The sequence below is a fragment of the Limanda limanda genome, chromosome 1 (assembly GCF_963576545.1).
Source record: "Limanda limanda chromosome 1, fLimLim1.1, whole genome shotgun sequence".
Taxonomy (NCBI): Eukaryota; Metazoa; Chordata; class Actinopteri; order Pleuronectiformes; family Pleuronectidae; genus Limanda; species Limanda limanda.
In genome coordinates this window covers 16,888,690-17,032,868 of record NC_083636.1, presented here as the reverse complement: position 1 = coordinate 17,032,868, position 144,179 = coordinate 16,888,690, and the positions used below count along the sequence as shown (strand labels likewise).

The 144,179-nt window shown below is 43.2% G+C and overlaps 4 protein-coding genes across 4 annotated transcripts in view; 1 reads left to right on the top strand and 3 right to left on the bottom strand.

Annotated features, from left to right (window-relative positions):
- The window catches only part of snd1 (staphylococcal nuclease and tudor domain containing 1), a 173,236-nt gene extending 172,658 nt beyond the window's left edge, over window positions 1–578 (bottom strand). Inside the window, exon 1 of the mRNA XM_061085024.1 lies at window positions 369–578. Coding sequence (XP_060941007.1) covers window positions 369–443 — 75 coding nt within the window. The 5' untranslated portion in view covers window positions 444–578. The remainder of the gene's footprint in view (window positions 1–368) is intronic.
- Window positions 579–7,410: 6,832 nt separating this feature from the next.
- pax4 (paired box 4) lies at window positions 7,411–11,251 on the top strand. Its single transcript, XM_061080368.1, has 10 exons — window positions 7,411–7,444; window positions 7,990–8,120; window positions 8,202–8,417; window positions 8,509–8,593; window positions 8,858–8,989; window positions 9,094–9,176; window positions 9,692–9,761; window positions 9,885–9,952; window positions 10,258–10,372; window positions 10,941–11,251. Exons 1-10 carry the CDS (start codon window positions 7,411–7,413, stop codon window positions 11,249–11,251), a joined length of 1,245 nt encoding a protein of 414 aa, XP_060936351.1.
- Window positions 11,252–16,333: 5,082 nt separating this feature from the next.
- On the bottom strand, window positions 16,334–35,534 carry LOC133011332 (hepatocyte growth factor-like). The gene is made up of 18 exons (XM_061079044.1): window positions 35,471–35,534; window positions 31,508–31,664; window positions 31,261–31,373; window positions 30,566–30,677; window positions 26,942–27,084; window positions 26,287–26,407; window positions 25,992–26,110; window positions 23,313–23,484; window positions 22,984–23,135; window positions 22,005–22,098; window positions 20,802–20,941; window positions 18,918–18,950; window positions 18,565–18,673; window positions 18,401–18,475; window positions 17,550–17,687; window positions 17,347–17,453; window positions 17,095–17,228; window positions 16,334–16,510 (listed from the first exon to the last, which is right to left on the bottom strand). The coding sequence occupies exons 1-18, from the start codon at window positions 35,532–35,534 to the stop codon at window positions 16,334–16,336; spliced, it is 2,160 nt and encodes a 719-aa protein (XP_060935027.1).
- A 20,971-nt stretch (window positions 35,535–56,505) lies between these two features.
- cacna2d1a (calcium channel, voltage-dependent, alpha 2/delta subunit 1a) lies at window positions 56,506–139,709 on the bottom strand. Its single transcript, XM_061073709.1, has 39 exons — window positions 139,604–139,709; window positions 124,731–124,812; window positions 122,906–123,022; window positions 103,586–103,645; window positions 100,539–100,574; window positions 99,710–99,833; window positions 89,784–89,915; window positions 89,227–89,296; window positions 88,701–88,751; window positions 88,106–88,205; window positions 81,736–81,894; window positions 81,179–81,283; window positions 80,998–81,076; window positions 80,262–80,311; window positions 79,999–80,088; window positions 79,362–79,424; window positions 78,503–78,586; window positions 78,335–78,409; window positions 77,426–77,497; window positions 77,245–77,316; window positions 77,100–77,161; window positions 76,218–76,294; window positions 72,642–72,702; window positions 72,427–72,533; window positions 70,249–70,333; window positions 69,944–70,006; window positions 68,679–68,794; window positions 68,487–68,558; window positions 68,041–68,108; window positions 67,915–67,953; window positions 67,742–67,813; window positions 64,597–64,746; window positions 63,522–63,574; window positions 63,045–63,100; window positions 61,510–61,636; window positions 60,661–60,773; window positions 59,844–59,926; window positions 58,081–58,169; window positions 56,506–56,600 (listed from the first exon to the last, which is right to left on the bottom strand). The coding sequence occupies exons 1-39, from the start codon at window positions 139,681–139,683 to the stop codon at window positions 56,564–56,566; spliced, it is 3,231 nt and encodes a 1,076-aa protein (XP_060929692.1). The 5' UTR covers window positions 139,684–139,709; the 3' UTR covers window positions 56,506–56,563.
- Window positions 139,710–144,179: the final 4,470 nt, after the last annotated feature.

Below are 144,179 nucleotides of genomic sequence, written 5' to 3'. Positions count from 1 at the left end.
GAATAAAGTGCCGCTGGGAACACTGGGCTCATCGGACCTGCTGTCAAACTGTCAGTTTAAGTTGCCACTGGCAGGATATCAGGATAGCTCATGTCAATCCAGCTCATTAGCATGGGGAGCTACGTCAGTAGCAGGCTAGCTAGCCCCGGGTTAGCCGACATGCTGCCGGGTGAGGAGACCGTTCACTGACAGTTCTACGACACCCGGTGTCAACACCTGCTTTCAGCACAAAAGTGGATTTAAATCGCCACGTTAGCTCCGAGGAAGTTACTTTAGCCTCCATTGCTCCCCCACCCCCACAAGCCCCCCTGGCTAACGAAGCTAACTGGCTGTGTGTCCCCCCCAGTGTCATGCTCCTGGTTTCCTACCATCTTCACGATCCCCCGCTGCAGATGGGCAGACGGGGAGGGGGCCGCCTGAGCTGGAGCCGAAACAGATGCCATGTCCGCCGGGTAGAGGAGTAACGCCGTCGAGGGGGTGACCAGGTGAGGGAGCAGGGACCCTGAAGTGAGAGACTGTTCTACGGGAAGCCGAGAGGGGAAAAAAGGGCTGAGCGCCGATCAACACACACGTTATACCGGAAACACGCTCTGCCATGCGTACACACAGCGGAGCGAGAGCTTCCGGGTCCAACGGGCAGAAATGAATGGGAGTGAACGGCGCCGCTTCACAAGCGCGTAGGAAAATTGAAATAAAGACTTCCGGGGCAGGAGCTGCGACACGTCAGCATAGCGTTAACACGTCTGACGCTGCCTTCACGACCCCTCGGACACCTGGGCTTCACACCACAGGAGATACTTAATGAGTGTGAGCTGCAGAACCTGCCTGGGAATTAACAGCTTTTTAAGATGTCTTAAGTTTCAGAGTAATTCAGTGACACATTGAGTTGTATTCGAACATTTTATTACAAGCTACCTTCACAAATCTGGAAATGATTGAATTATACAAAGATCCTTTGATTAAACATTTCACCTTGGTTTTCACTCGCTCTCAATTCAGGTGTGGAGTTGTTTGATGATGGCTCAGCATCAAAGGATTCATGGTCCATGTATGTTTGCGAACATGGTGTTTTAATGGCTTGTAATCAAACCTTGACACCACGCCACGGTCACACCGTGTGACGAAAAATCAATCTTTGAGTTATTTTGTATCTCCATCTTGTGATGACACTCATCTCAATTTGAAGTTGATCTGATGTAATCCCTGGTACAAGTACCTCAGAGTAAAAATGTGAAATATGGCCAAAATGGCCACTAAATGCAAAATAGCAGGCTTCCTGTTGCGTTTTTCAAATTGCACTCATAGACTTTATTGTTTGTCTGGTCATGAGACACATGTGTATCGATTTTTGTGAAGATCGGTCAATGTGAACATGTTCCCTTACATGTTGGTAAGAATCATTTAAAATATATAATAATAATAATAATCCTTACAATTTCAATAGGGTCTCACTGTCTGTCAGTGCTTGTCAGTGCTGGGGACCAAAAAACGTAAATTAAATTAAATTAAATTAAATGAATCCTGCGCAGTCCGCTTAAGCAGGATTCATTTCATTTCATTACATTGTATTTCATTTTTGTAAATTGTAAGGATTATTATTATTATTATAATGAATGTACTCTACAGAGTATGTAATGCATATGGTACAAGTACTGTGGTATCTAACTAATGTACCATAGTGTGTAACATAATGTGCACCATAGTATTGCTAAAAGCTTGGGTGGAATTTGTATGCATTATAAATATAATAAAGCTGCTTTAAAACATTTTAAAAACATCTCTTTTTCGGAACCTGCCTGGGAATTAACAGCTTTTTAAGATTTCTTAAGTTTCAGTATAATTTATTGACACTCCGCGTCATAACTACTAATCACTAGTCAGAAATAACTGTTGATAGTTAATTAGGCTGTAGGAATTTTAAGAAATGTAAACAAATAAGGGCTTAGAACTGTAATCAAGCTGACATCATTATCAGTCACTCCATGGGACGTCCTGTTCATATCTGTTTTCATAAGTGAAGTGTATAATATATCATCATATTTTCCTAAATATTTTGGGGGGAAAAACTATTATTTTCATCTTTAAACTTGTATGCACTACATGGAAATGGAAAGGATAAGGTCTCCATTCATTTTATTGTATTATTTATTATGCAGTATCACATAAATTCCCTCCAAATTGTGACAAAGTATAAATTTGATATACGTCTCCATAAATAAATACAATGTCATTCAGGAATTTTAGAGAAGAGACTATGTGTAAATGTTGATATAATCATCATGTCGTTTAAAGTAAATAAAATTTGTCATGATGTTTAACATTTTATTGCTTTTTTAATTTTCTTAGTTTTGCTCTGTTTTTACCTGTTTTGTAATTAAATGAGTTTACCCCATTCTCCTGCATAATTATTTTTCCCCTGCACCACAGGACTTTACGCCTTAAAATCAAATAAATCACATAGGATATGATATTAGCTTTGATATTGTACTTAATGTGATTTGTGATATATCACAAGCAAAACACCAAACACAAACAAACACACATGCTAGTGTTCAGGCCACTTTACAGGTAAAACACAAATAATAAATGATGTTTTCTACAACACTTTAATCCAACGTGTACATTTTTCTTAAAGCTGATTTGTTTGATCTATCAAAGCAGTAAAAGCTGTGTATGTTCACTTGAATTGAGCATTTGTAAATAGCAGATCCCCTGTTACATCATCAGTGAAACTAAATGGGGGGAGTAGGGGTCACGGTTGGAGTCTCCAGAATTTCACATTCAAAAGACAAAGGTTCCCTCATTTAATTGAAGGACTATTAAAATGTGTGCTTGTCACATCTGTGCCAGTATGAAAGGGTTGCGTCTTAAACAGGGTTTCCATGGTAACAGCAAGTGCAGTTTTAAATAGATGGAGGGTTCCTCTGATAAAAGTTTATTGAATTTTTCTGAACAAGCACTTTGTGACCCCAACACGAACTCCTGCCCCACAAAACATCACTTGCTGTTACCATGGTAACACTGTTTAAGACCCATCCCCTTCATGATGACAGACTTTATTTTTATCATCCAACAATCATACATCAGATGAGAAATGAAATGTTTTCCTTGTTCTGCAGCTCCCACGTGTGACTGTGGGTAGAACTGTGAGTGGGAAACAGTCAAAGAACATTAAGGCTCTGGGGACCTTCTCTAAATATTTGCAAAACCTTGTAATGTTTTCGTGTATCATGATTCTTTTAATGCTCAGACGTGAATTCCCAAAAGGGGCAACTCGTACTGACCTCCATTAACTGTGTGTGTGAGAGAGAGAGAGAAAGAGGGAGGGAGAGAGAGAGAGAGAGAGAGAGAGCGAGAGAGAGAGAGAGAGAGAGAGAGAGAGAGAGAGAGAGAGAGCGAGAGAGAGCACGAACACACACAAAGACAAAAGTTATTTTCTTCTTGAATTTATCCATGTGATACTGAAATTCTCTACAGGCCTAACATCTCCTGTGTATATCATATCCAGTAGGTTTATTGTTGTGTTTTATTGTGTAAATAACCCCCCCATCCCCCTCCACCATCTCTTTATATATTAATTCTGCAAATTATAGTGGTTTACATGTAATTAGAAATGAAATTACAAATCCATTTAAAATGTGTGTTTCTTTCTTTTATAAAACTTGTATTGATGGTTCAAGACGATGTTGTAAAATAGGGGTATGTTGGACATTAAGTATGTTAATCACATCCACCTATTTTAAATAATACATGATCAAATTTAGATTTCTTACCTTCTATTTTATGTAAATAATAATATATAATAATAATCTGTATGATTGGAGTGGAATTTAAATGTGAGGCAATATCGCCCTCTGGGTGTCATATCACACTGGTCGAGTTACGTGACTTGACATTTGGACTTGTTTTGTATGTATATAGGTTTGGATGCAGCCAGTCAGTGGTTGTGATGTGGATTTGTATCTGATTGTCAACAATTAAACATCACCCATATATTTAATATTATTATAACGTATACCTATGAACCATACTTAAAATGGAAAATGACCAGAACATCTCTTGATTAATTAAATAGAAATAAAAATGAAGTAGCTACTCACAAACTGAAGCTGCTCCAGGAGAGAAGATGGCATCATGATCTCACCTGAGAGTGAAACGAGAAAGTAAAGATGTTGATTCACATTAAATACACAACCAGGAGACTGTCAGACTGGAGAAAATAATAAAATGAAAAATCTTAAACCTTTCTCACATTCCAAGTGATTATTCACTGAAGAGCTCTTAGCACTAGGACAGGTTTTATAGCATAAATCTTACATAATTCCACTGAGGAAGAAATGTGGGGGTAAAAATGTGAATGCAGTATAATCCTAAATTAACACAAAATTTAAACATGCATGTCCAGGACCCGAAACATCCTGAGCTGCATCACATTAAACTGTTCCTCTACAGGTTGATATATTCACAGGCTATAAAAGTTCCTGTTGTAATATCAAATTGCTGTAAAATCTGTGGTCTACATCTGATGATTTCTCTATACATTTATAGCGTGCATCATAGGAGCAACACAAATGCGCACTGGATGAGCTGTGTACAAAAAGAACGTTGAAATGAAGGAGAGGGACTTTCACCACTCGGTTATTTCCTTACATCGTCGTGCGTAAAGTCTGACAAGAAAAAATAGTTTAGTTATTAACTAAATCTTCCTCCTCAACAAAATCCAACAACGCATCTGATAGCAGGAACATCAGAGGCCTGATTTGTATTTAATGCGTCTTCACCTGTTTGGCATCTTTCATCTGAGAGTCAGTGCGCAGCAGCATAAACGAGGATTCACGCAAACTTTCATTTTAAAAGTAAGAACGACGAGGAATGTTTTCGTCAGTAATTTAAAACGCACGTATGAATTTGAGGACAGTTAGAAATGAAATTACAAATCCAACAAATAAAAACTTGTATTGATGGTTCAAGACGATGTTGTAAAATAGGGGTATGTTGGACATTAAGTATGTTAATCACATCCACCTATTTTAAATAATACATGATCAAATTTAGATTTCTTACCTTCTATTTTAGGTAAATAAAGTGAAAACATACACCAGTTATATTCAGGTTTACATGTGTAAATAGAGGAAGACACGTTTAACATCTAATTGTGCGTTTAGACAGACTTATTGTTGTGGCGCAGCTTCCTGTGGAAATCGGCACATTAGACCTCGGTCATGAGAATGATTACACATATCTCTATATAATAATAGATTAAAACTTTCGTGTGCGTAAATAGAAAAGAAAAACATTCACTAGACTAAAAATATAAAACATGACCTTTTCATGAATGTCTTTGCTGGCTCGTTACAAGAAGGAGACATTTACAAGCCACCACAAAGGCAGCTCCGTTGCGCACGAGGCAGCTCGGTGCGCAACGGAGAGGTTTTGGAAACGTTTTTACGCGGCTGAATTATTCTGCATTTTTACACTTCAGGACAGATTATAACGCGGATACGAGTAATTTACACCCAAAGCAAACACACAGGACTTGTAATTACAAAGCACGGTTTGTTCTGGGACATGATTTTAGCTTCTTAAACTCCCGCCCCTTCCTTTTGGCGAGTCCACATGAACATTTACGCACCACGAATATGCGGCGCTGTCTCAACAACACAACCAAAGTACTTTAATCCACCTCGTTTGGCACACGCTGTACGTGCAATAAACGACTATAAATCAATGAGCACGTAAACTGCCCGGTAATAAATTAAAAAAAGCTCGTCTTATTTGTCCTTTGACTCGGTTGGCAAGGAGACGATGGTGTCCAAAAATGGCTGTCCTTTATCTACCCTGGCTGATTGTACACACAGAGTATTATTGTCCTCCCACTCATGGTTAATGTATAATTTGGGCCATATGGCATTTTAAAATGTGGGCCTTTATTTCGGTGGCACTTCGATCTGTGTGGACCCAACTAATGATATTCAATTAGTCATTAAACAGACCAAAGGACGAGGCTCGTGTGGGGTTTTCACATGGGCTAATATTTGCTCGTCAAATATTTCCCTTCGAAACGTTTACAACGCATTTTTATCTGCTGGCTGCCCAGGGAACATCTGTGAGGGTTATTTTAGCCTCCCTCTCTTGGACACACCAGGTCCCCCAATTGGCCACATCCGTGCGCCCATACACAAGTCTATTTGTTCACGTTTTGAAAGAAAATGTAATAAAGGGAGAGAGCGCGATGGATTTATGATTTATCAAAAGCACTTTACCATATGGCAGTCGTCATTGGAGCAGATTTCCAAATGTTTGTTTTATGGAAGTGGAGCAGAGAGGCTTTTTAATCGGTGCCACTTCACCTGGGAGAGGATGCTGGAGTCACGTGACCACCATGCCCCCCACCCCCCATCCCCACCCCTGAAAGATGGGGAACAAAGCAAATAGGATTATTCATGTTTTTTGAAAATACAGAAATATTTACTGTCCTTGTGGCAGGACAACAAGCTCAGAAGCAGACAACTTGAGGACTGGATTGGGCACTGAATGTTTCCCCCCCCACAATATGTGTCTGGCTGAGAGTGGAGACAGCCTCTGCGCTAAAGGAAGTGAGCCTGGATTCCCTAACGTCAATATTACAGTCATGCAATGCAGATTACAGCAACACAGAGACATTTTATTTACTTGAGACACAATCTATATTAATTCAGAAGTGGAAATATGTATGTTATGATACTGAGGAAATGTGCCAAAGCCTAAAAACTCTGACCAGGTGCCACAAATTCAAGTATTTGGTGCAGCAGATGTCTGAATATAATACCACAACAAGACAGTGCAAAGACAATGAAAACATTTCTTATTACTAGACACAATCTATCTTATTTGACCTTTGAAATCGAATTAATGCATTTCAGAGAGAGCATGAATTATATTATTTCTGATTTATTGTATTACTTAATATTATATGCGGAGACCACTTCCATGCTGGACTAGATTTTAAGTTCAACCAGTTTCTCTCTGCATCATGAATCTCCACGACTGTCTCATCTTCGCTCAAATCAAACTGCTGCACTTGCTTTTTGAAATTTCCTGGAAGAAATAAAAAAGTGGAATGAAAACTGGCACATTGGTTCACATGTATGTTTTTGTATGTATTTAAGAAAATCCATTTGGGGACTATCTGCAGATGTAAAGCTGGTGTTTGTGCACATTCACTTCCAGGCATTGTTGACACTTGTGGGAACAGGTCGCTGCGTCAGGCTGAGCTCCGCGGGCCTATAAATGTCTGCGGCGGCGCGTCAGTCCTTCATTGTCAGTCAGCGGAGGCGCACGGACTTCCCAGGGATCGTCATCACTTTTAAGAGTTTAATTTTTGTTTTTTGTGATCATCTTCATCAGCCAGGCTACAGGGAGCGAGTTGAGATGTGCGGAACCAACGCTGATCTTCAAAATAAAGGTAAATCCTGTTACTTTACTTACTTTTACGCACTTTAATGCTTTTATTAGTATTGCAGTTTTCATCACTGTCCGTTTGTTGGCAAGATTACGCAAAAACTACTCAATGGATTTCCACGAAACTTGGTGGATATGGGCCTGAGAAGAACCCATTTCATTTTGGAGTGGATCTGGATCAGGAGGCGGATCCAGGGATTTACTTTTCCACTTTCTTCAAGATTGCGAAATGGGCCTTTTTCCGGCATTATTCCAAATTTCCCATAGAAATAATTCATGGATCTTGATGAAAATAATCAGTCATTTTCAAAGCACTGATATTTATGAGTGTGCGCAATTTGGTGCAGCTTGATTGAATTAAAGTGGCCTGTTGGGCCTTGGATGAGTTACGCGCTCTAATCCATCCGTATAGTCATAAAACACCCAGGAAACTACCTGCTGAGACTTTATTAACACAAAGGTTAAATATAAACTCGTGTTAATGTATTTTTTTACCGTGTGAATGTAATTTAAAGATACAATTCAACTGTATAGACTTGTTGTAATAAGGTGGAGGGCGTGTGAACCAGCTGGGAGGCATGTTTCTGAACGGAAGACCTCTCCCTGAATCCAAGAGGAGGAAAATGATCGAGCTGGCCTCGGAGGGGGTCCGTCCCAGCCAAATATCCAGGATACTTCGGGTAAGGAAAAGCATTGTTGTCATAGTTTCTACAGCTAGAACACGTTCCGTGGCACATGTGAGAATCCAGTGCGTCCTCCAGGTGTCCAATGGGTGCGTGAGTAAGATCCTGAGCCGGTACCGACGCACGGGACTCCTGGAGCCCAAGACCACCGGAGGGAGCCGACCTCGACTCCTCACCCCCGGGGTCATCTCCACCATCATCCGGTGCAAGAGGGAGAACCCCACTATTTTCGCCTGGGAGATCCGGAAGCGCATGGCTGCGGCTCGACTCTGCAAAGTCTCCAAGATTCCCAGCGTAAGTGCAACTGGAATCAATCAGTTTGGGATGTTACCGAGAACTGATTATGTGCCAACGTTTATTATTGCGTATGGTTTTCTTCTTCTAGGTGTCTTCCATAAATCGGATTTTAAGAAAGATCCACCTGGAGCATGGACCCATGTGCATGGAGCTCAGCGCGCACATGGAGCCGGGTAAGTCACCTGATGGAGGAACCCTTGAACTCCAGCTCATGACTGTTATGGAACAAAAATAACCAGAATGGGAAAGGCATCATTTCCCAAATCTCTCGTTGCATTCCACCAGTTTATACAATTCAATTAAGCCTGTTTACTTCCCACATAAACACACGTCACGATTTGGGTAAACTAATAAACAGAGGAGGGGAAGTCCAGCTGGAAATTACATTCTGTGATGCTGATGTAATGTGTGTGTGTGTTTGTGTTTGTCGTGCACAGATTTTGATCATTTGATTCAAGATGAGGTGAATCACAGAGACACAGTCTGCAGCGATGAGCACAAACCTAAAGGTGTCCAGCAGCGGAACCGCACCAGCTTCACTTCTGAGCAGAGCAGGGCACTTGAGCAAGGTGACAGAAACCCCTTTGAGTGTCTATGCATCTTTCAAACTAACACAACACAACAATGTACTCCTTATAAAAAACTAAATATCTCTTCCTCTCTCGCGAATCAGAGTTTTCTCACAGCCAGTATGCAGACATGTACCTGAGGGAGAAACTGTCGGCCAGAATCAAACTTCCGGAGGAAACCATCAAGGTACATTACTCAAGGAAAATCTATTCTGCAGAGATCACCAATCTTTTTTTATAGAGATTTTGTAGAATCTGTTTATTTTTGGGAGTTTTAATGTGATTTGGAGACTTGGATGTGCCCAATAAGAAGATATTTGGTGTGAATGTGGCCCCTAAGATCTTTGAGGGGAGTTATTTCTAAGCTTTTGTACTTAAAGGGTTCTGCTGTTACTTGCACTACCTTGTATACTTGCACATCTGTACATTGGTGCATGTGCAATTCTGTCCGTTCCTCAGTTGTCGAGGGTTGAGGACAGATTTAGTTGAGGCCAGCCTGAACTTTTGTACTTCAGTCTCTGTGTTTTTCTTGTTTTTCTTGTGTTATTGTCACAGTCCATGTTGTGTATTTGTTGGATGCTGTCAACCCATGGCTGCAAATCAGTTTTTCCACAAGTGGGACAATATAGACCTGAACCTTGACTCGTATTTGTCCGTCATTAAAACGTCTGCTGTCCACATGTAACTGTCTGTCTCTCTTAGGTCTGGTTTTCAAACAGACGGGCGAAGTGGAGGAGGGAAACCAAACAGAGGAGCAGCTCGCAGAGTAAGTGTTTGTTTTTGGATTTCAGGCCTAGAAACAATATGTGTTGACGCTTTTCCTTCAACCAACGACAAGATGAACTGAACTGGGTGGAAAGCTCAAAGCTCACAAAAATGTTTTTCTGCTTTTCAGACGTTCAGAAGCAAAGGGATTTTCCTCCTGTGAATCCAGCTCTGCCGCACGGCTTCACATCTCCGCAGGTACAGATGGAAGTAACAGTGTGTGAGGGAAACTTTAAAGCCCCTCAGCTTCTTCTCTCTGAGCGACGGGGTCTTTAACATGAGCACAACTGTCTCCTTCCAAAGTCAGAAACAGACTCCTGTCATTTCAAAGCATTGTTTGAATCTAAAATGTCCACACTGCCTTTTTAGTAATGAATATTTAATGTTATGGAGAAAGACTTTAAATTCTCGGGACTTGAACTTATGATGTTGTTTGATTTAGATGACAGGAACCTGTGTTTATAGTCACGTTGGAACTGTAAACTGTTTGTGTTGATTTGAAGGCAACAGCAGTGTCGAGAATGTACCGTCATCACTCAGAAGCCTCCTCTTCCTATGACACAGTTTCCAGGAAATTACAAAACGGCTGCATTTTCTCTACAGAAGCAGGTAAAATCCGTTTTTATCAAACCAGCTTCTTCACATTTCTATATAGAAATCGATGTCAAGGCTGAAATAGTTAAATAGTGGCTTTTTCATATCGAGGGTGATGGAGTTTTCTGTTTTAAATGACTGACTAGTTAGTGGAAATTTAAATGTTTCTGAAATATGTATGTAAATATTTAGTTTTTCAATTTCTTTAAGGTTGCTAAAAAGAGAAAAACCTTTACTTACGCTGCATGTATATAATTTCCTGTACTTCATATATTGTTGTTTGATTATTAGGGGAGATGTTTCTCGTGTGCAAATCCACCAAAAATATTTAATTTTTAAGGCTATTTGAGAAAATGATGAGGTGTTTGAAAGAATTAATAATGGGGCAGATGTTGGACTACTCCTGATTTATTTCTCCTCTGAGGATACATGTGAGTAAGGATGTGATCTCTGGTGGTCTGCTCTTAAATCTTAGTCCTACACTTAGCTGGTTGGAAGTAACTTGTAAATTGAGTCAGATTATTCTTGCATGTGATCATTTGACGAAGACACAAACTTTTAATAAATCTGCCTCCTTTACTCTGATGCGCAGGTGTTAGAAATCCTGCACAGCTCACATCCATCTCTCTGCCTCCGTCACTCTTCCACCCCTCAAACAACGCGATGACCCAGAACATAGACACGACCCCGCTGGCTCTGCACTCGGAGGGATTCCCTTTCCCACTGGTCCACCGGCCCACAGACGCCAGGACGTCCCTCCCAGTGCTGACTGAGGGGGTGCGGACAGGCCGCCCCGTGCCTCAGTGCTGGACCCAGCAGGGAGTTTCTCTCACTTGGAGCCAAATCCAGACGGACCAGAGGTTTCTGTTCGCGCCGCAGACCTGGGACGTCCATCCCCAGTAGTACCTGGACTGAATCAGTGACCACCTCTGTGACATGCATGAGATAAACCAGCTTGATCTGATCTCTGGAAACTGTACCTTTGGGGGGGTGCAGGTCAAAGTCTGGGCTGGAGGGAGACATTCTAGCCAGCAGAGGGCGACAAATAACTGAAGTTACAAGATTGTGCTCATCACTTTTCTTTGAATCTGTTCTCTGGAAATGTCATTAAACAGGAGGAGTATGTTTTACTATAAATTCTGGATTCTGAAATCTTTATCATGTTACATGAGACAATGCAAAAGGAACTAAAAGGTACAGTGTACAGAAATTATAAGGATCTTTTCGCTAATATGGGATATAATTCTAATAACTATGTCAAAGTCACTGTGTAACCACCTTAAATTAAAACCATAAGTGTGATAATTACTTTAGAATGAGCCTTTTATATTTACATAGGAAACGCGTCGTACTCCCAAGGTCGCCGACATATTTCTACAGTAGCCCAGAGTGGACAAAATTTGACAGACGAAGACTTGATTCACTTATAAATGAGACAATAATGCAGGTAAAGGTGCAGTGTGTAGAAATTATTAGAATCTATTTGTAGATGTTTGAAATATTAACATACTTATCTCTCAGTCACTGTGTAACCGCTTTAAATCAACAAAACTGTTCTTGTTACGTGCGGGTCCCACTTCCACGGACTCCGCCATGTTTCTACAGTGGCCCAGAACGGACAAACTGGCACAAGATGGCCTCTGATGCAGCAGACGAAGAAGAACCTTAAATCAATCTGAGAAAAGGAATAGCAGGTTCTGAACAGATCGATTACCCGGAGTAATTATTGGTTGTATTTCCACAAAGTGAAGCGCGACGAAGCCAATAAAGGTTTAATTTAATGCTAACAGATAAAGGGAAATAAAATATGGATATCTGAGGATCACTTTAACAGCAGGCTCTGCAGAACCGCGTATCCGCTCAGTGATATCGACATAAATCATATCTGCATGGCTCATTTAAGGTTACCGCTATAATAATATATGGATGTTGCGTGTTTTATAGTCTTGGGCTGGCTGTTTGTTTTAGTGTGGAGTGCGGTGCAGGCGTCCCTCCAAGAGTTCTTTCCAGGGATCGGGCAGTGGGAAAATCTATAAAAGTCCAGCTTCAAAAAAAGTCGAAACACTGATCTGATATCTGTGCCGCTTGGTGTCGGCTTTTATGACTGCAACAGGACGGAGGCATCGAATTCCTCTACGTCCCTTTACTGCAGCGGAGAGACGGTACGACTTCCCGATAATTGGCCACCGGGGGGGCCAGGGGGGGGGGGGGCTTGGATCAGAAGGCAAACAGCTCGTTCAGCAGCGTGGATGTGGCCTTCTGGTAAAATGACCATGTTGGAATTTAAACCTGTGAAGCCAGATGGGTAAATGACACCTCCACATGTCACTGCTGTGTTCATCATCTATTTACTGATTGTGGCCGGGGGGTCTAAAAATGACTCAGTACGTGTATTCTAGTCCTGTACTTGTATTTCTACTCAGAGTATTTCTGTTTTATGCAACTTGACAGGACATGTCACAGGCAAATCTTAGTTTTTTACTACACTAACTTGATTTCACAGCAGATTGGGATCCTCTGTTTGAATATTACATGATTAGTTTATAAAATACAATCACTTCTATATGGATTGTTTCCATTATACACGAGCGGTTGCCAACATTTCTGGTTTTAACTGTGTCTGACTGAAGCCACTTGTCCTGCTCCTCGGAGATCTGTCACACAAAACTGAAAATACCCCTCTGAGGTCTGAACGTGGTTTCACGTAAATCACGAAAATAACCACAAAAATGAAAACACATTTGCTCAGTGCAACTTTGTTTTTACTTCCATAAAATTCCTCTCGTGACGATGATTCAGTTATCTTGTGACCCTCTGGAGGGTCGTCTCAGCTGGGAACACTGCGCCACATCGACCCGCCATAACTGTAAAATCATGCTCGAACATTGATGCAACAGTATTAAATATCCAATAAAGTCATTCAAAACAATATATCACAACAATATTAGTCACAAAGTTTATTTGCACCAAGAGAACTGAAGCTCATAATTGTTGTTTACTCAATTTGGGTTTTAAACGTAGGACACAGCAATGTGATAGTAATAATACTAATACTATTACTACTACTACTACTACTATTACTACCAAAAATAATAATATAATAATAATAATATATCTGTATCACAAAACAATACATTTTAAAACAAATACAAAATGAATCAATTTCACACAGAGATGAAAGTTTATTTTATATTTTAAAAGACTATTTCAAAAATGGATTTTAAAGGAGCAACACACATAGAAAGTCTAATTTCAGCTGGTGAATCATTCCAGAGTTTGGAAAACCTTTAGTTTTTCTATCAGACTCTGGGAACTATCAAACAAAACGACCATCAGCTAATCTAAGATGGGACCCAGGCTCACAGGGAGTTGAGTCCTTGATAACACAGGGTCTTAGTTGTGTAAAAATCAAAATCTTATATGTTGCTTCTTGCACTTTAAGTGAAATATCAAGCCACCGGCTACCGAACTCTCTGTCAATAAAATGACAGAAAGCAGGTTTTTACCTCAATATAACAAACTGACACAAACATCCATCTTGCGTCCGGAGCATTAAGTATTATCTTATCTCCCGTTGAGCAACCAGAAGTCTCCGAGCCGCCGATCCAAGTTCAACTATGTATCACTTAACTCTGTGGGTGACGTCCAAATTTGTTATCCAAATGTTTCCTCAGACATGTTATTATTTATCCTCGGCAGCCGTGGTATGGATGACATCTGCAGCTCTCAGCCACTTCAGGGTATTTCTCATGTACGACAAGCTGCTGCTGTGAGTGATATAGGAAGTAAACTGCCAAGAAGGGAATAAACACACTCAGGATATTCCTTAAAGCACATATTACTCAAGAGGAAGGACAACTACTGCAACGTGTGATGTCAGTTTTTCTTTATTAAAATAGGAATAATACAAAGGCTACAAAATTCAGAAAAAAAGGCTGTAGATAGAAAAAACAGCTCACTAACACAAAATAGCAGCTGTTATATTTAAGGTTTACATTGTACAAATATATAAACAGAATGATCAGGGAGTCACAATACTCGATAAGGGTATTTACAAAAATTACAGGTTGTAATTTACAGGACGCCAGGAGGCCTATTTACATGAAGGTAAATTAACAAGTCACATAAATTAACAGTTACAAGTCCATTCGTTTTTTCAAAGAAGGCAACAGGTCATGTGATCTGCTACGTGAATATTTGGTTTCCCCAGTTTAGTCTGTGAAGAGTCTTCCTTTCAAACTGCTGCTCCACGGACTCTTATAACCTCTGTAAGCGTTTCTGGATGTTTTTAATGTACGTAGCATTTTACATATGATGTTCAGAACAAGAGAAAATCATTTACGCTTTAAGACAACGCAACTAAAATTCACCGGGGTCAGAAAGTGGGAATAACAGGGTCAGCGGGGAATCAATTGGGGGAAATTCTAATCTGCAAACTTTTTTTCTTTATCAAAAGTGTGATTTCATATCAGTGGTTTCTTCCTCATTGACAGGGCGTCATTCTTCATGAAATAATTCTGTCACAACTTCCAAGTTTTCTTTGTTTTTAAGTAAAAATCAGGGAATAAAAATGTTTGCATGACTTTAATTGTCTTTTATAGCTGATGCTTTTTCACTTCCTTGTCAAACGTGGCTTCACATCTGGAACTTTGTGTATCCAGGATCATTTGGCTTCAGCTGGAGGAAGTGGAGACGTGTCGTCCATCTTTATCTACAGTCTCTAGTTTGAATGTATAAGGCAGATTGTCAACTGTGTGTTCCTTTCTGTTTCTGTGTCTTTAACCTGGAGTGAAACACGCAACATGTTATTATAGTTTAGAAACAAAAACCAAGTATCATTATCTGCAACGTCTTCTTCTCTTTCCAGAAAAATAAATACAACAAACCGACCGCTCACAATCCAGAAGTCCTATCCTTTAAATATTAAACACAATCCGAAAACAGGAAGAAGCCAATCTGACATTACTCAGTGAACCAAAAATATTCCAGATCTATAAGACCGATAAAATCTTACGGCACAGCAGATATATACTCAATAAATCTGCAGTTATGTACATAAGGAGTCACTTTCCATGAAAATTAAAAAAGAAATACATAAAATATCCTACTGACCACACACAGCCCGCCAGGGGCCACAGTTCCCTCCAAACTGGAGACCAAATAACCATGTTATATTTGGCATGGCTCTTCTCTCTCATGCTTCAAATATTAGCATAAGATCTGGAGCAGTTTGCTCAGTTCCTACTTAGACCCCCTCACGGGGGGGGAAACTAACAGTTACAGCTAACTGGGGAAAAGGCAGTCCGGCTACTGCGCACAATGAGCACTGAATGGTTGGCCAGGGCTGCTGCAGTCAGCGTTTCAAGCAGCTATAGTGTATTCTATACACCTAATTCATGGTATATCTGAAGCAAAGTTACAGGTTTAAAGTCACAGACCAGTTCTTCTTACTTTTTGGTCGTACCTTGTTTATTTTGGGGTATGGTTATATTTCTATGGCATCTGAAATCATTATGGCCAACTTTGTATATTTGTTAACATCTGTGAGTGTGTTGGAGGTAAAGAAAAGTTTTGCAGTCCAGCTCAACACGTTAAAATAAAAAAAGCAAAGAAAGAAATCCCAGTCCCAGTAGTGTCCAACAGGGATCTGGGCTCCGTCCATATTCAAGTATATTCCAGGAGATAATACTGAGTCACACGTGTCATTCTCATGTCAAAATACAATTAGTACGTCGTCCATGTGCCCAAGACTTTGGTCGTTACAATGTTCTGAACCTGCATGTGGGGGAACGCGGGAGATTCCCCTTTATCGTATCCAGTCTTCAATCACGAGTCCCTGTCCTCTCGGTGAAACGACAGCCTCGGCCGCTAAATTCCCCAAACTGGTGATTTCTCCTCATGTCTCCCCTGCGGTCCGAGCCGGGGAGGTCCGACCCAGAGTCGCCTCCCACCTCTCGCCAGCTGTGGTACGCTCCGGATTTGATTTCAGTTCCTCTCCGGGCTGGGGTAAAGTTTGAACACTTTATAAATCCACTCAGAGTAGAAAGCGACGTTGACGAAGAGTGCAGGCTGCGACGAGGCACATTTTGTCCTCTGGATGCTCACGCCAACGATAACTTTGCGCTCATGCTCCTGGCAGACCAACGGGCCGCCGTTATCTCTCTGTGAGAGAAGGGCAGAGAATAAAACATCAGAAACAAAGAAAATTCAAAGCTAAGCCCAAATATCCCAAGATATCACGCTTTTGAAATAATTTCGAAATGAAAGATGCCCTCAACCAATCACGAGGGAGTCTCTGCTCTCAGTCATGAAGATTCTCATTGTTTTATCAAATCACAAATTTAAATGAAATTTACCAGAAAATAAATCTTTAACTTGAATTAAAACCAAGTAGTAACCAAGTACCCAAAATTTCAGAAAAAGTATTTAATGTGTACTTTTAAGTTTGATCCATGTTCCATCCACAAACATGGAGGTAGCAGGACATATGACCGATACTGCAGCTAGCCACTAGGGGTTGATCAAGATGATTTGGCTTCACTTTTGGTAAGCAGTGATGTTGTCCACCTTCACATACAGTCATGCATTTCCCCTTAAGCCCCAACTTCAAGGTTGAACATTTCCATTGGGACTATTTCTCCAGGAGAAAGTAGTTCCAAAGAAAACTACATTTCAAGCTGTTGCCAGAGTGTTTTGTTCCGCGGCTCGATGACATTGTGAGCACTGTACAATCACGTTCTCCTTACATCACAGACACCTTCTCCTCTCATGCCACCGGCGCATATCCTGCTTTCCCCGGCGTCCCCTTTGATTTGCGAGCACATGTCATTGTTGACCATCGGCATGGTGACCGTGTTCAGGGCCTCGTCGTGTCCCGCGTCTGTGAGGGGAAGAACGCAGGAACCAGAGAGTGTCAGATTTCACACACGTTTACATATCTTTAATTGGAATGGTGATGGAATGTGGCGTTTTGGCATATTGGCAAGTGAAGGCAGTACTTTTGGTCTCGCCCCATCCATACATGGTGCAGTTGGTGCCTTCTGGGATGTGACAGTCTTTCACTGGAAGATGAATCGTGGAGGCACCTTCAGACACAGGCGCAGGGCTACAACAACAACACACAACAGTCCATTAATTATACTTTAACAGTAATACAGTTTCATATTCAGATCTTAAATATCAGTGGTGGCTGGAAACTCACTCTGCTAGTTTCAGCATGACCAGGTTGGATCCCTCTGGGCCGCAGATCAGGCGTGAGATGCGCAGCCTCGGGTGGTGCGACGACTGGTTGAGGTGGCGCAGACCAACCTGCACGCTGTAATCCCTGAGATCTGGAACACTGAAGACCACAAGGACCAGTGTGAGATGGAGAACCTGCAGTATTTGTGACTTGTGTAGTCGGGCCACCACTTTGATCAGAGGTTAATTTGGTCAGGTTGAGTGATCAACGAAGGAACGTTAGAGAACTCAAGGCTCAGATCTACAGTGGGCCCACTTTTGAATATTGAGGGTTCGGTTAAATCCAGATCAGGGGGCGGATCCAGGATTTCTTTAACATTGTGAGATTTTTCTTTTATTCACATTTTCACAGGGAGTAATTCGAGATCTTGTTGGGCCTCAGAGATCTACTGAGTGCAGATCTAGTTGGGTTGCATGTTGTCAAACCATTCCATTCAATTTTAAACAGAAAATCCATCAATGCACAACGCACATGATATCAGTTAATTCAATATTAGAAGCAATATTTTCATCATAAGCCTTCAAAACCTGCAAGGCTGAAAAAAGCATGAAAAAAAGCGAGTTCCTCCACTTCACAGTATCAGCTACAAGCTGCTGATCTACACCACATGTGATACCTACAGTACAGCACATTACCACACATATAGGGAGGTCTCCATTAAAACCACTGCTGCAGATGACAGAGATATTACATGTGCAAGTATACGAGCGGCTCCGACAACAGCAGAAGTTAAACAGATCTCCAGTCCAACTGCTTTGTTCCACATGTTAGGATCTGGTGAAGTCAGACACACAATAAAAATTCGGAATTACCAGGAGGTGAAGCACTGCTGGTCGGTCAAAACCCAGTCCTCTCTGATCAGCGAGCCGCCACACAAATGAGCCTTCCTGAGAAACAACGTGAAGAAGACTGTTATATTCACGACCGGTGGGACGAAGGAGAATCTGTATAAACACAGAGAGATAAAAGGACTTACTCTCTTTGGATGCTCACCACCCAGCTGCCGTCTGTCCCTCGCACTTGATGTCCGCCGACTATTCTGGTGTTTATGTGCACGAAGCAGGATATCTTTGGTCGGGTTAGATCTTTAAAAGAAAAAGGAGACATTTTGAATGCTGTTTATTTTTGATGGATGGGTCATCTAATTTCAATGGGAAAAGATTTGTTAAAAAAATGTCAAAGCAGGACCATAAAATATGATTGGCTTAGTCCGGTAAATGACAGCAGATGGATTCAATGTAAAGCGTTTAAAAGGGAAGAGATTAGAGATAAGAGGAGGAGGAAGAGGACCAGACTGGTAAAAGCCAGATAAGTCAAAGTGATACTCACTGCTTGGTTGAGGAGCTACTGTAGATGATTCACCTGATAGAAGGGAAAGAGAAAATGGTAAGAAGAGACGTGACAGCCGCGGGAATAATTCTGACCCGTCGACCTTGAAACGAGACAAAACCTCAGACGCGGACCGCACCTTTCTTTACTTTGCGAGCACTTCAGATCCGAGTCGCTATCGGAGGCTACATCAGTTAGCGACCGCGAGACGGGATGAAATTTGCTCAAGACCTCAAAAGCTGCATGCAGGACATGTTTTACATTACGGTAATTATGGTGCAGCCATTCGAAAGAGGCTCTTGGACGCAACATGATTGAAACCAGCCATTTTCTGGATTAAAAGGATGACAGCACAGTCCTGCATCTGTTTGCTGTTTGGGCATCACGGTTATTCTCCGCCAATTGGACTAAACCGCAGCTAAACACATTACATAAGCCACCAGCTAGGCTGTGTGAAATAAAGATTATGACATTATAGGTGGAGTCGATGAAATAAAATCATCCTCGGCTTTGTATCAAACGCCAATACACGACCTATTTAAGGTGTTTTTTTGGACAAATCTGAGAGTCAAATATTAGTTTTCTGTTTTCAAGCAGCTGGAATCTGAGCGACATTGTTCAAATACTTATCACCTGCCTGGAGGATTAAAGGAGCTAAAGGAGATCAGGCCCACATTGTCCTGAGCTGACACCAGAATCACTTCCCTGAAAACTTTTGCATAAAGCAGCACGGGAAACTTTAAACGGGTTCTTTGATTCCAAATGTTTAGAAGCCTGTGAAGAAGTGCTATTAATTTTTTCCCCTGGCTTGTGTCACATACCTTCACCACAATGTTGCAAACGAGTGGTCGTAATTTCCGAGCGGGACACAAGGTTTATAGCCACCATGTGCTTACAAGCATATTTAAGAGGAAGTAAATCATGGGGGAAATTGCATAAAGATGCTTTCAGATGTCGGTACATTAAACACACATTGGGAAATGTGGTGAACTCTTTGCATCTAATTAGAGCAACATTTTACGAGTGTTAGGGCCTATTGAGGACCAAACAATTGGAGATGTCTAGAGTCAAAGTCGATGTTTTCCATCACTCTTTGCAAAGTACGATTACTTATGATAATGTGGGGCTGATGTGCAAAAAGATGAAGTATTTCGTAAAGTATTATGAAAGAATAGGCTCCATATTCCTCATTTTAATGCAGGCAACAACAGGCTGGCATTCTGAAACTCCCACTCTGAAATGACACGTAGCCTAAAATACACTTTATTCTTGTAATATTACGACTGTGAGAGATTAATTGATTCTAAAACGAATGAATCCAACATCTATTCTGAAAGAACCTCAAACAAGCTTATTTTCCCCTTCTTGCTGAGGCCAAGGTTGAGATACATGACGTCTGTGTGGTAAGTATGAAGCTAATGCCATGAGCCGGCAAGATCAGCTTGGCACAAAGACTGGAAAACAGTGCAGGAAACTCCCCCCTGCAGCTCTCAGACTCAGTCAGGAGCATGTTGACGCTTGTTGTTGTATCGGTGAAAACACTCTGTTTTTACAGGTGTTCTAGCAGCATGCAGACATGAGTTCAACACAACAAATGAGTCTGTTAATGTTTATAAGATAATTATTAGTTCATGGTTTATGGAGAAGGGGTGAAAATAAAAAAAAATTAAGTTTGTACTTCTTCTCAAATTCTTTTTTCCCCTCATCTTTGTTTGTAAATTATACTTTTTCACTACAAATAGATGAATGGCAAACATAACCCTAATCCCCATGAGACAAATAGTGAATATGGGCTACACAATAAAAATGTGATAGATGAACCCGGACGTATCCACTGTTACTTAGATGGACGAGAGAGGAAACAAGTTTATTTAAGCCACTCACAGTTTTTCAGTTTGCAGTAGTCCCAGGCCAGGCGGTTATTTGGATTGGTGTAGCACCAGGGGCCGTGCTTGTCCCGGTCCGGGTTCCGGCAGTAGTTGTTCTCCAGCCCTACATGGGACACTGTAGAGTGAGAATCCCCACTGTAAAACACACAAATACAGATTCTCATGTTCCATTTGTTATTCTGCACAGAGCTCACGCTGGCCCGTGTCACATGCACACGGCCAAGTCGTGGTTACACCTTTATGCACGTACAGTTCATATACACTGTAAGTAACCGCGGTGTGTGCCTGGAAAGTCTCACTCTGGCTTTCCTATAGTGCAATCAATCCTCTGCATTCGCTGCACTGAGCCCGTAGAAGGAAACGCAGAGATTTGTGAAGCGTGCTCATGGGAGTATGAAAGTATGCACTCTAAGCATTCGGCAGGGCTCAGACCAGTAGGAGCCACATCCTCCGTGGAACAAATTCACGTTTAATTGTGTCTTTTTTGCAGCGTCCCACTAAAATTAAACATAACCTTCTCAGACATCCCTGGAAAGCAGCTAGTGGGTACAAAACACAATGCCAGGCAATAGACAACAATTTGTCAGGAGGTGAAGATAATGCCACATCCCAGGAGATTGTAAAACAAGCTATTGCTCTCAGCCGCTTTTTCCTGGGACGACCCTTGACCTTGAGCAGGATAGACTCGCTGGCTGCAGTCAACGCGAGGGAGCTGATTGGCTTTGATCTGCTTCCCTCAGAAATCACTTCCTGGGGTCAGGGGTCGGCTCTGGAACATGTCCATCTGTCTGTGCCATTTTGGCTTTTAAAATTCCTATAAATTAAGTAATTCCAACAGCCTGACTCGAGCATGAAGCAACAGCCCCGCAGTGGGCCGCCTCTCCATCATGATGGGTCACTGGGAGAGCACCCCAGGGTTTCCTCTCGACAGTTAGATGAATAATAATTGGGCCACGTATTGACCCCTGAGGAACCCCCCCCGATTTCCTCCCGCTGTTTGTTTTCACTGCTTAGCTTCATTCATATGAAAGGGATTTTCACATGGCAATGGGAGCTAAGTTGTCAACAAACACTGAAAAGAATGTCAGCCTCTCTAGGAAACATTTTCCAGTGTTTCCTAACGCAGCTGAAGCTCGACTGGGAGTGAGGGGGAGGAGACACAGGACACACAACAATGCAGAATCCATGAGTTTGTTACCTGTCTATGTGATGTGACCAGTTGGCACAGGGAATCCCAGAGCGAGTTATGGATAAAGTTCCCCGGTACATCTCTCCGACGTCCTCGTAACACTCTGAGGAAAAACAGGATATGGTTATTTTTGTGTATTTTAGCAGTTTCTGAAACCCCTAAATACAGTCTGTGAGCGGGCTGACTCGCAAACGAACGTTCATGTGTGTGCGGAGACGAGGAAAGGGATTCGGATGTTTGGTGTTCTCCTTGTGGTTTGCATCAGTCTAATGTCAAGGGCCCCTGCGTAACTGGTGGTTCTCAGATCTATTAGAACATTTAAAGCGTGCTCCGTCTTTTCTCTTAAACAGAATCAGAGGAGGGTTTGTATAAGCCGCTTTTTGACATGTCTGGTCTTTTGAAACGCAAAGCAGAGAAAGATGGGAAATGACAGCGAGAACTATCGACAGGGTCTGGTGTTTTGATCTCCCATGAAGCGGGAATTCATTGGGCAGTTGCCAAGCGGTCCAGTCCTGTGGGAAAAATATCGAATGTGTGATTCTTTTTGCAAAAACTTGACAAGCACCTGTAGTCCGCTATTTCAAATCCAATTATTGAATAATTGTCAACTCTTAAAACAATCGCCACCTGGAAAAGGCTTTGAAAGACTTGAAGGAATAGTTCACATGTTGGTAAATGCTAAACATTTGCTCTCTTGCTAAGTTGGATGAAAGCTCATTTCTGAAAGCTGAAAATGCAGCAATAGTAGCCAGCAGCTGTTTTGCTTAGTTAAGCTTAGCCTATAAACAGGGAGAAAGAGTTGGCCTCTTTCTGTCCAAAGGTTAAAAACATTCCTTAATCCATATATCTTTAAATTTATGTCAAAATCCAACTGAAAAAATAACTCCAGCTGCTGCATCTAGCTTCATATCTACAGTATAATGCGCATATTCCCCCAAAACTCAAAAGTCAAACTGTTCCTTTAAAATCAAGCTTTTAAGCCATTTACCTATTTTTTGTGTGGCCTCAGCATCACACCTGGGGATGTGGGTGCAGTTGGCTTTCCTCTGTTTATGGTCTGTAGTGAAGCACCATGGGTAATCTGCTCCATCGGGGTTACGGCAGTAGTTCTCTCGCAGGTCTCTGTGGCACACACACAAGCTACAATTTAAATCATGGTGCTGATGACTGTGTTTTTTGCAGCGTGGCTAAGAACTCCGAAATCCGTTTTCTTGGCATTTCAACAGTCGAATGCATGAAACGAACAAATCGCCTCCATGACCACGCACAGGGGACTGAATCCAACCAATCAGGAGCCGCCAAACAAGCGTGACTCACTTGCATTTGAAGTTCTGGGGCAGAAACGAGTGGTTATGGGGGAACTGGGAGTCCCAGCGCTGACACGTCACGCCCTCAGGAGTGACAGACGTTGTGCCTCGGTAAGCCGTCCCCTTCCCCTGGACACAGGACGTCGTGACATTGACGTCTGTGTCCTCGCTGGAGTCAGACTCTAGCAAAAAAAGAGAAAAAAACGTAGATTTGTAATTGTGGAAAAAGTTTGAGAAAAGAGGGCAAAGAAAAAGAGAGGGAGACGTAAAACACTGAAGGCAGAAAGGAGGGAGGGAGAGACTGAGGGAGATATTAATCCCCAGAAGAATGTGTCGTGTTTAACATAGAGACAGATGATCAAAAACAGTAGCCTCCCCCTCTTCGCCTCTGCTGCGATAGGAAACTTTATGTGTATTCATAACACCAATGCCCCACATTCTTGCACGTAGGGACATCCACAACAATATGCAGTTATCTAACCTGCTGACACCACACAATGTCACAGGTTGTTGTCGGGAAACTCCCGGAGCTCGGTTCATATTCACGAACACATATTTAGCCTCGCAATTAAACATCAAAAGCTTCAGGATCAGGGTTTGAATTTGTTTATTTCAGCCCAAACAAAGATATCCCATCCTGCCTGGTCCGACTGGGGCAACTTTATCCACCGGAAAACTATTCCAAACATCTTCAGATGGAATTCAGCTTTTCAGCAGAGCAGGAAAAGCCGGTACGTAGGGAGCGACTTCTCCCCTCCGGATTTCTGTCTCTGTTTCTTTAGCCTTTGACAAATGAGATTGGAGAAGATGGAGGAGTGAAGCAGAAGTTTTGAGGCAGAGACGAGCAGGCGGGTGGAAAAGAGGGATTCTTTGGCTTGATGTAATGCATGCCAGTGTCTGTGTGCAGTGCGTAGCACAGGTCAGTGGTTTTTATCTTTCCGAGGGCAGGCATTGAGGGATACACACATCTGGACAAATGCTGATCCTCCGCCCAGGCTGTAAATCACAACCTGTACTGTATAGTGCATGTGTGTAAGCAGCCGTCAGAGACAAGGAGAGATGCTTTGTGTGTTTGTCATTGAGCATGTGGGAATATTTCAAAGCGCGTTCAGTGAAAAAATCAAATTTTCCAAAGGTGCGACCTCCTTTTGGCATCCACTCTTTCTTTTTCTTCTTCTATATTAAACACGGAGGCCAGTGTTCTACACTACACCTCAATCAGACTCATGTGAAACGGGCAAATAATACAATAATAAAATCGGAAAAACAAATTTTGCAAACAGAAAAAATACCCCATCTCAATTTCAAAGAGCAAACAGTGACGTCCTTGGAAATGGGAATTGTGTAAATACTGTGTCATTTCCTGACAAGCCACAAGCCCTTTCAACAATAATATTCAAAATTGGTGACAACAAATTACTAAATCTTAATAAGGTTTTCAGTAACCACAAGCCTCCAAACAGCCTCAGTGCATCTGGGCATCGATCCCACGTCTCTAAGTCTCTGAACGGGGATCAAACGCCATTGTTTCAAAAGAATTTCCATCACTTCTTGTTTTGATCATGGGGATGGAGACTGTTGTTCTCAGTGGGGTTTTAATTCTCCACACACAATCCACTGACCCCCCCCCCCAAGTCATGCATGGAGGCATCTGCAACTGTTTTGTTCTTTGCAAATTAAATAAGCTTTTCCCTATAATTTGCCCCTTGTCTCCAAATATATAAATGTCAAAAACGATAGTTCACAGTACTAAAACCACTATTAAACCTTCCAGTGGCAATGTGGGACATTGCAGTATAGTAGCCTCTATTGTAGTCCTCTGCTTTACTGCCCCTAGTCATCTGTGAGTGGTCTCAGCAAAGTACTACATGCTATCTGAAGTCATACTCGACCATTTACCAACAACCTATTTACCCTTCCTTGTTGAGGTGCAGGGATTTGAACCCAAGCACCACATGAAACACAGAGCTGGGTAAACAGAAGACTTGAGGCTCTGCAGGGGTCCTGACCGCAAGAACCTCAAAACCGCCAAAGTCCTGCATGTAGCAAACTCCCTGACGCACTCAAACCACTTGCTGGAAGTGCTAAACCGCCACTGGTCTGTCCCAAAGCCAAGCAAGGGATCCTAAATGCTATGAATATTACAATAGATTCATAACTGTGTGAGACATGCACAGAAGTTGGGACATTTCCGTCAGCTGTTCCACACATTTTCCATAACTTTCCCAGCCAAGCGCCAGGTTAAATGTCTGGAAAATACAAATATCTGAGGAGCCACACACTTAGTAGATGCTGACGAAGATGTCAACTTGGAAAGACAACAGAATTTGAGAGCTTCGGGTAATAACACGTGTTTTCCACAGCTTTACACGACCTGTCCTGCCTCTTGCGTGCTCTACCTAGTAGTTACTCCTCGCCTGAAGGGGTTCCGGACATCTGACCCAGACAATCTCCTGCTGCATCTTTCACATGTGAAAGGCAAACTCCCAAAAATGCTTGGGACTCAATGTCTGAAAGGGGCTTTACTTGTTATCAGGTTGTGAGGGTACTAGACATGAAGGAAAACCAGACGCAACGAAAACCCATAAATCAGCATATAACAGTAATTTTGTCTCCCGCTGATTTGTTAAAGACTTGTCCACAAAGCCCAGGCCCCAGGTCTGAGTGTGTACAGTGCAAAGGTCCGTACCACACACAGTGATGTTGCAGTACTCCCATGGGGTTTTCCGATCCATGGTGTAGCACCAGGGACCACGACGATTATCCGGGTTACGGCAGTAGTTGTCTTTTAAATCTTTGCCACGATACCTGAGAGAGGAAACAGAGGGGAAGAGGGGAGGAAAAGACGTAATGAGGAGGGAGAGAAGTAAGTCATAACAACTGGTGAGGTCTACCTCCCTCGAGTATTAGCGTCATTTATTTAAGCATCTGTCATGGGCGTAGGCGGGTGTTGTACGTGAGAAATGTTAGAGTATAGTTCTCACTTTTTGGGCTGGAAAAGGTGTTTGTGAGGCCTCACTGAGTCCCACCGCTGACACTCCTTTCCGCTCTCTGTATGGTCCATTTTGCCTCGGTAATCCTCCCCGTTACACGTCATACAGACGTCTGTCAACAAAGCAAAACTTAACGTTACTCGTGTTGTGACTTTATAAGACACAGACAAATATATATATACCACATAAAGATTGATTTAACCCTGTTTGGCTTTCTGACGTGAACTGAGTTATCACCTCCGCCAATAAAGTTACTGAATTGTTTGTTTGTAAATTCGCCTGCAGGATTAGGTAAAAAACTGCTGATCGGATTTTTTAAGAAAATTGGTGGAAGCATAAGACATGGGTCAGAAAATAACCCATCACATTCTTGCACAGATCTGGACAATGCGGTGGATCAAGGATTCACGAGATAAGGCAATTTGAGGAAAACTTTAGGGTATAAACATGTAAATACCAATGTGTAGCTGAGATTATGTGGATTAGTTGAGGAATGAACAGTTTGTATGTATCTTGAATAGTTGTCTCACTATGTCCAAACAAACATTATGGATTAATGGGGACGGTTGGGCCTTAGTGGAGGTATCTGCTCTGCTAAAGCTGACCGAATGTAATTGTCCTGTAATGATGTTTCGGAGGGCCTTACCCTCCGAACACTGTGGCACACCACACTCCTCCACTCGCACATTGGGGTCAGTGGTGTAGCACCACGGACCACCTGGATCGTTCTTGGGATTCCGACAGAAGTTCTCCCTCAGGTCTTCCGCCGGGAAACTATCAGGATAAAACCTGCAAGGGAGAAAGTGTTACCTGATACTGTAAGCTGTACAAATACATTTTAGGGAGTACTTGCACACTTGGCTGCACCGCTAGTATATACAGCGTTGTACCTGTCTGCTAGTGCTCTCAGATGCAAGCAAAATAAATTCATTCCATTAAGATGTTAACCCAGTTTCAACAAATCTTAGTGCCCATTATGTGACCAGATGACATTTTAAATCCAAGAAGAAAGCAGTCATGGCAATCTTATGCAAAGTAGGTCATCAATACGTCTCTCCTCTCCAGGTTTGCACCTTTCGGGCGGCTTGCCACACTGATTGCTGCCATGTCCCGGGTCCCTCATGTGTGAAGCAGCCAGACTTGGTCACAGCACAGTGACCACCAGCAGCACAGAACCACGCCACGAACCACTTGGAGCAGCCCAAGCGGGTCATTTACTGGCAGCCTTTGAACACGTCTAAACCTAATCCCTCTCTGTCAACGGCTACATCACGCCAGTGTGACCGAGCCGCTGTGAGGCCGTAAGAAAAAGAACCAGGCGAAAGCAAACATGTGGGACGCGAGCGCCGGGAGAGGCATGGGATCCCCGCGCTAAATGGACAGTGTGTGAAATCCGCCTTGTGTCAGGGCAGGATGATTAAAAGCTGGCATGTCAGCACCCCCCTGATCCATGTCGACCGCATTCCCCTCCCACCCAGGGAGACGGAGAAGGGGAGGGTGGAGAAAAAGAAAAAGTTTTTTTGCAAAACGGAGGAGAAGAAGAAAACACGTGAAACTTTAGTGGTTAAAAAAGAGAAAGTGAGCAGATTGAATGGAATGAGCCAAAAAGTTGCTCGGTGTTTAACTGATGATGCAAAAAGAAAGAAAGAAAAAAAAAAACATCTGCAGGGAACGACGTGGAGAGAGAACCAGAGCCCTCCCTCCCTTCAGCAGCTTGTCTGAGCGTTCTACCCCAGGCAATGACTCTTTTCCTGGGAGAGTCTGCTCTGCTCTCCCCCTGCGCCCTGGGGTTTATGCAAGGCTTCTACACAAATGCGTAATATCATTCAGCCCAGGCGTGGAGGAAATGTCAGACATATAACTTGGCCCAAGGACAGACAGAGCTAAAGGAGAATGGGTTTCAACCGCATTGTAATTCCTACAAGTGTCAGAGTACAACAGGGTTAAGTCTAACATTGACATTTCACTTACACATTTGACTAAAACAAAACACTTGCTCCAAAGCCGCACTGAGCCAAGCGCCAAAACTCACATCTGTTGTGTGTAACTCATACGCTTAATATATTTCTATCATAGTACAGTGTCCCTAATTTATAAAATGGAATTACATGGTCTGTCACGTCACAAAAGAGGCCGCATCTGGTGAGAGTCCGTAAAAGGCCGTGCCATGGGAACAAGTTATCCATAATGATGTTGTGCTAACAGATGTTGGCCAGTTATTCATCTTCTTGCCAGATTCAGTTCCCATCGGAGCGCAGGCGGACACTATGCACACATGCTTCGCTCCCTGGGCCGACTTAACATATTGGCTAGATTTGGGATTTCGCTAAAGATGAAATCTAGACCTGAAGTAACTGCTGCGAAATGTCCAGCAACGTGCACCTGGCGACTGGGGAACCAACACGGTCACGCTTCGGTGCTGCAGCATCCAGAGGAGTGAAAGACGGAAACGATTAAAGGAAGTGAGGGGTTAGAGGGTTGCTTGATAAATATTGAGACATAAATACAGGCTGTTTGGAAGCAGAGTGTGACAGCTGACATCTGCTGAACTGTCCTGAAAGGAAAGAATCAACATTTGGGGGAGTACACCGACTCACTGTCTTGCTGAGAGTAAGATGTAAAGATCTGGAGCACGCAAACTTTAAGCTTAGCTAGGAGGAAGAAATGGGAGGAAGTAGAGCTGCGTCGTCCATCTTTATATACGTCTACGCTAACGGCCAGTTCAGCTCGCATCAGACAAGCCATGCTAACAGTTTCCTATAGTTTTGAGTTTTCCCGCAAAGCTAAACTCACTGTCTGTGGGTGAAAGCTTCAGATTGAGACACATGAATCATTCCTAGAGTTTTTCTTTTTACTTTCAAAAAACAAAACAACCTTTTCCTTTGAGCAAAACATAAAAATCCAGTATGCACCAGTGGGTTTCTGAAGCCAACAGCGCTAACAGACCTCCCAGTGGAAAAGTGCAGAAAAATAAATTAAGGTCTCTGCGGGAATAAACAAATGACTGCGATGTTATCTATTATTAAGAATATGAATCACAATGTTCCATTCCTCTCTCCAGGCTTGGCCGGGCATCAGCACACACCGCTGTTCAAACACTAAATATAGACAACAGGTGGAAGTCCCATTCCTGGAAGGGAACCTCCTGAGAAATCACCCCTGCCCCATGGTGATCGGTCAAGCGTGAAAATAATAGTTACCTGAGACTCAAATGGTGCGTGGTTCATTATGGTGGTAATTATCACACAGCGGGACGGTCCCATGTTAGGTAACCCCACAGTGGCTCTAAATCTCCCTTAAGTAAAGCTCGCTTTGACCCTTTGAAAGTTGAAAGTTGTTGACAAGCCAAAAGCGATGTTGTCAGACGCTACATTTGCCATGAAGGAAGGAGCCTGAAAGCATGTGTCAAATAAACAATGACTAAAAGGCTCCTGATGTGAATAACTGCTTGTAAAATGGGAATAGAGGATTGATTAACTGTAGAAGACAAAAGGAGGAGACGGGGACCAACACTGCAAAGTGTTGTTATCACTGATCTTGTATTTCCCCTCATGGCTGTGGCTTTGTGAGCTCAGCTGGACAACAGACAGAACTTTACTTCCACAAAGTCCATAAATCTTTCTGCATGTTTCTTTCTTTCATTCAACCCCCCCCTTGTACTTCTTCAAACCCTTATTATTCTGCCTTGCACCCCCCCCTGACCTGCCCCCATCACAGTTAAAATATCTCGTAACTAATGAGCTCCACTAATGAGATGCTGGCACAGAACCGTCCTCGCAGAGTCACTGATCTGGACTCTCCCGCAGCAGTGGAAAAACACATCTTTACTGTACACCTGATGACCTTCACTGTCACACACACCAGCCTCATTGGAGAGGACATCCCTGCGTGTGTTGAAAGAAATCTGACATAACTCTGGATAAACGTTCAAGCGTCTCAGAGCCTCCGCCTTCCCCTTAACCCCCGAGGTGCAAGGGGATGATTTGAACATCAGTAAATCAGCTGCCGGGGCCTGTTCTATATCAGACACAGAGAAATAAAGAAGGAGCATCCGGAAAGGTGGCGGAGGCCAGAGGATTTGACATGCTGGGCTTTGAAGGCTGCAGGAATGCGGCCAGGGGGAAATGAATAATTAACACCATCTCCTCTCTAAAAGTCACCACCGTCCAAGGCACTGCACGCCCCAAGGTGACAAGTGAATCGTATCCACCCGTCCCACATACAAAATGCATTTTGTTTGACTTGTACATTTGGAGATGAGAGGACTTACGTGTGTTCATTGATGTTATTATCTGACCAAGCTTGGCAAGTGATGTTCGACTTCGTCCAAGACCTCCTCCCTCTGTAGTCCTTGGTGCCAACGATACACTCCCTTATATAATCTGAGCAAAGGGCAAAGGGATAAAAAGCATTTGAAAACATCCATTCATGTTTTCCCTTTGATACAAACTGTGGCTGTGTGTTCCTCGTGTGCCAATTTATACAGCGTATCATAAATTTAAAGTTTATTCCCTCTTGCTAACCTGACCACCTGGAATACATTTTACCATGTATGGTCAATGAGACCTTTACCACTTGTGTGTTATTGTGTGTTATTCCCAAAACAGAAAACTCCCTGAAGTTCATTTAATGGGATTGGAATTTACATAAGTTTTGCCGTAAATTCGAAAGTGCTAGATTCCAACAGGCTGCGCTCCGACTCTAAACAATGAATCTTTGTATTGTTTACACTCCACTCAAGTCGGCTGCATGTTTATGCGAGCGACAAACCTCACCAGAGTGATTAAACAGCCCGGGGGGGTTCAGTAGGGTTGGTTGCTTTTTATTGTGTCAACAGAAAAAGACCTTAACAAATCTGGAAAGGCCAACAACCTGCAATCACTGACAAACCCTGTGGAAACCCCGGCCTGCAGCACCTGAGCGTTCTCATGAGAAAAAAAAACAGAGTCAGACTTTGGGATTCACCTTTTTTTTCATACAGAGTAAAGTTGACGTTGGCCTGCTTCTTCACGCCGTGGGTGAAACGGTCGAAGGGAAGCAAGAAGCATTTCCTGTTGTGCTTCTGAAAGTTGAAAGCCCTGTCGAGGACACACGGGAAGTCGTTGAGATGGGACCACGATAAACAAGGGAAATATGTAAATACTGAGTCCATGCAGGAGGAGAGGAGGAGTGATACAAATGTGTGGAGACGGAATGAGAAAATACAACTCACCTGCAGTTGAAGTTTTTCTTCTTGCATTTGCGAGCGCATTGCTCCTGCGAGCGGTTGCTTCGTACCAGAGGGGCCTGAGGACAGTCTGTGCAAACCAGCATGTGGCTCTCGCTCTTCTCATACCGCTGTAACGACTGATGGGTCCTTCTGCACAAACCTGAGGAAACAATCAAGATGCAGCATGAGAACGTCTTCTGGCACGTTTCGATACAGTCGTTATGTTCGCCGTGAAGGACGCCTCGACCGCCTCACCTGGGAGTTCTGCAGGTTTCTAGTTTGTTAAATAAGGTTTACATCAGCATCAAAATGTGTAAGTATGACTTGGATAACCCGGAGAGCTCAGAGTCATCCAACTTGCGGCAGTCGAAGATTTGGACAATCTACCAGATTTTAATGGCTGAAGTTGTATTTCATATGGTGCTATGTTGTATTTTTAACCATTAACACAACTAATTCTCCTTTTCTCATCAGAGATTGTACGTGAAGATGGAACCACTGCGCCCCCAAAAGTGAAGCATTTTAAACGCCACCTGGTGGCTGGCTGTAGTGTTGGTCATAAATCCTGCCTCCTCCACGTTAGCGGATGGGACATGGAACAAAAAAAGCAAAGTCAAAGTACACGTCAAATTCAATATTTGCTGTAAAAATGGGGTGAAACTTAAGGATTGATAGCTGGGACTCACTCATCATTAGTCAAGAGCAAGATGACGACCCCTGAATTAGATATTTTAGCCTATATTTTGTACAACGGGACGACGTAGGGATGTTTAGCAACGGCTGAAAATTGGCAGAGGATGTTAATTGGCAGAATCGCGGCTCCATCCCTCGACCTGTCCTGTGCAAACTCTGGCTCTATATCCATAAGATCGCAGCTCTGGTGTCTGGGATATTGTGGCTTCATTTCTGGATAGAGGGAGGAAGTCGATACGCATCGCTCATCTTTATGTGCAGGCTTTGGTTTGCACCTGACTATCAGCTATCTGTCAAATGCAAAAAAAAAGAAAATCCTAGAAACCATGTGGAATTAGTTTGTCTCCTCTTCACTGACAAAGCATCATCACACATTGCTCAAACACAGGAGAACCCGGCCAAATGCTTCTCCGCTGATGTCAAGTTCCCAGGGCTGAGGATGAACTTGTCAAAGCAATGAGAATATTTCCTTGAGTCTTCTCCTGGCGGTTCAAATATTCGAATGCTGTTTACACGGTTTAGGCACGGACGACACGGAGGGAAACCGGCACAGCGTCACCGTCGCACATTGAACATGCCGGCCCATGCTGTCAACGAAATCGTTCTCTAGCTGCAGTCTGCCTCATGCTCCGTGTTTACTGACATGTTGGCAAATCAATGCGCCAAACCCCTCACACCTCCGCTTGTTTTGCAACCCGTTAAAGAACTTTTCGCCAGATCTTCAGCCTGGCCGGCCACAACGAGGGATCGCACAAGTTTATGTTTGAGAAAAAGCTGGTGTAAGGTATGTAAGTGTAAGTCTGGGACTGAAGACAATAATCTCTTTAAACCTGGGAGTACTGGTTGTGCTCCAGTGATGCATATCTATGCAAATCTCATATCTCATATTTTACTGCTCAGAGACAGAGCCAGAACAGTTTTCTTTTACAGTTTTACAACTTTGTAGTATCATTCCATGACTCACCTTTATGACCTCCTATCAGGCAGGAGATGTCGAAACAGAATCACTGCTGTGGGCAAAGGCTTTCGTTTTTCTAATGAACAAATCAAGATGCCAATACAAGGAAAAGTTCTAAAGTCAGTCATTGTTTCCCACTATCTAATAAAGGTTTGTATTATTCTCTGAGGAATCGGCATCCAACACATGGCAAGAAATACACACATGCTATGTGCGAAGAAATTTCCAAAATAACATGTTGTGATGCATTCTTCTCCACGTCTAATTTATAGGCTTTTCGCTCCGAATCACTCCTTTGGAGGAAGGACATCAAAAGAGAACTATATCATTGCAAAGACACAGCATCATGTGAAAGAGATCCAAGTGGGTTCAAAAGCAGGACAAAAGCATATTTTAAGTCCAAATCCTCCTGCTATACATATCAATCATTTTGACCTACTGGGAAATATTAAGAGCCCATCCTTCAGTGGGATGGATTTGTAGAGCAAATACTGGGGCTGCAGCGAGACCTTCAGATGCACTGTGGCTCGGCTACAATAGATTTTTTCCGTTTATAATTATGGGGGCAAGTGCGAAATAAATCACACAGGAAAACCTCCTGCTACTGAGTTACAGCAACGAGCTGCTGCGCCAAGATCCGACACAAGAAGTTGTGTGTGTACTTAAGATACTGTAAACTGTGGAGCGTTTAGAGGCTCCTCGTGGTTGAGAATGGTTTTCGGGGAGGACGTGTTATTAATGTTCGGGTTGGACTGGACCACATCTGGCACTCATCACCGTGCTGCTCCAGCCCTGATGTCTGGCCAGGCCGCTCAATTAGATTTCACTTAGTCTCTTCCTCTCCTCGCAGTCAGACCGCTGCTATCTCCAAAATCCAGAGCATTTGCTGAAGGTGGAGATTACGATAAAAAGGTGCTCGGGCAGAGGTGAGAGTGAGAGAGGGAGGACATTTAATGGGAAGGGGGCGCAGGTGTGGGTTTCTGGTTTGATCTTAAAAAATCGGGAGAGGAAAAAGGTGAAGGAGCAACACTCTGACCCTCCTCAGACACTTCCACTTGAGCACAGAACCCCGAGCGTCTGCTGAATAAGTGTGCTGGTCGAGTTCCCCTGTCAGAGCAAAGTAATATTAACAATCATGGAATCTATCAGTGCGAATAGACTGTAAAGATGTGTGGAATGAGGAAGATGAGGAGGAGGAGGAGGAGGAGCAGCAGGTTAAAGGTGTGTGCGAATTAAGCAGACATTACATCTGGTCCATGCAGGGAGCACACAGTGTGGAACTGAGCGCCGAGGCCAGATGTTGCCCACCCACCCCCACCCCTCTGCCACACACACACACACACACACACACACCTTTTCTATCTCTCTACCGGGACACACCGAATACCTCAGCTCAGGCGCGCGTTTTACTTTCCCCAACTCCAGGAGTGAGGGGGGGGCGGAGGTCAGAGGTCAGGGTCGGCACCCCCTGGAGGTGGTAACTATGGCTTCAGTTCTTTGACTCGGGGACATGTCAGCCGGGGGGCAGATGTGAAGCCGGGACACTCTGACCGTGCACTCATGGCCACCAGATAAAAGGGACTCCGCGCGTAATGGCGCAGCGCGGAGCTCGCCTTTTTGGGGGGCGGCTCCATCCCCCCAGAGGAGCCGCTGCCGCGGGCCCAACAGATGCTATTGACCATGACCTGTATAAAAAGTTTAACGACAAAGCAGTAAGATCAGCAGATGTAGTGGGGAACCAGTTGGGCGGCTGGATTTGGCACAAGGGGTTTATCCAGAGGATCCACTTCCACCACAGAAACCAAATTGTTTATGGATCAATTTGACCCACATGGCACAGTGGAGGAGCACCAGTCCTCCAGGGCATCAGGGAGATTCTCCTCCTTCTTCCACTTTAAAATCCTTGTTAAAAAAAGTTAGTCGACTCTCCTCGCGTAAACAGCCCTGAGCAGGTTCATCTTCATCATTAGTCACCGCAGAGAGCATCAAACGCGGAGACGACCCAGAGCAAGACGAGACTTGTGATCAGGCTCGTTCCGTGACTCTCGCAGCTATGATCAATATTAGAGGAAGGTCGTGTTTACATGCTTATACACGTGGTTGAAAGGTGAAACTATAAGAGGAATGCAAATTCTATTCTAAGCTGCTTTAAAGTAAATCCTGAGTTTACAATAATAATTAAAAAAACATCAGGAATTGGGACTTTCTCTAACTTTCTAACTTTTATTCCTAGAGGTGATTTGTCTTGAGTTATAAAATAAAAAATGAGATCAACACCACTCATGCAGATAATCCTCATCTCCTGTGTCTCCTACCTGAGTCCAGTACAGTGAGGGCAGCGCACACCAGAGCCTGGTAAATCCATACGTTTATCCTCATGGTGGCACAGGGGCTGTGGTTGCAGGTTCGAGTCCGGAGGAAAGTGTCTGTGGCTGAGTGAAGTCCCGGGTGGCTGGTGATCGGCTCTAGACTCACTCCGTCCTCTCTCGGATGCCACTGTTCCAAGGAGCCACACGTCCTCGGTTCAACCCCCTTTTTTGACTCGGGTGTGATCCGCTCCTCTGTCAGCGGCTCCTACCGTCAAGTCCCGCGGAATCAGCTCACACAACTTCCGGCTGTGGTTTCTTACCATAATACAGCCGGATGTAAATTCTAGTGACAGTTTTCCTAATGTACCTCATCATGTCAACCAACAAAACTAACTGTTAATTTACCCTGCAAACAAATATTGTACCGTGTCTTATTTTGCTATCGGTTCTCACTGGACAGTGCCACACTACACTTTGGCTTCAAGTTTGGATGGATGGATGGATGGATTACATAGCATAACATAACATAACATAACATAACATAACATAACATAACATAACATAACATAACATAACATAACATAACATAACATAACATAACATAACATAACATAACATAACATAACATTACATTCATTACATTACATTACATTACATTTCATATAGCTGACATTTTTATCCAAAGCGACTTACAATAAGTGCATTCAACCCCGAGAGTACAAACCAAGAACAACAAGAATCAAGAAAGTACAATTTCTTCAAAAATAAAGCAAAACTACAAAGTGCTATAAGTAAGTAAAATTTAAGTGCTACTAAATTGTTAGTTTCAAATTTTATTCAAGGCAAAGTCGGATGGATGGATGGATAGATAGATAGATTATCTTGAAACTTGTTGGAAAGGTGGGACATGGACAAAGAAAGAGGAAAGATTAAAATGAAGATAAAGGGGCTGAACCAGGAATGTCTTTTTAACTTTCATTAACATTTCGAGATTGGATTTGTTATTTTTGTCACAAATGTCACAAATTTATATGATTATGATATGAGATAAGATATGTTCTGTACTAAGTGTTCTAGTTTACAGGGTATTCTGAGCTTTTTTATTGTGACCTGAAACACAAATTGGTTATACCCAAAATTCTCCCTCTTATAAGGAATTTCAGCATATTTCTATAAGAGTGAAGGCTTAAGTAAGCTTATGTTAATCAGACAGATTAAGCCAACAGAGATAGAATAATGGTTTATTTGTTCGGTTTCCTCCCCCCTCCATCCCCATTAATGTACAAAGCTTCATCATAAAACGTTGGTGCTTTTATTTTGAAAGCAACCGTCATTATTTAGCCGTCGTATTCTATTCTGGTTTCATAAATTAGTTGCAGAGCACTAAATTACTGTGCATTCTGGCAGACATGTTTAGCCTCATGTTGGTCGCATGGTGGCACGTGGCACCATATTTTAATGAGGCAATACTTTTGAAAGGGGTTAAGCTTGAAATAATGACTTTACTGATGCTTCGTAAATTATTTACAGATCAGCTGTAAACACTTAAAAGCTAGCAATAGATTTTAATTTGCCCGGTTGTGAAGGAAATCTCTGTCGCTCGTGTTTATGTTCTTCTGAGCTCTTCAGCAAATCAAAGACGAGAAGAAACAGAAGGGCCACTTTACACATTCACCCTTAACAGCAGGTGGTGATGCTGAACCAGATACTGGTGTAGAAATGTCAGGGATGATGTTGTGTCATGAAAAATACTCGTTTTGAAGTAGCTATCATTTTTTTGGCAAGAAACTAGCTCCATACATTATCTTCCTCTCCGCACTCTCCTCGCATCTGCTCGGCTGAAAAGGCAGATGGGATTCTTTATGCGCGCCAGAATTCACTTGAAGCAACATAGTGGATTAGCCAATACAGTAGTAGACCTTGTGCAAAGAGACAAAACAGAAGCAGAACACAGTTTTTAAATTGTCCCTCGAGCAAGACACTGAAATAGCATCACATCCAAATCAACTGAAGAGGACAGGGCTTCAAAGGGTTTCATGCACATCGGGACAGAAATGCAAAATGGTCCGTTTGGTAACTGGTCATAATATGTCTTTGATGACACAAATTTGGAGCATTAAACCGCTGTGGTCACATCACAAGATAACCGCGCAAATTTCCCTAGAAAACAAAAACACTCAGATGTTCTCATGGAAATCAAATTACGTCAAAAATGAAAAATATCTACCGGGGACTGAGGGAATATTTGTCCTGCTGGGCGAACGATTCCCTGGAGAGAAAGAAGTATGGAGGAGGAGAACAGCGCCAACAGTCAGTTCATGGTTTATCCCAATGCCACATTAGACCTGGTACAACCTCTACATACAGTAGAACTGCAGTATAAAGTTTATATTGTACAAGGATACTGTTGGGTAGCGTAAACTACTGCACGGAATGGCCTACAGGAATATTAGAGTGATTATAGGAGTTTAAAAGTACAATAAAGGTCATTGAGGTCACCATAAAGATAATACTGAGCACCGCAGACACAGTATATATCCCTATAGGGACATTATAACACATGACGAGTGTGTGTTCAGGAAGGGCAGCTGGAAGTGATCCAATTTAGGTACCAGCGTACAGGACTTTTGTTGGGCCCTAACCCTTATTTGACAGGAAATCCACACTTCAGCCGTTAACGGGAGGCGGACTTAAAGCCCTCCAGAGAGCAGCAGCAGCGGGGGGACGAAATGGTTTGAGGTAAATGCCAGACACCCCAACCCTCTCTCATTAAGACTTGTAGAGGTCATTTCATTTTTTTTCTTTGGTCCCCTTTTTCCTCCCTTTGGTCTGTGTGTGTGCCCAGGGAAGTACCAGCAGGTGTAGAGGCAGGCGTGCATTTGTGTGTATGTGTGTCTGTGTGTGTGTGTGTCGGTGTGTGTGTGTGTGCTCAAGGGGCTGCAAACTAAGCCATGGCAGTGTTGCACGTGCACCAGCAACGACAATCAGCGTCAGAGAAGAGAGGAAATCCAGACGTGCAGAAAATCAGTCTCACAGGAAACTTGTGTCGATCGGTGCCGTTTGAACTACACACAGCCCTGTGTGTGCGTCACAAGCCACAGGTAAAGAAGTTACGTTTGACAGGTGATTCTACAGGACGGTGGAAGTGCGAGTGCTCTTTCAAAACAGTCCAAAGCAATGGGAGTATTACCTTGCATGATTTATGTTTTCACTCAGAGCCGCGGGCCTATCGTGGGTGATTCCAAAATGCCACTCACTCCCCTGCATTGTTAAAGTAGAACATAGGAAGTTTGGTACTGCTGTGATGTGGAAAATCAATGAGCCATTTTATTTAAGTGAAAGCCTAAGATGTAATCAGCGTGACTGACATCAATTTAACAACTGCCAGCAACAATAGGGGCCAGTTCATTCGGAACATAAACACCAGCTACGTCCGATCAGATAGCAAAAGTCGCTCCCTGATGATTACTAAAGGTAATTTACGATCATCGCTAAAAAAGTCCTGCGGCCCTCGGTTTCCATGGGGATAAATAGAGACAACTTCAGTGACTGCATCCTCGCTTTGTTTTTTAATGATTGATGTGAATGTTACTGCTTCTCCAGGTGGTGAAGAGGGGTGGATTTGGTTTGGCTTATTGCCTCAAAAAAACGAATCAAATGTAGGTCAGGATTTAAGTGTCAGATTCAAGTCTTCCCCTGTTTAACAAGTTTGTGTTTCTTCCCATTGCTTTGAAATCCAGGAGAGCTAATTTGTCCCTACAGCCATTGGCCTTTAAAATGAGCCCATGTGATTTTTATGTTCTATTTATTGACATTTAATTTATCTGTTTTGGTCATGCACGGATTGCTGGCTGTACAACAAATTGCCCCTTGGGGATAATAAAGATTTCTTTACTCGATTGATTCTATTAAAAGTTGTAACGGCCTGTGGTGATACTGGTTTGCAGTGTTTCTTTCTGAAAGTGTAAAAGTGACCTGCAGGAATCGAGCAGCGGCAAGTAAAGACAACCTGCAGGAGTCTGAAGCTGTTCACCCTTATATTCAAATTTACATTGTGGGAGTATTTTGAATGATGAATTCAATAATAGGGCATGTCTGGAATAGCCTGTTTGGATGGCTGTTGATGTTGTATATGTGCACGGCAATGGATGGATTGATGGACAGAAATAAATAAATAATTTTGACAATACAGTCAAATCTTTTGTATATGCAGCTGTTTTCTTTTGCATTCCATTTCTCGCACTTATCTTTTGTTTCCCTGTCCTTCCCGCCCACACAAACCCTTGCCTAACTTGTGGCTTGCCGAGCCATGCAGAGAGGTGTGGAGATGGAGATGTAAAGTGGTGGGAGTCCCAGAGAGGAGGATCATTAACATCCTCATCATCAGGATGTGGGCGGTGTGGCCTAAGGGGGTAGAGTGGTCATAAATGGCCCCTCATTAATGTTGAGTGTATTAATTGTAAGTGACTGTGGACAAAAGCGTCAGCAAGATGACATGAAATGTAATGTTATGTAATCATCATCAGGAAGACCTGGTTGGTTCGCAGGTCTCCCAACCCGTCACCTCCCGAGGCCAGAACCTGTCAGCACTCCCAGAATATGCAGCCTGAGCAAATATAAATGCCGTTTGTGGGGCAGAGCTGATGTCTTCATCCAGCTGGCAGCGTCAAGTCGGTGATTTATGACATTTTGAGCAGCGGAACATCTTTCCAAGGGCTGAACCTACAGATCTGAACACACGGGTGCAGGATTTTTTCAGAATTTCAGTGCAAACGTGCTATAAAATATTTGTTTTAAAAAGTTTCGGTGACTTCTTGTCCCCGGGGGCTCATCCCTGTCTCTTCTTTGTAAACGATTTTTTACAGAATTTACCAGGAATCACTTAATCGGGTTCCAGGTGTCCATGCATTGACCTGCAGCTTCATCATCATGAGCAGCACTGACCGTCGTCCTCGAGCAGGATTTTAGCCCTTTCCCTCTAATTACCTTACACACCAGCTGCCCAGCCCGCCCCTTGCCCTGCTTCCCTCCATTCCTGCACATGAAGCAAGCTAATCACCAGTGTGATCTCCCCCTTTTCACCTTTAACCCCCCCTCCCTCCCGACACTAGAATAACAACCTCCAGACCAGCTAGCCCCCAACCCCTCAACGCTTAACCTCATCCCCAAAAAATTAGGAGAGTGCTTTTTCCCCTTTGCAGATGACAGATGAGGGGTCGGGGGTTGTCAGACCCCCTTGCTTGTTTCTCCTCGTGCCCTCCGTGGGATGAAACAGGAGGATGCCTTTGCCCTCGGGAAGTGACGAGGGAAAACGGTTCAGCAGTGGAAGTCACGTTGACATAGACAAATTGGTGTCGGGGAAACTGGGCACAAGAGCGTGTAGAGTGTGGGGGAGCCGGGGTGGGCTGCAGATGGAAAATAAGACCTGTTGAACGGGCGATGGGAGGAAGAAAGGGGAGAAAAAGGTGAAAGTTGAGAAACTCAATGACAGAAAAGAGAAAAAAGTAGAAGGCGATATGTCTGCACCTGAGGAGAAAAGACAACAGATGAAGCTGGAATGAAACAAATAAAAGCAATATCAAGCACAGAGAGTGAGAGGTTGCACGCAAAAGACCGTGAGCTAAACGTAGGATTTAAGTGACCAAAAGTACAAACAAACGAGAAAGAAAACGAAAGAGGAAAAGGACCAGGACAGATAAGAGAGCACTTGCTGTGCCGGAACGCTGCAGCGAGCCCCTTCTCCTCCGCTGCAATAAAAGCCGAGCCGCAGTCCAATGAATCAAGGCGTTGGGGGCTTTCCTCTCTCTCTGTTGTGTGTTATGTCCACTGCTAATGGCCAGCAGATGTGGAGGTATTTCACAAATGTGGCTTTGGAAAACATTCCCGCACATAAATCCAATTAGGTCGGACCCTGCACACGAGCTACAGCGAGCGAGCAGGCGAGTGCACTTGCGACCGCCCCGAACGCTGCGCGGACACAGTTGACTTAAGTAATCACATTTTTTTCACAGCAGGTAAGAGAAGGTGTAGACTTAGCGTTGGTTAAAGGCTTACTAAGCTTAAGTAAACCAATGTTCTAATTCAGGATTTGGCCTGTTTGGGTTTGTCTGACTTTGGTGTTTGGGGGGGTGATCAGGTCTGACGGCAGTGTCAGGCTTTTCTTTGTACAGGTGGTCTGTCAGGAGAAGCCACAGATTCCACCTTGTGAGCAGAGTTCCTGAATTAATGTCCGACCACAAGTTTCATCATCAAGAGAAATGGCTCCATCTCTCCAAACTAATTTCAAGGGGATCAAACAATGCAGGTTAAATAACTACACGTGAACTCGGTGCCAAGCTTAAATAACTCAAGGCAACAAAACTTGGCATAATCATGTTTCCTCAGGGAGTCGCCCTCCCTGTGTCAGCTCCTGATAGCACAAAGCCTTGTTTGGACTGGAAGCCAGAAGACCTTTGGCTTGTGGCTGAGATTTCAAGCATTTCATTTTATGGGGCTGAGATAAAAGGGAGACAAATTGGCCTCTCATCCATCTGTACTCACCAGGTTATTGGAATTATGGAAGCAGACATTGTAACGTGTTTGTCATTAACTCATTAAATTTCCACGTTGGCTCACGAGTTCTGCGTCCTCCACTGGGGTCTGGCACGAATGTTGTATTTGCAGTGGGCAGGAAACATTTAAAGTTGTTACTCAGAAATCAGGCCGACCCGAAGTAAAACAGGAATCGGGTCGGTAAACACGATAACTTTATAAATAGATGTTCACACGACAGCATTTATCCAACTCAACCGAGACTAACTCTTCCTGGAAGCACTCGCCGTGTGAATGCAAGCGCTCTGAAGATCCCACTGTAGATGTCACGCGAACGGGTTCCAGTGAAAAATAAGCCATTAAAAAGACAAAAGGGACAAGAGGGAGATAACTGGAGGAGAAGAAAAGGCGTGAAAATTGTTTTAAAACAAGCTGCAGCAAGTGCCATATGTATAGAATGGTGAGGAGGATGTACGCTAATTACAGTCTGACAAAATGATATGTTCGGTCGCCACCTACGTGGGAACTACTTTGTTTTCGACTGCAGTTTCGAAGCCGTCATGGAGGCACGATAAATAATATCAGACTGCTTCCACATTGGGCAACTGTAACCTTTTCTAAATAAAAGCAAATGACATAGAAGGTTGTGTTTATTTGTATATCTCAAAAGTTCCAACAATAACTTGGTCTCCAGCTGTCAGGCTCAGTGGTTTCAAAATGAATGTTCTTCTAGACTAGAATATAAAAGGATTTAGTCATCGAGCAAATAGCTTTTTCTTATGTCCTGTATCTTACACATCTCTTGAAAGGATGCTTGTGAAATCCAGTCATTATGCCAGAGGGACGTTTCTTCCGATAACCCGTCCCAGACACTAACATCATCTCAGCAATTAGAGCAGAACGTAGGATCTGACCTGGAGTCAGCACTCGGCACTCTCTGCAGCCTACTGTGTCTGGATCGTGAGCTATTGTTTCTAGTGTGGCAGCTGCTGCATGTTTGTCTGGCACCTCATTCACTGCTAACTGGCTCCACGTGTGTAGGGACAAGTCCAGATACACTGCATGTATACTCTGCACCCACACGCACACACACATACATGCAGGCGTAAATGCACACCTCGCCACACGCCACAGACAGACACACGTGCACACACACACACTCACTAATCTCCAGGCTTTAGTGGCACAGCAGGAGGGCGGTGGTCTTGTGTGGCTTTATTAACCGGGGTGGGGCAGCGAGAGGTGAGATGGTCGAGCGACGGATGGAAGGGACGGAGGGAGGGGGAGAGAGAGAGAGGACAGAGTAGGGGGGGATGGGGGGAGTCCCACCAGGTGCTAATAGATTTCCTGCAGCTTTGAAACGTTTGCTTGTGCTGGTCCCCTGGAATGGAGTCTGGTTTCATCTGTGGCAAATTACCCGGACCTAGGTTTGACCTCCCTTCAACACACAGGCACAGACACACGCCTGCGACACACATTCTGACACACACTTACCAAGTGGGACAGTCGTACGCACACATCCACTGTTACGCCTGCATTCAGCCCCAGTGGTGACATGCCCTCATAAACCCACACTTACCATTTAGAATAGTTCAAAACTTTGGGAAATATGCTTATTTCTTTTGTTATGAGACTATGAGACGATATTTAAACAGCTGGCCTGGTTCTGCACAATGTTTAAGGCCCCTAACATCATATTACTTCTGTTTTCTGAAGGCTGCTTTCACAACTTCCGTGTTTGGTCTCGACCTTCAGACTTTTCTCTTTGGTCCAAACCCAAATATCAGGTGTAAAAGTGTCTTTGGAATGAAGTGAAACCGAAAGAGGTGACCTCTGTCCGGATCAAACTGAACCACGTTTTTTTGTTTTGTTTGCACTGTGACAACCTTTATGGATAGTTCGGACTTTTGAATCACTTGCAAAAGCTGAAAAACTGCATTAAACAATAAAAGAAGAAAAAAGAAGCAGAAGCGTCTTGCAGGTATTGCTTATCACGTCAGACGATGTAATTTTTGAACGACTAGGATGTTCATTTGGCAAATTATATCTAGAGTCGAGTCCTGCGTCTGACCTTGCTGATGCTGATATGATATTACATCGGCAACGAAATGAACAAGGTCAGTAATTTCCTCCGTTCAGACAGAAACCTTGTGTCCGTACCCACAGAATTGACAACTTGGTCAAGAGAAAAGGCTCAAAGTTCAACAAAGTTGCCCTTTTATCACTGGCTAACCCACACAATCTATCCGTTCAGCAGAATGAGTGCAGGAGCCGGGGAAACAAGCTTCTCTCTGAAGGTCAGAAAATACTGCCTCTGTCACTGCTGGGCCACTAAATAGCCACACACTTAACCCCCAGTAAAAAGCTAACTTGTCTTTTTGTGACAAGAGCTATAAGGTTCTAATTGGCGAGTTTTAGAGGCGCTGGACGGAGCCGGGCCGACGTCTCTGGGCTGAATAAAGCTAATTGGCTAAAAGGCTGCAGCTTCGGGTTTATGCTCATGTTTACTTAAGCATTAACACACAATTACGGAGCATTGTGCCACACACCAGCCCGTTTTACAGCGGTGCAAGAGTTAATGCACTTGCACGTTAAGTATCGTGTGTGTGTGTTTGTGTTTGTGTGGGCGTTGTGTTTGCGTGAGTGGTCCACACTGGAGATGAAAGTCTGCAAATGAGTCAGAGGAGTCACTTTTGCTGCCGAGAGTGTGAGTGTTTTACACGTTTGTTTATCTGTTTTTAGGCCCTGTTTTTTTTTATGCATGCCAACTTATGTGTGTGTGTGTGTGTATGTCTGTGGCTTTTGAGAATGTGCACATCTGCATATTGTTCCACTTGTGTGATCCAGCTGTAGGAACACGCTACAAGATTGGACTTGGCGTGTAAGAGGATCTTTAGGAGAGTCGGCTCTCTGCGCGTGCCAGACCCTGCCGCTTAATCACGGTGTTATTACACAGAGTCGACACGCTGACTCGACGAGCTGATCACACACCTGGGGTGACAGGAAATAACTCACGCTGGACAAGAGTGGAACACGTCTGCCTCTCGTCGAGTCGGCGTTATACAATTGTCTGCTATCTGCTCTATCGGACATGAGCCCGTGACTGGTCACAAGTCTGGCAAAGTGAGTCACTGTTTGTGACTCTGATCCATTTGTTTGGTCTGTCAGTTGGTCAGTAGAAAACCAGGAAGAAAGGAACAGTAGTCACGATGAGGGAGATTCAGATGCTGACAAATCACAGACGATCCAATTTACTTTTACTATTTACCCAATTTGCACGGCTGATTCAAGCTGCCTCACTGCTTTGTTTGCAAGTTATCAGAAAACATAAATGGTCATTTCCTGCAGAGTCAGCTCATACAAGTTACACAAAACTAGCTACGCACAGGTTTGTAATTTAGAGAAAACATATCAAGCTCTTTCATATTTTCCTTCCTCAAGTATGTTACATGAGTCTTTTGTGTAATAAAGGTTCTGTAAAGTTAAAAAGTGTAGTGTACAGTAAGCTCTCCCACAGAACTTCTAAAGCTCCTGGTCAGTCGTCCGGCCGGTACTTCATGGAAATTGTGATGTCCCGTGACTTTACAACGCCTTTTATTTGACAACGGATCGTCTGACACGCCCCCTAACGAAGCAGGTAAAGCGATAACGAAGGCAGACATTTCTCTATACATGCAGGAAGCACTTGACAAATCACAAAAAAGTGGGCCACCCGGCCAATCTGAGCAGACTTGGCTACATCAGGAGGGGAAGGAGCTAAAAACCAAGCATATGGACAGCTATGGAGATTATTAGGAAAGTGATATGTTTTCTGAGCATTAGAGAATGAAAACCTTTCCAGGTAATAACCCAAATTAAAGTCATGAACCTAAATATGAACATGATATTGCAGAGACATAATATCCCTCCTTTAAACTCATGAAAATCTGTTTCCTAAATTTTGGCCTCTGTGTCATGAAGAGGTTTTAAAACGTTGCTGAATCGGTGTTTCCTGAGAAGCTTGATTCCTTAGAACTATCCTTGAGCAGATTGGAATTTTTCCATCAGTCATCAAGAGTAGCTGAACATTCAGGTTTTTTTTTCTTCCCTGTTCCGGGCACCATCATTTAAAGACAAAGTCTTGACAGCTTGTTCCTTTTTTTTACCTCGAGTCCATCTGCAAATCTCTGTAAGTGCTCCTCTGTTTTCTCTTCTGCTCGGCTCTCCCTCTCCCCTGAGATAAGGACCACTCACATTTCCAGTCAAGGACGGCTGATACAGAACCGTGGGTGACGCCGGTGATTCAAAAACCACATCAAAACTCAGGTACTGGTCACTGCACGGCCCTGGCGAGGGAAGGAGTCCCACATCTGCCCAGGGGGATTTTTCTGTTTTCCTGATACAGCCTCCACTCGAGCCCTCACTTTCTCTGCGGCCCAAAGAACATGAAAGGAAAATGAAAAGCCTCAATGCAACCAGACTGCAGCAATTACAACAAAGTGAGTTCACAAATGACCAGCAGATGAGTCACAAAGTAAAAGCTCCCAACAGGGCTCCCAAGTTGCGTGGAGACAACGGAGCAGGTGGAGGATATTTGGAATTCAGGCTGTTTTGGAAATCGGAGAACAGATCTTTGACTCTGCCAAGCTAATTGTCGAAAACTCCTGTTTTTATCATAAAACCTTCAGGATGTTCGTGTGGATAGGATCATGTGAGAGGTTTTCTTTGCAAACGTCCTGTGTAATTGCATGATTGCACTGTTGCTTTTAAATACAATTTATTAATCCAGAGTTAATCAAGCCATCTTCCATCATGCGAGTCACTTTTGTTGACATTAAAAAATACAATACATTCCTCTTGTTGTTTGTTATCTTGATTGATCTAAATTATTAATCAAGATGTATCACATATTTTCTTAACTCAGACATTCCCCCCCAAATGTGGAGACCAGAGTTTCCCCTGCAGTGATTCGTAGGACATGAGACACAGGGAAAGTGGACACATTCAACCGATGACATTGTTTATAGTAATCAGCATGTGTGTTCCCCGGGGAATCACACAGGTTCACTCGGAGTGAAGCCCGGACCAACATTGGAACCAAGACAGCTTTGTTGGACTGCACCTGGATTTTTTTTTTTAAGTTTCAACCTTGACAAAACGTATCAGATTGCAGGATTAACATTCAGGAAAGAACTCGAACAAGTGTGTAAACTCACAGAGTTTCAGTTTTGCATGGGAAATGACACAGTTAGGAGTAGGCTTCAATCGAAGGGCTCGTTAGATCCTAACATCGTAAGACACTCTCTTCCTCCAGAACCGTCTGAGGAACGACTTGGAGTAAAATGCACGTGACAGTTTTATTTGTGACTCCCTGAAACCAAGAACTCAAGAACACACGCACGCATAATTGATTGGCAAGGTGTGTGTGGGCGGAGTGCGCTGCTGACAGCAACACCCAAAACTTGACAAACAAAAGCAACACAGTCCTTGGAGTGCGTGATGCAGCCGGGGTGAAGTTAGGACAACAGGGTTTTGTTTGCCATCCACTCCAAGTGTGGGTTTTTTGTTTCAACCATCCTGGAACCTTCAGAAACCCGAGCTTACAGAATGCTGTTGCTGTCAGAGTTGGCAAAAAATGATCACAATGTCGGGTTATTTACTTCAGGACGATAAAGGCTGAACTGATTTAATATCAGCAGCCCAGCTCCCGGAATAAACAGGTGTGCGTGCAATGCTTAAATGCACAATATCAACTTTTGCTGATAAAAATCTATGCAAACCTGATGCAACTTTATCAAGTTAGTTTATGTTTAATTCATGCTACTCAGTAAATGGTAATAATAATCGTGACCATTACAAGTGACAGTGGAAGGAAAAAAACATACAACTGGCTAACTAGTTTCTAGCTGTGTGTTTTTCCTCCGTTATACATCTTGACAAAGTCACAGGTAAAGCCGATATGACGCAATTAAGAAGCAACCGAAAACAAAACAACCTGTTTCCTTAAATTTGCGATTTTTCTGGGTTTGAATATTGTTTGAAATACAAAAGTCAACAAAATATAAAATAAAGGTCTTTCATTTTTACACATTTTAATAAATGGTTGTATATTATATCTTTAAGAGTTTGTTCAATGATCAGAAGCAGTTTCGCCCTGGAAAACAACAGCCTACCTGGAGCTGCTGGCTGACGTAATTTCCTTCCTTGTAATATAATATTCACAACAAATGAGAGAGCATAAGGAGCTGCATGCAGTCGACTGCTCTGACCCTCAGGCTACAGAAATTCCGAATAAAATTGTCACAGTGGGAGCAAGATATTCTGTGGGGTAGAACAAGATACGTAAGACATATCAACTTCTGCTCAGCTGAAATGAGATCCCCTTGAGCCATATAAGTATCACAAGATATTTATGACAGCGGTTGTGATTGGGAGTTGGTCCCGTGCCAGACAAACGTCTTTATGGTGTGTTTGAAATTTAAATGAAGTGGTTAGAACTTCATTTGGGAATCGGCGCGGTTACAGATGTCCCTGATGAGCACAGAGTCAAAGTTAAGACCTGTAAAAGTACACAGATGAGCTAGAGCACAGGAGATGTTTACACAAACCCAAAACCTCAACACGCCTTGGTGGTCTAATCCCTGCTCGTTGTTGTCACCCGAGGCAGTTTTTCCCAACCATAACCCACAATGCTGTTCTTTCTACCTAACAAGCATGTGCCTACTGGATCCTCTGCTGCCTGCGTCTGAGCAACACTAAACTTCCCTCGGTGTTGATCAGCTTGGATTGTCTGTGGGCGTGAGGCAGGTTTTCCTGTCGGAGGGGAATGTGCTCGTGGTTAATATAAAACCAGTCACACCATCGGATCACTTTCTGGCAATAAGAGAATGTAGGATTCATATCTTATCCATCTATAGTGAAGTATGAAAGAGTAAGCATTGGCCGAGACGAGGGGGCGGGGGGGTTTGGAGAGCGGCACATGCATATAAATGAATCTGTGCGCTACAGTGTGTGACCCTCATGAAGTCCCATTTAATAAAGCACTTAAAGGTTCATTGTGGTGCACAAACAACATGTGACACCGTCTCTATGGACTTTGGAAAAGCCCACATTTGGAAAAACAAATCTGCCTGTGTAATGAGAGGACTGTTAATACTTAGAAATGTAATTACTTACAGAGTAAACTTTTCATATTTACTCGAAAGGGACGTTTACTTATGGGACTTCAGGCCAGATATCAATCAGCGGCAGGGGGACACAAGCCCAGAGACGTAGGATAACAATCAAAAACACAACAGGATTGACCTCTGCGTGTAAACCTACTGGGCCCGTCCCAGTTTGCCAGACGCGAAACCCAGCGCCCCCCCCGGCAGGAAACCCACCGCGTGCTGTTGACATCGCAACTCAACCGTGACAGACAAGGAATAACACTTAGGGAGAGGAAGAGCTCGGCGGGGAGGGAAGTGGAGTCCGTGAAAGATAGGGGGGGCTGTCACCGGAAAACACAGGTTTCGCTTTTTCAGCACGATGATAAATCTGTCATAAAACATTCACTGAAGGCATTCAAAAAAGAGAAATGGTGAAAATATGCCATGGTTACAAAATTGAATCAAGAGGGCCTATAATTCTAAATCTGAGTGGGTTGAGGTGGAATTTTTTATTTAAATTGGTACTTATCGAATCACATTTGCCGAAAAGTTTCACAAATCTTTGAATTTTTATTCCACAGGGTCTGAAAATATGTAATCCCACATTAGGAGTCTCTGTATAACCATCCAGCAGCTGTGCTTCCAACAATAGAGGCCATTTTTTTATTAAAAATAAATATTAAAGCCGCTGTAATTGGTCTCATTTAAAACGTACCCGAGCACCTGTCCCTGAGGATGTCAGATTTCAGCTTGCAGTGTTCCACACGGAGGTACGGCCGGTTTTAACGTCCATAATAAAGAGTAAAACGAGCCAGTAGTGTGTCTTCGGGGGGGCTAGACAGGAATAGTGGCCCTAGGAATCGGGATTTGACCACAGCTGGTTTCAGGTTCAAGTGTGAAGCGGACGGCACTAACGAGAAAGTCACTTACCATTTGATCAACAGGCAACAGGGAGAACAGGAATTACTGCAAATTTATGACCAGAGGCAGATTGCGAGCGGTTGCTAATGGACGCGCGTCCTTGAGCCAAATTCAAAGCCGTGGAGAGACGTGGCTGGACCTGAGCCACCGTGGGGTTTTTTTTCTTCCTCCAGGACATTGTTGATCTTGGCCGGACGTCAGTTTCTGATGCTGGCTAGACACAGGGAGAGCAGACTCGGGGTGCTTCCTTCTCATTCTCACACACATTTGGATGGGAAATGTGTGCTGGCAATGTGACAGGAGTTAGTGAAAGAAATCCGATCCACTGCGGGGGAAAGAAAACACTCCCTGATATTTTGCAAGAAAAGGACATCAGCCAGAACTCCAAACGCAAAGCAACAGATAATAATCATAAACTTTTATTCGGAAGTTTTACATCTTATTTGCACATGAATAAACACATCTCCCCCCCCTCCCCAGGATTATAAACAGTGTTCCTTTTTTTCCTTTTGAAGAGAACAACATCAGTTTTTGTACAAATTTTTACACGACTGATTCTGGAGAATGGACTTCCACAGAAGTGTAATATATTAAAGCACAATCGAGGGAGACTGACAGAGAGAGGCCCTACAAGCCGTCTCTAACCAAACACTGAGGCTACATCCACACCAGCATGTTTTACTTTTAAAAACGTATCACTTTCACTACGTTGACACAATTACTCTTTGAAATAAAGAGCTTTGGAAAACGCTGTTGGCCCCGGGGCTGCATTTTAGTCTGGACAGGCAGAGACGATGTTAAACTTGGAAACGATGATGCAGTCCTGATTGAGCCTCGTCAGTCACAAATCGACTACGAGCGGTGAATACAGAATGTTGCCAAACGCTTACGCTCAGTTGAAGTTCCACTTCTCGGTCCAGGTAAAGAAAAACCTGCTCTTACATTTCACCATTGGCGTTTCCCGTCCTTAGTATTTTGTTTAAAGCAATTTTTAGACTCTTGAAAATGTCTGGAGTTTGCCTGTCTCACCGGAAGACTGAAGCAGGTGATTGTCTGAGTCAGATGCGTTCACAACAACAGGAACACATCTGGAACCTCAGGGCGAGGGGCTGCACCTGGGTAGATAATGCATGTGGCAGAATATGACGCATGGATTCCACTGCAGAAATCACAGGTTTTTGTTAATAGCCCATCGGCATCTTCAGTGAGCATGGAACCTCCCTTCCATCCTGAGTTATTTTTTTCTTTCACTATTGTGTCCATGGCACGTTATTCACACGCCCGCTTGCTGTGAATATTCCCAACATGTCACTGCTGTGTTCTCATTTGGGCTTACATGTTACTCAGGGGCTGGTTATGGACAGAGATTATGGAGCTAAAACGCTAATTTGAGCCAACGTGGTTTTAGTTTTCAAACGCCTTTTTAGAAGCAAAACATGTGGATGTAGCCGGAGTCTGCCTTAAAACCGAAGACAGGGAAAGCCTGTCTGACCTATCCGCCGGCCGTCTGCCAGAGAGTGGCAGCAAGGTAACAGACACACACACACACACACACGCACACACACACAAGAAACCACACATTAAGCAATCCTCAAGATTCCAGAAATAAAAAGGCCAATCCACACGATCCATACAGAGAGCACCAACAGAATCAAAAAGACTTCATATCACAGAGAGAGTATATTATTCCTGAGGTGACAGCATCTGATTTTAGCACTTAAAGAGTTGAATGGAACATTTGGACGTTTGTGAAGCTCGTGTTCATCCTCCAGTGTTTTCTATGGAGCATTTGAAGCTAGTGTTTACACGTTATAGCTGAATAACTACAGTTCATGGATACTTTGCAATCTTTGGATGTCCTTTTTTCTTTTTTGTGCGTTTCAGGCAGATGCCACCAAACACTAATTTCTTAAACTTTTCATCACATCTGCATTAATCCACATTGCATTCAATTCAAGTGAAGATTGATTTGATTATTCTGCACCGCATCGCCGTTCAACACCAATAAAACTCGACAAAAACAAATGATAACAAATCAATTCTGATTTTCAGCCACAATGCTGCTAGCTGTAGCTGTAGCTATGAGCTAACTGCTTATATTAGCGTGCAGCATGCTCACAATAACAGTGCTAACGTGTTTATGCTAGCAGTTATACACTTCAACAAGGAAGTGTAAAGTATACATGATTTGTAGTTAATGACATTAAACCATAGACTGCATATAAAGATGGATGGAATGACATCAAAGTCTCTTGCTCATCCCCTGGTGGCTGTTTGCAGTATAACTTATACCCCGCTCCTCCAAATTAGTGGATGGGATTGACGAAACTAAAAAGTCAAAGTAAATGATAAATTGTCCTTTTAGTCAGCACTTACACACTTACGTATGTTCAGTGTTTATTTTACTTTAAGGTTTAGTGGTAATTAGCTACTAGCCATTAGCAGAAGTCACATCCCGCATATTTTGGAGGAATTGGAGACGCGACCATCTTTATTTACAGTCTATAGATAAAACTTGCTCAGTCAATGGAGCGGTCCTGTAATCACAGTGAATCATACGTGACTTGAACCAATCAGATCACGAATAGTGCATTCAAACCTCACACTGGCCAATCAGGTTCCCTCTCCCAGATTGAATCAGACCAGGGGCGGAGCCAAATGCTGTCCCCCCAAGAGAAAGGCAGTAATAGCTGATCGTACCTTATCGTATCGTGAATAAATGCCGGACACCCAGGATATTACGCTTCCCAACATTACACACTGAAGCAGGAGCACACTGGATCTTTTCTAAAAAAAACTGTCAACCACAACCATGCATCATCACAGGGAAACAAATCATGAGACGTACATCTTGCCTTGGTAACGTTGCATAAATGTTATATTAGAATAATAGGTTTCTCCACAAGAGAATAAGAGTCCTATATGGCACTTGATATTCTTGAGTGTTAGTAAATGTTAAATAGCATTGTTAAGTTTCACCACGTTGTTTTAGTTGTAAAGTTATAGTTAAAGATGGATGGAAACATTGTGAGTAAAATGTTCACCTCAGACTAGAAGGAAAGTTATGATGATGATGATGGTGATGGTTTTATGATGGTGATTAAGCAAAGTGACAAAGAAAGACAAAGCGAGCATTCCCAAATCTGACCTGGTGGAAAACATGAAGTTAAAGAAATAAAAGTGAGAGTGGTTATGTGGTGCACACTATTTCAGTTACAAGCTTTTACTTTCTCACAGAATTAGTGATTTCCTGCAAACACGTGGCGACTAATTTGTACTTCTCAAAGACCCTGTTTTGGTTTTAGCGGTGTTGTATAAACAGTTTCTCTCCCAAAAACGCCCGATTAACTATTTTGTTGGTGTCTTAAAGGGACTCTTACCTTTGTTGCATTTTTACACTTTTTGTGGATAAGGTTAAATTGGTATTAATAAGGTAATGACACTCTAAAATGCAAGACAGACCCACCAGGAGTTAAAACAAACAATTATTTCACTCTCGTAATATTTAGTGAAAACTTCAACCAATAAAATTCTTCGGACCGAAGGACCTTATTGGCCGACAGACCTGTCTGTTTGCTGCATGGAAACAGACAGGAAGCCCGTCTGCTTCTTGTCGCGCATTCGGGCCCGCGTCATCAAGGCGCGTCCTCAACTATATGGTTTGTTTTGATTCCACGGCAGACAGTAGCGAGTAGCGACCGTATCGACCGTAGCGACTGACGATGGCAGACCAAAGTGGTCCACGGCGTACTGAAACAGCCGCTCCCAGGGGGAAAAACAAAAGTTTAAAACACCGCGGATGGGAACGAGGGGGTGGGGCATTGGAGGAAGGCGGGATGATTTGAATGTGCTGTAATTCTCAAATGCAACAAAGGTAAGAGTCCCTTTAAATTGTCAAACAGATGAAACGTAGATTTTTTGACAGTGAGCTGAGGCGCTAACTGGTGATTTTAGGGTTTTTGACAGTGAGCTGAGGTGCTAACTGGTGATTTTAGGGGCAGACACGGAGCGAATCCTTTAACTAACAGATATCACTGAACAGAAACATAGTTGTTTCTCTTCTGGCAGGTGTCTGCATGCATTCTCAACTAATGAGGCATTCGTGAAAACCTGTGATTGTCAGATCTCCTCGTGAACCGGCCAACACCTACGGATTGTTCAAATTGTGGAATTAATTCAACTTCAACAGCGACAAAAAACAAAACGCCAAACTCTGCTCAACTGCTATTCCCCTTCACAATATTCCCTGTTGATTGATGTGTTTTTCTATGTTCATTCTGAAATGAATTAATTTCCTTTGCTTTATCTTTACTGACGTTTTTAGTGATGCACACGCTATTTAACTGCTTCCAGAGCCCAGTGTTGGTCCTGTGTAGCCTGTTAGTTATTGTTTGGCAGATTTTCTGTCTGCAGCAGTCGTTTGGCTGATAAGTGCTTTTTCAATGTCTTTCTGGGGCTTTGTCCGACCTTATGAGTCTGTGTGTGCATCCTTACACGTACACCTCTGTTAAAACCAGAGAGGTGGTGTATTGTTTTCGATTTTACGCAACGATTGTGCTGGAAGGATGAGACATGAGACAAGAACCCGAACAATTTTGGCATGAATCTGGACAAGTATGTATTTCATTCTTCTCACGCTAAAATATTTTGACATCTACACCGATTTCCCAACTCCATGAATCTTGGTGAGAAAACCTGGATATTTAGGGCACTGATCTCTACGAGTGTGTTCAAGTTGATGCAGATCCAAATACAAATCTACAGCTAGTGGATTTAAATGTGGTTTTAACATTTTTTGGGGGAATGGTCTATATTTAGTTTTGTCTTTTTATCAACTGATCATTCTCAGCAATGGAGTCTGTGATTATTTCATGATCTGCACTGTTGGATTTAGCTTCAAGACCTGATTGACTTCAAGGGGACTGTTGGGCCATGGCGGAGGTATGAGCTTGTGTCGCTTAAATAAAGTATGTTCTATGTAAAAAGACACACAAATTTAAGTGAATTGAACGTACATTTAAAAGCAACAGAAAGGATAATAGGCGTGAATGCAGGTGCAAAGTGATTTCTACTTGGTGGCGACAGGATGATAAAGTGCAAGAGGGAATCTCACTGCTACACAGAGATGGAGGCTGATCTTCAGCCAGACGATCCAACTGTAAAGACAAATAACAGCTGCACTTTGAATTGCAGTGCAGATAGTAGTCATTTAATTTAAAAGTGACAGCAGTGAATACAAACGTATGGATTTCCTGTTTCTCTGTTGAACAAAAGGTCAAGTACAAACTCCTCTATCACCGTTCATTCATTTTCTTTAGTGGTGGCGATAAAACAAACGGTAGCATACTGTCTCAATGCTTCATTCGAATAAAATAAATAGTGAAATAAATAAAAATACTATAGTTCTTTCCATTTAGTAGCTAAAGGGTTAGTCTGGGTCACGCAGTCCACATGGCACTAGAGATTCTGTCCACTGACACCAGCCAGGCTCATCCTGATTGGTTAATGTGCGCTATGGCAACAAAGTTTTCACCGGAGCGATCCGACACCGAGGAGGAAAAATCCACAAACAGTTACGACTCCTGATTGATGTTTAGGTGTTCAGCTGTAAAAAAAAATCGAATCCAGACACTCAGAAGCCGGAGCTCTGTGGCAGTTGACGGGTTGTTTCTGTGCATAAAACATATCAATGAAGATGATTTCCACACTGCAAATACAGTATCTACACAAAAGAACACCAGGCGAAGGCCTCAGGGACATTGTGAACATGGGTGTTGCTATTTAAAAATCAGACAGAGATGACATTATATTATCAGCAACCCAACGGAAGAGCAACAGCTCTTGATGTAAAAATGTGGCATCTCGTACTGCAATCGTAGCCAAATTGGAAACCACAAAACAATAAAAACCTAATAACTATCCACTGCAAATCGATTGTAAATAAATTGTACGCTCACAAAAGGGCAGCACTGATTCTGGCAGTGGTGAATAAAACTGCTCAACTTCACTGATTAAACAGCACGTCCCTTCCACTGGGATTTCACTCCCTCTGATAATGTAAGGCAGTCCAATCTCCGTCATCAGCGACATCAAGTCAGAGAAAGTTCGGAAGTCGCCAATCACAATGAATCTCTGGATTCCTCTACTCTCCCCTGGGGGACAACTGAAGGGATGAAGGATATCCGCAGGCCAAGGTCGTTCTTACAGTTCGAACCGATCTTCTGATACACATTTCTTTCTTCGCTCGCACCCTCAGACCTGGTGAAATCACTGAGAGACCCCTGAAACCGGAAGAATGTGGGGGCTCACAGGTTTTTGCTTGTTAGTTACTTCTCATGGGGCGTTCATCGTTTTAGTGGCAGCGTCGCATGCTGGTTGCCATGTTGGAGAGTTGAAGGGGGGGAGCTAGAGGGTGCGATGAGGTCGTTCAGAGGTCATGACGGGACAGCGTGGTTTCTGGATCCAGTCAGAACCCAGAGCAGGACCAGCTGAAGAGACGCCATCAGCCAAAGCGGGGGCCTCAGGCTGGATGCCCCTCCACAGTCTGGATCCGCCTCCTAGCGCCGAGCGGCGAGGCAAAGAAGTGAAGTTACTGTTTGTTAAAAACCAACCCAATAAACAGTTTTAAGATGGTAATTTCCTAAATTCCTCCCACAAACAGCCGTAGCTTGCCTGCTAAATTACATTTCGTATCAGCAACATTAGCATTTTGCGGTATTGTGTTATGTTTACACATCCTAAAAGCTTATTCTCTCGTAGAATATCATGAATGTTGAAATAAGATTCATATTTTGGATTTAAATCAAATAAAAAAAAACAACAACCAATTCTTTCAGGGTTTTCATAGCTACCAAAGCTAATAACATCTGCCGGTTAACATTTTGGCAGTCAAGTCTTCTTGTATCTTAAAATAAAGACAAATTCAACTATTACTGTAAATCTGCAACTCTTAAACTGTGTATGTTGTACAACAGGAGAAAGCTTGACAGGCGTTGCTAGCGTTGCTAATAAAGCTTAGAAATTGGTCTATTGGAACCTCAGGGTATAAGGAGGAAATATCACAAGGCTTCAAAATGTCATTTTATTTACGTAACTAGAATTATGCATGGCACGATACTGATAAGATATTGTCTGGTAGAAGAGGAGGGATGTTTCACTGAGGAGCCGTTGATAATCATTTAAAAGGTGCATGGATCAGGGTACAAACTAGAAGTGAAGAGTCTTATGGAGCTCATGCCTGGATACGTCAGTGATCACATGTCAGTAGAGACAGGCACCAGAGTTAATTGCCTGAGACGAATTATGATGGATGGGTAAATGAACAAAGAGCATAGCTTCAAAGACTGGGAGGCAAGTTTGGGAAGGTAAAGACAGATGGAGGTAGAACATACAGAGACTGACAGGTAACAAGGATAACTGCAGGCACGCAAGATCAAATGAGGAGAATAAGTTAGATAAGGTGAGGAAAGTTGAGGATATCAGGGGAAGGAGAGCGACTGTTACAATCAAAGATTTTCAAGCTGATTTCAGACATAAGCTCTTGGAAAATGTGAGCACAACAGGAGATTGTCTGGAGAATGTCCGGAACATTCAGGCAAGAGGTGGCAAGGACACGCCCCCATAAATTCAGTTGCAGAAATTATGTTTTTGTTGACAGCACATCGAAACCGATGCGAATCTCGTTGTCTTTCTGTTTCAACATGTACTTTGGCATCTCTCACGTGTACGGCACCTCTCTTTCATCCTGAGTTATTCTAAGTATTTTTGTTTTTTTGTTTTAAAAAACCTCATAAATACGCCCACTTGCTTTCTTGAACATTTTCATGCTGTGCTCTCACATGGGATCACTTGGACATTTTGCTAGAGGGCTGGCAGAAGAAGTTCTGGATTACGTCTGGAGCACCCGACTTGGATTTTCATTCTCACATAAAGCCCCTCCGGGAAAAATTCAGGCAAATGTTCATCAGAGCACGTCTGAAAGCAGCTTTAGATTGAAAATAAAACAAGCTGAGAAAAAGCTAGAGTTATGGGACTGACCCGAGACAGCACATGAACAGTGGCAGCAGTAACATGAGCAGAGAGGAAACCAATGGGGAGCCTGAGCTCCTTCGGCACATGGCCTCATCCTAACCATCAACAGCCAATCACACAGCGGGAAACAAGAGAGAGAGAGAAAAGAGAACCATGCAGCAAATTAGTGAGAAGTTAGAAAGCAAACATGAGCAGAAAAGGCAGAAAGCAATACTTCAAGTGGACAAATAGTCGTACGAAGACAGAAACATTCACTTCAGAGACAAGCGTGTGACAGAAGAGTTAAGAACTAGTGTGGGGGTGTGTTTGTGTGTATGAGTGTGTGCAAGACAGTGCAGGCAGAAGAGTTACTTGATAAGACCGACACAGTCTGACATTGGAAGAAGACTTAAGTGAAAACAAACAGGGACAGTCAAGTACAGAGGTTTCACACGCAGAGATTCGGTGCGGCTCTTAAAAAAAGGTTTGTTTAGCTTAGTTCTTCATAAGGAAGGAAACAACCAACGGTTTGTCTCTGCGTGAGAAGTCAGCACAAACACAGAAAAATAAAAGAGGAGAAGAGACATGCGCCATGTGAAGATATTAGAGATGGAAAGGTGCCATGGGCAGGACTTCTTCACGGAGGTACACTGTTTCATATCAGAGAATAGAGAACGGATTCAGGGCTCTGACCAGGGAGACTAAACGTTTTATTTTCTTTCAATCGGAATGAAATCCTTCTGGTCGCAATTTTCATTTGTGCAAACTGATCAAGTTATATCATTTTTAGGAACACACATGGAAAACATGTCCCACAAACAGTCACCACCGGGGTACAGCTTTAATCTCCGTTCTGTTGTCTGTTGGTTACTCATTTAGCAGAACGTTTCAACATTAGGTGGAAGAATGGAACACGACTCAAGAATGAACCCATTCAATTCTGGACAAAGGAGCGGATCCAGGCTTTTTGGACAATTTGACAATGTGTGAATGTCAGAGGAGTTGTCCAACTCTGCTGCTTCCTTCAAATCGACAGTGCCTTCAGATCCTGACCTGCAACTGTGCAACTTAATTTTTTGGGATTAGCAATGCACTAGCACCGAACAGCTGATGGACAAAGTCGGCTGTTAGCAGTGGAGCATTAAGCAGCTAACCAGTTGCTTAAAAACTAAAATGTGATTATTGGAGAGTAAACGTGAAACTTCAGCTCTCCAGGGATACAGAACTCCACAGTAATGCTGAGGTCTGTCAACCCTTCATGGAGCGAACACACATACCATAATAACTTCATCATAATGTATGTTGCTCATGTGTTTTCAACTTGTTACACTGTTTCCAAGTGGACAAAATAAATCACGTTAATAGCTGTTATATGGTAATTTTGGTTTATTGGACAGGCCTTACCCTGTGTTTAAATCCCGGACGTGGATTTTCAGATGATTTTAAGAAGTAGGAGTTCTCTTAGTGCTATAAATACCAAAGACTAACTGAGGCTTAGTCCTGCAAACTGACTACATTGTCCTTGGCATAGACTGAAATGGTTTTAACAGCGAATCCCAAACTGTAGCCTCGGGGCACACACTTTAATTTGAAAGGCTTCTATATTTCAGGCTGGATTTCTCTTTTGCAAAACCTTTTAAATCCTTATGAGAACAATAAACTCACCAGTCACTGCTCAGCCGCTTGGCCTAATCAAACCATTTTTGAAAAAAATTACACAGAGCACCCTCAGCAACGCAGTTCAAATATTTTTTACTCAGAGCGGCGGAGGTCTGACGAAAGCAACTTACATGTTCAGTGTTATCAAAACAGACTGCGGGCCCTTTCCTGTACCGAGGACTCTGGGCCAGCTCACAGGGATCGGGACCTTCAGCTGGATGAGTGACGTCAGGAACATGACAGGTTGTGACAGAGTGATTAATCACAGCGGCAACAAACGCTTTTCTTTTCTTCAGAAGACACTCAAGTCTGATTACCACCCGGTAAAATAATTACACTTGGGATTGTGATAACTGTGGAAAATCACCGGGATGCATGTTGTGACTGTCCAAATCAATAGATTCAGTTTAATTGCAGCGTGACTTTTACAACATGAACCAGGTTGTCTCCTCTAGGAGCTCGAGCACATTGCTCAATATCTCAACGATGTGGCAGGCGCTTTCTTGCGATGTGTTGTCCTCCAGGATTTGTCTATAATTGACCGCAGCCCTGTGAGCCGGAGAGAAGATCACAGATTTGTTTGCAAAACTATCCCACACCGCCATCTGCAATACAGACACAGAGAAACACAGGCACATCTGGATCCCGGGCCAAATTTTGGACGTCATTTACAGTGGAAACGATCATTGCGTACTTTATTTGTCACTTGTTTATGCTCCCACGTTATCAAGTCTGATGATGGAGAACAAGACGCCCGGAGAAACAACATTCTGCCGTCCTACTGCAAGTACTGCTCACTGTAAGGAAGTCAGCTGATAGTGACATGTCACGATCAGCGTCTGTCCATGGTTATCTCGTCAGTAAACATTAACATCTTAAACATCTGTCCCCCTGAACCCAGTGCACATGTCCCCTGCCAGGCGATAGCTGTGTTAGGTAAAAGGATACACGGCTCCTCATCCTGTTTCATCAGGGTGGCGTCACAGGATGAGCAGGTGAGTTTCGCATCAGCGATGATAAAGACCAGGTTAGTCTTGGGCAGCTTTTCAGCGTGGTAGAGCCTGGAGAGGAACAGACGCACACAGGAGACACATGAGCGGTTGTTGACACATGGGCCAGACTCCAGGAAAGATGGAGATACAATTTCAATGAATCATTCTCACAGGAGATGCAGAGAGTTGAATATTTATCCAGAGCAATGAAAGGAGGACACTGATTTCCCTCTGTTACGTTTATGCATTTGTTTCGATGAAGAGCTGCTAAAGTAGAGAGTAATTATTTCTCATACATGACTTTGTAACACTCCAGAAAAGCTCTGATCTTTAACACAACCTGTAAACCGCAAACACAATGAGAAACACACTGTGGAATCAGGTTGCCTAACAGCTTCTATTCCTTAGGGGACACAAACCTGCTGTGCCAACCCTGTCGTCCAGGACCTGGACTGAAACCCACATGTCGCTGGTGCACAAATGATTTTCTCTGCTTTTTTATGGTGGTCGTAAAACAGGGGAAAAAGTGTGCGCAGCTAATGCGCAGGAACGGCACACGGCGTGCCGGCAGGCACTCTATTAGCCGGCACGAGGGGGCCTTAAAACGCACACACACACACAAGTTCACAGTAACACACATGACCGTGCCCAGACGGTGGTCCCCACTGGTGACGTGACTTCACCTCTGTGGCATGAGAGGTTTTACAGCCCTCCACCTCTGGGGACTTCACTGGTGTCTCATGGATGCGAATGCAGATACTCAGAGTGTGAGTGTGTGTGTGTGGAGCGAGTGTGAAGCTCTTACCTGGAGCAGTTCTCACAGTCCACTGTGCCTCTGAAAGACACGTTGTTGTTCAAAAAGTAAAACTGGGTTTGTTTGGTGATGCAGACTTCCTTCAGCATGGCATCTGACAAGTCATCGTCCACTTCAGCTGGAGATATTTCAACAGGAAATACACTTCATACATAAATAACAATGAAAACAATCTATATTTATAGAGCACTTTTCAAAGGCAGAAACTAAAATCAGCCAAGTCCTAAAATCATGAAGTCTGAAAGACAGTGGTACTAAATACTTCAAAGTACAGACATATACTGTGTATATGCAGTATATGTCTGACACAGAACTCATTAAACTTTATACAGAAAGTATAGAGTTTAACATTTATACTTTCTGTCGAGAGAGATATGGTCGAAAATGGTTGACATGAGCAAAACTATCAACTTAGACATTTGGGTTCAACTAAACAAGCTATAACATAATATAAATATATTTTATCCATGTAAAGTTGATATAATAATGAGTTTAAGTCTGTTATTATTTGCCCTTTTAGCTCCAACTCCTGTGGCAGATTTGTGAATATTAACCTTAATTCTAGGCAAGATGTGCAGATGCTTTTCTGTGAGAGATCCAAAGAGTAACCTTGTGGGCCATAAAACCCAAATAAAAAAAAAAAGCTGAAAGATGCTAAAAAGACAGGAGCCAGAAGGGAAGCTTGAATTACGCCTCTCCTGCATCTTTTCGTACATCTGCTGCCGCAGTTAAACAACAAGAAATTAACCCTGCTACCAAAATGTTAATGCACAATAAACTAAAGCTGCCTGTCAGACAAAACTACTCCACATCCAGATGCACAAAAACATATTGGATTTACATTTTGTTGGGCTCTTGGGATTCCGTGGTGCTTAAAAATCTTGTATCCATAAGCTTTGCAGCAAATTCACAATTTAGTGGACTTTGACAAACAAAAGAAGGAGCTGATGAACAAACCAGCAGACACGCAGAGCCTGGATCTTCCACCTGAAGAGTCCTTTCACTCAAATTAAAATGTCCTCACTTATGCTCGGTGGTATCCAGCCTTGCAGGCAGTTCTGGTTCAAGTGTTTTTAAAACATCCACCGACGTCATCATGAGAAATAAAACTGTAAAAACAGAGAGACCTGCCATTTTGTCCTGGTTTTAATCTGATGGTTATCTGTGTTTTCTAAAAGCTTAATTTGTATTCGCACAGAAATTCCACCCACACGCATGACCCCCAGTGGCGTATGTGCTCCAACTTGCACACAGCTGAAGATCTGAAGATGGATGAGTAATGGGCTGTGATTAACTGCTGAGTGATAAATGGTTCCCAAACACGTTGTATGTGGTGAGCTATTACACCAGAATTTCAAGAATAAAACACAATTACCCAACGATGTGTTTCAGGCCTTATCAAACTAACAACTGTTACCAGATCGTTTCCCTCATGACGATGCCCAGAGGCAGATCAGTGTTGCACAAAACTTAATCACAAGGTCTGTGCTGGTGTTTTCACTGGCTTCAATCTGATGGGAGCTCACCTGCTTCCAGGAAGTTGGGGAATGTGACGCTGACCAGTATCTGCTGCAGTATCGACCTTAGAGGCAAAACAAATTTATATCTCAAAGATGATTTCCTGATTCGCTGAAGCGTCATTTACAATAAACCAATCTGGGTTAAAACCAATTCCTTGTTTGTTGAAAGATTTGAATCTGATAAGAATTCATTGTTATTGGATATTTTGTAAAACAAGCTGTTAATGACATCAAGACACTGAGTTGGAGAATACATCAAGAGAAGATTTTGAGGAATGCTGAGTGTCTTGGGAACATTTCAGCTATTAAACAGATGCTATACATCCAGTTTAGAGGAATAAATCCTTGCCTGCTTTCTATTACCATGTGAGGTTAAAGATTTTTATACTGTGTAATTTTGTTATGAATCATTTGACCAAAAAATGGGATGAAATTAATGACAACCACATTGTTAAAAGGTCAATAAAAAAACATGACACTCACCAGGCTGCAGCTGTCGCCCACCATCCTAAACTCAATATATCTGCGATTGTGGGCTGACAGGGACAAACAAGATGAAAATGAATATCAGAGCAGGACAGAATTATCTACTTAATAACTCATGGGGCAAATCACATTAAGCTGGTCGTACCAATCAGAACATCCTGCTCGTGTGGCTGCAGTCGAGCCGATGCGCGGAGAACTGACGGCTCCAGCCAATTCGGAGAGGAAGTTCGAAGACAATCCTCGTCCACAGATGTGAGCGTACGTTCGTAAACAAAGTAGCACACGGCTCAAATAAAAGGACCCGACATGCTGCTTCGATTATGCTTAGCATGCGATGGCCTTGTTTTGGTGAATCACGGGCTGCGTCCCTTTCTCCTCCGTCGATGGCATGTCGAGTCATCGGGGAGATTTAACACATTCCACTGCCTGTTGACAGCGGCTTTGATCAGAACCAGCATCTTTCATCTCACCTGGGCAACTCAGGCATGTCTCACACTCAGGCATGTCTCAAAACGGCTCCGGCCGACCGGAGCCGTTTTGCGTTGTTCATTTAGGAACATGGATCTCTTCCGCCGGTAACCGCTCCATCTAACGCTACCGGTAATGTTAAACCTTTTGAGGATCTGAGGTGGCGTCAGAGTGATGTCTGCGGACAATTTGCATCTCTTCACCGCGAGTTGTGCGTTTTGCAAGTGACGAAGAACAGTGCCCCCTTCTCCCCACTTACCCGAGCACGCCAGACCACCTAATCCTGTCACTGCTGCTGCAGCTCCCACTCTAACGCGTTCACCATACCCTCTGCTACCCCTCTCATCTGCTCGGTGCAGATTTATGGTTCCCTGGTGACTGACGGTGTGTGTGTGAGTCGTAAGTTTAAAAAAAAAAATGCATGTTTACTCGCATCTGTCCGTGTGCTCATGCAGGGAAATGAGTAGATGTATGTATGGATAGGAAAATGTGTGAACATGTAAGTGTAGGTGTGCACATGTGGATGACAAAGTGTGTCTGTGGTAGGTTGTGTGTGTGTGTGTGTGTGGGTGTGTGTGCATGATCTCTGGCTTATGTAACTCACCACGTAGACTGATCGCAGGCCTGCAGCCGCCTTGCTCTCCTTCTTGGGGTCACAGAGCGACTGGTAGTCGTAGGTCTGCTTGTAGGTGAACAGGGAGTCGTTCAGGCTCCTCATGAGGACGGGGTCGACCACGCCAAAGAAACGTCCGATCTAATGGATGCAGGAGGAGTGGAGACATGAGTTAAAACTGTTAAAATTGCTTTTTCGGTGACGCCACATTCAGAATGTGTTTGTAAACATGCGTTAAACTGCTTATAGACCATTTGGGTGCATGACCCCCCCCCCCCCTGCTTCAGCGTCATCGGCTTTAGTTTCGCAGGCATCTAAAAATGGTTGGACGGACTCTAAACTCCGATGTGTAGGAGTTTGTAAGGTGACCTGGCTGGCTGCAGTTTACAGATATCTCATCTCCTCCATGTTAGTGGGTGGGACATGGACTGATTTAAAAAGACAAATGAGTTTGAGGTAGCTCTTATCACACCTTTGTATGTTCCAAGTGTTCATTAGTGGTTAGATACTATAAAAAATGAGGTGAAACATCATGATTGACAGCTGAGACTTGACCCAGGATTGGTTGAGCGGGTGTATCAGCGGGACCTGGACGCCGCGGCTCCACCCCCCATCCCCTGCTGTGCAGACTCTGGCTTTTGACTTGGGAAGTGGAGATGCGTCGTCCATCTTCATTTACGTTCGACAGGAACTCGACACAGACAATCCCTGATGGCCTCACAACAACTTCACAGGGAAACGGTCTCAGTAACAAGGTGCCACTGAGAAATAATGGAAAATCTTATAAATGTTAACACCACTGACGGAAGATTTTCTAGTTTAGAGCACTTTGACATTCATAAACTCCTGTCCTGCAACGGTTAAATCTATGTAAAACAGTGAAGAATGTGTAAATGTGTGCCGAAGGTGTTTCCCTCACACACACTCGGAGTAACTCGACCTCAAACCAGGATGATGGACTTCACTTTAATCTGATTAACACAGTCCGCCAGGCAACTATAAATTTCAGCCTCGAGGAAGTAGTTTGTCTCGGCATCTCCGTGGTGTGACATGACCGTGTGCATGGGAGCGTTTAAGTATTTTTCTATCCAGGAGGGATAACGTTAAATATTCATCTTTGTGTGTGTGTGTGTGTGTGTGTGTGTGTGCGTGTGTGTGTGTGGAAATGCAAACTATCCCTTTCCTTCCACTTTTGTAAGGTCACTGTTAACAAGCCATCCTCCGCATATCCATTCCTCCTAAGTGCAACGGCCGAGCAATATATAAATCTTCCAATCTATAAGGTAAAGGAAGCCTTCTCTCTCCCCCCCACCCCCCGTGCAATAACACAAATAATGAATTAACAGTCACAACCCAGTCGGCTGCAGACTCCCGGAGGGTTTGGCAGAAAAAAGAAAGAGAGAAAAGACCGAGCCGGAGAGTGAAAGACATAAAGAGGGGAGAGAAAGCGAGAAGCTAGCAGAGGGAGAGAAACTTTGCTCCTGTAGGAAATATGATTGAGAGCTCACAACGTTCTCCAAACAAGGCCCCGGGTCCCTCGGTTTTAGTGCTGCTGCCAAACTTCAGAGGGCGACTGATTTATCCGGCACACACCCAGCCCTGATTAGGAAGGGGCCAAGGCTGCATGAAAAAACATTGACTCAGACGACAGCAGGGGCCCCGGCTCCTCGCGCTATGGATGGGGCAGCGGGGAGTGAGGCTGAATTGACTGGATACTGTATGTGTTTGTGCTCCAATCTCAAGGGTCCAAAGAGTCACATTAGTTTATTTTTTGCTTGCATTGTTTAGGTGGATCACAGTGAAGTGACACCACAGGATATGAAAGACATAGCTGCTCTCATTTCGGATGTGAAAAATGAAGAGTTGATTTTATTCCTGTAATCAAAACTACACAGGTGCCATATGGGCAATGACGGCTGCATATTTCATTCAGGAAGTTGAGCGGGTCTGTTAACCAGAAGGTCAGTGGTTCGATCCCCGGCTCCCCCAGTCTGCATGGGCAAGGCACTTGACCGTAAATTGCTCTACCTGCAGGGTGTGAAGGGTTGAATGTAACTTGTAGTGTCAAACGCTTTAATTGGACAATAAGACGAGAAAAGCACTAGATGCTAAATACATTCTGTTCACCATACTGAACAATGAAGTGTTTACAGTGTGAAAGATCATTTAAAACAAACGTTTAAACTCAAGGTCGATTCGTAGACACAGACATAAAGTCTACTTCTGCCCACTCTCCAGACATGAAGCCCAAATATCCCGCACTTTTTATTTAAATTCAACCTTGTGATTCTCGTCTATGAAAAGTGAGAGAATAAACCTTTTTATAAATGTTTTCAAATAAAACCTTAAAATCTTACAAACCACAATACTGATACAGTTTAATCAAATCATTAAATTTTACTAAAAATGTGACAACCATGGAAAAATGGATTTTGCGATGAGGTAATCAATTACGTCTTTCCTAGAAATTGACTTTCTTCTGTTTCAAATAAGTTATAAATGACAAATCATATTATTGGTTTATAAAACACATCACTAATTTGATAAAGATCAGTTATTTAAGAGCAAATTTTGGATTTCCAGGTTGGGATGATTCTGAGCATGACTGTTGCTGATGATTTGAAACAAAATTGATTTATTCCCAAAAATGTCATGAGGAGATTATATGTCCACTGGCATCCACACCAATTGGAGGAGCAGATGATCTGCTGCTATTTGTTTATCTGAGGTCATAAAATGTTCCCCTTCCCCACACACACTGGAATCCTTCTTGGTGTGAGGCTTTATTGAGATACAAAAAAACATTTTCAAGAATCCTAAAAACATCAAAAAGACAATACTTGATCATTTGTGAAGGTTGTTTCCTTGGAGCGATGTCAAATTAGTTAATCTTGTGAATACCACAAATATATCAAAAGGCTTCACTAAACAGTTCTGAAGTATCGTGGAAAAAGTTTTCCACATGGCTTTCGAGTTCTGCTCCAGAAACAAAATGATTACTGATGGTCAGACCCACTCACAGAGTCATGTACTGATCATTATATCCCCTGATGATGCCAAGTGGATACAAATAGTCCTGGGATAGAACGTGGTTTTATTTTCATGTCTGACCTGAGAGTTAAATGCACGGACCCACCTGATCAATATATTCATCTCGGTTGGACATCACCAGGAAGCCCCCGTCGTCCAGAATGACGCAGTCTACGTACTGGAGTGACACAGATATGACTTCAGTGACATTCTCAAGATTCTCATTATTAACAACAGCTGAAGTAATATAAAAAAAAAAGAAGCAATTAAACGTCTTACCACGTCATTTCTCTGACATCCACAGATCTCATCGTTGCACTGTCAACACAACAGGGGGATAGAGTGATGAGTGAGAGCCGTCACGTTGTGCGTCAGAGTGTCACGCTGGCACGGAACAATACTCACATTGGTCCTCTGCGTGGTGTTGATGAACCTCGCCATCCAGGCGCTGATGTCCAGCTTCACGCCGGCAACTGGGACAAAACACAAAAAGCCAGACGTCCTAGATCATCGTGGGACCTCTGCGTCAACTCTACTCTCTGAACTTGGAAAATGCGAAGTCGGCCAAGAAATGCAGGAGACAAGACAACCTGATGTGTGGCTTGTGCATGTTTGTGTGTATGTGTCATAGCAGGGGGGGGGGACTTGACAAACGAGGGGTAGTCGTCTTTAAATAAGAGTCTGTGTGTGTGTGTGTGTGTGTGTGTTTTTATAGCTATATTATCAAAAATGTAGGCGTGCACATTGCTGTAAGTGTGTGTTTATGTACAAGTGGCACAGCGAGGGAGTCAACTTGAGAAACGACTAGAGTAAGTGCATAAATGTGTGTGTGTGTGTGTGTGTGTCCTTACCAGCTGGTTTAAGTAGGATACCATCAATATTGATCTCCAACGCTCTGCTCACCAGCACTGTGTCGTCGCTTGCTGCAAGAAGGACAACGGAATTAATGTATAAATACACACACACGCACACACACACACACACACACACACACACACGCACACACGCACACATGCACACACACAAACAGGGTTGTTACTCACTGTTGTCTTTCTCTGCGTAGGGTGTTGGAGTGAAGATGTACAGATCATTGTCCAAAGTTCGCTTGTAGAAACTTGACTCGTACGTCTCTGCTTCTTCGCTCCAGTACAGCCCGGCACTGTCAAATGCATTTATGTAAAACAACACAGACACAGACACAGACACACGCACACACAAGACATCTTAAATTCCAACTACAGATCATTTTCCAATTTTTCCATTTTCTTTCACTCACACTTGAAAGAAGTCTGGCAAGCGAACCACCTGGTGATTGCTGGTCTCTGACATTTCGGACTTTGCTCAAAACTTTATTGGCAGCATTGTTTAAGCATTTTAGTGTCGCAGGTCATTTCTAGATGGAAAAAAAAAACTCATTTTATCACAATTTTCCCTCTGGGGCACCTCAAGGATCTGATTCGGGTCCAATGCACTATTCATATCTGTCTCTCAAGCTCATCCTGCTAAAGCATCTCAACACATTTCTCATGAACTGCTCGTCCAGGCCTATCTTCTAGCTTCCAACTTCAAAATATTAAATTTCACATTCTGCTGCTCCCAAGGTGAATAAATCGTTGTTATCAAATGCTTCTTTGACCTCTGCCATGTCTCCAAATATCTAAAAAACAGACTTGTTTTCATGTAACTAAACTAGGTCACGACAAGTTGTGAAGACATAGAACAAACAGCTCTAGCTCATAACTCGTAGCAGTTGTCTGTTAAACCAACTGTCACGGACAAGGGGGATGCAAGCAGAAGATCAATCAAGCTACGTTCCAACCCTAACCTATAATCATAAGCTTGGGGTGTCACCCTTTGGTGTGAGAAGTTTGGACATCTGAAGGGAGACTATTGGAGACCCACTGCTTCATCACAATCACAAAATTGTTGAGGTGGTTATCATCTAATTGGGATGCCAATTGCGGTCAGATTCCACTGCCAGGGGAAAAAAACAGTTCAGGTCCAGAACATGCTGGAGGGATTATCAATCCCAGCTGGAAAACCCAGGGATCCAAAGAAGGAGTTGGAATAAGTAGCTAGGGACATAATGATAAGGTCCTATTGGTTGGTTTTCTTAACCTGTGACCTGCAGTTGACAGGTGATCTGGTTTTATACCATCACTTATACAAAATAAGGCTTTTCATGTGTAAACTGCAGGTTCCTTGGCAGACCACACCGTTGTTCCCTTATCAGATAATCCCAACCATACCGTCTGCTCCTCTCGCTGCTCCTAAATCAGCAGCCCCCTCTCAACAGGTTGACACGTACCTTTTGGGGTAGACCCGCGTGATTCCACCATCAGTGGCAACAAATCTGGCCGAGACACCGAGCCTGACAAGCAGAAAAGATGAAGCCATAAAACATACAGTTACAAAAGTCTGGAATGTGCTTTGTACCTGCATGACATTTACTGGTGATGCGGAAATATTTGAACCATCTGTACTCTGGTTATTTTCCAATCGGGACATTGGTTACCAAACACCAAGCAACAAACCGCATTTCAGCTGGTTTTTGCTGGATCATCATAAAAACACTGACGGTTGAAGTTGGCAAAACATCTACGCGGCACTTACTGCAGCTCATTTTGTTTCCAAAGCTTAATCAGGTCTGAGGTTATGCCTGCATCCAAGAGCAGCCTGTTCACCAGCTCCACGTTACCTAAGGGGCGAATGAGAAAAGTCAGCACGTTATCTTTCAGCGCTGATTTGATTTTGTCTGCTGACGGATCAGAAATTGCTTAGGGAGTGTTGAGAGGTTCTGTCTTTTATCTGTCAGACATCTCATTCTGAAAGTGTGACATCTCTGTTGAATAAATGCTGTCAGATGTTTGTTGTGGAGACATTATGGCCTCAAGGTCTGAACAACATGGGTGTTCCAGAAAAGGGAAAAGTAGCTGGGAGAAAATCAGTCACGTAAAAATAAGAGAGAAGGAGTTAACAAGTGTGGGTTCATTCGACAAACTCTCTTATTTACAGACTCAAGACGCAACTGTAACCATAACCTTTCACCACGGAAAACGAATCAATTCATATGGTCAAAATTTTGATTTAAATCGGTTCATCTGTGAGTCCAGCCAAAAAAAAGTGCAAGAATTCCCTGGAGGGATTCCCTCTTGAGATGCTGCGTTCATAAAACCCAAAATGTGGTTCGTAAGGTCACAGAAACTTGACTTTTGACCCATACAATTTCCAATTAGCTCACCCATGAGATCGTATGAACATTTTTATTAAATTTAAAGAAATTCCCAAGAGCATTAAATGATATATTGCTAAATTTTCAAGCCCCAACACGGTCGAGCAAATCTGACAGACAGGGGAATGTTTTTTGTAAAAAAAGTAAAAGATGATACCTCACCATGAAATTTGAATTTCATAGAAAGCTATGACTCAAATGTCTTTGATGCCACCGAGGTGCAGGCGAGTGGGTTGATGGAGGTGTAACCAAATTGCATTCCGAGACGTCCGACACGACCACATGACGAACAGAACAGAGCGATAAAAAGCCGCTCGCCCACTCTGTGGGTCCCGCCTTCCTCTTTTGAACGCTCGGACGACCCGCTCCAGTCCACTAAGGTGGAGGCTCGGCGATACACCTCCACCACCTCCTCCAACGTTTATGACACACCACACACATCAGAGAAAACAGCTGGTGTAACACTTTATCCCGCACCCCCACACCCCCTTTGTGCGGTGGTTTTCATTAGGGATCTTTTATTGAAGGCAGCCCAGGAATTCCTAATGTACTTCAACTTCTTCGCCACTGCAGTGGCTTTAACCGTATAAGCGTGTAACGATACCCGAGCTGCCAATAGTCCACCGGGGCCCCGACTCCTCTCTCTCTCTCTCTCTCTCCCTCTGCGCTCCCTGTGGACTCCATTAAACTCGCAGCTAATAACGGTGAAAGTAATATTTCAATCGGGTGAAAAGTTTTATTGGAGTGATCATGTCGACGTGTTTGAAGCGAGTTCCTAAATCCAAACCGTCAAATTACACTAGGGGACAAAATAAAGGGACTTTTATGAATATCTGGGGACCTATTGTATTAGTAGGCAGAAATATGGGGGGGGGGGGGGGGGTGATGCACATCATTGAGTTTATGCAAGAAAATGCCAAGGATGTTAATGCGTTGGTCAGATGTTTGGGAGAAGGTCCACCGGCCTGATTTGTGTTTTATTGCTCCGCCCGCCGTCTTGGCTTGACGTGTCCTGCTCTTTCTCACAAACACACAGTAATTGGATGAGGTCGAGCGGCTGTAGGCGGGGTGTGGAAGGAATATTGCCGGTGAATATTGTGTGTGTGTGAGCGCGCCCGTGTCACATCTAAGCCGCCGTACCTCACACATGTGCACCGAGGCGTGTGATGGTCAGACTTTTAGAGTTAGCGTCAAATGGGTAACACGAACTCGGGGGGCTCCACATTACAAAGCTTTGCCTGCTCATGCACACCAAACCATCCAGCCAGACCTGTATTTCACTGGGAAGGGAGACCTCTGGGAATAGGTTTGGGGTTTGGCGCTCTTCCATTAAATGCTCAGTGCACACCTTAATGCCAAGCCAGATGGTTGAAGCTCATTCACATATAAGTACAACACCGAATACCGTAAATCCCTTTGAGATGCAAATAGAAGTCTGGAGGGAGAACCAGGTCTTATTGCTGCAGAACCAGTGTAAAAGCTTTTTATTCTCAATGAAAATGTCCCAGTTGACGGCGGCGGGAGTTTTTCAAGGTGAAGAACTGCTCTTCGATACTCACACATGGGGTTGTTTGGAGTCTTCGTGTCGATGTAGTTGTTGAACTCCATGAGGAACTCTGTGTTATTTGTGTTCTTGTCGGGTAGTTTTAAATCCTTACAGTACACCCTGCAGGGTGGGGGGTGGTGGGGGGGGGGGAAGAGAAAGGAACCTCTGTGTCATAACGTTACGAATCATTCAGACAATCTAAACCAAATAAACGACATGTCAACTCACCTCGGAGCGATGAACGTGTAGCCGTATTCATCAAACTTGTCGGCGAGCAGACTTTCAGAAACTGGTGAAAGGGACAAAATATTATGAGTTCTCGTCCTCACACGGGTCAGAGTCCGACAGTTTAATACTAGAGGGATTGTATACAGAGGAGATTGGGAATATTTAACAACGCACAAAAAAAAGAGCCGAATAAATATTAGGGGCCATAGATCCGTGAAATTAACACCACGTTCCTCCTTCTTGTCCTAAGATTAAGATATTTAGCCACAAAGCCAAAATATGAAAATGATAAACCACCATACTAATAAAATGGACAATTCAAAGCAAAAATTTTGCCCAATTCTACTCGTTCTGGGTAAAGGACCAACAAGGCTTGTGAACAACAGGAGAGAGATAAAAGTAAAGGAGGAAACAAATTAAATACTTGCCATTTTTCCCTGGAGTGGAAAAAATCCCAGCAGAGAGAAAGTGGGCGAACGAGAGAATCGTCCCCCGGGGGAGGATAAAGATGAGAGGGAAAAGAGAAAGGGGAGGGGGGGGAAAAGAAGGACAGGGTAAAACCACAGGGGTCAAAGGTGACACAATATTTTATTCACAGAGCGACTCCAGAATAGAAATATTGCATTCCAAACAGAAGAGCTTTGGATGGAGATGGAGACGGAACAGAGAGAGCGGCTCACGATGTGGTCACACGTGTTCAACGTGACGATGTGGACGTGTTCTCAGCGGTGCCATTAGCATTCTTCTCGTAAGTCAGCGATGTCTTTAGCATCAGAATGAACTGATGGGGATTAACCGCGGCTCGTAACCTTGACGTTTCTTTGACATTCTCCAAAGCACATTGTGTCGACAGTTGATTATACAGTACAGCAGCATTTCTCATGACGACATGGGGCTACCCCCTTGTCCTCTTCGGTGGCCATGATTGGGAAATAATTGCACCCATGTGGTTTCGCTTTGATATTTGGCCCCCCGACTTCTTAATCCAACGCGGCATCTCGTAATGATGGATCGCAGGGAGATTTAGGGAGTGACGGCTGCATGCATTTGCTGTGCTCTCGCATGCCTCTTTGCACCGATGATGACATTCCTGCCAGATCTTTTTCGGAGGGTTTTTTTTTCCCACCGTGAACGACTGAGTCAGGGAAATATCTAAGACGTGCAGCTACGTCCAAAAATCCGTCCAAACTGTGAACGGGTTCCAGCAGGAATCAATCTCACAAATAGAAACATGCAAGACAAGAACCCGGAGCGGCTCAAATGCATGACAAATAAGAAAATGGAGAAAGCGGAGCATGGGAGGTTTTTAAAAAAATGACATTTATATTCATTCTCTGGAAAAGTAGAGAACAGACACGAGTCATTGCTGCGGTTTTTAGACAAACCACAAGAGCTTAGCCGTGTTTTGTGGAGATTGAGAAGTCGATGCCAACAAACAAGATGGAGATGATGACACAGCACACGGGAGGACAGGCAGAGGAGATGACGGTTAGTGAATTAAGCTGGACCCTGTCTTTCATTTAACAGGCCTGTGAAACTCACAGTGAGTCAAAGTAAATAAATAAATGAGTAAATAAAACAAAGCTCAGATTTTGGGTGCAGACCCACAGCTTTCTCCTTTATGGCTTCAACTTTAAACAGCACAAACATCCTGTCCTCATTTCTTCCCTCTGCAGCGGATCAGTGCCAAAACCACATCTGAGGGCCATTTGAACAGGTGGGGGGGTTAAACACATACGTGCACACGCAGACATTCACACCCCGTCTGCAACGCGCTGTGTGGGCACGCATCGCATGCGAAGCGCCGCTTCTCAGAGCAGACGCCAGCTCCACTCGGGATAACAGAATTGTCATTAGAAGCCATTTAATGAGGAAAAAACTGGCAATGAAAACAAAATGCTTCTGTGTTTTGCGAGTGTTTGACGAAGCAGGTCAGACGTGAAGTAACGGCCAACGTCTGCAGGTAGTTAGACAGTTAGGAGACGGCGGGGGGGAGGGGGTTAGGAGGTAAAGCACAAGAGGAGGATACTTGCCCAAAAATGCTGCAGGGGGTCCGACATACCAGGGATGGTCAGGAGTTGAGGAGGGAGGAGGGAAAAAGGGATGAGGAGAGGAAAAACAGGGAGTTGGAAAAGGAGGCAGGAGAGGAAAGAAGGTTTGATGACTTCAACTTTAAGTTAATGTCATCAAACCAATAGAAGACGCATCGGGTGGTTCAGGTCGTGTAGGGTGAGCTGTGTGGGTGTGTGTCTGAGGACAGGGAAACTGTTTACTCCGTCACATTGTGCGAACAAAAACATGATCTTAGCTTAGCTTGTTTCGGTTGTGGTTACACACTGTGTGATGAGAGCAGGTTTCCATGGAGATAATGTAAATCATTAAAGAGTTGTCCTTTGGAATATAAACGACTTTGCGTGCAAACATCAAAGTTGTTTCTACAAAGTTAATGAGATTTCATCGTGTGTGTACATATGTATTGAAATTTCTGGCATCAACTGTAACATTAAGTTTCTGATTAAACGGCGATTTGAATGATGCATTTCGTCACCTTTATTTGATCAGGTGTAAATTTCGTTATTGACTCCTGGCGTAGGTGCGTTCGAAGATGCTGCAACGTTTTTCTTAAACTTGACTGTGAGACCATAACAGCACGGAGCCCCTACGGCCAGCATCAAGCACCGACAAACATCGTTTCTGAAACCTCTCCCTGCTCACAACTGCAATTAATGAGACTCCGCCAGGAAAAATAGACGTGATGAAGACGTGATGAAACGTTGACGGTGATGGATTACGCCGTCAGGAAAGCTTTGAGTCCCTGCCAACTGATTTTCTACAGTTTTCTGGAATAGGGAGCCGTCGACAGCTGCAGAAAAGGTGGGACGTTCGCCTTCGACACGTACCAAATGCAATGTTAAGATAATACAAAACATGGGAAACTATAAGTAAACTATATAAACCGTAAGGAAGACAGACTCTAACCAGGGATGGCTCCATATTAACCACACACACAATAAAACTGTCCTTTGAGTAACACAATGACAATGACATCTTTAACTAGTGGGAACAGACAGACCCTCAAAAGAGACATGACAGCGCGACACATCTGGAGCCTCTGATCCAATATGTGTTCATTCAATAGAACTGAGCACGGACACACACATAGATACCCACTTGTAGACACACACACAGACACACACTTGGCTGTAAACGAAGTTATGAATCCTATATGTGTGAAAGGCGACACTGGAGCCGCTCGTCCCGCTGTCTGGCGTCAAAAACTTTGAACGGCACCACAACTGAGGGTGTGTGTCACCGTGGCGACACAAGGGGCGAGGGCATGCTGTACGTGGGTGTGTATGTATATGTGTGTGTGTGTGTGTGTGGGTTGGGGGAGGGTGTTACTGTAAATGATGGATAGGAACCATAAGCGGATAATTTCTCAGCCTCACACGGAGAGCGAACACTGGACAACATTAACATCACTTTACACCAAACACTGCAGAATATTATTACTATAATATTAATAATACACTGTAGTGCCACAAGGGATTTGAACTGATTTATGGGGGAACTTACATTTAGCCTGGGTGATTGTGTCACCGATCGTGGCCCGGATGTAATGCATACTGTACTTGGGGAGGACCAGGGCCAGGCTGCGGGACGCAAGAAAGACACAAACATCTCATACAGAAGAATTGTCGTAACAGAGTTTACTTATGCACGGAACGTTTCAAATCTTTTTTATTATTCATGTGTTGGTTTTGAGAAAAACTTTGCGGAGGAATCCTTTCAACGTCCAGTGCAGTTTCAGGACGCATAAATATTTTCTTAAGATTCACAGAAGGTCACCTTGACCTTTGGACCACTGACATCGAATCACTTCATCTTTGAGTCAAAGCGACAACTGATCAAAAGCTGAAGAAATTCCATTGTGGCGGTCCTGAGATATAAATCAAAAAAAGTCAAAAACATGTTTTGCCACCATGACCTTGACCCTTGACCTTTGGCTACCAAGATCAAATCCAATTTTAAGTGAATGTTTGTCCCAAATTCGAAAGGATACCCAGGAGGCATTCCCGAGATATTACTTTCACAAGGCAAAAAAGAATGTGCTTGACCTTTGACCTGTGACAAACATAATCTAATCAGCTCATCGCTGAGTCCAAGTAAATGTTTGTATGAAATTTGAAGAAATAGCCTGAAGGCGTTCTTCCAATATTGCGTTCACGAGAACGGAGCAGATGACGAACTGACGGATGGAAAACACTAAAAATAAATATAATAAATAATAAGTATGAAGCCTCCGGCCAGTGGCTGTCGCTGGCCAAGTCTTAGTTCCAATGAGATTAATTTACTAATATTAATATATTAATTTGAGTCAAACTAAGGCCTCTGCAGTTCCTCTTACAAGTTAAGAAATATCACTTCCCTGAAACATATTCAAAATATGATATTTACCTGTAATCTGTTCCCTTCACTGGAGCGTAGCTGTACATCCTGTAGTTCTGGTCGATGTAGCGCTGTGAGGGAAACACTTTGATCAGCACATGTGGAACTTTGTACACAGATGTACTTAATACTGTTGTGATCATTGTAAAATCACCTCGTCTTGGGATTTCACCAGCGTAGCCATCGTGTAATCCCCTCTTTCTGCGTCAATCATTTTTTTCCGCATCTGTTGACAATTGAAAAAAAACAAAAACAAATTTAAAGTATTAGGATGAGAAACAACAGTGATGTCGATTCTGACACAGCTTCATAGAAAATTCAAATATGTTCCAAACCTCCACTTTGATCTCGTTCTCGATCTCTGCGTCCAGGAAGTCCAGCGTTACAGGTTCATGGAACTTGGCAGTCTGCACGGAAAAACAACAAACCAGAAACAATTAATCCACTCGGAAGAAATTAATCCATGGTACGCTCACTAACTCACAATCGGTGGCCTTGTAGTACAAAGGATGAAAACTGAGCAATAAACATGCAGTTAATGAAGTGTTTCCAAAAACACGCTGACGTTATGCAACCTCCAGGAGGGAACACGCTGTGGATCAGACTGTTTGGTAACTCCGACTTGACTTCTGCATGTTGTAATCATCTGTAACCGATGTGAGCAAGGTCAATGGGAAACATGTTGCCACATTTCAACAATCATCCTCAACCGGGGGCCATATGATGGAGATTTTAGTCAAAGAGATGAAGAGAAACTGACAATATATCTGCAGGTTTCGGCAGAATAAAGCAACAAGCAGCGTAATATAATATGTCCTGCTGCAGAAAAACAAAGATACCGAATCTGAGCGCGATATTAAAACCTCAACAGGCTGCAAGAGTCAAGAGTCTCAGTTTTTCTTTCCTCTAGTGTGTTTCATGTTTTTTGGTGAATGTACAAGTTCTAATAAATAAATAAAAGACTAAATAAATTAAATAAAGACTAAATAAAGCTGACAAATTGGCCAATAATAGCAGACAGGGCTTTATCAGGAGACTTGGTGTTTCAGACATAGGCTGAAAAGAGGAGCTGCAGCTATTGGACAGCCTGAGGAAAGTGATGTTTTCATTACATAAGCCCATGTAAAGCGTTTCAACTAACAACAAATTAAAGATATGAACCTGAATATGAGCAGAGTATGTCTCCTTTAATGTGCACCAAATGGCTTTAAAGCAAATTAATGCTCTTGAGAGACATGTCCTACCAGCGGCTGCAGATTAGGGTGGAGCAGCACGTATCCGTTAGGGTCGATGGCAAAGTAGTAACCATTCGGTCCAAACTACAGGAGAAAGGGAAGAGAGAAAGACAGCAGTGAAATGACAGGAAGAACCTATGAACTCTACAGACAGTAGACTGGAGTGTGTGCTCTCACCGTGAACCGAGGCGTGAGTCTCTTGATGTCCTCCAGCGAGACATCAATAGCCATAACCCCCAGGATAAGCTGGTTCTGTGATTTCTGAGAAGGCAACATGGTGAAAGAGAGATAAAAGAAAGTCTCAGTGTAAGACCCACGTAGGAGGCCTGTTGTTCTTTCTGTATGAATCAAGTCCCTCTGTGCATTCTGAACAATTCCAAGGAAATTTCAATAGAAATCTGGTCAGTCTCATTCCCAAAAGCCAGAGGAGCCCCCATGACTCACTGACGAGGCATTTCCAGCCTTGCTTTCAACCGTAGCGGAGGTAGTCAGAGGTAGTAGACATGTAAACTCATCTTGAAGTACTTAGCTACCGGATCATTCCCGTCTCTGATCTGCAGGTCTGATCTCATTTTGATTTCTGCTTTACGACACCCCAGCTTCTCTTCCTGCTGAGGAAGCGTGTGGGAGACCGACAGAGGACGAGCCACAAGAAAGCAGCGGATGAAAGCGGAGGATGAGACGATAATTGGGAACAATATGGCGCGTCAGGCAGACTCAAAGCGTCGCGTGGGGTCGAAGTGTGTGTCAGGAAATGTAGTCGGTAGATCTATAGTGACAGTGCAGCTCATGCGTCCAACAACAGTTTCCTACAATTCAATCAAACTGCACCAAATCGCACTCGTAGATATCAGTCATCTAACAACGTCTGACTTTTTTTCATGAAGAACCATGAACACGACCTTTCCTTGGCAAAGGTTAAAATAGATTCAAAAGAAGATGAGCAAATCAATGAAAAAACTATCAAACAAAGAATAAAATACAAAAAAAGTTGTGATTTACAATAAATGTATCGTTGAAGACGGCTGTTAAATACCTTGGAGCCTGTGTTGGTCTTGTTGAAGACCGGCAGAGTTCCAGTGATCACCAGGCCGAGCTCCTGCAGGATCAAACACACGGCACATACATGAACACAGAGGATTTTCTCATGGCATAAATGATATAAATAAAACAAAACTCTGTAAACCACAGATCCCGCGAGTGTCACCGGGTCATTTGAAAAACCCAGAACAGCTCCATGTTGGAAACTGGATCTTTTCTTTAACAGAAGGCAGAGACGTTTCTGGTGCTGACGAGGTCGACGCCGATCCCAGACGTTGACAGCGTCTTATCAGCAAACTGATGACAACGACTGAGCCGCTTGGCTGCGCTCGGCTGAATGCCTCCTTATCTACCACAACCTCTCAAAAAAGTAAATCATGACTGAGGCTTAAGAGCAACAAAAAAAATGGCTTTGCGCAGCAGTTTTTTGGGTGGGGGGGAGTTAATCAGTGCTTTCGCAAACACAACGGGGAACAGAGTTGAAGTTGAGTTTAGCAGGACGGCAAACGGCGAAAAACAGAACGAAACTTATCTGAAGTCCTTCGTCTGACGGAGAACAGATTTCGGGGAAACAGATTCCTTTACATTTCAACAACATCTGTGTAAATCTGCTGTGAACACATGTAACACACCAGCGCGTCCAGGTACACGTTGGTCCACTGGACCTGCTTGGCCCTCCGGTCAGCCTTCACCATGGGTCTGCCCAGGACGTCCAGGTACTCCTGCACAATACAAGGAACCAGAAGGTTTAGTTTCCTGCAAGACAGCCACTCGACCACAAGAGGGCATAAGACACATGCGTTCCAGTGAGCCAGAATAAAATGTGAGAGGAAAGTGCAGCGGCAGCAGCAGCAGCAGCAGTTCATGGTTCATTAGAGAAGTGTATTTGTTTTACCTGTGTGTTGATTCTTATGGCTCCTATAGAGGGAATCTCGTAGTAATAACCTGAGGAGAGAAATACGTTTGTTTTAACCTCCAACATGAAAATCCAGCAGGAGGTTCATTTAAATCAGATCACGTTTATCAAGAGGCCGTTAATGCAGCTTTTTAATGTGGCACGAAGGCAGAATTAGTTTACTGTGAAAACACTGGGCCATTTTGTAAAGAATAAGCTGTTGATATAGAACGACTAAAATAAACTCAGGGAATTTAAAGGGATATTCTACAGCAGCGTTAGAGAATTCATAAAAAACATTGGTAGGCCCACTGAACAGCACCAGACTGGATTTTGATTTAGCATCACGGAGAAAAGGTTCTGATGAGGTTCTGGGTCGAGGATTAAAGGTGACAGAACCTCTGGAATAGTTCACCTGAGCTTTTAAATCATCTCTCAACACTTCTACTGCTTTAAAATAATGATGTTTTATTTTATTTACTGTTTGTGATTTAAATGTTTTAATGTATTAAATTTGCTTTCTGTCTTTGATATTTTGTTAGCTTTTTTTCATTTTTCTATAAAACAAGTTTATTATTCTCTTTGACCTTTGTAATGTGTTAAAAATCTGAAAAACGATTTAAATAGAAAATCAACTGGTGTAATAATAGTAATAATAACTTTTTAATCAACGGTCTAAAATATACTTTAAAATAAAAGAAACTTATATTTACAGAAGACTAAAGGCCCCTCCTACCTTTATTAGCACAGGCCATCCACTGTATTGGTCCTTTGTCATAGTTGTGTTGACCGACTGAAAACGTGAAGATTCGAACCTGTGAGATGTAAAAGAATCAATTTGTTGGAAACCTGATAACGATGAAAAGAAAAGACTCTTCTCTTCCCCCTCTGTGGACAACGTGTGTTTAAAGTCCTACCGCCTGCTTTGGATTGTATTTCTTAAATATCTCCTCCGCCCTTTCCTCTCCTCCGTCAGTGAAGAGCATGATGATCTTGTTGCAGTTCGCCCTCGACACGTTCAGCTGAAGAAAATAAACACGTTTGACTTGAAGTAAAAACAACACAATCTTCTGTTGCAGTAACAGGATGAAGAAGCGGATGCAAAAACAAATTCAAGCCCAAAATCCACTGAGCCAACAAACTGCAATGTCCAAAACAACCAGAAGAGGTCGACACACACTCACTGTTCATGAGAGTTGTAGATGTGTGTGTCCAACGTTCCATCATTATTTTCAGTTAAATTAAAATGATGAATTACATTTTAACATCAGACTTTAAAGTAGATTTCATAAAAAGTAGATGAGAGTTTCTGCACATTTCAAGAAAAAATAATTAAATCAAACAGATTGACAGAGACATCCTCTACGTTTCCATCCCTATCCCCCCCATCTGCAGACCACACACACTCCCACTCCCATATGTCGCACGCAGGCACTGCAGAAGTACCCCCCCCCCCCGCACGCCGACGCCTTACCTGCGCCAGCTGCTCGAAGGCCAGCTCGAAGCCGCCCTTGTAGTTGGTGATGCCCTTGGCGACGATGTTCTGCACGGCCTCCTTCAGCATCAGCTTGTTGCGGACGTTGGCCTGCACCAGGTTCTGGAAGCACGCCGCATGTGAGGCCTTTTCGTTGAACTGGAGGGAAGGAGGGATGACGGGAAGTGGCGGGAAGGCAACCTGCACATATTTTCCTCTTAAATATGTGGCCTGGGTTTCCCTTCGCTGCAGAATCATGCAGTGTCCCCTGAACGTGCAGAATGTACTTTGAATCAGATAATTACAGAGAGCTGATAGGATTTCTTTAAAAAGGTAATTGCAAAGTAAACAGGCTGATTTAATGAGGCTGTATCTCGTTGACCTTGCTGTCGAAACAATTTGTTCACGTGTTAATGAAATCAGTGTTAATCAAATCTGCACAGACCGAAGGGATCTATAGGAGCAGAAGGAAGGATTGACAGGAGATAAGGTAGGGGCGTGAAAACAGTGGCATAAGGAGGTGAAGAAGAAACACAAAGAGATCTGTTATGATGGGATTAAAATATGAATGTAACAGGTGTCATTAGATGAGTATTGTTCATGTGGAGGGACAGATGGACACTCTCAGTCACCTGATGAAACTTTACAAAGATCAGAGCCCGGCATATATGGATTTTTTAAGTCTTCATATCTGTCTCTAAAGGCAAACATGAACCCTAATACCGAGAAGTATATTTTGTGAGATTCACACAATATCCAAGACCAGCAATCAAATGACAAAATCTAACAGAGCTTGTTCCCGGGAGCCTTTTCCTCGCTTTCTCCTCAGGTTTGTGTTTCAGGAGCAAACAAAGCCACAGTTCACAATATCGGTTTCCAACTATTCAACATGTTGGCGGAAGTTTCAGGGCAAATAACTGCCAAGACATTCGTCCTGTAAACAGAAGCACGCCCACACACACACTAATACAAACAACAGTGAGCGAGAGCTTCATCTAGCGTCACCTCACACATAACTTAAAATACCACACAGAATTAAAACCTCAATACAACAGCATACTGTATGTGGGCATGTGTATATAAACACATTTGCCTATATAAATACACACACAGTATATATGCATATATAGGCCTACAGATATACACAGATTTATATTAATATATATGTATTGCATATACAAATACATAAACACCAATATACATCTGATATGTGATCTGAGGTATATTAGATAAACAAACTGAAACTAAAGTCTGGTTAAAACCTTATAAAAGGGTTAAACTACATTCATCTATAAATCTGTTCTCTCTCAAAACACACAAAAACTGTATTTCCTATTTTTGGTTGAGTGAATAAGTCAGAACTTCACGCACACACTCATCAAGCCTGTGAGCAGACTTAGTGCCTTAAATTAAATGATTTTATTATGAAAGACCAAAGCTTCAAAATGCTCCTGGATACAAAACGGAGCTGGATTCCATCAATATCCTTATTACGCTGCCGCCTGATTTCATTTTCTTCAAAAGCCTTTTCACTTAGCTGATTTGAAAGCTCCAAACAAAAACATAAACCACTGCTTTATTACGGGAAGTGAAAGGAAATGTAATTAATGGTGAGTTTGGAAAGCCAAGGGAAAACCTAATTTATGCTCCCGGCCTTCGGAGGGGAAGCGGAAGAAGGACGAAGAGGAGGCGAGCGAGGATCAAGGAGATTTGAGTCCCGTCCAAGTAACACGATGCATCCTGGGCCCAAAACATCCAATTCAATGTGATGTCACAGACGTGGGACTTTTCCATGTGGTCTCCATTATGAGATGAAAATAAATAGAAAGCACGACAGTGAAAAAGAAGATTGTAAAATAATCAGACGGCAGAATGAAGTAATAATTTGGGGAAAGCGTCTGTTTTCTCTCAGAGTGAGATAAGAAGATTGACACTACTCTCATATGTTTTCATTAAAAATTCATACGCAGCCACAGCCAGGAGACACTCAGCCGGGTTCAGACGAGAAACAGGAGTAAACAGTGAAGTAAAGAAAAATAGTCCTCCTACTTTACTTGCACCTCTGAAGCTCCGTGAAAATACTGAACTATTTGCTTCACGTCTTTTCAGACATGTGGGATGAGGGCTTCAGGGTTGAGACTTAAATATTCAAAAATGTAATATAATATTATTAAATAAACAAATAGCATACTTTTCCATTCTTCAAAAACTGTTCCACTCAGCCACAAGGGGCACTGTTCTTGTTCAAATGTATTTATCAGAGGAAAATGGTGAATGAGACAAACTGAGAGGGGGGCGGGGTTATATTTTAGCAGGAAGAGACAACATGTGTTATGAGTGGAATTCCTCACTTTTCAAAAACGTCTTTTGCAACTACTCATAAATCCTCCCAGTCGGTGGTTAATAACCAATGTGACCACTTGAAACTGTGTTAGTTTCTCTTCCTGGCAATAATGTCACTGGGAAGCAGGAACCACGCCTTATCCGACCGAGCTGCGCGGCTTTAGATGAAGATGGATGAATATTTCCTTGATCCGCGTGTCAGGATCCAATCCTCTGGGGCCGGTATTTCAAAATGATCCGACAGGATTAATCCACCTGGATTGGATTAAATCCTGATCAGATCCTAAAAACGGGTGTTTCAAAGCAAATCTGATCCTGAAGATTCAGATTCAGATTTGGCAATCCAATCCTGCCTTTGATCCGGATTAAAAGCTGCTGTTGAGTATTTCAAAACTTAAGTGGGAAATCTGGATCAGTTTGATCCTAAAAATCAGGATCACCCTGATCCCACCTCAGAGGTGGATTTGAGGGAGATTACATGTTAAGATTTGAACAGTTGAAGTGTAACTGCTCCCAAAGTTCTTTGTTTAATACAACTAAGCTTCACTGCTGTTTGATCAATGTTTATTTCCTTTTCACGTTCTTTTTTTTTTTCTGCAAACATGCACGCTGTTCACTGCAATGCTTTAACAAATCAGCGTCAGAAGTGCAACACAGAATAAACATTACACTACTGCGTGTAAGTGACATTACAAACTCCAATTAACAAGGAATTATGAAGGAAAAACAATGTGATTTATTAAACAAATAGTGTTAAACTATGCATTATACATTTCAGTCTCTTAACTGCTTTTCCAGCAACTGAATTCTTAACTTCACTTCTTCTTGTTTAAGAAGTGTTAGTTTGATTTGTTCATTTGTTAGAATTATTTGTAGCTGAGCCCGTTCCGTTTCCACCTTCAGTAGTTCATTGTAGCCATCCCCCTTCTCAGCTTGCCTTTTGCGCTTACATGGTGGTGGTGGTGCCGGTGGATTCCACATCTCCTCCAAGACAGGGCTCTGGCTTGTGCTGGGCTCTTCAAATGCCAGCTCCACAGGGGTGAGGGTGACCAATTCAGCAGACAGGTTCAGAGGCTCCGTGGGGTCGATTGACTCCCCTGTACCAGCTGGCAGTATTCCAAACAAGGCTTGGGAACTCTCACCTCCTATGATGTCCAAAACCGTATCAGTGAACTCCCCACGTTTTATGGACTTGTTCCCTGTTTGGGGGTTTTTCGCCTCAGAATGGTCCTTCGTAGCCTTTTGCTTTAAGTTTTTCCACCTAAGCCGAACCTGCTCAACACTCCGCCGTTGGCCACTACCAGTGGCATTAATTTGCCTTGTTATGTCGGCCCATATTTTATTTTTTACTTTTGAGGACAGAGAACTCTGTCCAGGACCACTAAAACCTCCAAAAAGGGCCTGGTAATTGGCACGAACACCCTCCAAAAGGGCCGTTGTCTCTGCTGTTGTGAAATTACTTCCTTTATTCTTCTCCATGTTGTCTGAGAAAGCCCTATCACTAAGGAAGGCCTTAAATACCATAAAGCTAAATTGAAAGCAGGTGAGAAAGAACAGGTCACGGACTTTAAAACTGGGCTCGTTAGGTCAATGACCTTTGCTTCTGCAACATGACATCCATAGTACATGTCCTGCGGCACCGTCAGAGACGATACAAGCCTCGTCAGTATGTCCAACGAGGTAATTTCATTGAGCAGTACTCAAATGATGAGCTTTATGCACGGTTTAGATTTCGAAGAGAAGATATTTTGTATATATGTGAAATTCTTCGCCCACATCTTCAACGTCCTACAAGAAGGAGTCATGCCTTAACTGTGGAGGAGCAGGTGCTTATTGCCCTACGTTTCTTTGCCTGTGGATCCTTCTATGAAGTCATTGCAGATGGCCTGGCTGTGACAAAGTCTACAGTGGGACACGTCATGCATTCAGTGGCAGCAGCCCTGGCTGGTCTAATTCACCAGTATGTGAGATTTCCAGATACTGAGGAAGAAATAACACAAACCAAGAGAAAATTCTTCTCAATTGCCAGGATGCCTAACACTATTGGTGCCATTGACTGCACCCACATACACATTCAGGCACCCCATGAAAGAGAATGGGAATTTGTCAACAGAAAGGGACGGCATAGTATCAACGTGCAGCTCATAGGGAATGCTGACCTTAAAATAACCAACTGTGTTGTGAGATGGCCTGGTTCTGTACATGATGCACGGATTCTAAGAGAAAGTCATCTCTACAGAAGACTGCAACAAACTGCGCCGGATGGTATCCTCCTGGGTGACAGTGGCTTCCCACTTCTACGGTGGCTTATGACCCCCTTTGCTACTGTCACATGTGACCCACAGCAGAGGTATAACAATGCACACAGCGCAACAAGGGGAACAATTGAGCGTATCAATGGTGTTTTAAAACGCAGATTTGCCTGCCTGAACTATCTTCGTGTGGAGCCGAAGCAGGCCTGCAATATAATATCTGCCTGCATTGTTCTTCATAACATTGCCCAATTGAGAAGAGTTCCTCTGAATGAAGACATCCTGGACAGACCACCACTTGAGGCAGAAGTACCACAGCTGCAGCCACCACCACCACCACCACCACATCAAGCAGATGAACCAGCAGGAAGAGCAGTTCGAAATGCCATGGTTAATTTGTATTTCTCTTGATCCTCATTGATAAGGTCTGGTGCTTTTGTTTAACAAAACTTCGATTTGTATGTTTAAGTTTGAATATGAATGCCTTATTTAAGTAACAGTTTTTTTTGTTAAGTTACCCACTGATAAAGGCCTCCACTGAAACTCTGTCAAATGTTTTTATTCACATGCATTCAGCACACACACTTAATTTTCATAGCCAAAGCTCAAAAAGTAATGCCATTTGGAGCAAGTCTGTGCAAGTCTCTTCCCACAGACATCTGTAAAGAAAATCTAATATTAAGGTTTTAGGGCTGTCCCCTTTGTTAACAACTGTTTCCTAAAAAGATATGTACAACACATTTTAAAATCTACACACAATGCCTTGCGAGTGAATGCATTAAAATGGACTGTGGACCGCGACATACAGACGCTAGCCTATTTACTAGCTTGTTAGCTCCTTAACACAGGAGTCAATGGAGCAGCGTTAGCTCGCATTAGCGCGAACTCTGCTTAATTAGAGATCGCCGAGCTCTTCTTTCAACTTTGTGCTGATTTACATAATTGGTTAACTCAATATAATGATTGCCTTTCATCTAGTCTGAGGACGCATCAACACTGGCTAAGATTATACTTTAATTCAGAGACAATAGTTGAGCTAGCTTCTCCTTTTTCTGTAAAATGTTGGCTCCATTTCCTGTTTCCTGTCTGTGATCCAGGGGGCGGGACGGATTTGGACATCCCAATCTGCCGGTATCAGGATCACTCTGATCCAATCCAGCAAAGTTTTGAAATACCGGGATAGATCAGGTTGATCCGTGGCTGAGGACAGGGGGATTTGGTTATCCGGATCATTCTGATCTGGATTACAAGTTTTGAAATACCGGCCCCTGATGCCTGAGAGTCTCACTGAATTTCAAATGGGCCTAACATGGGATTCTCCATTACATGCCCATTCAACGTGTGGGTCACGAAGCAGCGCACTTATCTCGTGGCGTTCCAGGGTCCGCGTCACATGTTCGCTCTATTAGCCACACATACTGGAACTCAGCTCAGATGCTCTTGGGTTATTTCCCATGGTACATAAACACACATATACTGTACACATATAGCCACAATGACACTCTGAGTCAGACCAATAAGTACGCATCCACGCACACATTCAGCCACAGTATAGATCCATCCATGTGTGCAGCGTTAAGTCGCTCAAAAGGTCACGTCCACGTTTAAACCAATGACTCAGGCCGCAGGAGTTAACGCTGCCACAAATAGTCCACACGTCCACATCCAGCAACATGTGCACCTGCACATCTCACAAGAATCTTCTGGAAGTGACAGAAAGTCGGGAATTCCTGAAATTAAATTCAGGCCACGTTTATTTCTGTGTGAAAACTCACAGAGACCACGTTCACGTAGTCGTCGTCAGAGAGCGTCTCCAGCATCTTGTTCACGGACGTTCGGATCAGTTTGAGGGTGAGACCTGAAACGCTGCCGCTCCTGAAAGTTAAAAATTAAAATGGATGATGTAAGTTTTACAGCATAAAACATTATCAGAGTACACATTGAAAGGTTCAGTGTGTGTAGAGTTTAGTGACATCTAGTGTTAAAGTTGCATGTAGCAGATGACAATATTATATTTGACATAGATTTAATTTGTATGGATTTTCGGTATAAAAGATACACTCTCCTTTTGCAGTGTTTGAATGAGAAATGGGACATTTTAAATTCAAAATTGATCTAAACTGCTACTGCTACAGATATCGCTGCCGGATTCTCTATGAAAATCTAAGCTCATCAAAACCTACATTTTCCCTTCACACATCGAAGATGTAACTGGACTGTAAAGGATGAAGTTGCCCTGATAGACAGATGTGAGTGTCCCAGTCCACCCAGCGGCATGGGGCTAGTCAGAGAGTTAGCGTCAGGGCCATTTGTCGCACAAAATAAAATAAAATCTGACTGTAATCGATGAATCATGAAGTCGTCACTCACGCATCCACCAAGATCAGCATGTCCTTGGGTGACGCCGCCCCCTGAATGTACCTGGTGAGTAACAACAGACACACACACAGGTCGAGGACACTGAGAACAATGGAAATGTCCAAGTGGCAAACACACATACCACAGACACACAGACTCTTATTGAAGATTGAAACAAGCAAATCTCACAAAGGCTTAGCACATTGAATTGTTTCTATAATAAACAAACAGCTTGTCAGGGCTCAGTGATCCAGTTCACCGTAGCCAAGAGGCTTTGGAGACGGAATTTAATAACATGGTTAAAAGAGAGTATGTGGCTTCGCGCCAGATTTTAATAATTTCTGGGAGATTAATGAATCTTTTGTTACTTTCTGATCTGCCGTGTGTGTGTGTGTGCGTGTTCAGATGGTCTGACATGTTTGTGCGACATCTAAATATATTTAAAATGAAAATCACACAGGTAAACTCAATGAGCCGTGTGTGTGTGTGTCCTTGACAAACAGGAGACAGCGAATCATAAACCAGTGTCTGCACTCACCACGGTCGCCTGCGCACATCGTACAGGTCGATCTTACTGGCCGAGTTGCTCAGGTCCATCCAAGGGGATGCTGGGATAAGGCAGAAGGATGAAAGGGGAAATTCAGTTTATTTCTCAATAAGGTTTAATATGTGAGCAAGTAGCCAAGTCTTATTGTGTCTCATCATTTTCTTATGTCCTAATACAGCAATTCTTATCCTAGCAGACATCTTGTGTGTTTAATCTGTACAAAAACACCAAAATGTGCTTTTATAAAGTGTTAATGGTAAATGAAACTGTTTAGCAACCGGCAGCCATGTTGTCCCAAAGACTTTCACATGTTCCTGCATGTTTGTCAGGAAGTGATTCATGACTGACTGTCGTCGTTCTCAGGCCAAAGTCAGAGGAAAGACAGAGTCAGCCAACAGCAACACAGGGTTTAACCACGAGTCTGCTTGATTCTGGATGCATCTGTCAGGGACATGATGAAATGGCCCCTTGGTGCCCCAATCACTGACCACATTAAAAAAAGGTCAGCAGGCCAACGGAGAAAGCCCATTGGCTGCCGGGCCGCTCACCTGGGAAGTAGCGGGCCAATCCGCTGGCAGAACCAAACACCTGCCAGAGGAGCGAGGGATCCTCCTCCTTGTTTTTCCGGAAAACATCCTCCAGGGCTTCTGTCCAGTTCAGCTCGTTCAATATGATGGTGGCTGCAACACACAAACACACACACACAAACACACACACACGGAGAAAGATTAAATGAGTCATATTTGCCCTGAAGTACAAAATAATAAAGATCAGACAAACACAAAATGTCGAGGCTTGCTCTGAAAAAAAAACAATCCTGAAGGAGGAGAAACCAAGCTGGAAAATTACTAACACACCCACACACACACATCCTGTATGAGGCTGTTGACACTGACAGCTGAGAGGAAGCCTCCTCACAGATATTGAATCTACTGTGATCAGATATTTCCATTTCTTTTAGTGCTTTTCACTCCACAAACCACACACACAGAGATCTGCGGCGGCGGAAAGTGAGCAGGAGTGAGGAGAGGAGGCACAGGGGAGAGAGGGATGGTAGAAGCAGAGTGATTGAATTTGATATTTCTGGAATAAGACAGAATCTTCCGGGTACTGGGGGAGGGGTACAGTAAACGTTTTGTTTACCTGTTTGTCTGCAGGAGCTCTCAGTGGCTTAATTCTCCCAACAATCAAGTTTGATCCAAAAAGGCAGCTCTCTCCGCCTGGGAGAGTGGGCCGCACGTCAAACTAAAGCTCTGCATGACTCACGCTCGTTTATATTTGTGTGTGTGTGTGTGTTTGTAAAAGCACTAAAGCAACATGAACAGACAAAAACAAAACACCAGGGTGAAGGAGGGGACATCCAGGAAATCTGGATCTCACGATAAGTTAGCGAAAAGCTGCCGTAACCCGCTGAGAGAATCACTGACAACTCGGCAAGAAGAGAAGAACGGGAGAGAAGAGATTGGATTTAACTTTGACTGATGCATTCGCCTGAAAAACCACACACGCCATTAGTGTTGAGCTGTAAATCACATCAGTACGCAAACAGGAGTCACATTTATACCATGGACGTAAAATATTGTAAACAGAAAGTGACTGTTGACGCTTTGGCTCAGAGGGTTGAGCGGGTCATCCACTCACTAAAGCAAAGATGGTTTGATCCTTATAGCTCCGTGTGCCCAAGGGTCCTTTATCACGTGTGAAGGATGTGTGATGGAACAGCGCTGCATATGAAAGTGCTGCATGAATGTGACTCGTATTGTTTGAGTGGTTGTTCAGACCAGCAAAGTGCAATATAAAAGCAGTCCATTTCCCACTGTGTGCGTTGGCACAGCAAAGCTCTGACCTAGATGCTGACGACCGAGTGTCAACACGCTGGTGTTTAGCAACTGGTTTCTGGTCGTCAACCAAAACACTGGAAAAAGACCCTGAGGGGGGAAAAAAGTGATTTTAACATGGTTAAATAGCAAAATCAAATACTCGAGTAGTTCATTTAAAAGGAAACAGAAATGTAGCACGAGGCAAAAAGTAAGAGGATCATAAAACTCATTTGGAAATAAAGACTATGAATATCCTTGTGCCGATCCATCTAATAAAGGTTTACACACGCTGCTAAATTATACTGTACAAGTATAGTTCAGCACAATCGTATACTTTCAATTCATTTTGGGACATTAAGAGTACAATGTGCAGCCAAAAACACTTTTTTTCCCCTTTCTAACATTTCGTTAACCCTATTTACAGCAAAGAAAGAAGACTAACAACATCAATATAAATGTACAGCCAAAAACAACAACTTAATCATTTCGGATAACACTTGAGATTAAAGCCCATGACGTACGGCAGAAGTACTCCGGAGTTATGATGTCACTTTTTACCACTACAAAACAAACCAGTACGTATATGTAGGTACTGGGTAACATTGTGAAGTGATGAAATAACAATTCAGGATCTTATTTAAATACCAGGTACCTATTCTACTATTTCAGGTTATATTTACATTGTAGTAAATATTTATACTCTTATTAAGTTTTATAAAGTGTACAGGGAGAACTGGCCTACTACGATAAATGTACCAGGTAGAAAACCACAGCGTACTCTTTAAACAAAGCAAACAAAGTAAATGCTAAGTCATAAAACCTCTGCTCACCATCCTGTACCTCTCCCTCCGGCTGCAGCCCCCCCCCTCCCCCCGACCTCTCCCCACCAGGATAAAGAGAGGGTTTAGGGCAAGGCTTTAAATGGCTCCCCCGTGGTCCTGCCGAGCAAAGCGTGTCCCAATGATAAGTGGAGACAATTTGTTCAGGCCTGATCTCCCCCTGCTCCCCGAGGACGGCCCTTAATGGATTGGTCCTGCTGGTTTTCTGTGACATCAGTGGCAACAAGTCTCGGGGTAACCGGAGCGCGTACAGGAAGCGGCGGTGTTTTCTGGTACTGAACGGTAAACTAACAAGGGCTACGGGGAAATACTTGTTTGATTTGCAATTGATTTGAAGTCAAGACGTAGACGTGATGAGGAAGGAGACAGACTAGATGACGGAGCCTGAGCGTGTGTGTCCGTACTTCCTGCACGTTTTTATGTGTTTCCTTTGAGTTACATTGACAAATGCATTACAGCCTCCCACAGGAATTTAAATGCAGACACACACCACGCACATAAACACACACACACACACACACAAATGGGCAGGTCAGGCTCCTCTGATGAGCCCTTGGCAACAATAGCAGCTGCGTGGCAGTGTCAGCCGTCTCCGCCACATACTGGAACAAATCACGGTTTCAGTGTAAACAGATCCGTCTCCGTTAAGATGTGGCTGCTGCCGACTCGAGGTCACCGCGATGAGAGGAAGAAATGAGAATAAAGCATCACCACGGCAACACATGCTCTGGTCAGCTCTGCTCGTCAGGCAGGGCATTGTGTCCTGAGGGGTTTTTGTTAAGGGAGAGAGAGGGCTTGTGTTTGTGTGTGTGTCTTTAGACTTCATGCAGAGCAACAAATATAAATATTACCGATGTCTCAAAGAAAACTGGATCTGAGTAAAAGTAGTTTTATTCTGTGAGCTACACAATTTCCTCCTGTATTGACTGCAAAGTAAAAAAGCCCCAAATAATCAGGCCGTGGCGACCAATCCAGCTTTAGACAGGGCCATCAAATTCACTTATGGAAAAGGAGATACATAAAAAACACAGAACCTATATAAATAAATGTAGAAATACATAAAAAGATAAATTGAGAAATAAATAAATACAGAAAAAAAACAAATGGTGCCACTCCAAAATCCTTTGTGCAAACCGGCACCAAGCAAGAGTCTGATTGGACCAGACTCTACAATATCAGTACTACAATATCATTGTTCCACATTAAATTGGATTAAGAAAAGACGCCAGCAATCGCAGCCTTACACATCAAACTATTCCAATAGCACATGGTTAACAAAAAAAGACATGGGAGATACAAATAAAATAAATGATTCATGGGACGGGAAGGGATGAGGGGAATGAATATGGAAGAGAAGATACTAAATATTCCCTGTGAGGCATGTAGATGCTTTCAAAAACAAATCAAACAGGACTCTGGCAGTGAGTGATGAGGCTGACGGCGGTGGGGGAGAGCTGGGCCAAGCGATGCCTTGTGGTGGAGCCTGTCATCGGCTTGCTGGTGGCAGGAAGTGCCTGCGCATTGGAGAGTAATTACACGGTGGGGGCTGAAGTGGCGAGAGCCTGCAATCATCGTATCAGAAGGGGACCCTCTACTCGATGATACTCCGCCGCTCGTGACCGACTGTGACGTGAGCGGCAACACGTCCTTGCTTAACTCGCAACACGTCCAGCGCATCCAGGAAATCATCTTTCCACCAGCAAACACTTTTTTGTCAAACTGTCAAAAGGGATTTGTGAACACAAGGGACAACGCAGAAGCAATTGTTAATTAGAGCAAGCACGGACGCCCTCTCCTACTGGTGACGCCATTTGGAGGCTGTAGTATCGAGGTCCCGCCCATACACACGCTCGACCAATCACGATGTAGTCTTAGCTGTCAATTATGACCTTTCCCCTCATTTCTATAGCAACAAATAACTCATTAGAACCAAAGTTATTGAAAAATCTATAGTTGCACATTAGAGTGTGGATACGACATCAATTTTTTTTATAATAATTGGGTTTGGTCACATTGGCTGGGCTACGTAGACAGAAAATCGTGGCCTGAATCTACCGAAAATGACAGAAACCATATCTTTGTGCCCATGTCCCATCTGCTAACAAGGAGGAGACAGGGATTATGACCTATGCTGCAACTAGCCACTAAGGGGCAGTAAAGCTGCTTTGGCTTCACTTTTGTCATCGATATGCATCTCGTATATCATTGTTCACCATTAAGAGCCACAACAAACGACTGGATTTCCCAGTCGACTTCCAGTTAAAACACAATAAGGATCGCCACATCCTTGTTACTGTGGACTCGAAACTCCTGAAATCCTGCCAGAACACAAATTGTCACGTCATACTGAACCAAACAAGACGGGACCAGTTTGCTTTGCCAATTTATACTGAAAAAGAAATAAGCAACGTAGAAAAAGTAACCAATGTGACACAGGGGACAACGAGACCTCTAAACTGCAGAGAGAGCTGGAGGTGTTTGGACTTCCCGGTTGACTCGAGCTGAGCTGTCACTCCGGGACATTAGATGTTTCACTATTACACTGTGTCTGCTGTTTTCAGAAATTGTTTAAAGTTCATTATTCTCCCATTACGTAATGTTAACATTCTGGGTTTTCAGTCCAGTGGGATGGACTCGATCCATCGTTATCTAATTGGCCATAATGCTTAAAAAAAAAACACGATGCTGTCGCTGGCTTTACAAACAGAGGAAGAGGAAGACAAAGAGTATAAAACCGGTGGAAGGGAAGGAAAAGGGAAAATAAATAATAGATCACATTTCAATTCCAGTGACGTAAATGTGAGTGGATGGTAATGTGTTCCTCTATGAGTGTGGCTGTAGCAAATGTGTGTGAAAACCACCCGAGGTGACATGAAGATGTAGAGACACGTCACACACTCATAAGAGCCATGGAATGGGGGGGTTTAAAGGAATACAGACACACACACACACTCACACATATATGAAGATGAGGACAGGTGTGTTTGGTTATTTAGGTTTGACTCGCAGATAAAGTCTCAAAAGGAAGATGACTGATTTATTGAATGACCGATATGAGTCTTTCACAGACATATTGCTTATCTTTGCAGATATGCACAGATTTATTTATTAATAATCTCTCTTATGGTGTTTAATCTTTATTTCTGTGCCATTAGAAGACGAGCAAAGTAAGACTTTCATTGTCATTGAATATGACGATAGAGAGTCTTGACTCAATTACATTCTTCGTCATAACGGTTTGATAACAAAATCTTTACATTCATTGCTATTTTTAATATATATATCAGTACAGGAACATTTGTACTATCTGTATCAGCCTCAGCCCCAAGAATCAATGTCAGTCAGAAGTTTCCCCTTGAAAAATATTTTCATTACTTGGAAAGAATTAATCAGTGCAGTGAGTGACAGTGCTAGAAATATGTATTTTATACGAAGGATAAACTGGATTACAAGTAAGAAACTTTCTCAGGGAACTTTGTGGCATGGAGGCGAGTCCGAACGCAAATCCCAATCAGCTGATTAGAACATCCTGGGACGGCAGCCAACTTGTCACAAGGACACAGGTCGCAGACGTAATGGTGGTGATGGGGGAGAGAGAGAAGGGGAGGGGGGGATGTGGAGAGATGGAGATGAAGATACCTCAGAGTTTGGCAGCCAGCGTTGTAAATGAAATGGGACGTGTGTCAAGTGGCACAAGAGTGCAAAAAGGGAGGAGAAAATCAATTTGTACGCTGTGAGCTTTGCCATCGGGGGACGCGACTTCGACACGCACACACACACACACACACACACACACACACACACACACACACACACACACACACACACACACACACACACACACACACACACACACACACACACACACACACAGTGTCACGGTATCTGGGATCGTCACAGTGTGTGCGTGTCTCGGGCTGACAGGTGCCACACGGCGTTGATGCAAACGGGCATCAGACGTGCCTCGGATCTCCTGCCAGGGCCGCGGCCCCCCCCCCGCTCATCTCCTCGTATCGCGTCCACGCCAATCTGCCTATCGAGCCAGAAGGCACGCATACGCAGCCGTGAGATCCATATACAGTACAGTAGGTGCGTGTGATGTAACACACACACACACACACTCTGACAACACAAGTGTTTCTACGTCCCTGAAACACATTCACACACACACACACACACACACTCTCTGAAATCATCTCCTCTGTGCAAGCACGCACACACACACACACACACACACACACACACACACACACACACAGGATAAGGAATCTCGGTCTGACCACCCACACTGGATCAGCTGGGAGAATAGATTCCAATCAGCAGGACTAATGCGGGGGAGAAAGACAGTGGCACATTTGTCTCCATGCACCCCACTCCTAATACGCTTAATAAAGCTGAGCGAGGGATGAGGGGAGGACAGGATGGAGATTGGGGTTAAGAGATGTAGAGGAGGACGAGGAGAGCAAGGATGGTGGAGAGGAATGAAAAAGAGCAAAAAAGAGGACATGAACTAAAAAAAGAAACAGAGGGAGGAGAAGGACGTGGCGGCGAAGAAAGTCAACCCCCCCTTGATGGAAGAGGAAGAGGAGGATGACACGTCTCTCCTTGAGAATCAGTAAAAGCCACAAGGACGCCCGTCTTGTCTAGACAAAGTGTACCCTAATCAAGTTACCAGTCCTCCCTCCGTACAACAAGACAGAACACCAGGGCGTGTCCAAGTGTGTGTGTGTGTGTGTGTCTCCTTCTAATGCACACTCACTCACACTCGAATACACATTGCCATGGCAACGCTGGCCAGCCGGAGTGGCATCAATGTGGCAGCCCATCCTGGAGAGAGAGAGAGGACGAGAGAGGAAGAAACGAAGAGAGAGAGAGAGTGAGAAAGAGAGAGGGAAAGAGAGAGAGAAAGAAAGGAATGAAGAGAGAGAGGGGGGGGGGGGGGTAGGGCTACACCTGCCTAGCTTCACTACTCCACCCAGACCCCACCCACTTTACTAACAGACAAAGTTACAGTACAGAACAACTGTTTGTGGTTTATTTAACACCCTGTTCTCCCCAATATCAGAAAGCTAAATTAATATGAGCGAGACAGACAGAACGACAGAACTAACGAAAGAAAGAAAGAGGAAGAAGTGTATATATAGTCTGAGAACATGAGACACAGTCACTGATCAACTTCCCCGGTAACGTTACTCTCTCCAGCTCATTATAGCTGCTGCTTGTAAAAATAACCGAGTGCATTTGGCACCGAGGAGAACGAGTCACAGTCAGAGGCTCCGGTCGCTCGCCCATCGAGGGTCCGCCTGCACTGACTCACTCACTGTATAAGGGCATTAGAGCCACGTGACCAAGGCCACCGCATTTAGCGGAGCCACTGTCACGGCCATTAGACAAATTGATATTGAATGCTCAATCAAAGCCAAGGAGCCATTAGCTGATGCCGTGCGTCTGCGTATGAAGGGAAGTTTGATGCCTGCTTCGTTTGTGAGGAGTCAAACAAAAAGGGGTCACATGTGGAATGATCATTGGAACTATTTCAACGAAGCATTTTACAACAGCCTGAATAATATGGATGTTTTAAGTGAGTGAAAACATCCTCACACTGATTTATTGTGCATTATTCATATTGGAATCAAAATAAAACCTGGCAAGAGCATCAAACCCTTATGACTAAGAAGTGAAACCGAGGCTTATTATTGTACAGTTTAACCATAAACCTTATTATATATAACTTTAAATAAAAATAAAACACAAATACAACCAAATATATTGAGCTTGAATTAAGAAAATAAACTTAAAAAGTGCTACAAAGTTATTTTTTACATAAAAAGATATTTTCAGTAATTTTTTTATTTAATAGTCATATATTCTTTTGTCTCATTACAAATTTCCTTTCATGCTGTTGGTAATTTTTCCAAGCGAGTCTGCATATTGCTAACCCACTTTTCCACCATACTTAGTGTGTGTGTGTGTGAGTGTGTGTGTGTGTGTGTGTGTTTATGTGTTAGTGTGAGTGTGTGTGAGTGTGTGTGAGTATGCAAGGAAGGACATGACCTGCGCTGCATGTTTTATGCGAGTGCGGATCAAGACATGACTGCATCCTTTCATGCCCCGCACCGTGCTCCTCAGTGTTCTAGAATAAGAGGATCAGAACCCTGAGGGAGTGTGTCTGTGTGTTTGTGCATGTATGTGTGTGTGTGTGTGTGTGTGGGTAAGTATGTTCTGCTCCTGTTTGTGTACACAGTCAGCCATCCATGTATATATCGCCTGGTGAAGCTTGTTTAACATATTACTGTTAAGACCAATACCAAAGAATTGAACAGAGCTGATTGCACGACCAACTACACACTAAAACAATCACAAACACTGCAAAAATGTTCAAGTCTTGCATTCGAAAACCTGTGATTGTCATTTGACTATAGATAACTGCACCTTTCATTTATTCTGGTATCAGTGTTGTGCTGAGTTACAAAGTCATGCAGAGCCATTAACCCTGCAGCCATCGGTCCTACAGTAATGTCTGTTTTGCATTAGGCATTGTTAAGTCATAAAGGGTAAGAGTCCAATTATCTGGCTCCTGATGACTCAGATTCGTCTGAAACAGTTTAAGTCTGGCCACGTTCGCTAATAGAATTTGTTATTATACCAGATTTCATTACTGCGAGCTGCATCCAGTGTGAGTGGTGACCTGTCCACTGTGCTTCCCCTGTGTTATGTCCAGTGCATGCTGGGAAAGGCTCCAGCAGGGAGGGGCCGACAGTCGTCCCAGTGAAGTTAGAGCTATAACTTTAGATCTGCTTAATGTGAGAGAAGTGTAATTATACCACAGATAGAAAACACATGAATATGCCTTCTATTTCTGTATGCAGCATGTGTTAGCATATTCACATTCGCAAAGGGGGACAGAGACCACAAACCATCGCCAAGGCTAATGGTCGATCTTTCCTTACTAAAGAAAAGTGATAAAACATTCCTAGATCCGCCGGTTTATCCAAATCTCCAAAATAGTATGGGTTCTTTCTTGGCCCATGTCCCATTCTGCCTACTAGTTCAGTGGAAATCGGTTCAGTAGTCTTTTGTAATCCTGCAGAGAAACCAACCAATCAACCAACCAACTAACCATGGCAGCAGTATAGGAGCAAACATCTCCGCAAAGCCCCATCTGTTCCCTTACATTCAATCAAGATGTACCAAACTGCACACACTCATAGATATTGGTTCCCTAAATATGCCTTCATTAGGAATCCATTTATCTAAATTCTTTAAAAAACGTTCCTGGATCCACTCCTTCAGCCTGAGCCACCAAGTTTCTTAGAAATCCGTTCTGTAGGTTTTCAGTAATCCTGCCGCACGGCATAATGTTTATAAGATGAAAAGAATGATGTCAAAATATTAGAACAAGCTGTAAAACAGAAGCTGTGACCAAAAAAACTTCACACAAGTATAAAGAACATTGGGAAAAAAAGCCCATCGGACAGTGACATTCTCTGCATCTGTCCCGAGCTGGTCAGCGAGGTCAGCGATGGACGGGAGGGAAAGTAGCAGCTGGTGACCAGGGTAAAGAGGGGGCTCGAGTGAACTGGCCATTGGGATGTTGGTATCCGTGCTATATATAGACCAGAACTGCCTCTGTGTGGAACTGTCTCCACCGCAGACAGCGCCGGGGGGGGCTGAGCTCCACATCACAGGAACGTACAGTAGATACTGAACATAGTGATGGCGGCGATAATATGAGACAGGGAGCAGGGTGGGTGGAGGTGGTTGCTATGTACTACTATTTATAATAGAGCGTTGTAGAGATGTCTTTCAACTTACAGCCCTCATATATATCCGTGGGGATGTGGACAGCGGTGGTGTTGTAAGAGACGAGGCGTTTGAAGTCGGGGTCCACCTCGAAATCATCTGGCACATAGCGGTTCTTCTTCTCCGTCTGATTCATCTGCAGAGAAGAAACAGAACTTGTAGTTTTGGAGCGGAAACCGACATGGAAGATTGTTTTCTTTTTTTTGGTTAAGAGGGATCTGTGAGTGTGTGTGTCCTCCCTCAGATTGTTAACACACTACACACACACAGTTCCCCCGTTACTGGGAACGACAAGGTGTCAGTGTGGAGCATCAACTGAAATGTCACCACTGACGGATAAAGACTGAGCAACTGAATCCCAAAATTTGGGCAGTGAAACAGAAACCGAGGCGTCCGCGGAGAGAGAGACAGAGGGAAGAGGGGCGAACGGAGCCTGTCAGTCAAATGCATAGTGACATCAGTGTGCTGTGGGTGTGTGGCTCTCTCCCACTGGGACAGAGGAGAGGAATTAGATGCTGATCCCTGTTTATCAGAGCAGACAGATGACGTCTGAGGCCAGGGGACACGCTCTCAGTGTCTCACGCATACTCGTGCTTCCTGAGTGAGGGGCCCTGAACATGCACTGGCTCTGATGCAGAGAAATACTGCACCTTATACACAGAAATATAACTAATTACAGTACGGATAAAAACAATAATTCACACATATACTCCAATTTAGTGATTTCAATATAAAGAGGAGGCTTATAGGTCGTCAATAAAATCTGATACTGTACTTATAATCTCTTGAGGGCTGGATATTTGCGTGTAATATCAGAATGGTGAAATCCAGTTGTACTTACGTCATCTTTGGCGTTGTAGTAAATAAGTTTGTCGATCTGCAAAGATGTTGAGAGAGAAAACAGGAACGATTAGTGACAACACTGAGAAAACAGAAATCATTAAAAGAAACATAAAATAACTTCTAGCCTATAGTGTGCTTTGCTGTTACTAGCGGACAGTGAGGTCATGATACACCGACACACCTTGGAACATAGACTGTATATAAAGATGGTTTTGAATGGATGGATTTGAATCTCGCTGTATTTACTCGCAGCCCGGCGTTATGTCTCTGTTTGACGCTGACGATCGGTGAAAAGAAGTGTTGATGTTTTGCTCTCGCACTGCTCGGCCTCCTGTCAGTACACAGGCCGGCTGGGGCGCTAACGAGCTGGCCTCGCCGCTGACGTAAGGACGCCCCTGAGCCACAGCGGCACCTGCCTCCCGCCTCTGGAGCCGCGAGCCAACAGGGCGGCAACGCCTCCCGCTGCCCTGCTGCCCCCTTCGCTTAAACAGTGTGTGATTAGCTCACAATGAGAGATGAAGCTGAGTAAACTGTGCCAAAAAGCATACGCCCCCCCGTTCCTGTGACGGAGAAGGAGACCTGCTGTTTCAGCCACATGTCCAGGTGTTGGGGCACATATGCCGATATGACACGAGCAAATGTAAAGAAGCTGAAAACAGGAAACCGTCCCATGTTGCTCTCTGTCAGGTCAAGTTACCACAAGACGGCGTTCACCTTAAGAGGTGACGATCACACTCTCACGCCCCTCGGGTGGGGGGAGGCGACTGTGTGCAAGAACACGGAATGTGTGAGAGATGGAGGAAGAAGATGAAGGGAGAGGAAATTAAATGCTGTAAGTTAGGAGGCATGTTGTGGTGGGTGTGATGTTTACTGCCAAATGAATGTGTGTGTGTGGTCTTGATAAGAAGATGCTTTTTTAATGGTGTTTAATGGGTTCATGTACAGTTCTTTAACAGCAGCTGGTTTCTCTAAAATGTTATAAACTATCGTGTTTTTACCCGCAATTCAATTCAATAAGTCAAATATGTGCAATATTGATTGTGGACATACATGAAAATCTATTTATATCACAAGAGGAACTTTGAATTAGGTATAAAACATGGCGACACGATGGAGTTCCTCACTGTGTAGCAGCTGGATTGTGCTTTTATAAATAGCAACAGTAATGATGCACAGACACATGCAAGCGTGTGGCTCTATCGCAGCAGTCACAGCTTTTTAAGTGTTTAAAGTCAGCAGGGAGAAGGTGCCCAGCAAAACTGGCCCAGTTATCAGAGGTGACAGAGAACAGACGCGCACACACACATACCCAATCACACACACACACACACACTCACACGCACACACTCGCTCTACTTGATATAAAAAATGCACATGTTTAACTATGATAAAAAATCTGAGTAAATGTGTTTTTAATCAGGTATCAGGATGATCTTTAAAATCTGTTTCACATCTGTATATACGGCTGTAATGACATTGCTGAGATGTAGTTTCACATTAAATAAAATGTGGATGCCCTCGCTTAATGCTAAATGTTTATTCTAGAATAAATTGGCAGCCTGTTTCCTTTAAAGACACACATACACATGTGCACGGTGTTAATGCTACAGACACAGCACTGTCTGAAGATAGAGTCCAGCTGTGGTTCCACATAAAAGACCATGAAGGACACATTCACTTTTGGACCTGATGACAATACTTGTTCTGTGCATCGTGAGGAGATCTTTTGTCTCATTCTACCTGGCTCTTTAAAATCAAATCCTAGAGGCTAATAGTTTCTACTTGAGTCTGAAGTCAGAGCCTGAAAAGCCACTGCAGACTTCAGTGAAGATCTGAGCTCCGTCCTTGGCTGCAACTTGAACTTCAAGAGTAAACAAAATTAATGGATATTCAAACAATCCATCCTGTCACACACTGAGGTTTAACACGCCATTAAACACTCGAGATGTTTGTATCCTCACACATTTCTCTTTTAAGTGGAATCTACTATGGTCTAACAAATAAAAAAGATAATTTTCTAATTTACCATATGACAACACTGATGAAAATGAGTTCTCTGCACATCACAAACCTACAGAGGAGGAAGAACTGAAAATGTTTGTGAAATTAGAAATAAAAGTACCCCATTAACTTTAAATAAACTTAAAGTATTAATGTACTTGCTGAGTGTAGCCTATTACTTGTAGCTAGTACCAGATAGATTTACAGATATTAAAAACTCACATAAGCACAGTACTGAGGTAAATGTACTTTGTTACATCCCACCACTTCACCTCTAAGCCTAATTACAATGCAATGAGAGATGTTTAATTGGTTCAGCAATAAAATTAACCAAATAATTTAAAGCATGAAACTCAGCGACTGATGCAGTGGAAACAAATCTGCCCTCAGAGAGAATATTTCTTCTCCTGGTTCCTCAACTGAAGAAGTTGACTTATGTGGAACTTTTAATGGAAAAGAATCTTTAAGATTTGGCAAATAACGTTTTCCTTTTCCCCCTCTCTCCAAGCTGATAGGCTAAATGGAGAAGTTGAATTTCTTTCAAGTTCTTCCATCAGTGAATGTTCATATATATCATTAGTCATTTCTTTAATGGCTCCGGAAAGCATGAGGCCTTTTTTCTCGCTGCAACTCCCCAGAGGCGGCTGCCGTTGTGGAAAGGGGGGGGGGGGGGCTGCAATCAGGCAGAGTAACTGAACGAGCCGTAGTGTGTTCATATTATTTGCTGTACATTGGCTTCTAATGCATTCTTAATACTATGGGTTAATGGAGAAAGTCGGCGAGTGAGCCGCGTGCATGTTCATCATCATGCCTGGTTGTTTCTGCCAATTATGCACAATAATGAAATTCAATCTTGCATGAAGTCATTACAGCCTGACTGTCACTCTAATGAGATGTGCCGTTGGATTATTAGAATCATATCGGAGCATGAGTGACCCGCCCCGCCCCTCCCCTCGCTCCTCTTAATGGAGTTCATGGCACCAGTTGATCTGTGTGTGTGTTGATGAACGGATCAGACCCGGGGGGGCGGTGCCGCTCACTCACCTCGCTGTCGCCCTGCCACTGGTGCTCCATCTGAAACTTCTCCGCTTCCATTGCCAGCCGCTGAGAGGAGAAGAGAAGAGAAATATGTTAGTCTATGTTTAATATTCCTGTAAAGACTTTACGGTTATACGACTCTGATCTTCATAAATACAGCATTGACCCCAACATTCGCTCTGAAGATTTCTAGCTCCACTGATCTCTGAGTTACGTGCAGCTTCTTGTGGCTGAGGCTCAAGTGGAAGAGCGGGTCGACCACTGACCAGCAAGGCAACGTTTTGATCCCCAGGTTCTCAATTCATCAGCAGAACTGAGTTGGGCAAGACACTGAACCAAAATTGCAGACTATAGCCTTTGTGTGATGTCTGATAGAAAAAGTGCTGCACATAGATGCACTGATTGAATGAGCATATAAATACAGACTGTATAAAAACAAATATATATATATACACAAATATGAATAACTAAATATCAGCGTCACACTTGCAGTCAGGATATAAGAGCTGCTGATGCAGGAACAGTGCATTTAAGGGAAAATTCCTAATATCCTCTCCGCTGCAGCTGGGGTGAATTAGGACCAACGCTGTGACACTAAAATTAGCAAAACCCCCCATTCCATCTTCTCCCAGATCTGGTCTTAATGACTAGGTTAATGGGTTTATAATGGGCCCAGCTTTTAATCTCTACCTGGTCCAGATATGCACTGTACTATTAATTTCCCCTGGGAAATCTCCAATATCAAATCCAGTGCTTCCTGCCCGTGTGTGCGCGGCGCGAAGGGCTCCGAGTCAAACAGGAAGAGAGGAGATGTGATGGCGGCGCAGGAGTAAACTCATTTATGGGAGGAGAAGAGGAGGGGGCTGAAATAATGAATTATTGAATTAATAAGAACGTCAAGAGAATCAGAAAAAGCAGAACAAAGTCTGATCTCTGACAGGGTTTGGTGCAAAATCTGACTTTGAACATGACACCAAGTCGATATTTCCACTGATACTAGTGCTTTTGCTGTGGCTTCAGAATAAGATTAGGTGCACGCAAAAGTCTGGTAGTTAATACATTATGCATCAAGTTTTAAGAGGATTGGTTTAGTGGTAGTAGAAAACATAAACTCAGTTTTAAAGTGAAAACATGAGAAAACAAAGAGTAAAATGTTTAACTCTCAGTCAACACAACAACAAAAGACCTAGTTTGATGAGGTCCTGAAGCAGCACAGGATCATTGGAGTTTTTCTTTTCACCACCATTGTCGTGCAATCCCGTTCATGGATGAAGTCATGTACTAAAGATTGACACAGCAGCACTAAGACATTTTGATTAAGAATTTTTACATATTATAACTTACTTACTTTTTTTAAACCCTACACTTTTGTAATCATCAGCTTGTGCCAGTTTTGCCAGAAAGCTAAATAAAGATAATATTACAATATTATCCAATGTTGACTCCAAACATATGACGGATGAAATGGAGATTTCTGTAACGAAGCTGATGGTTATGATCCCTCTGTCCCTCTTTCTTATAAAAAGTCAAACCCTCACTCTATAATCAATTGGCACAGAGGCAGCGTCTGGATAATGAAATCTTCCCCTCCCTCGGATCTGGCTTCAGATCACTCGTTATAACACCAGGTCGCCCCATGATGCATGCTGGGAGGTGGGAGAGCTGACACGTGTGTGGTCTGAAATACGGTTACCCCCTCGGCAGCCCCCCCTCGGAGTTTCTCATTAAGGTTGTCGTCGACGGGGGGGGGGGGGGGACTGCGCGGCTGGCAAAGGAGCAAAGGTGAGATGCAGCTGGGCGTCTGTGCGGAGGGAAGCTTCACCGCTCCGTGAATACCAACCATAGTGGCGTGTGTATCAGTGAGATGGCACATGTCACTTGAGGGGGCGGAAAGTAATTGGGTTACATTTAAATGACATTTCTGTGTGCACACGCTACCAGTTGGCCACCAGCCGTCAAATCACAACGTTAGACCTTTTCCAAAGAAACACCGCAAGAGCATTTCTCTTTTGAGTATTTTCCAAGTCGTGTCCTGATGGTGATGAAACCCTTTTGCAGATGTTGTGTAGTTTCACCCAGCTGCACAAACTGAATGGGAATATACTGTCAGTTTCCAGTCAGGTCATTATTGGCGCAGAGAAACATTGGGGTGTGTGTTTCAATCAATCTTGATAAAGTACTCATGTGATCCTGTGGTTACGAGGCATCAAGGTTGGTTTACTCTGAAGGGTCGAAGCAGCATCGAAAGACCAGGAGGATTACGAAGGAAAAACTGAAGCACTTAGCCAGGAAACATCATCGAGTGTTGATGTTAGTGCTGAATCAAAAGCTATTTCCACAGTAACCAGTAATGTTCTTGAGTAGAAGCACTTGTTTTCAAATTCACTCGAAGTAGTTTTTTCATTTCTCAGTCTCTTCTGATTCCATCTCAAGTAGTTCTCCGTCATTGATGCTGCTGCAGGAGGCGGAGTCCAATGTTAATCAATGCCTGATTGGATCAATTCCCCTCGTTAATGACTCCTTATAAAAAAAAAATGACGTGAACATGTAATGCAAAATGTAGTAGAGTGGAAAGTACAGATATGTGAAGGGGAGTAAAAGTGAAAAGTACCTCAAAATAAATCGACTTAAGTACAAATACATGAAAAACATAATAGACTAATGTAATTAAGTTAATGTGCTTTGTTACATCCCAACACTGATGGTTACCACATCCAAGTAGAACTTTATTTTATGAGCTGCAACAAGTAAAGAGCTCATGAATATAAACGTGCAGGACTAGTATTCCAGCTGCTTGCACGTAAACTTGTATAAAGTGTGAGCATCACATGGGAGAACGGGGTCAGGGGGTCACAGATAAAACACACGTCAGCTAATAAGTCACAATACAACACAAATGTCAAAGGAGCGAGAAGTAATTAGAATAAATAATCACTGTGAAATAATTAAGAACTTGCTAATGAGCTGGCACTACATGTTCTGATGTCAGCAGGCAGCAGCAGTGACTCATGAGAGCATATTGGGGGGCTGATAATGAGGAGGATCTGGGCCTGCTGTTTGCTGCTGTGTAGGTTTTAGACTTTCTGGCAATAAAAGAATCAGCAGGTTCAGTTTCTGTGTGAGCAACAGGGACACACACACACACAAAAACACACATACACACACTCACACACTCACACACTCATCCATCCAGAAAATTATGCATTTGTGTATCATTTGTCTGAAAAAATAGTGGATTTTCATCTACGTAAGAATAAAAAACAGACTCAATCTGTTTGAGCTGCCGGTTGGAAAAAGTAATTATGTGGGAAACCAAGAACGTAACATGTGATTAACTGGATCATCTGCTACAAATGTGAAGAATGAAGAGGATAAGAGATTGAAAGTAAACAGCTCAATTCTTCACACACACACAAACATACAGAACAAAAGTTTCCCTGAGCTTCCCGTCTGTGATGTGAAGACACAGAATAATGATTTACTACAACTCGTCTTACTTTGCGTTTAGTAAGCAACGCACAGAGATGTGCCGTAAAACACACGCTGCCTATCAAGACAAGACACACGTTCCTGGCAGTCTGATTAGAGCATCCAGTCCTGCCAGGACACACACACACACACCTGCCATCTTACTGATGTTTGGCGAGGCTCGGGAGAGCAAAGGAAACATGAGCATCTGCTGTTGTGACTGGCAGCACTTTAGTCAGATCTATCCTGCTCAGCCTGTAGGGAGCCCGGAGGAGGGTGGTGAGAGGGGGAGGGAGAGAGGGAGAGAGGGAGAGAGGGAGGGAGGGATAGAGAGGGAGATATACATCTGCACTCACACACACTCAGACCTAAGAAATAAAACAGGCAGGAGCAGGTTGACACGTTAACCCTCTTTGCTGTGACCCCGGTCCCTTGTTCAGGAAGCAGCCGTCACCGTCTCACCACCTCTGTGGAAGTGGCGCTAGTCTCTCCATCCACCTGCTCTGACAGCTCATCTCTCCTCCAGCCCGGCACGCGATCTGTGAGCCAGCTGGCTGAGAGCAACTCCCGATCACAGCTGTGCTCGGGCCGGCGACGGCGAGACGGCGGCTCTGCACGTGCACGCAGACTTACTGTACGTCGCCGTGACTCAAAGTGGATGCCAAACTTTCTATTACCCTGGAATTTGGATCACGGTTTGTTTGGGCACACTGCCTTCTCGCCACCAGCAACAACAACCGGCCCACATCAAGACAATATAGACTCAAAGGGGGTGAAGCTCCACTTTATTGATCTGAGGAGTTATTAGCTTGGTGGTGCTTCCCTTTTTACCACCACTTTAAGTGCGACAGAGCTGCAACAGTAGTTTGGCAACAATAACCTGAAGAAAGGAGTTATTGCCAGCGATTACACACACATTTCCATTTGTTTCACAGTTGCTCTCATCACACCGAGCTGCTGTCGATACGTCAGGAGGAAAAGGTCTAAAACTCTGCAGAAGACAGAAAGTTAACAGAACAATGTCAACTGTACACAACTGCTGCTGTCTGAGCCTGAATGGAACTAAACACACACACACACACACACACACACACACACACACACACACACACACACACACACACACACACACACACACACACACCAGTAATGAGTGAGCCACATCAAATTAACACTCCCTCTCTGTATGCGTGTTTGTCTGATAAGGACAACAGAGATGACAAACACAAAGCCACCACACACAAAACAGTTCGACAGCTGGGCTGACAATAGCCCGCCACACACACACACACACAGACACACAAACACACCAAGAAGTGGTGATAAATCATCAGTGACCAAAATACACACACACACACACACACACACACACACACACACACACACACACACACACACACACACACACACACACACACACACACACACACACACACACACACTATATCTCACAGATTCAACATTTCCCGCGGCATCATATCCATCAAATATTCATGTTTTTTTGTTCAAATGTGTGTTTGCACAACCTAAAATATCACAATAAAGAATTCCTTTCCATTTTGTTTGCGTAAAAGTTGTAGTGGTGTAGTTAAAAATTATAATGTGCCAAACTGTCTGTTCTCAGCTTCTGTGCTGCGAATCCCTCTCTGCGAAGTGTGGCTAATGTTCCTGTTTTATTTAAAATATGTTTGATGATGCGTTTCTGGCCTGGAAATGTGGAGCAGGCCTGCAGCCACTTTGGCTCGAGACCTGTGAAGTATGATCCTGGATCTAAGATTTAAACAGAGAAGAGTCTGGACATGTCATATAGATACGATCCTGGAGAAAAGTACAGATTTGGCGTTAAGCCACTTTGCTGTAAGTGGTTCTTAATCGTCAGTTACACTATTAATAATGAGTCCATGGTCCAATATAAAGCTAACAGTGTCTCATCATCCGTCAAGAAGTCAAGAAAATGCAAATGTAGAAAATCCCTGCTTATCGTTGTTTTACATCATATTACACTGAATAACTTAAAATTAGGTGAACACTTTCCACTGCTTTCTGATATTTTACTGAACAATCAATTGATTGGGCAGCATGAGACACACATACACACATTCAAACACATACACACACACACACACAAATGACAAGCAAAGACAACAACTCAAGACTTGCAATGAAGATGAAACGCGCACTTTTGGGGTTTCAACCAAACAATATGTGTGTATTTGTATATTTACCATTTATTTCTCCCATTATTAATTATCAGTTACCATAGCAACAGCACTCAATTTTCAAACTTTACTTTGCAAATTGAGTGTCAGACAGAAGCAGGTCATAATTTACTGTCTCGAGACCACGAACAGTATAGATAATAGTTCCCACTGAGCCCGGGAAACCATCAGCATAAGCTAGCTGCCGATAATAACTCCTGGAGATGTGACACGAGCAGAAGATTTATGTTGTGTGTTCAGCAATTTTCAGACGATGCGTTTCAGCAGCACTTCGGCGAGAGACGCTCCTGGAAGGGACACGAATGCGTGAAGTGACCGTGACCACATAAACAAGCTTTATTCAGTTTATTCAGACAAATAAATGAAATTGAATAAAAGTAATTGGTGCTTGTGATGTTTGAGCATAAGAGGAGAGACTGTTTTTCGTTTGTATTATACAACTTAATAAAGAATGTGTGAGCGAGGAGGCTAGTGAGCGTTTGAGCGTGTGTGTGTGTGTGTGTGTGTGTGTCTGCTCTGTGATTAGGGCTTTAACAGCAGTGTCTAATGACTCACAGCATGTCATCCAGTGTCGGTTTAATAACACACTTCCAGACACTAGAGATCAGTGACTCCTCTGTAATTACGCACCACCACATAACACGACGCCCTAACGAGCTCCACTCAAGTGCTCTCGTCCTTTTTCGACAGCGTAATGAAAAACGAACGCCCCGATCCGGTGTCAAACACGAGGTGGATGATGGTGCTTGAATGAAAGTTTTTTTTTTCTCATTTTGCACCAGGCCGACACACAGAGAGCCGTGACAGGGACGTGATTCATTACGGGAGCGAGGAATCTGTTTGTGATGCCTACGTTGCTTAGCGACCAGGGTGCCATGGTAACACGCCGCATCCGTTGGTCCATGCGCTGAGGAGAGCGAGAAAGCTCCCGTGTGATGGCACCACGAGGGACCCGAAACATTTGGTTCATTATCTTCCCATTCCCGTCTCTTCCTCGTCGGCAACCCAGACCCGACTCGAAGCTGCCTCTCTGCGCCGATGCCAACAGCCCACTCATAATTATGAAAATTTGGTTTCTATCGATAGAGACGCATGCCGAGTGCAATTCAAATCTACAAGAGAGGCCATGTTTGCAAAGCAACTGTTGTTTTTATTTTCCTTGAAAAAAAATGACGATCAATTGTGGCTCAGACTCTGGTGGGCCGCCAAAGCCTTTTGGATCCGCTGCCAGAGTGCTCATGCTATCCCAGGCCTGAAATAACCCTCACAAATCAATATTCAAATAGCTCAGTCCTCAGCTGTCCGTTCTACAGACCTGTCTCGTCTCTTCCCCTTAAACCGGGGATGGGAATCAAGAACCTGGTCTCCAAGCATTCGAATCAAACACCTCCGAGCTCATCAGGTCCCTTTATTAATGTTTTCCTGACAGTTGTACCCGGTGAAACCAAAAGGTCCGTCTGCATATACACAGCTGAGGGAGTCAAGGCTGACTTAAAGAATCAGTCCAAGGTGTGAGGGCTTCTTCTCTGTAGGTAAAATGTCATTTTAAAGTCAGGTTCGAGAAATCAGCAACAAGCGGAAGCATCTTACACCTGGGCCCCCCCCCCCCGAGCCTGAGTCACTGCATGCACGTTGGGCCAACGACGCACCACCCGCCAACACCAGTAACTTCTCAACCTGTGGGGAATCCACATGCACACATGCACAGCTTTTTTTTCTACCCTGTGGTCGTGATGCTGAAAATCCATGTAAGCCTACTTCTCCCCCCCGATGCACGGAAAATGGATTATAAACCGTTTAAGGGAATCAATAAAAGAATCAGACAAACCATCAGAGTCACTAATGGCATTGGTATCAATACAATCTTGTCAATTTACAATCCCTTCCTTTCTCTCCTGGGTGGGTGGTCTCTTTGAAAGATCCTCGTTCTCTTTTATTTCCCTTTATTGTTCTTCTTATTCTCTTACTCTCTGTGAATGTAATCACACAACCCTCTTTTTAGGTCAGTGCGGTCTCCTCTGACTCGGGGGGGAGGTCTCGGGCAGGGCGCAGCGTTTGGTACAAAGCAGCAGACGGACTTCCTTCAGGGCGCTGACACAGAGTAACCCCCCCTTTGTCCCAGCATGTCACTCGTCCTGCTTTGGTCCCAGGTCATCCTGAGCTGGTGTGATCTATCTGTGTGGCTTTTTAATGTCAGAAGTGAAGATCGAGGATTGTAAATGTCAAAAGGACATAAAAAAGGATGTGTCGCTGCTGGTGCAGTGGTTTTGTGTCGTCTCGAGTGAGTCTGTCATTGAGATTATATTTTAACCCAGACTCGATTCTTTCATTTCTATATGCAGCAAATGGAAAGAACCTATTAACTCCTGGGGAAGAACTGACAAAGTGGCAGATCTAACAACAATTTCTCAAAGAACAATTCATGGATGTTGATGAAAAAGGCGCCTGTTAGGCTCTGGCAGCGAGTAAAGTGTAGACCTGTTACTTTTACCTGCTTGTTAAACCATTTGGTTTGTTGTGGTAACCAGTAAGTGCAATTACCTCGACCTAAGTGCACCACTTTTAAGACAAGTAAGCTTTAAACCTTTAATTTGTCTTTAAAATGACTCGGTTAGGTGAAAGCTTTGCAGTGTATTCTGGCTCTGTCAGTCATTTTCTGTGGAAACGGCTGGGAAATTCCAACTTCCACACATCCCCCCCCCCCCCCCCCCCGTGTATGATAAATGAACATATATGAGATATGTGCCTGTGTCACTGTAGGAAGAGAAATGACCTGTCTACCACAGGCTCCATCAAAGAGTATTGGTTAAGAGGAGCAGCTCAATAATTGATGAGAGCAGAGTCAAGGGAAGCCTGGATATCATGGGAGAGGCGATCCGCCGCGCTGTCATGGGAGGTTTAAAAAAAGAGACGCTAGGGGTCAATGTGATTAACAGAATGGACCGTGTGTGGACAGTCTGTTCTGATGTGCGAGTTCCCAGTTAATCAACAGGTCACAGCTGCTGTTACACAACACGCGTGCACGGATAACGACGATGGAGACGACTGGAGCATCATGGTACAGTGGAGGAGGCGCTGAGTCACAGACACAAGGAGACAGAAACCGAGGAGGGAGACGATGCAGGGGAGCAGCGTCCTCCTCCTGCTGTCACTTTGTTTATCTCTGATAACCTGAGTCAAATAAATCACAGAGAAAAATGTATTTTTCTTGAGTAGTAATGTTTTTAAGATCATTTAAGAACTTTTGAGACATTTTTATCATCTGACATTTTGAAGTACAGACAACTTGTACTGTTAAGTGCATTGAGTGTTCGATATAATACAGTCCATTGACTATGTTATAACATATGTAACTGTATACATTATCTAGATGTTACAAAATGCCAAAATAACTCTATTTTCAGTTCTTGCACACAACTCATCCGAGGATGAGCAATCACTGAAATGATTGATGTTTCTTTCGGAGGAAAACTTAAAAAACAGGACGATTCTCAGGCAGGTTCTGACGATATTTAGATAAACTCTAAGCTGAGTTATGGATATTTAATTGGAATGGGCATTTGAGGGAAAGTCTAAACCAGACTCAATCTAAACATATCACCGTGGTCATGTTTGTGCTGTGGTAGTATTTCTCCTAGTGGGAGAAACATATTTGATGCAAATCGAAAGCCCAAATCAGGGGTAAAGTTATTCTCACTAAATCCTCGTTGCTTTAACAACATCGGGCTGCAGCCGACTCTTTCACCCCTCTTCTAAACTATCATTCCAAAAGCAAATAGGGTCTTATTCTTCATCTAATTCATATTTGAGCCGACACTGAGACTCCTGTCTGAGCGATTAGCGAGTTGTAATGTAATAAAATGATTTTTCCATTATCACTGTTAGTATTTTTTGTTATATGCTCTCATGTGCTCACATCTGGCTGCTTATGCTAAACAAGATGTGATGAAACACTGTTGTTTTTCAAAACACTCTCTGCATCTTTAATGGACTGAATATCCCGAGGAGGGAGAACGAGGAGATCAAATTCTAACACGAAACATTTCGTCACTTTCAGAAGAATTTATCATCCATATTCAAACATACACACACACACGGACACACACGCGCATCTATAAAGGGGAAGAAACACGATGAGACATAATAGAAGGAAGGAGGAACACGGGGCAAAGCAACAATGGGAAAATGGGAATGAGGAGTGACAGAGAATCAGAGTAGAGTTATGGGAAAGGAAGTTAGGAGGGAGTTAGGAGCAGAACGGATGGAGGGACAGGGTTGGAGGAGAGAGTACAAAACACCATATGTGACAGCAGTGAAGAACAAGAGGAGGAACTTAGAGAACGGTGATTGCGCTCGCGTCTTCATGTGCATTCAGAGCCACAAGTGGAGTGTCTGTAAAGATTCAGCAGCTGTAATCTCCAGAGCTTGAATCCACAGTGAAACTAATCCACAACAGCAGCCGCCTCAGGAAACTGATTAATCTTCAAAGTATCAAAGTGAAGTGGGAGATAATTCTCAGTCTGGCACATGTGGTTTTACACCCAGCAATATACCCCCTGACAAACAAAAAAATATATATTAACCAAATTACGAATATTGTGGTGCAACATCCGACCATCAGCACTACCCTGCATATAAAACACACACAACCCTGCACCCTCACACCTACGGGCCATTTAGAGACGCCAATTAACCTGCATGTATGTATCTGCACTGTGAAAAAAAAGCTGGAGCACCCGGAGGCAAAACGGTAAAGGCCCTCCCCGCCCGGGAGGTTTGAACCCAGAAGACCACTCGCTGTGAGGGGACGGTGCAGAGCGCTGCTCCACCGTGCCGCCCGTGGCGCGACATAAAAGAGACAAAGTCTTTTGATCGCCCTTGAGTGGTTAGAGAAGTAAAGTAATCTCTTCCCAGCCAGAGCAGCAGAGCTTTGTGAACATTAACTTGAAACGGTGGAAACAGACGAGTGTGATGATCCAAACAGAGTTTAACCCTGACACCTCCACGGTAAAGTCTATTCAGAAGGACAGCAGGTACTGTGAAGGTCTGTGTGTGAACCAGACAAAGACGTTTTTTTATTTGACAACACAACCGTGTGTCAGAATTTGAGCAGTGTGGAGCAGAGGGAGATACAGCGAGAGGAGAGAGGAGGAACGCTGCCAACAAACAAAATAAGATCTTAAAGCAGCAGAAAAGCCTCATAAAAAGTTACATAAAAAGTAACAACATAGAAACAGAAAAATGAGGACAAATAGATTTGGGAATCAATAATAATTTGGGTGAATCTGTACAGCGCTGTTCACTGAGAAATGAAGCCAAATGACACCATTAATCATTTGTGTTGGAGCGGATCTGTTCAGCGTTGTGTGGAACTGTTCCAAACCGAGAGGAATCCTCTGTAGATGCACAAGCACGATGCAAATCCTTTCAAATTCAAAGCATCGGCATGTATAAACTTCTATTTTCAGGGGCACAGGCGGACACTTTTGCTTTTAGCTGTAATATCAACATAAGGTGTTACATTTCATTGAAGTAAATTGAATATATTTTCACCTTCCCATTAAGAGCATAGTCACTGTCTTAGTTGGCAAACTATATGTGTTGCTTTCCTGGAAAGTAAGATTTCTTAGATTATGTATACGATAGTGTAGAGGAAAAGTATTGATCTAAGTTTCATAAATAAATCTAAATATGGTGAAAGCGTCGCTATGTGATATTTTGAATTCCACCACACGTTACATTAAGCAGCTTTGGGATCGTCTCGGGAAGTGTGCTTCTTGTTTTCTGCAGAGTTATTCCCACTATGAGCCTGACATACAACTGATCTGTGCCATAAAGCGTTTGCCGTGATGGAAACTCTCTCTTCCTCTCTGAGTAGCCACAGCTGCCAACATGTGAGAGATTGCACGTCCAGGGAGCACCGGCGTCAAGACGCTGCGATTGAATTGAGGCGACAGGACGGGCAGATGTCAGATTGACAGACAGCAAATCCAAGCCGGCCCCTGATTAAGTTAATGACAGCAGCCATCATTCTAATGGGATTGTGTTCACTGACAAGTGCGGGAAAACACACACACACACACACACACACACACACACACACACACACACACACACACACACACACACACACACACACACACACACACACACACACACACACACACAAACGCACACAAACGCACACAAACAAATAAACAGTCTGGAAGCACAGCCAGAGGAGAGAAGTTGGCCCAGAAACAGAGAAAGAGAAATGACACCATTCATCCAACTTACACTCAATAAACCCTTAAATATTTAGTTTGTTGTGATGCATCGTATGAAGATCAATCAGCAATCAATGGAGACTAGTCAGATATTGATGGTTTGAAAGGCTGGAAACACTGGAAAAGCTTTTTACTCCCTGCATTCATGTGAAATGAAGCTCGCGCAAGTTCAGTGAGGAAGACTTAAGCTGCACACGGTCAGCTGATCTACGGAGCACCTAACCTGCAAAGTGTTCAGCTGATCGTGGGCGTTTCTAAATGCCCAATCAAGTCTGGCGCGGGCTTTTCAGCCAATCATTCAGCACCTGGCAAACTTAAAAAATCCCTTCTGTTCTCTTCCGCAGTCAGGCGTCCTTCAGCGACGAGCATAACGCAAGCCGTTGCTCATCTAGCTCAATAACATTTCAACGTCGGATCCCGACAATGATTATTTACCAAGAGGTTCGGACCCAGCATTCAAAGATTCGTTTAAATCTACGGATCGTCGGTGCAGGAGCTTCCGCCGAGCGAACCTGACGAGTCCACGGGGAGGCCGACTTCCTCATCGCTCAGCTTCAACATCACGCGGCTCCAGGTCCGGTCTCCTTCTCGGCTCCGTGACCCAGCGGTTCAAGTAAACCGTCCATTGATTCAGCCGGATCGCAGCTCGGAGCACGATCCAGCGGGTCCCCGCCGGTCCCCCGCGGGTCCTCCGCCGCACCTGTTCGCGGTCGCAAAAGTTCAACAAGCGACCTCTTCTAAAGCCCCCTCCCGAAGATAAGTATACATCGTCCTTTTAAACACTCCTGCAACCACTTTAGCTTTAGATAATATCATGCGGACCACTCTGCAGTCCCCGGTCCTCAGTGCGCAGAACATCGACACTCTTCTAAAACCCTCGCACGCCGCAGCACCGGCGCACTCAGCAGCGCGTCCCGCGTCCAGAGTCGTAGATCAGCTGTTCCTCGTGCTTCAGCACATTAAACCACAACACAATCTGTTCGTCGGGAGAGTCAACAACCCGACGCATCGGCGTATTCAGCGATCTAATCTGAGACACGGGAGTATTTTTCAGAATCATAAAAACGCGCCGTGTAAGCATGCAATACACACCTGAACTGGCTAATTAGACTGACGTGGCGACAAAGCAAATAAATGAGTAAGCTCGCAGGTCAAGGTGCTCTGCTTCCTAAGCAGATATAACTGCTGTTTAATGGGTAAACGCATGAATCCATGCTGCTCAGCTCATTTGTTTGGTGGTATACTGAGCACAAAATGTTGAGTCTTTTCATGACGGTAATGCGACTCAAACTCTGGAGCGAATTCAATAACATTAAGTTCTTGATAACTAGTGATGAGTGCTTATTAGTTCAAATGAGAGCAGAGTGGAGGAGGACACATATACCTGCTAGCTACAAACCAACTACACATTTGCTGTGTCCCTGGTATTTCACTTAAATGGTCTGCTACAATGATTTTAAAAAACAAATAGATATATAGATAATATATATATTATTATAAACAAATGAAATCACATTCTTCATATGTAAATAGTTCAACTCATCGTTTCACATAAAAATAAAAAATAAAATATATATATAAATAAAATAAAATAAATAATATATGAACGCGTTTACGTACGCATTAAAATACAAACTATCTCCAGTGGCGAGATAATAGGCACGTCGTGATCTGACTAAGGTGCCAGTGCAACAGGTGACTTAATTTAAACTGCCAGAAGCGTGTTCCTGAGAGGTCCTGCGGTTCATCCGTGGATAATCCCCCCTGATAGTTCCCCGGAGTCAGGTGCATCACTCTCCAACTAACCGCTTCATCACTCGACGTCCCGCAGCCCGAATTTAAATAAATAAAATCGTACAGCATATTTGTGACATCACAAAATCCTCCCTTGCTGCTAATACGTCACAAAGCAGCAGCTGCTTTCCTCAGCACTTCGCGATGCACATCATCCCTAATGAAGCCATTTAAAAAAAAAAAAAAAAATCCATCTATGGGACTCGGAATCTCACGCAAAGGTGCCGATCCAACCTGCGTCTGCCCCATTTTCACGATCGCTAGCGACGTCACTTCTTTATATAAATAAATATATAAATAATTAAATAAATATTTAAAAAAAAATAATAATAATAATAATAAAAATAAAAAAATAAATAATAATAATAATAAAAAAAAAATAAAAAAAAAAAAAAAAAAAAAAATTAAATAAATAAAATTTAAAAAATAAAATAATAAAATAAATAAATAAAATAAACTAAAATAAATAAATAAATAAAAAAAAAAATATATATATATATTATATATATACACACATATTTAAAGCAGTGCATCCTTCTGATTATATGCAGTTATTCACAAATGCACTCCATTCGTGAGTTTTTGGGGGATTTTTACGGACAATGGCTGCAAGCCCCGGCCTTCTCCCTTTGTCCCGTTTTCCTCATTGCTGAAACCTCCCCTCTAAAACAAAACATGGTCTTCACCAGCATAAACAAGTTTAATTAAAGCAAACGCTGCCTGCACTCCATTCAGCGCATGCATTCATGATAGGAACTGCTACTTCTCCACCTAACAAGGTATTTCCCTCGGTTCACTACAACAATTGGGAAGATTATCTTTCTGCCTTCATTTCCTATATCTATCCTCTCATATACACACTCCTTCGAATCAAAAGTTTGAAAAACCCGATGTCAGTAAATCCTGCATATAACTGGTGGTGGTTCCGTATTAGCTGCTCACTCTTGAGTCATGCTAGTTATACAGTTAAGTTCTCATTAAACACACACCTGGGCACTTGCTCTTCACATACATTTGCACTACATCCGGTCGGAAGGACCCCATACGTGCGAGCGGCGTATGTGCACCCTGTATTTTACTTTCGGTCCAGCGCAAGCAAGAAAAGGACCTTATTTTCAGTTTGTCATTTGACTTAATTTCTGTTACGGTGGTCGTGCCGTTTTGCATTTTTGTTGACATTTAATTTCAGTTGGTCTTGGACCTTATTTTCTTTGGTCATATGACCTTTTTATTTATGTTGGTCCTCGCAACCGTTTTTTAAGTTTACATTTTGCACTCACCATGGCTTGAACCGGTCAGGTGACCTTAATAGAAGTTCGCCATGCCCTTTAATTTCCGTTGACGGTGTGCCGAGCCGTTTTAATTTCTGTTGACGGTGTGCCGAGCCGTTTTAATTTCTGTTACGGTGGTCGTGCCGATTTTCATTTCTGTTGATATTTTATTTCATTTGGTCTTGGACCTTAATTTCATTTTGGTCAAACGACCTTTTATTTAAGTTTGGTCCTTGCTGACCGTTTATTAAGTTCTACATCTTGCACTCACCATGGCTTGAACCAGTCAGGTGACCTTAATAGAAGTTCGCCATGCCCTTTAATTTCCGTTGACGGTGTGCCGAGCCGTTTTAATTTCTGTTGACGGTGTGCCGAGCCGTTTTAATTTCTGTTACGGTGGTTGTGCCGATTTTTATTTCTGTTAATATTTTATTTCATTTGGTCTTGGACCTTAATTTCATTTTGGTCAAACGACCTTTTATTTAAGTTTGGTCCTTGCTGACCGTTTATTAAGTTCTACATCTTGCACTCACCATGGCTTTAACTCGGTCCAGCGGACCCTCATTTAAGTTTGCCATGCAATTTAATTTCTGTTGACGGTGTGCCGAGCCGTTTTAATTTCTGTTGACGGTGTGCCGAGCCGTTTTAATTTCTGTTACGGTGGTCGTGCCGATTTGCATTTCTGTTGATATTTTATTTCATTTGTTCTTGGATCTTAATTTCATTTTGGTCAAACGACCTTTTATTTAAGTTTGGTCCTTGCTGACCGTTTATTAAGTTCCACATTTAGACCCTGCACTCACCACGACATTCACTTCCGGTCCAGCGGACCTTTCTTTTCGTAACAAGCAACCTAAATTCCGGTTTCAGTTACTCTACTGAGATATAATTCTGTTAGCATTTTATAATCTAGCCTTGGACCTAACCCTTTTGTCTGATAACCTTTAGTTACGTTCGCCATTTTAGATCCCATAATATACCTGTGCACATGATCTTTGACGTCGGTCTCCAGACCTTCATCTCATATAATTATCACTCGGGTTGCAGGTGCACTCTACCAGTCATCTCTATATTTCTATTAGATAAATGTTATGATTGTCCGTTTACCAAAGCATGTATTACTTCCCAGAATACTACAACACGAGGTAAGACTCATCATTATCTCACTCCCCTGATCTACCCTCTTCGTCTTATTCTTTTGGGGGTGTTCCTGTTCGATGTCCTGCTCCGCCCCCTTGTAACCCTGACATCTCACAGGGGTCTAAATGCCACAGACCGTAAACATTCATATCTTGTGTGTTTACAAAATAAATATTGTAAAGTAAAAAACCAAGTCTCTCATTGAAATGAAGCTCGCGCAAGTTCAGTGAGGAAGACTTAAGCTGCACACGGTCAGCTGATCTACGGAGCACCTAACCTGCAAAGTGTTCAGCTGATCGTGGGCGTTTCTAAATGCCCAATCAAGTCTGGCGCGGGCTTTTCAGCCAATCATTCAGCACCTGGCAAACTTTAAAAATCCCTTCTGTTCTCTTCCGCAGTCAGGCGTCCTTCAGCGACGCGCATAACCCCTCCTCCACCCCAATCTCCTCCAGTCCCCAGTAGGATATTCATCGACCTCAACCGACTACATGCCTAATCTCACATCATGCTGGCAGAGATCATGGACCTTGATGACGGATCCCAAGACTGTCAGCGGATCGTGATTACGGCGGCACCCGATCACGGTGGGAGCTGATCGCGGACTAAAAAGGCAACAACCTGCCGACAATATACCTAGTACTCGTGGCATCCATTGCACTTCTGTCCGTCCTGGAAGAGGGATCCCTCGCATGCGGCTCTTCCTGAGGTTTCTACGTTTTTCCTTTAAGAAGGTTTTGTAGTTTTTCCTTACTCTTGTGAGGGTTAAGGGCAGAGGATGTCACAATTGGCGAAGTCCAATAGGACAATTCTCACGGACATTGGCCATCCAAAACTATCGCTTGACTGATGAACCACCACCAGTGTCTAGACCCCGGGGGGGTGTTCCTGTTCGATGTCCTGCTCCGCCCCCTTCTAACCCTGACATCTCACAGGGGTCTAAATGCCACAGACCGTAAACATTCATATCTTGTGTGTTTACAAAATAAATATTGTAAAGTAAAAACCAAGTCTCTCCTCATTGAAATAGTAGATGTCACAATGCTTTCTGTGAAATGTAGGACAATTCATCACACTACAGCAAAGACACAGGGAACATGGGTAACTATGGAAACCACAGGGTTAAGTGGAAACTAACTTGGTTCTCCCCCTGGTGGCCAGCTGCAGTAGAGGTCATAAGTCCCAATTCATCCATGTTAGTGGATGGGACATGGACCAACTACAAAGTCAAAGTATGCATCAAATAATTCTCAATAAATGAGAGTTTTCTTCTTCAGGGTGGATCCCACCTCTCACCCACTGTCAGCTGGGATTGGCTCAAGCTCCCCCAGAAGCGTTATAGATAATGGATGGAAATAAGCTAATCACTAGAATATGGTGCAAACGTATCTTTTTCTTTCTGCATCTTTTGTGTCTTTGTTATTTTCTACTGACGCAGTGACTCAGCCCAAACGGCTGAAATGTCGAAGCACTGCAGTGTGAAAACAGCACCGAGCTGCCTGTTGAATTGTGCACTAAGAGGCCGAGATCCCAGCAGATAGGAGAACTGCGATAGGCCACCTGGTCTTTTGTTTGCTTCCTCATGGGAGGTGTGGCTTAATGCACTCGTGGACTTCCCACCACTCTCCCTCCCTATTCCACTCGTCATTTTTCCTCTCATACTCATCAGGCCACTCCAAATGGAACAGAGGGGTAAACAGAGATAAAACACAGAGGAGAAAGATAAGCATGATAGGAAACAGAGGAGGAAGAAATACTACGAGATGAGGGTTGGTCGGGTCAAGAACATAACGGATGCCTCAGTCGTCCTTCCCCCCCCCCTTCCCATTTGAGTTCACGATCCAGCTAAGTGCACCCTGCGACTATTAATGGTAACTCGCATGAATCGATTACCATAAAGCTGGCTCAGTTCCACTTCATTACGCAGAACGCCATTTACAGTGCGTACCGCACCACACTGGGACGTCACCTCTGCGACGCCCATGCGATGACGGGGAAATACACTTTTTGAAAACAAAGAACATGAGCATATGGTGTTCGGCAAAGTGCTGTTAACTCGCACAGGTGAAATAAACAGCAGATGGTGTTGATTAAGAGCAGAGCCTGTGGTGTAACATCTCCATTCGGCTGCCGTCAAATTCACTGAGCAGTTGTGCTCCTCTCCCACGGTTCAACGCAACAACACCAGACCTAATTGTCCCCTCATCCCCGGGCAGTTATTATGATGTAAGGAAAAACTAAACGCTTGGTTGGACTGATGGGGTAATCAATGAGAGGGTAACTATGGCAACAGTTTGTCAGCCCTTAATTTTGGTATATCTGGCTCTCTGAGGCAGATTGATCGAGAAGGGGAAACTGTTGATTGTAAATCAAGTTACAGTTAAAGGTTATATGGCTTGATTAATTTGTTGACCTTTGTAATTTGATGATTTGGATTGCATTTTATTGTATTAAAGGTTCGAGACAAATTCAGTTATTATTATTGTTTCTATCATTGTTTGGAGTCTATAGACACACAATGAGCTTTGTGAGGCTTAGACTGCTAAAAGCATCCAAACATTCTTAAGAGTAACTAAGCTGATATCCAAGCAGGTAATGGTGAACATCTTCATCATAGATTAGTGAGTGAGCATGTTTACATTGGTTAATTCACACTAAACACAAATTAAGCTTAAGAGGATGTTATCAGTTAAGTTATTATTTGATAAAAAGATAAATTATATTTTGAACCTGACAGAATTGAGATTTGTACAAAGATATAATTCTGAGGTTTACCAAGTTAGTAGGATTCATCCCCTGGGAACCATGAACTTCTGGACCAAAATCCCTTGGAGCTACGTATATAATGCTAGCATGGCTTCTAAACGTTATGTGACAAAAAGTGATACAGCACAAACACGCCTTAGACTGGTAACTTTGAATTAAGTCATCTGGCTGGAGGATGTCTGCTTGTGTTGGATCAGTGCACGGCCTAAAGCAGTGGCTATGTTCCAGTGTTGCTTCTGAGGTTAAATGAGTAGAAGCAGATTCTTTCTGTGCGTCTCCATGGGCTCTGTCTACAGGGAGACACACACTGGACCACATGTCCCATCTCAAAATACAGAAATCGACAGCACTTAGGGGTCAAGTCTCTAGCCACAGAATTATTATGTGTAAGGAGATCACACTGACCTTTAGGGCTTGGGAGCGGGTCGCCAGCAGCTTCTCTATGTTCGCAGCAGCCGTCGACACCAGTTCCCCTGGATTGTTCGATTCCACGCTGAAGTGAGCTTTGTGTGTTTTAAATATCTGAGACAATCACAAAGGAAAAAACGTGGGTCAGAGTTAAGCAGAAATGAAACTGAACGTTTGCATATGTTCCTAATCTTAGTTAGCAGTTAGCATACCTACATATATACATCAACAGATACATAGTGGGCTGAATGAAATACAACTCAGGAAGGTCAGCTGTAATAGATTTATGACCATAAATCAACAAAATAAGAGCTTGAATAACATTTTGCCGGATGATCCTGCATTTTATGTTGAAGTCATTCAGGCACATGAAGATGGTAAGTGATAGAAAGATGTAAGGTAGCAGAGTAGGGGTATTGCGTTACTTGTGGAAACTGAAAAGGCCAGCTCTACAAGAGAGACAGGAAGGTATTAATGCTAACATTGGCTTTGTAGCAATATCAAAAAAGTTAAATTTAGCACCTTTAACACAGATAAAATCTTTTATGGCTTTAGGGGTGTTTTATCACTTTCCCTACACATCTCCTTATCAGGATGAAACATCAGCTCTCGAGTTACGTAAGATCACAGTATAGGAAGATGAGGTCATTGCATACGAATGCGATGTACGGACGTGACAAGTTGTCATCAATCTTTTAGTTTGCCCCTTAGAGTGTGAAAATTTACTGTATCTGGAAACTCTTCACTGGATCTTACCGACCACATCACACTGATTAAAGCGGGAAGCTACATGTGCACTGATTGAATTGCACTGTCAGGTTACGCAAGAGGACCACTCACTGTGCGACAGAATATGTTCTTGCAAAAGATATCTAAAAAAAAAAAGAACACACACAAATGCCAAACAGCCAATTATTTAGCAGCCTGGAGGGATTCTGTTGTCCGACATTCAAACAACACAACTGAGGCGCATGCATGTGTCCTCATCCTCCAGGCGTCTGATGGATTTCGTTTTAGTAGAGGAGAAATAGTAAAGGGTAATACTACTACTTTTTTGATGTGTTGCAATGAAGTCTGCAGAATTATTTTCATTCATTTTCTATCTACTCTGTATGTTTGGACTAAAAGTACTGAAGGTATTGACAAAATGTAGATGTTGTGTGCATAATACAAAAAATGTCAAAAATGTGTTTTCTATTAACAATATTTGAAGAAGAATAAGGGATCAGGTTGTGTGAAAATACTGTTTAAGCGGATTTGGTGACACAAATTTGTGACAGTTATGCATATTTCTCAAATGTGGTGATGAGTCACGTCACCACATCGAAAAAAAAAATGTTTTGTAATGATTTAACTATAAGGCTGACCGACTGATTCTCGAGCACAGAGCTCCAGATGCATTATGTCAATTAATGCCAAACAAAAAGTCATCTTCTCCTCCTGCACGTGAGCTCAAGAGTGAGTGCAGGAGACTGTGGGTGATGTTGATCTCATCTGATCGTATATAGGGTTGTCAGAGTGAAATGATACACCATTAAGTCTAATAAGAAGCTATATATATATATATATATATTTTTTTTTTATATATATATATATATATATATATATATATATACTGTAGCTTGGTGATGCATTGTGACAACCGAGGTCAAGCAGGGAGCAATAATATCCGTGAGAGAAGTCAACAAAAGCAAAGCTCGATAATGAATCTGTGAAAACAGGTTTAATTTAAAATGACATTTAAAGGCTCTTCAGTACAATTCCACAAGTGAGGGATTTAAATTCCAAACAACTCAGTTTGTGTGTATAAGGTGGTGTTTACCTGTATGAGGTCCTGCAGGCCACTGGATGTGTCTGTTAACATGATCAAATCATTTTGCATCTGGTCGACCCATTCCTTTACCCTGAGAACACAAAAACAATCAATTAGTCAATCACTCCTCCGAAAGAAAGTTTCCAAAACACAGCTAATGTGTTGGGCTGTGCAAATCTCCTTCGGTTTGAATACAGCCCATGTGATCACATGACCAGTGCTTTACTTCTCACTATAAGAATATGCTAAAAAAGCACAGGGAGGGGAAGCATGAAATAATAATGTTTAGCCAAGTGAACACATTGCTCTACTCCACATGAGCTGTGCATTAAGGCGTGGGCTATTCATAGTTCTCAGCATGAGTGTCGAATCCTCAGGGGTGAGATACTGGTTAATATATTATGATGGAAAAAGATCAGTCTGTAGGGGAAAGAGAATAGAAGCAAGAAAAAAAAAGATTCTCATTAGTTATGGTTTGGACTTTGTTTTATACGCCTTAAACCAACTTGAGTAAGATCAGCGTATCCAGGAGTTCTTTAATCCAGTAAAACAAACAGTTTCTGCATTTCAAACCAGTATCAGTACAGCCAGTCGTGTTGTATAACCTCATTGAGATGCATATGTCCATAAACATATTTCAACAGCAATTACAAGCATATGTAACCTGTTGAAAATCGGATTTACGCCCTTTAATTTACCCATTAGGATTTTAGGGACAGTGGTTCCTTACATGGAAAACTTGACATTCAGTTACAGTTCAGGTTCTGTGTGCGTGTACATGAATGTGCGTGTAATATGAGACCATCTCCACAATTCCCTGAACTGTCAAAACACCAATGCATCTCTCTAAATGGCAGATGTGATATGATACGGCGACACAGCCCTGATGCAGTGTACAAAGTTATTTATGTGAATTTCTAAAATGAATGAGGGAGACGACTTCCTTTATTTAGGCAGTAACGGAACGGTTTTAGAAATGTTGAAGATAGACGTTGAAGAGCAATAACTTTTTCTTGAAGAACTGCAATGGAGTAAAGAAAGACATCGTCCATGTTCATTCCTGCAACTCAACTCAAAAATGACAGCGGGTCTGCTGGAAATGTGATGCTTCCAAGCGGACCAATCACAACTCTTGTAGTTTGCATCACCTCGACACCTAGTCACATTTTTTGGGAGGTACTCTGCGTAGGGTCCATGCAGAAGCATGAATCGGCCTTTACACGACACTGTAGTTACTCCTACAAACCCTCAACCTCCTCCTTTCCAACATAGAAAATAAAAAATACATGATCCATAAAGAAAATTGGCCTTTCTCCCCCACAGAGGAGAACTAACCTCCTCACCTTCCACAGCACTGAGGGGCCTCTGACACATGAACCCCCGTCTATGTTATCTTATTTAAAAAATACAGTGTAACTTGATCAGGGGCTAGCTCACGCTGGAAATGTGTGGCATAGCAGCCGCACACAGTATATTTAGCCTTGTGAGAGACAGCTGCTGGTCGCTGAGGGCAGATACAGGATGTGTGTACTGTCAGCACATTACTTTTACCCCCAAGTCACACCTATGTGCATGAATATCCACAAACACACACATGCAGTGTGAAGAAATAAGGATATCATCTCTTCCAGATGGCTTTAGAGATGGGTTTATATGTCTCAGAGCCATAGTTGGACGTGTTTGCCGTCTACTGTACATGCAGAGCCAGCTCCAGGGTCCAGATAAGGTTCACTGACCACAGCGAGCAGGTGCCTATTGTGGTTGTTCTGCATGGGACTTTTCCAAATTAGCCGAGTTGTCCTTAAGCAAGAGGGGTGGGGTTTTCCAACAGGTGTCTGATGGGAAAAAACGGTGAATGTGTGTGTGTGTGTGTGTGGTTATGCTCCATCAAAACAAAGATGAGGTTAGTGCTGGGCAAGAAGACAATATCAATGATTAACGCAGTATAGAACATCGATAACGTTTTATAGAAGGTTTCAGTATATGTTGATATATTGCTCATGCATTAAGCACAGTGAGGAGGTTTGACACATAATTAAACCCCCTCAGATGTGTTAAATATCTGTCATTCTCTTCCCCTAGAGAAGTTTAAAGAAAGTCACCAACTTCATTCAGGAGTAAAAGTGTCTTTACCTTACTTCAAAATAATAAACGTGACATTTATCAACTATATTTGCCACATTTTCACGTCAAATTCTCCTCAAATCTAGGACCAACTTTGCAAAACACCTCCTACTGTAAACTGCTCAATCCAAGTTCAGCTTTTCAGTTCTAGATCCAGACAGCTCTGAGTAATTCTGTGTTTGCAGGGCTTCTCCGCTGAGCCCAAACAAGGAAAGGAGAGCTACAACAATAAAACATGACCCAGGGAAGGTGTCTAATTACAGTGGTTGTGGTTAACAGTGATTTGCTCCCTCACTTGTCTGTAACACAAAACTCTATATGTCTCTGTCTTGGTTTAATTAAATCACAAATAAAGTCTTGATTAGCCGACTTACAAATAACACTCTCTTATCAGTTGAACGCATACATTCCCTAAATAACCCCAGAGTGCGCGGCTTCCTCGTGAGTGAAGACAGACGTTTGCTGCAAGTGTCAAAAAGAACAGAGGCAGAAGGACATTGTTTTAACAAGGAAGCATGTACTGCATCTGACGAGAGGATGGAAACTTGGAGAAGGACATGGAAAAATGAGATCGCATCGTCATCCCCTCCCAAGCTCAGCTCCTATTCTGCCCTCCCTCCCTCCACTCCCCCCTTTCTCCCTCTGTCCTGCTCCTTGGGGAAATCTGAGGAGGGAGAAGGGAGAGCTGGGTGAGGGGCGCTCGACGAGGAGAGGACCGAAGCTTGTAAAATGGCTGGTGGGCCATGTAGAGCTGGAATGAGAGGAGCTAAGTGAAAGCTCAGCCGAGTGTGAGACCTGATGGCATCACAAGCCTCTTCTCCCTCACACATGTCTCACTGAGTCATTAGTATCAGCCGTTTATGGAGCACACTGTTTTTCTCTGACAGGCAATTGCTGGAACTCATTTTTGTCTTTTTCTTTGCTTATTTTTGGTAGTTGTGGTCACCTGTTCATTCAGTCGACTGAGATGAAGGATGATCTGAAGACCAGCTCATTACAACATCTGGGGGAGATTGTTGATCACAATTTTCAGGATTTGTAAAACTGTGAAATCTACAAATGATAAGAACTATCTAAAAACCATCTTTGAGAAAGATTTGTTGACTTTGACTTTTAAGTTTGGCCCATGTCCTAAGCATTAACATAGAGGAGGCAGGATTTATGACCTTTACGCTTTGGCTTCACCAGTAGTATGATTTTTATTTAGAAGAAGCTTTGTGAGACTAACAGCTCTACAGAGTTCGGCCAACTTTACCAGGCATGGAAGGTCATGACCTTTGCTCAAGAGAGGATATCTGTTTCTTCTTCTGACGTATGGAGCTGCGGTTTCTGGTCAGAATGTTTTTCGTCACCACTTTCTTTACTAACTGCTCAGAAACTATTTATTAAAATCAGCACAAGTTCTAGTTTTAATGTCACTTTTCCTATTTAAAAAACTGCTTAAATAACAAAAGAGAGTGTTTCTACATAGTGGCAACAAAATCTACATTTTCTGAAAATCAATTCTGTTCACACTGAGTACTGTGTGAACAGAATCGATGTACGCAACATAATACTTTGTTGGCACAAGATTACTAGAAGTCCTTTAGGACCTCGGGGCCTCTGAACTCTCCCCTCCCTCGGTCTTAATTTAGACCAGTGAAATGAAGCCAGTGCGTAAGATACATGATATTGAGATGTCTATAGAATGAAAAGATATTTATTACTTCAGAATATCTGTGTAGATTCTCTAAATGGTATATTCAGGAGTTATTCATGTTTACATATGAAATTGGACTTCCATATTTATTTATTATTTATATTTATTTAAGTAGCTACCAGTGAATGACATCACACCACAACACATCACAGCACAATACTTGATTGTGCTGATTGTGTAGACAAAAAAGCAGAAATGCTGTCTACAAGTCAAAACACACAAATAACACTATCTATTCATGATGTGTCCCATTCCTCTACTAAACCAGTGAGCGTGGGTCTTAATTTGTGCTTGACCCCCGTGACCTCGAGCACAGAGGCCGATGGGTAGACGGCCTCTCCCATCCCTCTAATGACTGGAAGGGAAGCTGCCTCTGTAAAAGGCAGCTGTCACATGTTTGTGTGTGTACGCCGACGACATGTTTGTGTGTGTCAACGCTCGTGTGTAACCAGAGCACCGGGTCCCTCGGAGGGCAGCGGGGGGGTTGGCCTGGGTCAGAGGTCACCAGGACAGGTGCAGCTCTTCTGAAGGGGCTTTTAGTGTAATTAGTTGGGTGTGATCCCATTTGTCTGTGTTAATGTGTGTGGGAGGGGGATCAGAGTTAAACAGTGTAAATTATAATTTACAGTGGTGGACTGAAAAATGAAAATACACTGGGAGCAGCTATAGGTTTACATATTAAACCTAATTATAAAAATATGAATATGGAGCCCGAGTATGTGGCTGATGTTGTGACAATATTAATTGTGTGTGGAGAGTTGTGTGACTGTATCTCAATCCCTGTGTGTAATCAGATTTGTAAATGTGTGAAACAACCAAGGAAATCGTGCTTTGCGAGATTTGTGTTTAAAATCTGTGTGTATATAATGATGTTTAATAATGATAACTTTATTTGTGTAGCATTTATTTGTACATGTGTATACAGATTATGAAATGTTTGCATAGATCTGTGAATGTGCAGATAAATCATTAAAGATAAATCTTCTTTTACACATTTACACATCTGTTTATGCAAAACACAGACTGAGATGCAGTTACACAACTCTCCCGTATTTACGCACACGGTTAATATTGCATAATTTTCTCCCCATACCAGCAATTGGTGGATGGAGCAGATCAGCAGTCACATCAGTCAAATCTGCAAAGTCTGGCATCTTTCAGCTCATTGTTTCGTTTTCAGCTGTTCAGCAGGAGCCATATTTCAGTAGAGTGGCAGGTTAAGAATGTAGATGAATTTTACAGGCTGGTGACAGGAAAGCAGGAACACTAGAAAACGACAGGGAGCTAAACTGAAGCGCGAGGAAATCAAGGGATGTGAATGGATGAACCGATGAAACAGCCGGAGAAGCACAGAGACCAAATACACAAGGGAGGCCGAGATAATTAGGAACAGATGAAACAGAGCTGGGTGGGGCAGAGAATCACAGGAGCAACTACTGGCATACTAATCCAAAGATCGAAATCCATTGTCCAGTGAACCAGAAAGCGTTTCAGGTTCTGATTCACACAACGTTATTGTTTTGGTTCAACAAACTACAAATGAAATGTGAAAATGTAGAAGAAATTGTGCCAAAACGTGTAATTGCAGCTTGTTTTAAATTCTCCTAAATGGATGAAACATATAAGGCTGCAGGATTAATTTAGCGTGAGTAAAAAAAAAAAAAGATTTCTAATTGACAACAAAGAATTATCCTCATCCTCCAGCCGAGAGCAGGCGTCCAATCCAAACACAGGGACGTAGACACAGGCCCAGAATAGAGAGCATGACTCAGCATGAAGGACGGACCTTCTCACTCCTGACTACATCTCAGCTGCGTGACACAGAGCGAAGACACTTGTAGGGCAATCAGCTCGGAGAGTAAATACACTTCAGTGTTTGGAAACTATGATAATAAAAAACTGTTGGGTTCAATAAATCAGGAAAACTATGAGATATATATATTTTGGTCCATGTCCCATCTACTAACATGGAGGAAATTAGTATATGACCTATACCCGCAGCTTAGGCTTCACTTCACATGTCCTCCATCTTTATATACAGTCTGATTTGCAGATTTAATCAGTGCAATGTTAACACAGATACAGTGAAAAAGGAAAAATAACCTTGAATTGCCTTTGACAAAAACTTTAGTTTCTTTTTCATTAGTTTTCTCCTTTAGTCATAGTTAATTTAATTTCAAGGTTTTGAGAAGATGAGTTTGTAATCCCACTTTGAAAGCTGGTTCCCAGATGGAGTTCACTGGGGGGAAGATTGGAGAAGGCTACCTCCAAGCTGCTGCTGCCTAGTCCTGTGGGAACTTTCATATCAGAATTATTTCCGTGTCCTCACTGAAAGAGAAAGCAGCAGCGCAAACTTTGAATAAATACCCTGTAGACTCTACGCTTTGGGCTGTCAAAATATTGGAACAGTTTGTCAAACAAAGTATCTTCACATCCTGCTAGTTAGCAGTCGCTGCTTCACGTCGCCTCTTATCAACTGAAACTCGGGATATTAACGGCATCATTTCAAACCCAAACATCCTTGATTAGCAGGGGAGGAGAAAGACAGGATAACCTCACTTTGTCATCCAGCATCGCAGGTTTTCACCCGGATTATTTCCACAGCTTTACAACTGGTAAGTTTAGTCCCTGTATCCCTTTCGTTTTTACCAATGGGATAAACCTCAAACCAAGTAAACACCCTGAGCCAGGGGAAAGCCTCTGAATACAGATCCAGAGATTTCCCACGCTCCATCATTCCGATTGAATCCCCCCCGAAAAGTCGACCTCGTGCCGGCTCCAAGGGGCCGACACGCCTGTGTGTGAGCACTGAGCAGCAGCCAGAATCCAGGGCTCAATATCCAATCACAGAGTTCCCGCTCGAGCACCTCCTCGTCTTGTTAACATCCTCAGGTGTTTTATACCCAGATCCCACTCTGTGGATCCACATTTGATCTCCAAATACCATTAAAACCATCACGGAGGAAGCAACCGGCAGCTTACACTTGTTTTCTTTTGTGAAGTCAGTTTTTTTTCCAGCGATCTGAAACAATTTTGAAACCTTAAATCCTCTAATAACAGTAATTTGGGTTCTAATCTGTTCTTGGAGAGAGACAAGGGTGACACCATGACGTGGAGGAAACAGAGGAGATGTACAAAAAGAGATGTGGGTGTTTGAGAAGCAGCGCGGATGTAATTGAGCCACTGGGGGATAAAGCTAATAAGAGAATGCTGATTATGAAGCAGGGCATCTAATAAGCAGCGAGACTCACTGATCCTTGTAGAAGAAAAACTTTCACTTTCAAACCATTTATCAACTCTTTCCTCGATTTGTTCTATATTCCCTCTTTCTTCCATCTTTGGATGTCGGCGTTCGGTGTGTAAGAAATTTTCAATGTGTTGTTGATTATGTTTAAGGTTCATAAGACACTGTTGGGCCTTGGTGGAGGTAAGTTAATGTTCCACAAGGTTAATTTACGATCTCCACATAATAAATACTCTTGTTTCCTACCTATTGCTTCCCTAATTATCGAAATGCACAAATTTGAATGTCATTGTTATAATTCCCCTTCCTTTGTCCTCCTCTCTTCCTCCGATCACCACGCAGCACAGAGGAGACAAGTGATGATATCTTCCCCTCTACCGAGGTCAATAACACCATAATTGCCGGCTTGGTAAATGTCTCGTGCCCTCATTATCTTCTATGGCGAGATGTTATTGATGTTTCTGCCGCTCTCCCTGCTTTGCACGTCCCCCTTCACCAGGATCTGAGGAGCAGTGTTTAAAGTGAAGCCCTCAACAACAGTAGCTCCATCGCGCGATCACAAGATCATTAGCAAATGGCGGGGTGGTGCTGGAGGGCTGTGGTGCCCAGGCAGAGCAGGTGTGTGTTACAGGAAGCTGCTTCCACCGGGATTAATTTAACAAGTGACACAAACACACATATTGACTTCTAAGCTACAGAAGATGCAGTTACAAATTATGCCACCGTACTCTACAAATAACAACTTTAAAGTGACCTTAATTATTTTGTGGTTTGACGGCTACATTAACTACCTTATCATAAACTATAAATATAAAAGAAAACATAAATACTACCAAAATACATAGAACCTTCATAAACAAAATAGATTTTATTTAACATATGTATTTTCATGTTCTCTTCTTTATTCTGGAAAACAATTTTCATTTTTTTAGGAATATTGGCAAACATAAATGCCTATGTGACTGTGAAAGGCAAATTTTTATTGTGCGAGAAATGTTGCAGATGAGCAACCCACATCTTCTTAGTGTGCAAATGTGTCTTTTATTCCTTCATCCTCCTTCTGAACACAACTCGTAGGAAGCACAAACCTCAGGTTATAAATGGCTCGGCTGCAGAAATACCAAACATCCTCAGGTTCCTGCTTCAAATGTCCGATTGAAATGATTTTAGGCTTTTCTTGGGTTTATATCATTTTTGTTTTACACTTCAGGCTTTGGTTTGACATCTTATAGGTAAAAAGTGGAATCGATGAATTTTAGTCCCTTAAATAAGGCAACCAAGTAAAGATATGCAAAAAATAAATTACATGCAATAAATATAAGAAATAAACAGAGAGTCCTTGCATACCCACCCACCAGCATCTGTTTTCCTGTCACTTCTCTACTTCTTTGTACATTTTAAATATAAAAACTCAAACTTTTGAAAGACAAAGTCACCTCAGAGAACCACACGTCACATGAGGCCATGTGGACATCTGAGCGCCGCACCACAGTGTGTCCACTGGCAACATGAGACTGCCACAGAGAGCCGGGGGTCGGTCTCTCTTCCTACCCTTGCCCACGTTTGACCTCACACCCTCGACCACGACTGACTCGCCGTCCCCCTGGCACCTTGTCTGTCTCTTCCGCACCGTCCACGTCAAACGGCGAATACGTCCTGACAGAACTAACAGCTCCCATTGTATCACCTCTCCCCGAAGGTGTCTGGACACATTAGGTCAGTGGAAACAGTATTGTTATGACACCTGCAAGTGTTTGTACTCGCTGCAGAGAAACCACACCTGCTGGTGCGAATCCAGTATAATAGTAGACCAGAGAAAGTCACCACCAATTAAATTAATATTATACCTCATGTGTGCACGTGCAATTTTGGGACGGACGTAATCGCATTGGGCCACAAAAATGTATCAAATCTATAATCTCTAACAGAAAAAAGGCATGTGCTCTGCATTGAAATTAAAGCAGATCTATTAAGGCTTATTAGTATGTGCGTCTTCTTTCTAATCCCTTACACCCTCAAATTAGCTATAGAAAATATTACATTTTTATTTTATTTAGCAAATTCGCTGTGTCTTCCTCCTCTTGCTCATCCTCGGCCCTCTAGCTGTTTTTCCTCCCCGCTACATGTCCTTTTGAACTCTGCTCAAATGACTAAACCTCCACATCCCTGTCACCTTCACACTTTCTGAGCAAACCTACCCATCCATACATCAGCCCAACCCCTCTGCTTCACTGCACACACACATGCACACAACCACACACACACAATATCCGACAACGTGTATAAATAGAGAAATTAGAGAGCCCCCTCCTCCCCTGGCCAATTAACGTGAATCCAGATGCCTACACAGAGACTTTATCCCCCATAAAACCATAAAGACCCATGTTAGCTGTCCCATGGTTCCAGTCTTAATGTTAAGCTAAGCTAACAATGTACTTGCCTATTTTTTGGCGCCTTAAAGCCGACTAGATAGTGTTGGCAAATGGTTCCGGTGTTTTCGAAACCCTCAGATAAATACGTGGTCATGAACTTGCAAGACAAAGAGATGACAGCCACAAAAACGTGGTGTGACAACAGGCCTGATGAGCCACAGGGTTTGATTCTCAACCGTCAGTCTCACACAACCTCTTTCCTCAAACACTCTCTCTCTTTTTGCCTCCTTGTGTTATTACGATATTGTTAACTTATTAATACCTATCGATTAGTTTAAGGCCATTTCCCTGTATTTTCCTTTCAGGCACATGAACTTGTGATAAACAGGATTTACAATGCAGCCTCAAAACTACACCCCCCATGTTTTATATTGGGGTATACAGATGTGCTTCCTGTACCAAACAGGGCTCTCACCCAAACAGCTGGTAGCTATTCCCAAGGTTGCCCAGGAAACGCTGGAATGGAAAATTCTTGGGAATTTCCATGTGGCAAAGGATTGTGGGGAGGTAGTATAAGACAGTGAGGGAAACTGGGATCAGAAAGTTAAACCAGACACTAAAGCAACACCCACAGGCCACACATGAGCAAGAGGGTCCTCAAAATATCAGTGGAGAAGCCGGGGTGGAGATTTAAGGAAAGCCCCCTGTAACTCTGCGCCCCTTCAGCTTGTATCTTTACTTACATCTGAGTCAGGACACTGAACTCCCCTTCCCCAAAGGCCTTCCTAAATATAGCCAGAGCCAATATGTGAGGCAAAGGGGAATGAGTGAGAGAGAAAGAGGGGAAAAGGAGAGAAAGGTGTTGGAAAGAAGCTGTGAGAGAATGAAAAAACATTTTGTCTAGAGGAGAAAGCCAACGAGCAAAGATCCTGCAGTCTTGCATGTGTGTGTGTTACAGTTATAGCCTGTCAGCTACTTGACTGTAGGCAAGAGCATGCCTCCTGAAATATACCTGCAAGCATCACTTCCCCCGAGGCTGAGGGCCGCAAATCTCAGCCAAGGAAGGAAACCCTAGACGACCCTGAGGAGGTCATTTCCATCTGCTCGTTATGTTTGACTCATCCTCTCCAAAACCCCCTGTAGCGTCAGTACCATACCGGGATAAAAGTTAAAGACGGAATCTAACTTATCAACCGTTTTTTATTCCTCAATTGTATAAGATGAGACATTGTTAATCTGACAGTCTGAGGCTCCGTGATTCAATCAAGAAACAAATCCTGGAGCATTTCTCACTAACAAAACCTGAATTTGTTGAAATAATAATAAAGGACTAACGTGCTGGAAGCTGTGTTTGTGTCCAGTGTGATAATCCAGGGATATTTATGCTTATTTCTCGGTTCACATCTCCCGGCGCCACAATGATGTCAGGCAAGTAAGGCTGGAAGAGAATTAACAAGTTTTCTGTGCTGCGGGCAACTTTTAAATCATGACTTTACTATATGCATGATCACAGCTATTAAAGTCAAGATTAGCTTATTTATCTCTATATTTCAGAGAGATTTTATCGCCACACCTTTTTTTACATTTTATGACCTAATTGTTTAGTAGCAGTGATCTCAGGTGTCTGAGATCCAGGGGAAACCTGGTGATGACATAAGATGCATTTGGGTGGTTTCAGGTGGGAACCGAGCCATATTCATAACAGACGACTGTCCTTGAGTCAAGAAAATTCACAATTTATGGACTGAAAAGATCAAATTCTCACCATTATAGCTAATGTTCTCACTGGTTTTAAGAATGAAATTAAATGAAATTTGTTCCAGAGATTTGGATGAGAAGATTGATTCCAGTCTTGAATCTGTTCGGTTTGTACTGTGTGGATTTGCAGACAGATGAAAGCAGCTAGCAGCAAAGTCCGCCTACCAGCACCTCTACAATCTTGTTTGTTTAATCTGCACAAAAACCAAAGTGGAAGAACATCTATTTGCGGTTTTACAGAGGGGACATGTGACAAACTTGTCACCACTGTGAGGTTATCAGACAAACAATATAGCGGCTGCAGGGAACTCATGTCCTGAAAACCCCTGATGCCATTTTTTACACCTCAGCTGTGAAACGAAATGAGAACACTTCATTCAGATTCCTGGAAATAAAAACAGATGACATCTTATTTTTCCTCAACAGCTGCTTATGTAAAGTCTGGACACACTCATGAAAGTGTCTGAAGGGTATTTGGGAACGCAAATGTCCGAATCAGTAGCTCTGGACATTTAGGGGAATGATATCTGGGACTGTTGAGCCTTGGTGGACGTACACGATCTTCTGAGTGCTATGCTATTCCAGTTATTTTACCTCCTCACTCAAATCAATGGGGGTGGGCTATAAAATCAGATATAACACTATATAACACAAAATAGCTCCCTCCAAAATGACCACACACTTGAATAATGAGCTGTTTAACACATCTGCAACAAAAAGTGAACATCATAATCTCCTGTACCTAATAAAGTGACAAGTGAGTGTTAATCTTTTCATTCCCCTGACTTGCACACAGCTGACCATGTTACTCTGTGTTTGAATGAAGTGCCTCCTCACATCACGTCCACTGATCAACGAGAACGCAAGGAGCGTGGCTCCTTAGTTGGTAGAGCATGAAATCTATTTATCCTTTTAAAGAAAGCAGCAAGTGAGAGAGGAAGAAACGGAGCAGAGGGTGATAGAAACTGTGGGAAAAGGGAGGACGGAGATAAAATATGTCCGAAAATATGTCTGTCTGTGACTAAGGCAACATGCGCAGAGGAACATATGATCACGTCTCGGATTGGACAGTTGAAAAATCAACAAGGGATGTAAGAGGCCAAGTCATGACTTTCTTGTTGTCCATCTTGTTTTGTATCTCCTCTGATCTTGCTGTGTGTTCGCTGGCGCCGGGATCTCTGCGGCACCGTCTCTGACATCAGACTTTGCATTTCAGATTCGGTGATGATAATCATCTGCCTTCAGGCAACAGGGGGGGGGGGGGGGGGACAGAGGAGGAAGACGGATGAAGGAAGGGAGTGAGATTAGAAGAAGGAGAGAAAGAGAGGGGAAGATCTGAAGTAAACAGATAAAGATGGAGTCCAGAGACAGAAGGATGGAAAGAAATGAAGCCCTTCAAGTCATGACACAGGGAGGTGAGAGAGAAGGAAGGAGGGTAGGAAGGACATAAGTAAGTAAGAAAGGAGAGAATGAAAGAAAGAAAGAAAGAACAGACATAAGTAAGGAAGGAAGGAAGGAGACTGAAGGAAGGAAGGGGATGACGGGGACAGGCAGAAAGAAATAAAGAACACTTGCTCTAAAGGTTTATGTGTTTTGTCACTGAGCTACTGAGGACCTTGCTTATCAAAGTGTCCCGGAGGAAAACACGCCAGGTCCTTCTCTCCATCCTTTCCTCTCTCACTTTCTCTGTTTCCCTCTGACTGGCACCTTTAGGTGTCACTCAGAATCACCATCACGCAGGAGCACACACACTGAGAGCGGCTGTGGTTGAAGACAACACTGTTTGGATGCTTGAATTACAAAAAGAGACCTTTTCTAGTTTTCCCTGATTCAAATGGAAGAACTCCGTCATGACCGATGTTACCCGGAGATTTACGGCTGTTTTTCCTGCCGGGCTGTCGATTCCTCTGTCGGTGAAGGTGGGCCTGCAGCTCGCCCCGGCCTGTGTGAATATCATGTACACAACCCGCAGATCAATCCACTTAGTGCCCATGAAATATAGGGAGTGGGCCGGCCGCTCTGCTAGTCTGACATCATTGTACTCGGCCATTAGGCTGAGTGCCATCATGGCTCACCACGTCTCCGGGGGACTGGACTTGGGCTGTAGTCAAAAACCAAAACGCTGTCGTCCTGCAGAAGCATCATCTAAAGACCTGTTGATGAGGTGTGAGGAGCCGACGGGAAGCTGTACACTCACCTACATGTTTAATTTGGAAACTGTAATCCTGTATATCTCCTTATGCTGCACTGCAAATTTAAATAGACTGAAGCAGCGATACCTCAACTGAGCTATTGATATCTCCACCAGCCTCCTGCAGCACCAGGAGAGACTTTCCAGTTCATATCGTAAACTCTCTGGAATAACAAGAGGAAAAACCTGAGCTACTGGCCTGTATTTTGGAAATAGTAAATATGGCAAAACAATGGTTTTCCATAAAAAAGAGACTTGGAGTTAGAGATGGAACGAAGAGACACAGCCAGACTTTAAGACTTGACACAGGGAAGGAGGAAAGGGAAGGAAGGAATGAATGAGAGACATAAGGAAGGATGTAAAGAACAAACGAACGAAGAAAGATAGGAAGGACACAAATAAGTAAGTAAAGAAGGAAGGAAGGAATAAAGGAAGGGAGGTCGTAAGGTCAGACATTAGGAAAGAAGGAGGGAAAGACGAAAGGAAATAAGCAACGACAGACATAAGTAAGGAAGGAATTCATAAAGGAAGGGAGGAGGGAAGGACAGACATTAGTAAATAGGGAAGAAAGGAACACTGGAAGGGAGGTCAGACATAAGGAAGGAAGGGAGGTAATAGTATTAATAAAACCTTATTACAGCATACAAGAAATGCAGCTCAAAGTGCTCTAAGGAAGGAAGGAAGGCGATACATAAGTTTATTAGGGATGAAAGGAAGTAGGGATGTGGGGGGGACGAACAGACATAAGGAAAGAACAAACAAACAAATGACGAAAGACAGATATAAGAAATTAAGGCAGAAGGGAGGGACAGAAAAACAGACATAAGGAAGGAAGGAAGAGCTGACATTAGTATAGAAGGAAGGAGGAAAGGAAGGAGGGGACGAAGAGAGAAAGGAAGGGAGGACGGCCACAACAACACTATCCCACAAGATCTGCAGCAAGTCAGAGAATCAGACTCATGAACACAAATCCTCTCAAATATGTTCAACTCCAAACAAACTGTGTGTGTATGTGTGCGTTTGTGTGTGCATTTGATTGTGTGTGTGTTGGGAAAAGTTTGGGCACAACAGCCAGACCTCAGTCCATCTTCCAGGGGGGATTCATGTGACAGCAGAGCCACATGTCAGCAGGCAGACAGACAGACAGACAGACAGACAGACAGACAGGCAGACAGGCAGGCAGGCAGGCAGACAGACAGACAGACAGACAGACAGACAGCAGCAACAGCAGCTTTAAATACCCACACGAAGTTGTGTCCAAAAAGTAAAACGCAAACATCATCACTTCATGTAAGGAACAATAAAAAACCACAATGTGCTTCTGTTCCAGCCAAATGCAAGTGAGAGCAGAACGTGAATCCGAGGAAGAAACGATCAGAATAAAAAACGACAGACTATTAGAAAGTGAGATTCAGACTGTGACAACAGCAGCTGGTGGGATTTCTGCAACACACCCTAGAAACCCAGGACTTTCCAACAGGCTGAGATACTCACATGTGCGCTGTGGGGAATTGTCCCGTGGACACCGAGGACACGGTGGCCAAGAGCAAAAGTAGACAGACCGGGTAATCCATAGCTCTGTCCTTATGTCCAAGACACAATCCACAATCCACACAGAGTCAAGAAGAAGAAGAAGAAGAAGAAGAAGAAGAAGAAAATGAAAGCTCCACAGTTCCGCCGCGCCGTGCGTATTCTCAGTCACACGCCTCACTCCGCCATCCGTGCGCGTTTGGAACCAAATCTCATCTGGTCCCCCCCACCACCCCCCCCACCCGTGGAGCTGAGGAGTGGGCTTTTTTTGGCTTCAGCAGCGTGTGTGTGTGTATGTGTGTGTGTGTGTGTGTGCGTGTGCGTGTTGACGCAGTTTCTCAAAGTGCGATGGGCGCCTTTGGAGCGGATCTATGGCGTGAGTCTAAAAACACAAGAAGGGGGGGGGGGCAATTCAGATCCTGTGTTTTGCCGGCGGAGCGGTGCCACACTGCAAAAAGTGTCGCCACTTTCAGATGAAACGCCGAGCTTCTTGCAGCGCACACGTGTTAAAGTGCGTGAGGCATCTCCGTGGACGTGCGCGTTTTATCACTTGTCGATTCCAAGACAGATTTAGACAAAAATTGTTCTGTGAAAAAAGTGGAAAAAACCACAACAAATTGAAGACACATGTCCAGTTTGACTCTTGAACTTGCAAGTATATCCACGTTTTGTTACACAATTTGGACACTGTTGTTTTACAGTGTTTGTGTTACTGACGCAAGAACACTCTTCTCACGCCACTGGAGTCTTATCGAGCACGTGACTGACACCTCCTAACAGACAGGGAGGTGTCTGTGAGGAGTTGTCAGTCTAAGTAATGGACAGGTCTCTTTTTATTAACCTGATGATCACCACAGACACAGCCATAACACCAGTAAGTCATTTTTATGTTGTCGATAAGAATTGTGTGTATTCCTCTGCATATTCAGATCATAGTTTCTTAGTATTAATCACAATTACATACATGTAGGGAAGCCCAGGTCTGCCACTGTAAGTAATGATGAGACACATTTTTCAAAAGCTCAGTTTAGGCTACTTACTTCATATCTCAAATTATTACTCACTATCTCCGACTAATGACTTAGTTTCTCAAATAATGACTTAGTCCCGCTATGTACTTGCTGTTTGACCACACGTAGGAAAATGGCTGCCTGGTGAACATTATTGTTCAGTACTTGCTTACTATGCTATGCTACTATGTTACTGAAAGATTCCTTTAGAGGGCACAACACATAATCTGTAATCGTTGATTCTGACTGATCTTTCTCCCACTTTTGGATTTGTGTGTGTCAAACAAGATTGAACTTACTTTTTGGTCTGGTATTTCAGACCCCTTAATCAGAGATGTCGTTAAAAAGGAGAGTTGACTTCTCTCGTTCTGCCATTTCTTTCGCTGATGACATACCCACTGACCCCATCAAGGACTCGCTACTGCTCCCGACCCTTATGTGGGTATTGCATCTCTCATATATGCATCGTGGTAATCGTGCACAACCTACGCACCGAACCGATGCAGCATCCGCAAAACAGCCATCTTTCCTATGCATAATTAACAGCAAGTATATCGTGTCTCAAAATAATGTCTACTATCTCAGAATCTTACTAGTTCATACTTTCAATTTTGCAATCTCAGAATTTAGAAGTAGCATTCATCTTTCTTTCCTGACACTGGCAGAAATGGGCTTCCATACAGAAAAAAAAAACTCTTCACCTTGAGCTCCATTCTTCAAATCAAACCTTCCTCACCCTCCTCTTCATCTTCATCACGAGGAACACACCACAGACCAGGTGGGACTTGTGGGTGCACATGAGGACATGTGGTTTGAAGCTGTGAGCGTTTCCTGATCCTCCCGAGTGTCTCCCGCCGTCCGTGTCAGCTTCAGTGAATCACCAGGAGATCTGTGTTATTATGTATATCATCATTTAATTTGCTACAGTGCAGAGCATGTGCTTATGCATAAATGTGATAATAAATTCTCTTGCTCTGAGGGGCCGTGGCAGACCTAATATGATGTGACATTTGCTCTGCTGGGACAATCAGCAAGGTAAATACCAGAAGAATATCCTGTACTTTCTAATGAGTTCTCCCAAAAGACCCTTGTCAGATACAAAGCTAATCTCTGACTCATTTCCTCAGAGCGCCTGAACTTATGATGGCGCCCCAAAGTTATTATTTCTGACTTTAATTTCCATCTGCTTGCCGGTGTTCGTGTGTTTATACATTAGGTGTGTGTGCGCCTGGTGTTTGCCGTAGAGCGTCACGAAGCTGCTCACCTGCAACCATCTGAATCACACAAATAGATTCCCTGTGCAAACAGACGTCCATGTCTGTTCTCCTTAACAAAAGCTAGCGGGGGGGGGGGATGTTTGCAGAGCGACGGTGAAGAGGCGGAGCAGGTTAGAGGGTCAGCCAGACAGAAAATACAGAGATGATATTGAAGTTCTTGAAAGTACGAGAGGAAGACATTGGTAAGAAATCTGCCTGTTTAACAAATCAGGAATTCTGAAGATGTTTTCTGCCACAACAAAAAAAAAAGGCAAATAATCCATTTCCAATCCCTCATGCTGCTTCTGTTTTCCAACCAGGCGAGCGAATGCAACACTCTCTTAAATAGGATTATATGGGATTTTTCACAGGGATTAGTTTTGTTTTACAAAAGCCACAAGAACAGCAAATTCAGTTTGACTAAATACGTCCAATTTGCATAAATTGTCAGATCACTGCCACCGTAGCGTTTATCCTCAACGCCGCTGTAATCGATATTTTTCATGGCAACAATAGAATAGGCAGCAGGCTGTGTTTAATAAGGGATTAACAGTAACTATCACTCAACTCTGCAGTCACGGTCTTGGTGTCTCTCAGCTCACAGAGCTTTTACAGCTAAACTTTAAACCTCTGTGTGTAACCTGTTAATCACCAAAGAGTCGTTGGACAAAGTTAACACCTCAACTTTGAGCGCAGAGAAGTTGAGAGCAACTAAAGAGCCACATTTGAGCAACAAGCTGAAAAGGAAAAGGCTTAAATTTAGGCTTTTTATTCTGTTTCTAAGTTTGTTATGCGCACACATTGCATTTGCCTGCCTTCAGATGAACATAGATATTGTAAACATGCTTTTTGTTGGGCATTTTAGATTCAGGATCTTCACACAAAGGTCATGTGGTTCTTCTCACTTGTCCAGTTCACTGCACTTTCTGTCCAGTTCACTTAACTGCAGGTGCAGTTTACTTCGGGTCATGTCTCCAGAAAAGAGCAACAGCAGCGGTAAAATCAAAGAGTGCAAGTGTCCGTGTCACAGGGAACGACAGGGAGGGCTGATGTAAAGGTTGTTTCTGTGTGACTTAGTAATGTGTGTGTGTGTGTGTGCGTGTGTGTGTGTGTGTGGCAGGCAGCAGGTGTGGCCTCTATCACCAGCTCCCGACCCCGCCCACCTGCACAGGGAATTGCCACGGCCACCGTCGCCTGGCAACCTCATCGTCGGCTCCACACAGCCGAGCCACAAGGCTGTTGTTTTCCCAACCGGTGAGTGCACATCTTAAAGTGTGGTCTCATGCTGGGAGCGGCACGGAGAGGGCAAACCGGGAGAGATAAACACTCAGTTTAACAAAGAAGAGACAAACCAGAGGAATTTAGCTGCTGGGGAAAATAAAATATGCGTTTATGAGATGACATTTTCAATTTTAAACTCATACTTTTCGACTTTACCCAACAGCATCATCTCGACTGTTTACTGTCCACTGAGAAACTGTTACATCATAGGATTTAGTGTTAAGTTAATCAAATGCAGAGAGGAAGACATAGTGCCTAAAAATAAGGTTTAATTTTTCATGCAGCAGCTCATTAAAACATATTTACAGGGCAAAAGCCTTTGCATTTTATTCAAATACCATTCCAAATTTTCCCGTGGCAATTTTTCGACATCAAATTACACTTTCAAGTCAAGTTAAGACGACACTCGCTGTTTTCTTTTCGCTTATGATTATTTTTGGGGGGGTGTTTAAAGCAGCTTTTATTTAGAAATGACATCAGGGAGAAAAAAATATGTTGTTGGCTCATTGAGAGAAGTCGCATGATACAACGAAGCATCTATCAAATCGGACTCCTGCCACTGTCACATCCTCTCATGTACAACCGCTGCTCCTTCACTAGAGAGGAGAGTTCAAGAAGAGAGCAAAATATCCAAATCCTGCATTATACTCTAATCAACCGTCTCCCGGGCGAGTGCATTACCCTGGCAACAAATGATTTTCCCAGTTAAAATCTTAATCGTAGCATCGTCCCTGCACAGCGTCTTCCTGGCAGAGACGACTGGACATGTGTTCCATCTCCACATAAGCCGGCGTGGATACAGTCTTCATTGTCAGGTCCAACTTGTTAATAGAGAGGAGACATGGAACATGATCCTGGATGGAAACAAAGGTGATTCAAACGTGATTTAGATGTTGACTACTTTATGTGTTTAGCGGAGAGAGGCTTATTTTAAAAAGTACCGTCACAAAACTTTGTGTATGATGCTTCTTTTAATGCTTAGATGAATGAGAG

Excerpts from the sequence above, each read along its gene's own strand:
- pax4 (XM_061080368.1), top strand. The coding sequence starts at position 7,411 with ATGTGCGGAACCAACGCTGATCTTCAAAATAAAG. Across the intron at positions 8,121-8,201 it reads AAATATCCAGGATACTTCGG|GTGTCCAATGGGTGCGTGAG; the intron begins GTAAGGAAAAGC and ends TGCGTCCTCCAG. Across the intron at positions 8,990-9,093 it reads GAGCAGGGCACTTGAGCAAG|AGTTTTCTCACAGCCAGTAT; the intron begins GTGACAGAAACC and ends CTCGCGAATCAG.
- LOC133011332 (XM_061079044.1), bottom strand. The coding sequence starts at position 35,534 with ATGAGGATAAACGTATGGATTTACCAGGCTCTGGTGTGCGCTGCCCTC. Across the intron at positions 18,674-18,917 it reads AGTAGCTCCTCAACCAAGCA|ATCTAACCCGACCAAAGATA; the intron begins GTGAGTATCACT and ends TTTCTTTTAAAG. Across the intron at positions 17,454-17,549 it reads GTCATGCTGAAACTAGCAGA|CCCTGCGCCTGTGTCTGAAG; the intron begins GTGAGTTTCCAG and ends TTGTTGTTGTAG.
- cacna2d1a (XM_061073709.1), bottom strand. The coding sequence starts at position 139,683 with ATGGATTACCCGGTCTGTCTACTTTTGCTCTTGGCCACCGTGTCCTCG. Across the intron at positions 81,284-81,735 it reads CCTTCGAGCAGCTGGCGCAG|CTGAACGTGTCGAGGGCGAA; the intron begins GTAAGGCGTCGG and ends TATTTTCTTCAG. Across the intron at positions 60,774-61,509 it reads GACTGTGAGAACTGCTCCAG|GCTCTACCACGCTGAAAAGC; the intron begins GTAAGAGCTTCA and ends GTTCCTCTCCAG.